This window comes from Squalius cephalus (assembly GCF_949319135.1).
Source record: "Squalius cephalus genome assembly, chromosome: 4".
Taxonomy (NCBI): domain Eukaryota; kingdom Metazoa; phylum Chordata; class Actinopteri; order Cypriniformes; family Leuciscidae; genus Squalius; species Squalius cephalus.
The window spans coordinates 10,940,527-11,072,688 of record NC_137125.1 but is presented as its reverse complement, the minus strand read 5'-3'; the positions used below and the strand labels follow the sequence as shown (position 1 = coordinate 11,072,688).

General features: G+C 38.4%; 3 protein-coding genes and 1 long non-coding RNA gene across 4 annotated transcripts; 1 reads left to right on the top strand and 3 right to left on the bottom strand.

Moving 5' to 3' along the window:
- Positions 1–12,011: 12,011 nt before the first annotated feature.
- Positions 12,012–76,661, bottom strand: LOC307157617 (uncharacterized protein). The gene is made up of 20 exons (XM_079869544.1): positions 76,585–76,661; positions 76,264–76,411; positions 62,319–62,598; positions 58,165–60,016; positions 57,734–57,907; positions 37,880–38,053; positions 36,105–36,151; positions 35,103–35,641; positions 33,979–33,992; positions 31,471–31,561; positions 30,968–31,381; positions 29,734–29,934; positions 29,366–29,490; positions 29,143–29,250; positions 20,442–21,135; positions 19,828–19,923; positions 19,507–19,740; positions 14,727–14,886; positions 14,522–14,575; positions 12,012–13,420 (listed from the first exon to the last, which is right to left on the bottom strand). Exons 3-20 carry the CDS (start codon positions 62,575–62,577, stop codon positions 12,885–12,887), a joined length of 5,772 nt encoding a protein of 1,923 aa, XP_079725670.1. The 5' UTR covers positions 62,578–62,598; positions 76,264–76,411; positions 76,585–76,661; the 3' UTR covers positions 12,012–12,884.
- LOC307156976 (uncharacterized protein) lies at positions 41,062–51,534 on the bottom strand (the record flags this gene model as incomplete). Its single annotated transcript, XM_079868704.1, has 9 exons — positions 49,474–51,534; positions 47,947–48,071; positions 47,211–47,642; positions 46,482–46,710; positions 45,737–46,011; positions 45,506–45,653; positions 44,164–44,273; positions 43,921–44,056; positions 41,062–41,114 (listed from the first exon to the last, which is right to left on the bottom strand). The coding sequence occupies exons 4-9, from the start codon at positions 46,687–46,689 to the stop codon at positions 41,062–41,064; spliced, it is 930 nt and encodes a 309-aa protein (XP_079724830.1). The 5' UTR covers positions 46,690–46,710; positions 47,211–47,642; positions 47,947–48,071; positions 49,474–51,534.
- On the top strand, positions 50,199–55,832 carry LOC307156975 (uncharacterized protein; the record flags this gene model as incomplete). The annotated part of the gene is made up of 4 exons (XM_079868703.1): positions 50,199–50,702; positions 51,747–51,839; positions 51,962–53,491; positions 55,821–55,832. 4 exons carry the CDS (start codon positions 50,199–50,201, stop codon positions 55,830–55,832), a joined length of 2,139 nt encoding a protein of 712 aa, XP_079724829.1.
- A 49,623-nt stretch (positions 76,662–126,284) lies between the features above and the next one.
- On the bottom strand, positions 126,285–128,103 carry LOC307157762. The gene is made up of 4 exons (XR_013821062.1): positions 127,611–128,103; positions 127,377–127,532; positions 126,529–126,576; positions 126,285–126,394 (listed from the first exon to the last, which is right to left on the bottom strand). It is a non-coding gene; the product is annotated as an uncharacterized lncRNA (long non-coding RNA).
- Positions 128,104–132,162: the final 4,059 nt, after the last annotated feature.

Below are 132,162 nucleotides of genomic sequence, written 5' to 3'. Positions count from 1 at the left end.
CCATATCAAGGACCAAAATAATTCGTCCACATGAGTAATGGTATGTTTCAACAAGAGATTTGAAGAATTTCAAAAATCGGACTTATATTTTTCACCTTTTAGAGCCAAATTATCCCTCTCTCTTTCTTTACACAATGCTCTAGGACAAGTGGTGAGTTCATCAGTAAGAGAGCTGGGTTTTCTCTGCACATTTTGATATAAAACACATGGGATTATGTTATGTAATTGCCTTTTAAAAGGTGAATTTAATAAGATGTGTAAAATCGAAGAAAAAATGAAAAAATGCCCTTAGACCTCAGAGGGTTAAGGATGCAAATTGTTTTTGACAAGAGAACATCAATGTTTATATTCATATCCTAAAGAGAAGTCCTCCTCAGACGGCTACTGTAATATAAAGGTAGGTCTTTGGAGTCTGAGATTGAACTGACACTCAATAGAGCTCATAATAGTGAACTAATCCAATCATGAGAGTGTCAGCATCACTTCCTAATTATTTAACATTTAAATTTAAAAACAAATTATCATTATTAGTATTATTCTATGTTTAAATTTGAAATAAACAGAGAACATACGTTCCATCCTTTGGTAAGAGTAGTAGTCACAATCTCAACCTGTAGCTAATGTATTTAGGGGGATATAATATTCATAAACTGGTTTCCACAAAGAACCCATTTGAGGCACAAGCTTCTGAAATGTAATGACCATGTTAAGAGTAAAAACCCCCCACAATTGTTCACTTTTTAGACATGTTACTTTTGTGATTATTAATTAATTGGTTATTCTTTCATAGTTCAATGTATAATCAAAGCCATCAAGTGTTAGACTGTATTCTAGGTTATTACTTGAGGAACTTTTTTGTCCAATAATTAGAATCTCTGTATTTTCAGAAATTTAGTAGTAGGAAATTGCTAGTCATCCAGTTTTTTGTATCAGCTATGCATTCCGTTAATTTTGTGAATTGGTAAGTTTCGTCAGGGCGTAAAGAAATATAGAGCTGAGTATCATTAGCATAACAGTGAAAAATTAATGCCATGCTTATTAATGATATCTCCTAAGGGTAGCATGTACAGAGTGAACAGCAACGGTCCTAGTACTGATCCTTGTGGTACTCCATACTGAACTTGTGATTGATGAGACATCTCTTCATTTACTGCTACAAACTGATAACGGTCAGATAAGTATGATTTAAACCAAGCTAGTGCAATTCCACTAATGCCTAAATAATTTTCGAGTCTAATTAAAAGAATGTTGTGGTCGATAGTGTCAAATGCGGCACTAAGATCGAGTAACACTAATAGCGAGATACAACCACAATTGGATGATAAGAGCAAATCATTTGTCCCTCTAATGAGAGCAGTCTCAGTACTATGGTACGGCCTAAATCCTGACTGGAAATCCTCACAGATATCTTTTCTTTGTAAAAAGGAACATAGTTGTGAGGATACTGTCTTTTCTAGTATCTTTGACAGAAAAGGTAGATTCGAAATCGGCCTGCAATTGACTAATTCTGTAGGATCAAGTTGCGTTTTTTTAACCCAGCTCTTGCTATGACAATAGCCTTAGGCCCAGGCCTGTTTCAGAAAGGAGGTTAAGTGAAAACTCTGAGTATGTTAACCCTGAAATGAGGGAAACTCTAGGTTTTCTGTTTCAGAATGGGAGGTATGTCAAACCTGAGAAAGCAGAGTAAGTCAAGCCTGTTTCTGAAAGAGAGGTAACTCTGTGAACCTAACTTGTTCGTGAGCAGGTTTTCTTTGGTAAACCCAGAGTTTCTTTCAGTCTCCTCTCCTTTTTTTTTGGGGGGGGGGGGGGGGGGGGTCCGTTTATACTTAGATGTAAACTTAGATTCTATAGGCTACTCCACATAAAAATGTGAACAAATCTGAATGTGTAGATTCTTTGATGTGTAGACACATAATATTAATGGTAAAGCCAGGCCTCTCTTACCCCTTTTCCACCAAGTGCTGGTTCGGAGCTGGTGCCCACTTGCGAACCAGTTCTTTGTGTTTCGACAGCCAAAGAACCGGTTCTCGGCCAGGAAAATTGGTCCCAAAGCGGCACCAACTCTTTGCTGGACTAGAACTGTTCTTTCACCATGTCATGCTTACGTCAGGGGCTGGGGGCGGGGTTATTGTGACCAACAACTCAACGGTGACTGCCATTGCTAAAAACACAGCGCAAGCTAGTAGAAATGATTGAAGAAAGATGGAATCTAAAGTGAAACAGTGGTCGGTGGAAGAGACAAACTGTTTGTTGGCGGTATGGTCCTCAGCAGAGGTACAGCAAAAAATAGAAGGTGCTTCGAGAACAAAACCTGTGTTCGAGCAGATCCAGAGGGAGATGGCTGCAGCGGGGTTTAACAGAACCATAGAGCAGATCAATAACAAGTTAAAAAAACTAAAAAAGGACTACAGGGACCAAAAGAAGAAGTTGGGGCGAAGTGGTAATGGACAGCCACGTAGTAGAAATCCTCATTTTGAGGTTCTGGACTCGGTCCTCAGTGACAGACCGGCGTGCCAGATCACCGGGGCTGCCACTGCCATGCTACAGTCTATGGTGGATGAGACGCTGCTGCAGGGTATTGCCAACAACGTTACTGATTCTGGTAAGATTAACTTTTCTAATGCGTCACCTTGTCAAACCAACTATACATTTCTTAGCTGTTTTTTTTACAATGCTACTTATTAGTAGCTGTGCCTGCTTGACCAGCCAGTCAGCTAGCTAGCATGCTATTGCTAACAATACCTAACACAGACACTGTATGGTGCAATGGACACGTTTGTGATTAAAACACTGTCTCATTTTTGTTGTTTTTAGAGTTGTTGGGCATTGATGATTGTGAACCTGACCGGGACCACTCCACTGCAGCTCACCAGTACCGTCTTGCAGCTCAGCAGCTGAAAGCTCCTCATCTGCCTCTTCCAGTAAGCAGACCAGAAAAGGTAAAGGATTCTTGTTATGAGTATCAACAAACTGAAATATATCAGTCTTCATTAAATAATTCACTGCAGATCTGTTGTATTTGATTACATTTCATGAAGTGCCCAATAAGTGTGAACAAGTGGTAGTGTAGGGATATGATAGTATATATACGATATAAGGTGTATCAGTGTAGTAATACAGTATCTTATAATATTATTTTGTTAATATGTTGCATTGACTCTTGTGTTAGATTCTTTACAATTGCAAAATACACAAGGAAGATCTGTGTTAATTGTAATGTTTTTTGTGCACAGGCAAAAGGAAACGAGACATGAATGAGGAGCTGCTGGAATATTTCGAGAGGTCTGATGAAAGGTTCCTATGGAAATTCTAGTACCTTAAAAAAAAATAAAAAAAATCCGTCAAAAAAATAAATAAATTCTAGTACGTAAAAAAAAAAAAAAAAATCCGTCAAAAAAAGAATTTCTAGTATTTCGAGATTAAAGTCGAAACGTTTTTAGAGAATACAGTCTTCTGTAGAAGTTGCGTGTGTGTGCATTCATAACGGTGCGCGTCCACTGGTGCATAGGGCGTGTTTCCAATTCTGAATTTTGTGTGTGTCTGTGTGTGTGTGTGTGTGTGTGTGTGTGTGTCTGTGTAAAGAAATGCACTTGTGAAGTCGAACTGCCTCGGACATGGATCTACACAAAATAGTAGCTTTTTACTTTTATCTGGGCTTTCAACAAAAAGAAAATTCGAGGTGCCAATCTACCAACATGCATTACCATGGCGTTGCCTATAGACGAGCACACAGACTCCGCCGGAGTAGGTTCACAATCTGATCGAAACTTTATGTGGCAGTGTTTTTGACGTGTTTTCGTGCTCGTCTATAATAGGCAACACTATCTGGGTCGAGAACAATTAACAGTAACCGCACTGATTCCCTCTTCACCGTTCTAGATACATTTTAAGTGCATCATTCTGTATCCAATCATGTGGCCGGATCCCGTTGTTTCCTCAGATATAAAGCTGGCTACCTCCATCCAGTCTGAAAAGTGTTTTCGTCTGTAAAGTCTATTCCGGCGCTGTATATTTTGTAACGTCCTAAGACAAATGGTAATGCCATGTTGGTAGATTAGCACCTGTAGAATGTCCTTTTGTTGAAAGCCCAGATAAAAGTAAAAAGCTATGTTTAGATCCATGTCAGAAGCAGTTCGACTTCACGAGGTCTTTCCTAAAAAAAATTACGACTTTATTCTCGTAATGTTTCGACTTTAATCTCGAAACATTTCGACTTTATTCTCAAAACATTTCGACTTTAATCTCGAAATGATGGCATTTTTTTTTTTTTCTTCAGATTTTTTTTTTTTTTTTTTACAGAATTATTATTATTTTTTACGTTGCGGTTCATGGCTTCCGTAGGTTCCTGCTGCACTGCTAGGACATGAATGATACCTTGCTGAAGAAAATGGATGCAGACTCAACTGCAGTGTTTGGACTCATGGAGCGTATGTTCACGGTGATGGCGAGGCAATCCCACTGATGAGTGCTACTGAATCATAAAGAAACAATGTTGCACACTGCACTGTACACACTTTTATTTTGGGAGTTTTTGCATAGTGTATTTTTTTTTAAATAAACGTTTTCAAAAGAAACTTGTCTGCTGTAGTATGCTTAATCAGTCATTTATTTTTAGGAGGCACCTCCATCGACCTTTTAGTCTCCCAAAACACATCTCCACAACTGACCGTGCACTGCTCAACCGGTAATTGAAGGTCTGTTGTTCATGTGTCAGTCTTCCAGTGTCTGAAAATGGCTTCATGAGCCAGTTCTGCATGGGGTAAGCTGGGTCACCAATTAGATAATGTCCAACTTCACACCCAGAGATGTTCATTTTGTTTTGGCCTAATAACTCCCCGTCATTTAGGACTTCCCACAAATGTGATTGTCTCAGTACCCTTGCATCATGAACACTACCTGGATAGCCAAATCATACATCCCAGAAAAGACCTTTGTCATCAACCACTGCTTGGAGAACAATCGAATGCCATCCTTTCCGTTTGTAATAGTCTCTAGGGTACTCCTCTGGTGCTATTATAGGGATGTGACTTCCATCTATTGCTCCAACACACTGTGGTACTCTCCAACGATTCTCAAAGAATGTGGCCAGTTCTACAAACAGCTCTACAAAAGCAAAAGTCCTGAACACAGTTAAACACAGTGCTGAGGCTTACCCCAAAAAGATGTCTTACGGTCCTGTATTCGCTGCCGGTGGCCAGTTTCCAGATGGCAATTGCCACTTGCTTTCGGATTGTGACACACATACGGTAATTTGTGTTCCTTCTCCCCATGTCAGGCCTGACTCGACCACAGATGTACTCAAATGACTCCCGGGACACTCAGAAATTCTGCACTAACTGTTCAGCGGTGAAATCCGGAACGATTGTGTCCCACCAGTGGCGAGATCGTGGGTGTGCCCAGACAACAGGCGGTCTCCGTCTTGCGATGTGCTGCAATACTAACGTTGCCTGTATAGATAAAAATCGGTGCACCATTATTTATTTTAGTTGATTTCCAATGTAATCGATAGGTAGTCTGCTCTACCGGTACATACTGTAGCTAACGTTAGGGCCATTAGAGCTAGCGGCCTTGCATTTGCTTCCAATAAGAGCTAACATCAATAATAAGAATCGAAACATGTTATATAATTACCAGCCACCAATTTTTCCGAGTCTGGAATCCGAGGTCGCGGTCCCCTGCGCTCACGCCTTCATCCAGAGGTCCCACCGCACATGGACCAAAGCCCGCGAGACTCTGCTCCAGGTGGGGGCGCGCACTAAGGCTAAGGCCGATCATATACGTCGTGGGTCAAAAGGTGTGGCTTTCTACCAAGAACATTCCGCTACATTCCGTCTCCGTTTTTCGTATTCTGGACTCGAGACGAGGGGACGTGGACGCGGATTCCAGTTTTTGGTGGACTGGGAAGGTTATGGTCCGGAGGAGAGGAGTTGGGTACCTGCTAGGGACATCCTGGATCACTCCCTTATTGATGATTACAATCGACAGGTAGGTTCATCTGGGAACGCCAGGAGGCGTTCCTAGGGGGGAGGGTACTGTCACGGTTGGTAGATTCGCTGTCTCAATCTGGTCTTGTGTGTTTGTGTTTATGTGTGTATCGTTTGCACTGATTCTTTTGTGTGGGCGTGACCACTGATTAATTCATCAGCGGCAGCTGCAAACCATTCCAGCCAACCTATTTATTGCTCTGTCTTTCGTCTTGTGTTTGTCAGATCGTTGTTTGAAGCCTCCCGTGTTCGTGCCTGTTCCCGTCTTCCTCGTGTTTGCTGTTTCACTGGATACGGATCGATTCACTCCTGTTCTCACCATTGGTTCATCTTCACCACCTCACTCACTTCAGGACCGCCCGTCTCAGTCCCTGCGTCACGCTCTCCTGCTGTCTGTGTTCCGGATCTGACCCTTGGCTTGGAGAGATCATCTACTGCTCTGTATTCATCGTGTTTTCTTTCTGCCTGTTCTGAGTGAACTTCTGTTCAATAAACATTATTGCACTTGCTATTGCTTCCGTCCAATTTATCATCACACATACATGTTGTTCACATATTATAGTAGCCCTGTTTGTGCTAAATAGAGTGTAATTACACTTTTGTCATTAAAGGAGAACTCCGGTCAATTTTAACATTGAGCTCATTTTTTTGTACATTTGGAGTGCTGTCAATACAGAGAACAACGACAAAAATCGGTGTTGCCTACACCGAGTTATTCTATTTTTAAAATTTGCACCCTGTTGACTTCAATGGGGCAAGTACTAAACCTGCTTTTAGCCTCTTAACATCCTTGATGTGTCATTACAAGTGCACAGAAAATGTGAGTGATTCCTTCAGAGTGAACACGAGTGAATTTTTCGAATCGATTGCCGAGTTCACGCGCATATGTTTAGTTACCTATGATCACGCGCGTGAACTCGGCAATCGACTACTTTGGACTTCCACCCAAAACAGGATGTAAACACAGGTATTTGCGCTGGCTTAAATAACATCATTGTTATACTAGAGGTGGGCATAGATTAATTTTTTTAATCTAGATTAATCTAGATTAATTTTGAAATTAATCTAGATTAATCTAGATTAAAATGGCTCATTTGAATTCTGCCGAAGGCATTCAGAATATGTGTGCTACCCAAATAATGACTATAAAAGTAAGTCTTTGAGAACAGGTTTCTCAAGCCAGGTGGCGCATTAGACCAGGGGCTCATCTCCTGTTTCCAAAATGCATCACAAACTGCTTGAGAAAGCTGTTCTACTCATAGACTGTAAAAGGTTACTACTGTACTGTTACCGTACGTAGGCAACATTAGGTAGGCCTATGTTATTATCAACTACTATAGGCTATCAATTAGGGATGGGCGATATGGCCTAAAATCCATATTGTGATATACATTGCAGCCTCTTGCGATAACGATATTAAAATAAAACCATTTCAGAACAGGTTACACAGACCCTGCTAAACAACTGCTAAATGTTTTTTTTTTTTTTTTTTGAAAGGGTGTATGTAGTTTTGAGAACATAGCCTATATTGTGCAAAACTGTAAGTATACAACATCATTTTGCAGATAAATAAAATTTAAGTACACTAGCTGCAGAGAATTAAGTAGGTCTAATGTTTATTATGGCTTGGAGCTTATGAAACCCCAAATTTAAAATTAGAATATTGTCTAACTGATGTCTTTTCAGTTAAAAAGAAACACAACAACGATTCTTAAAATCGGGCGCTTTTAATAAAAAGAGATTATGTGCTACACCACTCACTAAGATATATTGGGAATAATACGCGCGCGCTGGTATTCAGTGATATGTTTCGTTTTGAATTTGAGGTGGTAGAACGGATTAGTCGTGTGTTAACTTACCGAACTGTTACCCCACACAGTCTACGTCGGACGGCTTAAATCCGAACCAAGTCCAAATAATGGATGTTGCACGGATCTTTTACACCAGCTTTCACTTTCAGCCGTGTTTACTTAAGATGACGACGAATATGATGCGTTGCAGCCGGGTGTTCCTCGCGGCCGCGGGTAGATTGCGTCATCATAGCTTGTGTAGCTTGAGCCAGCTCCCAACGCTCCCAACCCAACTTGGAGAATAGATTAACGGCGATATTTTTTTTATCGCGCGATAAGAGTCTCGCGTTAACGCCGATAACGGCCCACCACTATTTTATACATATCTTTCACATCTACTGCAGTCAGATTCACTCGTGTTCACTCTGAAGGAATCACTCACATTTTCTGTGCACTTGTAATGACACATCAAGGATGTTAAGAGGCTAAAAGCAGGTTTAGTACTTGCCCCATTAAAGTCAACAGGGTGCAAATTTTAAAAATAGAATAACTCGGTGTAGGCAACACCGATTTTTGTCGTTGTTCTCTGTATTGACAGCACTCCAAATGTACAAAAAAATGAGCTCAATGTTAAAATTGACCGGAGTTCTCCTTTAATATGTTTATAAGCAACTGAAAAAAGCACAAATGTCAGGGCATGTCAAAACATCTCAAGGACCCCAAAAACACCTTAGACCCCAGAGGGTTAAATGGGCAATCCCATTACATAAGCAAGTGTGAAATGATAAAACATATAATACCAACTACAGAGCATTTGTGATTTTCTCAATCAAGGATAAAGTCAGGAGAAAAAAAGATTGGAAATGTTTAAATATTTCAAACTCATTTAAAATGTATAGATCAAAATCAAATGTGTGGTTTAATATATAAACTAAAACGGAATCCTTATCACACAATAAATAAATTAAAGTGTATTAACCCTCTGGGGACCAAGGTGTTTTTGGGGCCCTTGAGATGTTCTGACATGCCTTGACATTTGTGCTTTTTTCAGTTATTTATAAACATGTTACTGGCTAAGGTGTAAATTCACTCTATATAGCACAAACAGGGCTACCATAATATGCGAGCAACGTGTATGTAGATGTTTGTATTTTTAAGAGAATAATGTTTATGCGTGGTTATTGGAAAAAATAAAAATGAAAGTTGCTGAATTAAGACCACAAAACACATATTAAATATGTGTCCACAAGACTTTTGACTAATGGATGTTGTCCCTTTGAGTTCTAGCTTCAAAATTATGTGAAAATAGTCTTGCTTTATCGTTCACAAAAAAAATACATTGATTTAAATGGTGTACAACAGGTTTTGCTTGGAAATCCATTATGCGAGGGGGAGGAGTAGTTTACACCTTAGATTACAGTGTCCCACCCACTCTGCATAATGACTCTGCCTAATGAGCCATTCATTCAGGTGTGACACTGACTGAGCCACAATGCAAGGACAAAAGATGTATTTAGAAGAAGACTTATATTGACCATTTAAGATTTCGCTTACATCTCTCTTGTAAATATGTTTTGCTATTTTATTAAAAATGTTACAATTACAACAATAATTACAATTTCAACAATATTTCAAGTGTACTCTTTCTTTGTAAAAAAAAAAAAAAAAAAGATTATAGGCCTACATTTTATCATATGTATTCATTAGTTTGAATATAGCCAACATTGGAACATCTAACATCTTAGTCTATGACTTTATTTTTGACAAAAATAGTATATATATATATATATATATATATATATATATATATATATATATATATATATATATATATATATATATATATAACGTTAGATATGAGCAGAAATTGCTAAACAAAAGCTTTTTTGATGTGGCGGTATATTCTACAGTAGCCTAAAAACTGTACCCTAGTCTAGTCAACAAAATGTTGTCTTTCATACTTCGCCTGACTGTAACGTTGTTTTTATTAAATATTAGGGCATATAAATGCTAATTTGCAGTTTAATACGTTGCTTATACAAATACATTTTATTTCAACATATTCCAGTCGATTTTTACTCATCTCAGTAGGCTATAGCAAAGCAGTTTATTATTTTACACACAGACGCGCGATTCATATTTAGGCTAAACAGTCTTTACAAATATGTACCCTTCATTCATCTCACAGAAAGGCGAGTCATATTATAGAAATGCGATTCATCTTTTTGCGGTTTACATAGGCCTACACTAACGTTATTCCACAACGTTATTCCACACGTGAGAAAAGAAAACAGCCTACCTCACTCCTCAGCGGAATCTGCTCCTCATTTCAGGACATATTGCTCCTCATCAGCACTGTTCTGAGGAATCGTTTCTCCATAAGGTAGGCTATAATGTCTCACTCGCGAGGAGTCGCGACGCGCTGTGTTTACAGCTGATGTGGGCGTTTCACAGGTCTGAAATAGTTCTCAGAATTTGCATTTGAATAGCACGCGCTCTCCGGGGAGTGGTCACATTACTGTGAATCATCTCGTAATGAGGTCGACTGGAGTCGCTCTCTTTTTATACAGATTACAGAAGCTGAGAATATTTGTTTTTTTATATAAATGACTTAATTTAAAAGATGCGATCTCAAGCTTTATGCCCGTGGGTCTGTTTGCCTGTTTGAATGAATTTTCGCGGAGTTATAGATCATTTTCGAACGCGTTTCAAATGGGAGTTTACTGACAGAGAGAAGGCAGAAATCGCATCATGTTAATTTTTCTTTATTTGTCAAAAAGCAAAACACTTTATTTTGATTGTGAGTATACAGAAAAAAAATAGACACTGAACAGGATCGATTGATGTATTACACGAAAATGAAAGATCAAAATTAACAGAGCATTTAGTGTTTATTTTCATTGCTAAAAAAAAAGCGCGTTTGTGGTCCCCAGAGGGTTAAAGGTGCTGTATGTAGGTTTCAGCGACCTCTAGCGGTGATGTTTCAGATTGCAACCAATAAGTTTACAAGCGTGTGCTCTTGCGCGTGCTCGAATTTATGAGCGAGCACTGTGCATAGACAGTATATAAACGGCACTGTGGGTACCTTCAGACTGAGACGCAACACACAGGAGAAAGCATCCCACAACATGCTGGAAACTAAGGTAAATTCCCACTGCAACGTTACAATAATAGGCTACTTTTATCAGCTTGACGTTGAACTAATGCTCCATGCTCGTACCATGATAAATATGGAACCCTATCAACCGTGCCGAATTTTGCCAGTGCAAGCACCACTTCACATTTTCTTCAGGAAATGTACATTCTAGGTTTGTAGATAAGGTTTCTCCATGATTCAAATACCCTGCCGATGTTGAGCCGTGTTTTTTCACCCGAAGTTCATTCGATTCACGTCTGGCCTTACGAGCTTCAGCAGAAAAAAATTTTTTGTTTGTTTTTTATCAATATGTGGAGTTTGTGTTGGAGTCTGTGTTGTGCTGGGAGCAGGTCGTTTCTTAGTGTTATCAGACATGTCATAAGTTGCATAAGTCATAAGTCCATGTCATAAGTTGCAGTGTCGTCGCTGTTGAGTGCAAAGTCAGTAGGCTAGACGAGGCGAGAGGCTCGGGAGCGCGCGTGCAGGTCACGTCACTGGATTTCGTGGTAAATCTGACCCGGCACCTTCACATAAAAATAAGAATACTTGCTTTCCGAGGTAATAGCAAAACCCGCAAAGTGGATCATTTTAATGTGAGATCACAAACCCCTTCACACACAGGCAATAAAAAAAGGATTCATTTTAGTAGAAAAGTTACATACAGCACCTTTAAATAAAAAGTGCTTGTAAAGGATTATAGTGACCGTCTGAATGGAAAACTTACATTAAAATATTTTAAAATCATTTCATCTAAATGATAATGAAATCTGGTTAACATGTCCCTGGATTATCTTTATTAAAATTTGAGTTTAAACTCAAGTCAGATTTTCTTTATTGAACAAAAATCTTTAATCTTAAATCTTAAAAAAGAATAGAAAATCTTAAAATCTTTTCTCTCAGATTTTCTTTATTGAAAATTGATTTACAAACATAGTTTTAATACATATAAATCCTGCTATGAAATAACAGATACATACTGAAAAGTAACAAATCCTTCTTCTAAAAGGATTAGATAGAAATGATCATATGGTCTGCCTTTGATCTTATCGGTAATGTCTAATTCAGGGATGGCAGCTTCGGTCCTGGAGGGTCACTGTCCGGCAGACTTTAGCTTCAACCCTGAAAAAACTCACCTGCCTGTAACTTTCTAGTAATCTTGAAGACCTCAATTAGCTTGTTCAGGTGTGTTTGATTAGGGTTGAAGCTAAACCCTTGCCTTGTCCAAATACCTGCACTTGCGGTCTTTGCTCTATTTGGCCCAAGTTTTCGAGTAGGTGTAAAGACTGCAAGTGTGTGTAGAACTTTTCATCACTCGATTGGACACACTTATAGTCTTGCAAAAAATGCTAGTGTTTACAGAGCTTTTATTTATTGTATTTCAATACTTTGTATTTTAAAATAAACTTCTACATGTCTGTTCCGTAATCGCTATGTAACTAACAGAAGACACAAATTTAAAATTGCAGTGCTTCTAATTAAGTGATAAAAACAGTTGCAAATGGTGTACAAAATAGGCCTACACATACCATACTCATCATTGCACTAATAAAACGTGCAACACTTTGTTTTTACTACCAAATCATATGTATCTAATTAATTTAAATTACAGTGGAAAGTTTTCCTCAAAATCTCGCTATTTCGGGGCACATGAGTTCCCGAACATAATACATGATGGGATACGCTTAGCTTAGCTCCGAAGCGGTATTCAAGATTGTCTGGGTTTAGTGTGCATTAAATGTACTGCACTTTGGCATTTTGGCACCTTGCGCACTTACTTCTTGTTGCGTGCACGTGCTCTCAAGTGGCCAAGACCACAAGTGTGGGTATTTGGACAAGGCATCAGTAGGACAGTGGCCCTCCAGGACCGAAGTTGCCCATCCCTGGTCTAATTTATTTGTTAAAACTTGGAAGCCATGTAAAGAACATCTTTTTATTTTCCACTTAACAACATTTAATATAATACAATATTTAGCTCTACAGTCTATTCTGATTCATTAACAGTTTCACTGATCCATAATAAACCCCAAACCCAGGATAGAGTGTGTGAGTGAATGTGGTTTGGACTGTGTGGATGAGGCTCAGTGTGTCAGAGACGCTGTAGAAAGACAGAGTTCCTGCACTGTGATCCACATACACTCCTATTCTCCTGCTGATGGGCTCTACAGTGATTTCAGTCTTTATGTTATTGTGTTTGAATCTGTAACTGGAGGGAAAGCAGATCAAACTCCAGGACTGATCATTACATCCTAACACACACTCATTACCTTCTCCCTTCCTGCTGATGCTCTTATATGACACTGATATAAACACACTTTCACCACTCCACTCAATCTCCCAGTAACAGCGTCCACACACACTCTCTCTACACAACACCTGATGCACATTATCAAATCTGTCTGGATGATCAGGATACGGCTGGACTGTGTTAGAGAATCTAATCACTTTGTTCCTCTCAGACAGACGGAGCAGTTTATTCACTGTGTTTGGATCCAGAGTGAACTGATGGGAATCTGATGGAGATAAACACATCAGAATCAGGAATATGAATCTGTCTGATCTTTTAATATATCTGAACTCTTCATGTTCAATATATCAGCAGTGTCTCAATACAGTTTACCAGATATCTTGTGCAAATCATCATTTACATGATCAACTCTATGGGCCCTATTTTAACGATCTGAAACGCAAGTGTCAACGCGCAAAGCGCAAGTAACTTTGTGGGCGGGTCTTGGCGCTGTTGCTATTTTCCCGGCGGGATAAATGACTCTTGCGCCAGGCGCAAATCTAAAATGGGTTGGTCTGAAGAGCTTCATTATTCATAGGTGTGGTTTGGGCGTAACGTGAAATAAACCAATCAGAGCGACATCTCACATTCCCTTTAAGAGCAGGCTCGCTTGTTCTAAAGCGGATTCCTATTATAACGGCGGGTTTGCCAGACGCACGCGAGGAGCGGTTCACAGCCGAGGAGAGCAACGCTCTCGTCAGGGACGTTGGGGATAGAGAAACCCACCCAAATTAACTTCGGTTAAAAAGGCGTATGATAATTTGGGTAAATGTGTAAGCTAGATGTATGCTTTTATAATAAATTATCTATCTATCTATCTATCTATCTATCTATCTATCGTAATAATGTATGATTTGCAAAAATGAAAACTGCTGCTTCTGTGTAGATGAGAGAATCAAAGTGTATGCGCGTTGTGCACACGCTACATTGATTATGGCCAAGCATGCGCCCTTAAAATAGCATATGAATAACATGCGCAACGCGCCACTGACTTTAAACTATTTTTTCCTGGTTAGTGGCGCAACTGTTTTCTAAACCTGCAAAATAGCATGAAGGAACGTTTGCGCTGGAACACGCCTCCTTTTTTGCGCTGAACCGCCCAGGGAGCGCAAGTTCATTCCCTAGTTTAGCGACGTGCTTCTGTGGAGGAAAAAACGCGCTTTGCGCGGGTGCAAAATAGGAATGATACATGCGTCGGTGTACAAAGTCAATTGCGCTGGGTGCAAGATAGGGCCCCATATCTCTTCTGTCATGTTTTCTTTCATCTTCTACAGGAAGAACATGAACACACTCAGTGAGTTTTCTGCTTGTTTTCTTAGTGACTTACATTGTAGGAAGTCGTTCCTGGTGCTCGTCTTGGGAACAATGTTGGTGGAAGTGACTGTGGAAATCAACAGACATGAAGAGTGTGATTATCATGTCAAGAAGAAAATTATCCCTACATCCGTTCCTAAGACATTTCTAATATGATCTTCTACATGATATGAGATGATGGAGGATCATTTCTGAGAGCAGAATCTCCAGGACTTTACCTCTGTCAGAGATCTTCTTCAGCTCCTCTTTGCAGAAATCCTCCAGTTTGTCTCTCAGCTGAAGGACAGATTCTCTCATGCCATCAAAAGAGGAGAGAGAACTGAAGGGATGGACATTTCCTTCTGTAGATTCAGGAGGAGCTGAGAGAGACTGGAAACTCTACAGAAAACAGAAATCAAAGCTCATCACCTCCCCACTTCAGCCAATAACCTGCACTACTGTTAGATTTGTGCGGAAGTCTCAACAGAAAGAAAACTGGACAATCAATTTACTAAATGAGTTAAGTTTTGGATACTGAACACTATATACAGTTGCAATCGAAATTATTCAACCTCCATTGCAAATCAGGTTTATTGGCAACATTTACAGATTTTCAGCTGTTTGCAATAAACAAATCAAACAAAAGTTATTTAAATAGCTCAACACAACAAATGGTTTCAAGTGGTTCCCCCAAATTCAACTGAAAATGCAACTCATAATAATTCAACCCCTTCATGGCAAGCATCTTTATTACTTAGTAGAACACCCCTTTTCTACAAACAAGATGTATAACCAGACATCAGCTTCTGGTAGCATTTCTGAAGAACTTAGTCCATTCCATGAGCAATGGCCTTCAGTTCAGTTATATTCTTGGGTTTGCATGCTGCAACTGCCTTCTTCAAATCTCACCATAGCTTTTCTATGGGGTTCAAGCCAGGTGAATGTAATGGCCACTGTAGAATCTTCCAGGACTTCTTCTGAAACCAAGCCTTGGTGGAATTTGAGTATTGCTTGGGATCATTGTCCAATGACGCCCAAGCTTCAGCTTCCTCACTGACGGCATGAAGTTTTCTCCTTGGATTTCCTGATGCTTCAATAAATCTATCTTGCCTTTCACAGGCAGCAGGTTTCCAGTGCCAGAGGATGCAAAACAGCCCCAGAGCATCACAGAGCCTCATCATGTTTAACTGTAGACAGAGGGTTCTTTTCAGCATACGCTTCTTTCTTCTTCCTCCAGACATACCGCTGATCCATAGGGCCGAACATTTCCAGTTTAGTTTCATCACTCCACAGAACAGAATCCCAAAACATCTGTGGCTTATATATATGATTTTGAGCAAATTGCAGCTGACTTTTCTTGTGCTTTTGGGTCAGTAGTGGTGTACGTCTTGAAGTTCTGACATGCATTTAGTATGTGCCTTACTGTGCAAGCTGAAACCTCAATGCTGTTGCCACCAAGTCTTGCTGTAGGTCTTTTGCAGTCACTCAAGGGTTTCTCTGAACCTGCCTTCTCAAAAATGTGTTTGCAGCCGTTGATAGCTGCCTTTTTCTGCCCCGTCCAACTTTGAACTAGCAAACTATGCTTCCAACTGTGTCTCTAGGAACATTTAGTGCCTTCGCCTATCGTCATATCGATCACAAGTTCAGTATGGTGTACCACAAGGCTCAGTACTAGGACCATTGCTGTTCGCTCTGAACATGCTACCCTTGGGAGAAATCATTAGGAAGCATGGGATTAGTTTTCACTGTTATGCTGACGATACTCAGCTGTATATTTCTTCACGCCCTGACGAAACTTACCAATTCACAAAATTAACGGAATGCATAGCTGATACAAAAAACTGGATTAGTAATTTCTAAATTACGACATTTGCTCTCTCAATGACAAATGCGGAACAGTTAGTTCATGCGTTCATGACATCAGCTAAATTTATTGTGATGTTCTAATGGGGTGTTGCCCTGCACGCATAATAAACAAACTACAGCTGGTCCAAAACGCAGCAGCTCGAGTTCTTACCAGAACCAGGAAGTATGACCATATTAGCCCCGTTCTGTCAACACTGCATTGGCTCCCAACGTTGTATATTTTTTTTAATATAGCTGATTACTTACAAAGCACTAAATGGTTTAGCTCCCCAGTACTTGAGTGAGGTCTTAACGCATTATAGTAGTAGTAGTAGTAGTATTTTTAATACATGGAGACGTAGCTAAATCTACTGTACAGTAGCCTAATATACCTTTGAGTTTCTGTGTGTGTATGATATGACGATAGTTTTTCTCAAATTAAACGCTAAAATGCTCATGAAGTGACTCTCAGAGCGGCTCTGGAGATGAATTTCATCATGTCATCATATCGTGAGGCAGCAGAGACTTAAAAATTGTGTGTGCGTGTGAGGTAAATGAAACCGCGTGAGGTAAATGAAACCGCATGTCTGCGCCATTTATTCACAGAGATCTGCAGAACATGCAGGGTTAATATTTAAATAGTCTTTTTGCGGTTTAATATACACAGACACTATATATATTGTGGAATATATTGGCTACAGTGCTCAAAGTAAAAAAGTTAGTCAGGAGCCCCGTGCTTAGGAAGCGACTGAAAGCAGCTGCTTATTAGTGGGTACCAGTACTACAGAAATGCTGGTATCGTCACGTTTTAAACATTGTAGTACCGACTTGGTACCGAAGTACCATGTTTCGTCAAAAATAAAGTCATCAACTGATGTTATTAGTGTTTGTTCAAATGTAGGCCATATTCTAACTAATGAATCCTTAACTTTGAAATACGTATAATAAAATGTATACATTTTAAAAAGAAAGATTGCACTTGAAATATTCTTAAAATTGTAATTGTTGTTGATTTACATGTGAAAACTTTTAAATAAAATAGCAAAAATAGCTTCTCTTTAAATGATTTATTATTGTTTGTTTATTAGTGACACATTTGGGGAGAGGATATATTATTCCAAAACTTTCAGAAAATACAGTATGAGAATTAACTGCACAATTACTAGAAATGTTTACCTTGGATATTATACAATTTGCATGCATACAAAATTTGTGGAAAGACAAAAAAGATGTTTCCTCTTAACTTTGAACCAATTCTGTAGAATGGCCCATATAGCCTATTTAAACAGGATTTGTTTCCAGGCATGACTATGTACTAAAAATGTGCTAAAAACTATATTCTAAATAAATTAAAAGCAATATATATATTTATTTTGTCCTCGCATTCTTTATTGTGGTACCCTCTCAGTGACACACCTGACTGAAAAGCTCATTATGCGGGTCATTGTCTTCTCAGGTGTGAACCACAGCATTATTCATGATCATTCATGCCCCCATGCATATTGCCTTTCCAAACAAAAAGTGTTTTGCAAAATTTAAATCAATCAATGTTTTATGTGAATGGTTAGACAGGATGATTTTCAGATCATTTTGAAGCAAAAACTCTAGACGACAACATCCATTAGTTAAAGGTCTTGTCGAAACATATTTAGTATGCGTTTTGTGGCCTTATTTCAGAAACTTTCTTTTTTTTTATTTTTTTTTTATGAATAACCATGCATAAACATTATTCTCTCAAAAATACAAACATGTTGCTCACATATTATGGTAGCCATGTTTGTGCTAAATAGAGTGTAATTACACCTTTGCCATTAATATGTTTATAAGCAACTGAAAAAAGCACAAATGTCAGGGCATGTCAAAACATCTCAAGGACCCCAAAAACACCTCAGTTAAATCTAGACTAAAAACACATCTCTTCAACCTAGCATACACATAACACATTATCAGCTTCTAAAATTCAATGTTAGGCTGTATAAACTAGGTCAGCCGGAACAGGTTAGTCTCTCTGTTCATCCCGAGGTTTACCGCAGTCCGCCGTATCCAGGCTGTATCCAGATCTTATGAAGGACCTGCGCCTGGACACGACGACAATGCAAATGCCCTCATATATATTAAAATGCGCACACATATAGACTAAACACATAAGATGCATGTGCATGTCGTCACCATTTTCACAGATTCATGTTTTTTAATTTTACACAGAGATGATAACGTTTTTTTTTTAAATTCTAAACTTGCACCTTGGAACCTATTTCAAAGTTTGTGTTCTTGAGCCACCAAACACTGTTGTTGTGCAAATGAACTGCCAGAACACATTAAAAGTTTTCTGTTTTCAGTTAAAACGGTGTCGTGTTAGCAGCCCCTAAGGTAGTAAATAATGATCTCTGCAACAAAATTTAATCAATCAAAAACTAACTTTAGCTGGACAATAACTTTATTCTAGAGCTGCTGTAAAGCCAAAACTATCTCTGTTACTTTAATTTCCTATTATCACTGTAAAGCTGCGATGGAACAATCTATATTGTTAAAAGCGCCATATAAATGAAGGTGACTTGACTTTTTGTATCCCGTTCCTTGTTTGTGAAGGGCTATGATATCTTCTCTTAACTTTTTGGACCATTCTTTTGACTTAGCCATATTTCTAACTTGCAGTCAAATGTGACACAAAATATCTGAACTGGCTAGGTTTGTTGAGTGTGTTCTAGCTCAAGCACACCTGGTGCAACTAATGAAGCCATTGATTTTTGCAGATTTGTGCTGTTGTGAGGGATTCTATTCAGGGGGTTGATCATTTTGAAACTGCAGACGTCATTAAAAGTTGCATTTTCAGTTGAATTTGGGGAAACCACTTGAAACATTTGTTGTGTTGAGCTATTTCAAATACTTTTGTTTGATTTGTTCATTTTTAAACAGCTGAAAGAAATTTTTGCTATGGGGTTGAACGATTCTGCGATTAGGGACTTAGGGATTAGGGATATATATATATCTTCCAGAAGAAATTTGTAAGTGAGTATCTTTCAAAAGAAGATGATCAGATGAGAGTCTGACTGATGATGATATAATAACCGAACACACAGATCAACACTTCAGTCAACGGCTCATTCTGCTCTCATGAAATGTTTCTCTTGTGATCAAGTCCACTATGACCCTGTTCTTCTAGATCTCTGTTACCTGCAGGAAATGGATGTGATCCTGTGTGTGTGAAAGCTGCTCCAGCTCAGCGTCTCTCCTCCTCAGATCATTGATCTCCTGCTCCAGTCGCTCCAGGCGTCCTTCAGCTCGACTCACTGCAGTCTTTTCCTGATCTCTGATCCGCTGTGTCGCCTCAGAGCGCTTTCTCTCAATGGAGCGGATGAACTTAGTGAAGATCCTCTCACTGTCCTCCACTGCTGTCTGTGCAGAGCGCTGTTAGGACACACATCACAATCACACAGTGAGCTTCAGTGAGTCCTGACTGAGACTTCTCAAACTTCTCTTCTTCTCCAGACTCACCTTATGAGACGCCACAGCCTCTCTCAGCTCCTGAATATCTTTCTCTCTCTGCTGGATCCTCTGCTGGAACGACCTCTGCGTCTCCTTCAGCTGCTTCTGCACCACGAACAATGTCAGTTTATACTACTTTCACTATATCATGTGATTTTTAATGAAAAGGTTTGTGTTGATAAATATGTTGAAGGTGCATTTTTAGTTACCATATTTTCTGTTAAGTACAATGCAGAGCACAAATTAATTGAATTGAATTTAAATATCTTTAATGTCCCCAAGGGGCAATTTGGTTCACAACAAGTAGCCAACCCATACACATTCGCACAAAAACACATAAAACCATGAGATAATAAATAGATACTCTTATATTCCCGCAGCTATGATAGACGAGATACAAAAAAAACAAAAAACACGACAGATACGGACACACGCGGCTACTGCTGTATGTCGCCACCGCAAGGCAGCGCCATCTTGCGAATACGCTCAGCAGTGAAAGTGCACCTGCAGCTTCTGTTCACTTCTGCTGATGTCTGCAGTGTGAATGATGTTACCTGATCATATGGGTGCCAATATAAATAGTGTTAACATTATTTAATCAATGTCTAGTTTAAAGTTCATACCTGTTTCTCTGTCCTCTGAGCTGCAGCTGATACAGTGTCGTGGTTTTTATGTTCATCCATTGTACACAGCACACATATACACTTCTGGTCAGTGTTGCAAAAAACCTCAAGGAGTTTATCATGTTTCTGGCAGATCATCTCCTGCAGTCGTCCAGTGGCATCTGTCAGATTGTGTCTCTTTCTTTTAAAGAAACTCTCATGTTGTTCAAGGTGATTCTGACAGTAAGAGTTCAGACACCCCAGACAGGACTTGACGGCTTTGCGTTTTCTTCCAGTACAGACGTCACACTGCACATCTCCAGCTCCAGCGTAACAGTCAGCAGGAAGTTTAGTCTTCAGTTTCTCCAGCACTTCAGCCAGAATGGTGTTTTTAGCTAAAGCAGGTCTTGGACTGAAGGTCTGTCTGCACTGAGGGCAGCTGTCGACTCTCATCTGATCCTCCTGATCCCAGCAGCCTGTAATACAGCTCTTACAGAAACTGTGTCCACAGGGAATGGTCACTGGATCCTTCAGGAGATTCAGACACAATGGACACAGGAACTCATCTTGAAAAATTAAGGCTTCTGCCATTTTACTGCATGAACACAGAGACACAAACACACAACAGCTCAACTTCAGTTTCAGTTTCCTTGAACTCACGTGCTTCCTGCTTCCTGCTTCTGTGTTTGAGTGCCGTGTGCAAATGTCTCCAAGTCTGTAAAGTCACAGATCATAAAACGTCCACTAGATGTCAGTCTTAGACTGACACTCAAAGAATATAAGTTAAAGAGAATCAGGCAACACCATTACATTAACACCAGGCAACATTAATAACTGCAGTAAAACTGCATACTAACGATCACATCTGTGCGGTGCTGTAAGTGGTTTAAACTATGTGAGTTTCTCACATAACAGTTCTTGACTTGATGTATCTAGTCAAGAGTATGTCATTGTATGTAATAGTATGTCATTGTATGACTGTGTCCTCAGATGAACATTACCTTGTGAACTGAAAACATCAACAGTTATATCATTATCCTTAATTCACAGGATCCAGGCAAATTATGTGGCATTGATATAGTTTTTATTTAGACATTTTAGTCATTCCCTCACAATTACTTACGGCAGGTAACAAAATTAATGGACTGTAATAGCCTACAGCTACACTAATTATACATGTATATCTACACATATGATAACTGTGATAAATAAACCCATATATTTTCCACTCAGAATAAAAGAACACACAGTTGTAGAATGAGAATGAATGTCTTTTTTTGAAGTCATAAAGCTAAAGACTGCGCATATTTGTGGATAAAGTTTATCCCATGTGCTTCTCGCTGTGGAAGAAACCTGCCTCAGCAGGAAAACTAAGCTACACAGCTAATCTCTTTAATTATCATTAGCAAGTGTCGTCAGCTAAATCTATGTTTGATTTTATTATGTTCAATATTAGTGTAACAAGGTATGTTGTTATGGGAAGGAGGCGAGAACCAGCTAACATTTAAAGACTTTATTATTTAAATAAACACAAAAGCCCCTGACGGACAACTGCCGCACACACAAACAAAGCATTATGTGTCGATGGAGGTGTTATAAAGGATTAAAGAAATTCTGTACTCAATTATTATACTGATTCCAAAGGGAACGGCTACGCCACCCGGGATTAACTACCCAGGAAAGACCCAAAGGCCCACAGGTTCGATTTTTCACAAGATGACCCACAGACATGGATACTTGGTAACAAAAGTATAAATATTTATTAAACAGTCAATTAGTTAAAATGTCTCATTCAATAGAGCAATCATAAAAAGGATCAGCCACAGCAAGCCACTAGCACTGTGAAATAAGTTTATCAAACACAAAAGAAAAAGACAAACAAACAAACAAACAAAGAGCTGGGGCTTACCAATCGGAAGACAGGCTAGATGCCGGGCTTCAAAAATGCCTGCAATAATAGATATCCACATGTGCACCAAACCACACTTACACACTAAAGAAATTCACTGCAAATCCACACCACTTTGGGAAGAAGAGAGCTATTGCCACACAGGGACAGCTCCAGCAAAAAGGACAGAGAAAAAGCAAGATAAGGAAAATAAACAAAGAAATACAAAAGCAAAACACATTTCTTCCAACTACAACAAAACCAAAACCACAAGTAACAGACTTGTCAAAAAACAAGGTCAAGAATGCAAAACAAATGAAGACAAAACAAAACTAGTGAATGCAAAACAAATAAAGGCAAAACAAAAAGTATTAAATGCAACAAGTTATTGAATGCAACAAGTTATGGAATGCAAAAGAGACCAATGAATATAAAACTAAAACATCACAAAGGTTGTTGAATTAAACTCAAAGGTTACTGAATGCAACAAAGGTAAATGCAAAGAAAAAAAAAAGCTGTAAGCCATGCTGTAGACCATTCTATAAGCAATGCAAAGCCGGAAGCAACAGAAATGGCATGCTCACAGAGTGGTTTAAACACCTGAAACACAAAAGTAATTAAAATAAAGACCAACATGCCTTTATGAGGGCCAAATGGACAGGAGTGGGTTGTACATACCAACTAATGCGGACCACGGCATGTATCCAGCAGCCAAACCTTTATGATCACATGCACAGTCAGACGACAGCAGTCGCCCAAAGAGACACCATAGTATAGATCGCCCGTAATTCTCAGATGCAGAGAACACCTGCGTGACACCAAATCCACAGTCCAGAGTAACAGTGTATTACAGTGAAACCTCAAGATTTGAACAGCTCTCTATGACCCATTTAGGCCAGATCACCTACCCTCAGGTGTTTAACCAGAAAACTGCAACTCATGTGGTCATGGGCTGTACTGTACGGAGCTCAGGCCTTCAGCAAGGTCAAAGCAAGGAGGAAATTGAGGGACAACTACATGTTATGGTCAAGAAAATCCCTATTTTTTCCATTGAGGGAAAAGGAGCTTTACAAATAACAGATGCTGAAAAGAAAGTGGCTGAGAAGATTGCCTGCACATTTCATGGTGGTGTCTGTTTTAAGCAGAATCCCACCTCATACATGGAGGCCCTGAATTTGTACAAGCAGCTCCCAGCTCTGCTGAAGGAGAATCCAGAGAATGTGGTTGCAATCAAAGCCTGGCTCTATCCTCTTCGTCTTTTGAATACAAAAGCAGCTCGGTTGGAGAGAGAAATCAGCATAAGCGCAGTTTCCAACACTGTAGAAATAATGGAGGACCTGTGGGAGGCAGAGAGGATATGCAACGACCTGTCTGAAAGAACATTAGTAAAGGTTTTCAGTAACATCAAAGAGAGGCTACGCTCATTTCAGAGCTCTTTTACAAAACACTGCTCCTAAAAGCAGTTGGCGGGGTTTTGCCGGCTATTCGAGGAGGGGAAATGAAGGAGAAGTCACTGGAAGACATCCTAAAGATCCACAGGAGCTCCCCTTTTAATTCTAGCATGCTTAACCAGTGGTTAAATGGTGCAAAGTCTGAACTTCACATCTTGAGTTCTTACACCAACACATTGAAGGCCATTTAAGACTCAGGCCCCGTTTACATATACATGGTTATTTTGAAAAACGGAGACATTTCCCTTAATTTATGATCTTAGTTTACACGCAAACAGAGAATTCGCCTCTGAAAATGATTCGTTCTAAAATGTTGTTTGCACATTTGCATGTAAACTGAGAAAAACAAAACAAAAGAGTTTTAGGCAGCCGACGTCACAGTATGCGACAGAACTTGCACTTGCGTCAAAAGTGCGACCTATGTTTCGCGATTCTGATTGGCTAACGTGGGCTTGAGCTTCTCGTTACACTGCCACCTACAGGTTTGGCATGCTCTTAACGGCATATATACACGGGTTCGTGTAAACAACCACTTTTCTGAAAACTGACAGGTGTGTACAATGTTATTTTTGAATACGGAGAGGGTGAAATGTCCGTTTATGAAAATAGCCGGCCACGTGTTAACGTAGCCTCAGACCGTCTTAACACTATCCTCCTTGACCCTTGATATTGTGGTGTGCTTGACTTTTACCTCTCTGAACTATGAAGACCCATATCTTTCAATCCTGAAGGAGTTAATGAAATCTGACAAGTTTAAAGTGCTACAGACTTGGTTTCTGTGGCATCTGTCAAAAAGTGGTTCAACGATCCTGATGTCATCTCAAAGATGAGAGAGAACATATCTCGTTTCAGAAGTTTTTCAGAGGGCAATAAAAACGAAAAGAGAATCCGCTTTATTATTTCTGCCATCTCTGATCCATCCAGTCTAGGCTCCTCCATCTATCTGTATGAAAAAGGGAAGTTGACAGACACACAGTTCCAGCTTGTTTCCAAACCACCCCCACTGAAAGTGAAAATGTCATGTACCAAGGTGTGTCCCTGAAACTGCAGAAGTCTCCAACTGGAGAAACAATGCAGTACAGAGTAGAGTATAAGGAGGTAAAAGCTGGTGTAAAGACCACCCATTGGCCCAATGACGGAGTCCAAAGGCCTGGGTGAAGGGATAATGCGTGTATGTCTTTTCAGCGCTCCAGTGAAGTTCACTTAATTTATTAATTTATTAGAATTATAGTTTCAATATTACTTTAGCTCTTTGCTTAATCTGACTCCAATTTCAAATGATAATCAAATTTATATCTTGTTTCTTATTAGAAAATAGTCATAATATAAATTATGAATTAATATAGATCTTTGATTATTCTGAGTATCTCATAATTTCAAATATTCGTTCATTAAAGACCCGGTGTCGCTTTGAGTCGTCACGTCGCGAATGTGCGCTCACGATCACAAACTAGCCAGTTCTGAAATAGTCAGAGGGTGCAGAGCAACTATTTTTACCCTAAGCTGCCGCTCACTGCTGACTCATAACAAAGGTGTAATTTTTTTAATAGTTGCGAGCTTGCAACGTGCTAAGTCAGTGATAGTCAGAAATCGGAAGGTCTCCTTAATGATGTGCCCCATGCTCCATTCATCAGTGCCTTCGGTTTGATCTATCCTGGACAGATATTTGCGGTAACACCAGACTGCACTTTAATCTACTAGTAATAATGATTTCTAAAAAAAAAAAAGCAGAATAAATCAAAATGTAACATTTATTTGTCAGGTAAAAGGTATCATGCCAATTACACAAGTGATTAAAAGCCAATTCAGAAATAATAAATACATGACATCAATTACTCAAAGATGACTCTAAAAGTAAGCAATGCATTCAAGATATGTAGTGGTGTGTGAGTGTGTTCTGAGTGCAAGACTTGAGATGACACTGACACAGCACTGCATGGGGTTTTTCCCTGGTTACAGGTTCCCAAAGACTGCTCTGTTACCTAACCTTAAAGGAACACTCCACCCATTTGCATTAAGCTTTGCATTGTTAGAAACCCAGTCATACTATTGAATGGTCGTGCAACACTCTCTCATTTTCCCCTGAGACGGGAGAAATCAGTATTTACTTCTTACACTTCCTCCCACAATGACGCAAAAATCGTCATTTTGCGTCATTGTAGGAGGAAGTGTAAGAGGGGCGGATTTCTGTTGAGACTACAAGCACTAGTTTCCACCCTTTCAAACCCGCCCATAGGGGGTTGGACCTAATGCGCTAACAGACCTATCACAGATCAGTGCCAGTGCATTTGATTTCCAATGCCATCCTCTTTTTCCCGGACATGTCCAACCGTCGAGATCGTCCAAAATGTCCGGGATTTGGCTTTTGCTTTCTGCGGTTGCCATTCATTGTTTACATGCACACCTTTTGTTTCAATCTAACTGAATTCATTCCGATTGGTGAATCTGAATGTAGTGTTTACATGAACGCTAAACAAGTGATCGGTTGATGTGCGTTTATCATTGCTAAGAAAATTCCCGCTCCTCCGTGAGAGATGCGAGACCGGTGCGTCTCAGTAATGACGCCACCGGCCTCGCGCCGTTCTCCCGCGCCCCTCAGCCTCATCCTGCTCGCCACAGTAAACATGATGAATGGCGACTGTAGAACGCAAAAGCCGAATCCTGATATCCAGGGCAAACTCGTCACGGAGACTCACTAGTAGCTTAGCTTTGTTGTTTTCAACTGTCCTCTCTTACCGGTAGGCGTGGCTTGGGAGTGGCCTCCTAGGGCAGCGAAGCAAGTGCATTCTGGGAGTTGTTGTCTTTCATCCACATAAGCCAAAAATACATTTTCTGGCTTTTCTTAGTCTAGAAAGCTCCAAATTCAAAAATAATTTCACATTTCTTCTACATAAATGACCTATTTTAAATACACATTCATCTTTCCAGAGGTGAAGTATCCCTTTAAATACCCAGACCAGAACAAAAGGGTTGTACAAAAAAGATTTCAGGGTTGTTTTGGGTCAATTCATGTACCCCAGGGGGTACCACCTGGTTCTTGAAGAGACATCACCCAAAGACGAGAACAGGTCTCCTAAGTTCTCAATCTTTCTCATTATACCAATGACTGCAATGAAATTAAGACAATTTTACCAATCGCACTGAGACACTTAAAATGATACCAAACATGATAGGAAACACAATAGATTCACAAGATACATCATATGTGATATATAGACAATCTTAGTGAACTTTTGGTGACTTGACTCAGGGGGAGAGGAAGGTAGGAGGGAGAGGGGGATGCAGAGATAAGGAAGGAGAAACGTTTGGACAGGACAATGTCCTGTGCAATCTTGTGTCCAGGGTGCATTTTATTGCTTTATTTCAGGGTGAGTTTTGTCTTAGCAGGAAAATCAGTTCTTACACTGGTGCTGAGGAACAGTGCATTGTCATAGACACAGCTGATGAAGACTTTACTCTGATTGGATTGGTGTATGGAAAGCAGTACTCGATCCAATACAGGATAGATAGTAAAGTGGGAGTGAGTGAAGCCAACGATGCCGTCAGCCCTATTCATTCGGTTCACATGACTTCACTGTAGCTTTGCGCCGCCATCTTTACGACCGATGGTCTCAGTAATGCCTGCAATATGTTGTGCAGCTGGCTGCAACAACAGCCGAAAGAGGAACCCTGAACTGGTATTTTATTCTATACCAAAAGAAAAGTATAGAAGAGAGAATCATTTATTTAAAAGACTTGAAGTCTCATGTTGGTTTGTGGTTAATTATATTTCAATGTCCAACATTATACAGACAGATATCGACAGATAATGTTTTCTCTTAATTTTATTTGTTGGATCTGTTTAAATGTTAAAGGACTTTATCATGGTAAGTTAGTAAGATTTGGGGTTGTTTTGAATATAACTGTCTGTCTGTCTGTTAGTTATTAGCTACCTAAATCTAATAAGTATTTTTCTGAAGTTCATAAAGATATTGTCTTCATCACATGCGCTTTAGATGTTATTTTGTGTAAGTAACGTTAGCTCTGCAGACGATGCATAATCTCAGCCTTGAAATGCATATTAAAGGACTAGTTCTTCCAAAAATGATAATTCTGCCATCATTTACTAACCTTCATGTGCAAATCCTTAAGTTTACTTTCCGTGGAAGACAAAGGGACATTTTTGAATATGTAGCCTAATGGAGACTCTTCTTGTCGATGTAATGAAAGTGACTAGCTGTGTCCCAATGTGAAGGCTGCATCCTTCGAAGGACGCAGACTTCGAAGGATGCAGCCTACGTGGCCTTCGAAGGAGGCAACAAATGTAGCCTTCATTGGATATCTAATTGAGCCACCAGGTGTCCCCAATTACCGCCTTTTAAACGGTGCGAGAGGAGAGCTTCCATCCTACATGACATTTGTGAAATTTCAAATTGCAATTCAAACAAGTAAATATGGAGCAAGAATTGCTCAATTTTATTGTTATTTTTTATATGTTACTGGAGGAGATGGTGGGGGATTCATCCCCGGCGCCGCCGGGTGATGTATCTCAGGCTTTGCCAAGACCATGGGCAGGTAAATTTCACTGGTTTCCTTAATTGACGGATTACACTTTTAAATGTAGCTAATTATTGGTTCAACTTACTTGAATAATCTAATGATACATATGAAAATACAAAATACACAAAACGTTTTGAATATTGACTTAAATCTTACCTAGATTAAATTTTTTATAGTTTATTCTCTTGACCATGGTGAACATATTTTGACCATGGTGAACATATTTTCAACCCTGTTTTGTTTTTACACAGTGAAAACATAAAAAAAAACAATACAAAAAAAATGTAGGATACACATTACTGCAACTAGTCATTTGCAGCTGTCACAGTTGCTAGGCAACAAGACCTCCATAAGTTAGTTAGCAACAATTTGTTAATGCGATGGTGGACTGTAAGGAACTACATTTGTTAGTACTGAAGTACTTTTTCCCCCTCACAGGACAGCAATACTACAAAAAACATGGTCGTTTACAATATGATGTATTTTTGTAAATTAAACTACCCAGCAGTAGGCTATATAAAGTACTTTAAATGTAACAACCTTCAACCTATTCAGAAGTAAAATGCAACATAGCAGTAATATTGATGTAAAACCATATATATATATATATATATATATATATATATATATGGTTTTGCATCAATATTACTGCTATGTTGCATTTTACATCAATATTACTGCTATGTTGCATTTTACTTATTTACTTTTACTCTTGATGCATTAGAGTATGCAAAATTGCACATTTACTTAAGTAAGGTTTTAAATATGACTAGAAGTTTTTCCCCAATGTGGTACACAAATTTCTCTTTTCCTTCTTTCCCTAATTAAGACCAGACCCCTGTACTGCAGAATAAACCTGAACGTTCCAGTGCTGAACAGGTTTTTTAATGAGATGGAAGACACTCGACCTGATTTTCGGCTGAGCAGGGAGGCCCTGAGAGTGCTGCTGGACCTGTTGAGAAGTGACCGGCAACACGGATGGGGTTCCACAACAGAGACCCTGATATTTCTTTTCTGGCTGGCGTGTGGTACATCATACAGGGTCGTCTCCAGAGCATTTGATATACCTCGTTCCACTGTCCACTGCATTGTCCACCGGGTCGCTGAGGAGGTGGTGGCCATTCGCCACCAAGTCATTCACCTCCCAAACACCCCAGAAGACCTGGAAGCAGTTTGCCGTGGGTTTGCAGGGCTGGCAAGACACAGAGCTTTCTTGAAAGTTGCTGGAGCAATCGACGGCTGCCATGTCCGCATCAAGCCTCCAAGCGGTCCTGATGGTCAATGCTACAGGAACAGGAAACTGTTCCCATCCATCATCCTCCAGGCTGTTTGTGACCATCAGGGGCGCTTCATCGACACCTACGTGGGCTGGCCGGGGTCAGTGCATGACGCACGAGTGCTCCGCAACAGCCCACTGTTCAGGAGGTCAGTGTACCCTCCTCCAGGGCAATTCATCCTCGCAGACGGAGGGTACCCATGTCTCCAACACCCACTCCCCCTCATCACTCCCTACAAGAGGCCAGTACGAGGTGTGGGAGCCCAGCGCTTTAATCTTCATCACTCCAGGGCATGCTACATTATAGAGCGTGCTTTTGGGATGATGAAGACCAGGTTCCGATCCATCTTCCTGAAAGTGCTGGAGGTGCACCACACCTTTGTACCTCACGTAAGTGAATTAAAAATACATTTAAAAAATACTGCAAAATAATAAACGCAATCTGTTAAAAAATATACATTTATTCCTTAATTCCATTTCAGGTCATAACAGCCTGTGCCATCCTCCATAACATCTGCCTTGGGGTTGGTGACATCATGGCCCCGGAGGATGAGCACGAGGAGGATGAGGGGGAGCACGGTTTGGAGACGGTCAGTGGTGCTCCCTGGCGTGACCAGCTGTCTGCAGAGGTGTCTGCGCTGGAGGAGGTGCCAATTGACCACGACTATTTGTAACAGACAACTAAGAGAATTGTAAAGTTACAATGCATAAGGAAAAAAGTTGAATGTTGTTGTATGTCGAAATATTTTATGGTTTGATTTGAGGATGTGAGTTTATTTTTTACTTTTCCCTCTTTCTGAAAATATCTCAGTGAGATGGCAGCCGTTGATTGAGTCAGCCCTGCAAACCTGTTGAAATACAATGCAGTGGACAGTGGAAATATGCACTCAAACACTCCCAGATGGTGGGACTCCCAGATGATGTCCCACCAGCAGGAGGCCTTATCAGGGTCTCTATTGTGGAGCACATCCCAGTCCAGCAGCACCATCAGGGTCTCCCTGCTCAGCTGAAAGTGTACATACATTTTTTTTTTTTTTTTCTGATTTATATACCATTAATTTGAATTGTTTTCCTGTTGTTGTAAATATTTGTAAAGTACTTGAAATCATTTTCATTTTACATGCTAAAAAAAACATGTATACAAGTCAAGAACAATTAATTGTTTTATTTCCAAATGTATTTTTTTTTTTTAAATTCCATATGTAAAACGTATTACAAAAATAAACAATGTACAAAAATTGCCTTGCCTCATTTACAAATAACTTAAATTCCATATAGGTTTTAACTTAACACAAACAGTGTACAGAAATTACTTTGTTTCATGTAAAAATAAGTGACAAAAAACATAAATACCAAAATTGCTTCAAACTAATGTATATTATTTTTTTTCTACCATTCTCTCAAGGAGAGAAAACAGTCTGTCAATTCTCTCCCTGCTTTCTTGTGCTCTCCTCTCCTCCGTTTCCCTCTGAAATCTCATGTCCTCCCTCATTAGCTCAATGAGCTCGTCGCTGCCTCTTTTTCTGGCTGCTGAGGCTGCTGGGACTGCTGAGGCTGCTGGGAATGTCGAGGCTGCTGGGACTGTCGGGGCTGCTGAGGTGGCTGAGGCTGCTGAGACTGTCAAGGCTGCTGGGACTGCTGAGGCTGAACTTGGCCCTGTTTTGTCCTCAGGGAGGGAGGCAATTAGGACAGGGGGGTTGTTGGAAGGCCTCTGTCCCAAAACCTCATCCATGAGGACAAACCATGGCCAAGTTGCAGCAGTGGATTTCCCGCTCACCCCCTCACCTGTCCCAGGACACTTGCAATCCTAAGGCAGAGCAAATACACCATACCTGTTGTTAACAACAAGAACACCACAATACATTTCAGCAAAGATGTGTCAATTAACTTACTTACCTTGTATTTTTTTTTTTTTAAGTTGTCCCATTTTCTTTTGGCCTGCAAGGGAGTGACCTTCCCCAGCAGGTCCATTTTCTTCAGAATTTTCCTAAAAAAGGAGAAAAAAGGAAAGACTTACGCAAAATATTAAGACAGGGGTGCAATCTTAACATTAGAAAATCACACAGCAGTACATGCATACAAAATACTCCTGGATTATATTCCTGGATCCTCAAGTTTGCTTAAAACGTTTGTAGACAAAAAAAAACTACATAAAAAGAGAAAGACTATTGCCTTAACTAGTTGTTGTCTCATTGCTGTGGGCTTTGTATAGGGTGAGGGCTAATTTTTGCATACAAGAGGCAGCTAGTGGAAATATTACAAATGGTTAATGACTTTAATTACTTTATGACTTTTACCTCCAAGCCACAGTAGCCGAGTTTTTGGCCCCTGTAAATAAATAATCATTTTCGGCCCTTAAATGAATGAAGTCAGCCGTCTGCTCCTTGGTCCCTGAAACAAAAAGAATTACAACAGGTTTTGCCTCAGACCACCTGATAAATGAAGCTGCAGTTTTTTAGTTTAAGTTCAGGTTTTTTAAGAAACACACCTGGGTTTTAACACTTGTTTCGCTAGCTATTTCAGGTAAATTAAACGATGTATTGCAGACACGCAAGATATGTTTTTCAGGTATTTTTATCTACCACATTTCAGATGGATTTGTGCTCCTGTTTTATTTACTTGAATATACCCTCCTTCTTGAAATTCACTGCAAAAAATATTTTCTTACTTAATATTTTGTCTTGTTTCTAGTTCAAACATCTGAAAATTCTTAAATCAAGAAGCATTTAGCCTACTAGACAAGTAAAACATTTCTTGTTTTGGGGTAAAATTAGGTGAGTATTGCTTAAAACAATAAATTAATCTGCTAATGGGTTACGCAAAATAATCTTAAATCAAACTGAAAACAAGATTATTTTTCTTACCCCATTTGGCAGATTATTTTGCTTATTTTAAGCATTAAACTCACTTAATAAAGTTATTTTTCCCAAAACCATACAATAACTTTTGCTTTTCTAGTAAATGCTTCTTATATATACACATATACATACATATATATATATATATATATATATATATATATATACACTAGAACAAAACCAAACAACTAAGCAAGAAAAGCATTTTGTTGATATTAAATTTAGTATTTGCTTCATTTAACTCAGTTGATTGTTTTCACACAGGGGTTCAGTGCTTGGTCCATATTCATGCTTTTAACACTTGTTTCGCTAGCTATTTTAATAAATTAAAACACAATACTTACATTTATAAGTGAATTCCTCGGCCACCACACTACTGACACCCGATATTTTTTTGGAATAAACTTGTGTGAAGTTGCGTCGTCATATACTGGTCGTCACCGGCGCGCTATGAATTCTGGGGAAGGGTAGGCCACGAAGTGTCCATTTTTGTATCCTTCGTTTGTCAGAGAAATGAAGTGCGCATTTGGCGCGGTGACGCAATCGGCCTTCGAAGCATGCAGAGTTTGAATTGGGACAGCCTTCTTAGCACTGCTGTGACGCAATCTGCCTTCAAACGCGGCCTTCGAAGCGTGCAGTGTTTGAATTAGGACGGTCTTCGTCGCGCCGCTGTGACGCAATCGGCCTTCAAACGCGGCCAATCGGCCTTCAAATACGGCCTTCGAAGGATGCAGCCTTCACATTGGGACACAGCTATTGAGTAATATTAGCCTACTGGGGGCTGTCACGCAAAAAATACTAATAATAAAAGACAAAAAACATACAAAAGTATCATAAAAGTGATCTAATATGACTCGTCCGTTATATTAATATCATTATTTATTCATATGATAGCTTTATGTGACTAACGAACTATTGTTCCCTTATACCTACACGGAGGTACACTATAATTACAGAAACGTACACCGTAATTTCGGTTTACTTACGAAGTTCTTTGCAGGTTGTATATCTGCTTGTTACCCCTTTATTACCCAAAACTTAACATATTGTTCCCTTATACCTACACGGAAGTACTCTATAATTACAGAAACGTACACCGTAATTTCGGTTAACTTACGCAGTTGTTTGCGGGTCGTAATATAAAGTGTTACCAACTTTTTACAGCACAAACCAGCACAAACGATTGAGCATATTTTGACGACGTTTTGCGTTGGGTGGGGGGCCAACTTCACGCAGGTGAACAAAAGAGTGAGGAATATATGCTTTATCTTCAGCAGAATTCTTTAATGAGAATGTGTGGCGGTCACTGCAGTCATAACTAAGGAAGCTATACATTGTAGTTTTATACACATTTTAGGGGCATTACTTACAGGTGAAGACAAAGCACTCAGGTCACAACCTTAAATAAAGGATGTAAACCGTTATTAGCCCAGACTTTGGAGTTTTACGATCCCCAATCCAATTAGCACAATTGATTTATGCAGCCACCTGTAACAGAGATAAACAGAAGTCCTCAGCTCAGGCCATTAGGACCATAAATACTTGCCACAAATTCAAAGACTGGGGAAGAGGCACCAAACACAATCACAAACAAAATCTGATCGCCTCAGGTACTGTGCTTGTCTAACTATCAACAGAGAAATCAGGAACTGTTATGTCAGAACAGAAGATCAGCAGACTTTAAACAGAAAAAAATTATTTCCTACATTCCAAAAATACATACACAATATATGTATTGTGTAACATAGTCCACTGAAGGAGAGCTGAACTGAACCCATGTGCAGTTTATTGAAAAAGTGAACAGATACAAAAAAAAAAAAAAAGGCTTGACTTGAAATAACATGAACTAAATTTGAAACATAACACTCACCAATAATAGTTATTGGGACAATACTAGATAAAGTAACAAGGCAAGCATCAGGCTTAAATACACAAGGACTAAACAAATACACAATGACTAAACAAGACACACCTGTGATCATTCAATACAATAAACCAATTACACCATAGGACAAATGACAAGGGGAACACATGGAAGGAGCACATAACAAAACCAGGAACATGACAATGGGAAAACTTCAAAATAAAGGTCATGAACATGAAACAAAACCAAACGTGACAATCTGCTGACCAAATCAATGTAAATGTTACAGAAACACATCTGCAACATGACATTTACAAACCATCTGCAAAAGTTTTAATTAAAATCAATTCAGTGTAATCCACAATTCATTAAATATGAAGTTTCAATATAATTTTGTCATTTATTAATTTGTAGTGCTTTTTTTGTTGCAAGCTTCAGAAACAGTTAACTGTCACTCTTCCTTCATCATTATACATGCATATGTTTATCAAAACGGAACCGACATTATAAAAGTGACCCATCATTTTTGAGAGCTTTGAAACAGTGAATCATTGAAAAAAAGCGATTGATTCAGTTCATTTAAAGATTTGTAAAGCTCAATTTCTTTCATTACTAGCTTGAACTTGCCATCAAGCTGCACTACACTTATGAGACTAGACAACTCGATAATGATAAACATTCATACACATGATATTATGCACAATTTCGAACCTTTAACACAGATGCAAAGCATGCTAGGTAACGACCAGTGAGAGTGTATATAAAGTGAGAGTGTTTTATTTTTTGTTCTGTCAGTTGTTGCTCACAAGCTTTTCAATCTCACACAAAGTCACGGAGGAACCACGAGAAACCTCAAATCCAGCATATAGCGGTTCAGTGAACATGGAGGTGAATGTGTGTAAGTGTGTGATTTTACGTGTGCCAGAGATGCTGTAGAAAGACAGAATGCCGGCTGACACGTCCACATACACTCCAAATCGATTTGAAGAGCCTGAAGGGACACATATGCTAGTTTCCTTACTATTGTGGCAGACTTTGAATCCGTCATCAGAGTAGTTCAGACTCCAGGAGTTTTCATTGAATCCAAACCAACAGTTTTCACTACTTCCTTTCCTACTGATTCCTTTATATGCCACTGATATATCAGCATTTACAATCAATTCAGCCTCCCAGTAACAGCGTCCAGACAGACTCTCACTACAAAGAACCTGACGACACTCATCAAATCTCTCTGGATGATCAGGATATGACTGGACCTCTTCCACAGATGTCACCTTTCTGTTCTTCTCAGACAGAATGAGATGAGTGTTTGCTGTGTTTGGATCCAGGGTGAGATCACAGGCATCTGAACACAAGAAGAGGCACATTTATCACACATCAATATTCACTAAAGCGGCGTGTCTGTGTGTGTACAAGTTTGGCTACACTTGTAAGTGCCAAATGTCCTCACTTACATATTGAAATATTAGGAAAACAGACTTTTTTACTGGTCCTAACTAGTAAAAAAGAATTATAAATTGGCCAAAACATGTATAATTTTAATCTAGTATTTTGCACATGTTTCTGTGATGGGTAGGTTTAGGGGTAGGGGTAGGGATAGGGATTGGATTTGGCAATAGAAAAAATATAATTAACCATATAAAACCAATGAAAGTCTATGCAATGTCCTCACTAATAAAGTGAAAAAAATATGTTTGTGTGTGTTTGAAGGGTTTGGATCTGGTGTGAGGTCACAGACACCAGAACACAAGAAGAGAGACATTTATAACACAACAACAATCATTAAAGTTGAGTGTGTGTATACGTACATTTGCATAGTCCTCCTATAATCCTGAATTCTCCTCCATAATCCATACTATAAAACAGAAACACAGGCTCACATTCTGCACATCTGATACAATCAGTACACACTAGTGATGCGCGGGTCGGCTTTTTTTCCAACCCGCGGGTCCCGCATTTATGAAATTATTTGGCCCGCCCCAGCCCGCCCCGCCTTTATTACAGCCTGAAAGTGCAGAAACATCGCCCTGTTAACTGACAACAACAGACGATTATGAATATGAATGAAATGAACCATAAATCATACATTTTCTTTACGATTTGTATAGGTTTACAACAGTTTACAACCTAGTACGCTACATATAACCAATGAACTTTTGACTTTTGTTTTTATTCACGGAAATGTTCATTTGGCGTTTTTGCGTTCGCTGTGCAAAAAAAGAATGGCATCCACTGTACCGGGGTTTAATCTATTTCTCCTAGACTCAGCACCCGGCCAGCAGAGCTGAATGTGCGCTCGCTTGATGCGCTTGTGGCCGGGATACAGAGTATCATTTTTGACAGCTTGGAAAGCACAGGAAAGGCGATTGATTGGGACTGCCAGAAGCTAAGAATGTCCTCTCTGTCCCAGAAGAACTGTCCCTCAATGTAGCGCTGAACCTCGTCTTTCTCGGCGGCAACTTCACTTTCATCCTCCCACTCACTAAACTCGTCTCTTTTTCTTTTGTCTTTGCTGCCTAAAAGGCAGCAAAAACTCAGTAACTGTGTTTAACACATCCAGCTGAATGCCATCCATTCTGTGGAGCTGATCTTTCTCCTGCAAGGCCTGTTGGATTTCACGGTACTGTTTACTGACTGACTGCATCATCGCAACTTTACTGTTCCAACGGGTTTCGCATTCCTGTGTCACGGTGTGTGGGAGTTGTACTACAGTCCTGGATTTTTTCAGGTATGTCACAAGGCTTTTGCACTTTGCAATGACATCATTCACGTTGCGCATATATGTTGGCGTGTTCTCTCTTACATCAAATGTGTGTTTGAGAACGATGTTAATGACATGGGCTGTGCACGGCACCCACTTGTAGCTGCGAAGGGCAGCTTTTATGTTTGCGCCCTGGTCACTTACAAACATTACTTTTGATATGCTGGCAGGTATGCTGGAGGAAAGCGGTAATATTTTGAGACGTGCCACTGTCGTCCTTTTTCTTAGACCCACCACAAACATGCCTTGACAGGCTGGAAGTGCCCGTTTTGTGGCTCTCGTGTTTATATATTTTTTCACACGAGTTGCACTTCACATAGCCGACACTGCTGTTGTCTCCTGCTGCAACTATTTCTGAGAACCGGTCCCAAACATTAGATTTAGCAGCCTGACCTTCTTTTCTTTTAATGATGTAAATTCCCGACCTCAATTTCTCCCTCACCTCGTCTTCCATCTCCACTTTTATTTTTTCCTTTTTTTGTAGCTGGCGGTGGGAGGCTGGGAGCTGTTTGGCGCGCCGCTTTCGTGACGTGTCACGTGACGCCTGGTCACATCACGCAATTTACGTTGCTGCGACCTTCATATTGTAACCTTATCAAATAACCTAATAGAATATGAAAATAGATATTCCCAAATATTTAATATAGGCTGACATTTTTTTATTTTGTTTTTAATGACCCGCCCCAACCCGCCCCGCAAATAAAGTGACAATTTCTTTACCCGCCCCGTGTACCCCGCGGGGTCCGCGGGTCGTCTCATAACCCGCGGACCCGCATCACTAGTACACACACACACCACAACATCTCTTCATGGTCAACATACTTTAATTTTTCCAGTGTGCAGTTTGGATCCACACATTTTTCAGAGAGCAGCATGACTCCTGATTCTCCTGGGTGATTGTAGCTCAGATCCAGCTCTCTCAGGTGTGAGGCGTTTGAACTCAGAGCTGAAGACACATATCCACAGCCTTCCTCTGTCACCATACAGCCAGACAATCTACAAAGACATACAGCAACAGTCCACATGACATTAGATTGGCGCTTTTCTTTCTTTCTGCAGTTTCAATAAGGCAAGGCAAGTTTATTTATATAGCACATTTAATAAATATGTGTATAATAAATATACACAATGGTAATTCAAAGTGCTTTACATAGAAGTAATTAACCTGTTAAGCTGCAACGCCACTTTTGAAAAATCCCCAGAAATGACATACCCAAACTTAAACAGATACAGTTCATGAACCCTTTGTACTAAAAGCACAAGTATGATCTCATTTGAAAGCTGACACCTGGCAGTTTATTGTAAATGTAGAATTAATTATTGTCATAATGAAAAAATATTTATTGAAAACATTTTTATAAATAGCTTCAAAGTTTTGTAAAGTTATTAGAAAATAATTTTTATGAAACATCCTCATGAAAATAAAATTGAAGTTGGCACTGTAGCAATCTAGAAATGCACTACAGCTAAGGCCACATTTCTAAACATTTTATGTTTAAAATCTGAAGATAATAAGTCCAAAACTCTGTATTTAGTTACATGTTTTTTAAGACCATGTCAAATTACTATTTTGATTTGACGCTAAAATGCTGCTGATGTTTAGTCATCTTCTAAGTCATCCATTCAGTCTATTGTCTCTATTGTTTTGTGGTGCAAACGAGCCCCATTCAGTCTCAGTCTCCCCCTGCACACATTCTCACCTCTCCAGCCTGGTTATGGCTCGAAATATGCATTTCTTTTGTCTGCATTATATTTACTAACGACTGGCTATTCACAGGCTATTCATAGGGTTTCAGTCCCTAATTTCTTTTATCAAAGTTCTCACTTAACATTTAAAAACTGGATCAAATGCCCTGCTTGAATAAAGGAACATTTCAGTAAGCATATTTAGAAAAAAATCATAAAAGGATAACTGCTATATGTGGCAGGTGCACCTAGAGCTAGCTAGCATGTTAGCTTAGCACACCATCAATACACGACAATTTATGAGATTAAAACCATGATTGTGTTCCAAACTTAATTTATAACGCAAATCGAGTGTTTTAAATAATCTTCTGTGATATAATTTCGCTTCAGATAAAAAATCAGACAGAAAATATATATATATATTTTATTCTGCACAATGATAAAGTCTATATCGATTAGCATTACATTATAAATATAATCTATTATTATGGAAATACCTGACATTACTCGAAGAACACAGGTAAACCAAATATCATTTCAATCATGTTTATTGTCTTCAAAACGTCTTTATCTGCATGTTACAACGATCTCTGATAGCTTTGAATGTGTTCGAGACTTCCTGGAATGTCACATGATCATGCCTCTTCTTCATGTTCCATATATGGACTATTATTGTGCATGTAGCGCCCTCAGGCTGTTGGTATGGATTGAAAACACAATACATCACAGTATCCAGCGCTCATAATGATTACATCGACGCATTTGGGCATAAATTCAATAAATATTATTCCTGTCTATAGAAATCTGATGAAAACCTATGAAAATATATCAATATTTCTCCAAATCTGCACATTTTTGAGCTAAAGCCCTGAGGGACGTTGTTTTGTGAATCGCTGTCATGATGACAGCACAGAGTTTTTTTATGAATGGAACAGGCTGACGCTCATAATTCATATTAAAGGTCTCGACTCATTTTTTCATTTCATAACTCCTGACACAAATTAAGACATAACTGTCACTATAAGTTTTTCAGAATACAATAGTGGTCAAATACTGAAACTTGAGTCATATCTTTTTAATGATGTATAGTTTGTCAATGTATAACATTAAATCTGATAGTAATTTTTAACTAAATTAAAAAAAAACGCTTCAGTGCGCCGACGCACTGGTGAAGCTTAACAGGTTAAAATAATCAAAAGAAATAAGAACAGTTTAGAATAAAAAGGAAATAAAATACAGTGTAAACAGTCGGACGACCAGTGGCACAGTGCTCATTCATTAAATGCACAGCTAAACAGAAGTGTTTTGAGTCTGGATTTGAATGTGATACAGTAGGAGCACATCTGATCTCTTCTGGAAGCTGTTCCAGCATAATAGCTAAAAGCAGACTCGCCATGCTTACACTGCAAAAAATGGACATACAAAAATAAGAAAATAAAACCTAAATTAAGAAAAAAAAACTAAAATTAAGCAAAATTATCTGCCAATGGGGTGAGAAAATTCGACTTGATAAGACATCTTGAAACAAGACAAAAAATCTTGTGATAAAAAAGTTCTTAAAATCTTAAAACAAGAAAAAATGGATTAAATTTAGATATTTTAACTTGATACAAGCAATAAAAATATCTTGAAACCAATGCAAAAATAGTACAATCTAGTATTTTTTTCTTGTTTTATTTGTGGTTAGTTTTAAAAACTCTTGGTAAAAATATCTTGATTTAAGAATATATATATACATTCTAAGAGTGTCAGGCTTATTTTGAGGGAAAGGTTTGGTTTTAAATATCTTGATATAAGAATATATATACACATTATAAGAGTGTCTGGCTTATTTTGAGGGAAAGGTTTGGTTTTAAATATCTTGATATAAGAATATATATACACATTATAAGAGTGTCTGGCTTATTTTGAGGGAAAGGTTTGGTTTAAATATCTTGATATAAGAATATATATACACATTATAAGAGTGTCTGGCTTATTTTGAGGGAAAGGTTTGGTTTAAATATCTTGATATAAGAATATATATACACATTATAAGAGTGTCTGGCTTATTTTGAGGGAAAGGTTTGGTTTAAATATCTTGATATAAGAATATATATACACATTCTAAGAGTGTCAGGCTTATTTTGAGGGAAAGGTTTGGTTTAAATATCTTGATATAAGAATATATATACACATTATAAGAGTGTCTGGCTTATTTTGAGGGAAAGGTTTGGTTTTAAATAAGTATTTAAAGTCTTAAAATAAGACTAGCTAATATGGACGCCCCCTCTCAATCTAGACTATTTCTAAAAATAAGCTCTGAAAAGGAGATACAATTAATAAATCTGGTACAACAAACATGCTCTTAAAATTGCTTTATTAACTCCAACTCAAACAAACGATTGTTCAAAAAATTACAGCAATGCATCGTATCACAGCAATTGGTAAGCCTATTAAAACAAAGCTTGGTCAAGGTTTACACAGACCATCACTGAGAAAGTGAATATAAAAAGAAAATAGAAAAACTGAATTATTTTGTTTAGAATTTAAAGGGTTAGTTCACCCAAAAATGAAAATTATGTCATTAATGACTCACCCTCATGTCGTTCCAAGCCCGTAAGACCTCCGTTCATCTTCGGAACACAGTTTAAGATATTTTAGATTTAGTCCGAGCTTTCTGTCACTCCATTGAAAGTCAATGGACGGCATACTGTTCACGTCCAGAAAGGCAATACAGACATCATCAAAGTAGTCCATGTGACATCAGTGGCTCAATCTTAAGTTTATCAAGCAACGAGAATACTTTTTGTGCGCAAAAAGTAGACAAAAATAACAACTTTATTCCACTATTCATTTCCTTCTCTCTGGGCCTCAGTGTTTTTGCGCAGCGTGTCTGTGTTACACGTCACACGTAGGCTCACTATTGGCCGACGCTGGTCATGTGTGTGATGCGTGATGACGTACAAAACAGACGCGCTGCGCAAAAACACTACGAGGCCCAGAGAGAAGGAAATGAATAGTGGAATAAAATACAAAAAGTATTTTCGTCACTTGATAAACTTAAGATTGAGCCACTGATGTCACATGGACTACTTTGATGATGTCTGTATTGCCTTTCTGGACGTGAACAGTATGCCGTCCATTGACTTTAATGGAGGAACAGAAAGCTCTCGGACTAAATCTAAAATATCTTAAACTGTGTTCCGAAGATGAACAAAGGTCTTACGGGCTTGGAACTATGAAGGACTAAAAATGACAGAACGAAAAATAAATAAATAAATAAATAAAAGTAGAAATAAATAAATAAATGCAGAAATAATAGTAAAAATAAATACATTTTGGTAATATAAATGGCTATTTCTGTATTTTTACATGTATTTATTAATTTATTTATGCATTTCTATATGTATTTATTTATGTATTTATACATTTATTTATATATTTATGTATTTATATATTTATTTATTTATATATTTATATATGTATTTATTTATACATTTATTTATTCCTACATTTATTTATTTCTGTATTTCCACATTTCTACATTTATTTATTTCTGTATTTCCACATTTCTACATTTATTTATTTCTGTATTTCCACATTTCTACATTTATTTTTCCCTGCGCATGTATGCTAATTGACCAATGGCTAACCACGCCCCCTCCACTCACTCAGTCAACAGTCGGTAACAGGCGCTTTGGCAGCTGTCACAGTCGGAGACATTTCACAGGAGGCAATTGATGATTTTTTAGAGACAGAAAGATTATATATCATCTCGATGTCACCAAAAGGGCCTTAAATATGCATTGGAGGGTTATATTAATACTTTTATTGTTGAGAAGGTCGATAAGCTTCAGCTCCAGAACAAAGATTTACAGTTCACACTTCACAGTGTAAACGTTATAGTTTGGTGCTATTTCGCTTCAAACGCTCGCTTTATACGCGCGTCCTATTCGCTTTGGATTCAAAATGTTCAAGCGTCGAACTAGACGCGGATACGCGCGAATTTGACGCTCTATTCGCGTTTGGTGGGAGCGCAGAAGAACAGGCTGCGATGTCAAGATTGCATGCTGGATGTGTGTGTGTGTGTGTGTGTGTGTGTCAGAGAGCGGGCGCCGGGGCGCGATCGAACAGTGGAAACATAAAAAACATACTCCATTTTGTTCATACAGGACATAATTAAAACTGCAAAGTGTTTAGCCTACTTATATTTGTGTAAAACACAACATTGTGCTTTTGTCAAACTGTAAACTCTTGTCAAACTGTAACCTACAACTGTCACCCAACCAAAATCACACACACACGCTGTTTAAAAGCTAAAATGACAAGAAAAAACATAAAAACGAATGAAAACTGATAACCGCAATGCATTGCAATCGACGAGGAAGCAGAGAATGTCCAAGTGTATTGGGTTAGCTATGCGTACTGTGATTGGCTCATCGCGTTTGGGGGCGTGGCTTAGCCATTGGTCAATTAGCATACAAGCGCAGGGAAAAATAAATGTAGAAATGTGGAAATACAGAAATAAATAAATGTAGAAATGTGGAAATACAGAAATAAATAAATGTAGAAATGTGGAAATACAGAAATAAATAAATGTAGGAATAAATAAATGTATAAATAAATACATAAATAAATATATAAATAAATAAATATATAAATACATAAATATATAAATAAATGTATAAATACATAAATAAATACATATAGAAATGCATAAATAAATAAATAAATACATGTAAAAATACAGAAATAGCCATTTATATTACCAAAATGTATTTATTTTTACTATTATTTCTGCATTTATTTATTTATTTCTACTTTTATTTATTTATTTATTTATTTTTCGTTCTGTCATTTTTAGTCCTTCATATGGAACGACATGAGGGTGAGTCATTAATGACATTATTTTCATTTTTGGGTGAACTAACCCTTTAAGCAACTGCTGTCTATAATAACCTGATGAAAACAACTGCTGTCAACAATTAGTGATCAAAAGACCTATGTCTGACTTTTTCCCTACTCCCCAATGAACTTTTTCCACTCCAAAGTGGCTTTTTTGTAGGAAGAAGTTGCATCACGTCCATGTATTGCATCAGAAATTACTTCTGTCTGAAGCACAGACAGTAAAGTTGCAACACACTTTGGGTACACAAGATGAAGTGCATAATAGTATGCCATTAGGTAGAGCACACCTTCGTGGAGGTCTTCTTGTGGAAAGGTTGTCACAGGTGAAGTCCCAATGGCCAACATGCAGTTGTCCTCTGACACAATCAGGACAGGACTGAAGAGTGGTCTCCCCTTGAGGAAGGAATCTGGGTTTTCTGTTGGCTAGAAATACAAACACAAAAATGACTGAGCAGTACATCTTGATATAAATGACCACTTCTCTATTTTTCTTGGTCTTGTAGAAATATAAACAAGTTTGTATGTCTTACCTCAAGGATGTGCAGCATTGCTTCACTTGCATGTCCCATCTTTTTTGGTGGGGCTACAGGTGATGGAAACATCTCTGGAAGAGCCTTCATCAAGGCTATGGAGCGTTTCACTATTGAGGAGAACAAATAGTCTTTTATAATTTACTGAATTTAGTGAGTTGAGCATGCATTAAAGGGATAGTTCACCCAAAAAACATTCTTCAAAGTATCTTCTTTTGTGTTCATCAGAAGAAAGAAACTAATACAGGTTTGGAACAACTTGAGGGAGAGTAAATGAAGTAGAATTAAAAAATTTGGGTGAACTATGCCTTTAAGAATTTCCTTTAACCTCCTGATCTTGATATAGTCTTATAAACATTGTGCCTTAAAAAGGGATAAAAACTGAATCAAAAGTAGCCGAAAGGATTATACTTTAACTTATTTAATGAAGTTAAACTTTTCACAACAATCTGTTAATGATTTTAAATACACTACTGTTTACATGTTTTAAAAATGTGAGATTTTTTTAATGTTTTATTTATAAGTATCTTCGTCCCACCAAGCCTGCATTTATTTGTTCCGAACTACAGCAAAAAAGTGATATTGTGAAATATTATACTATGTGAATAGAAAGTGTAATTTATTCCTGTGATCAAATCTGAATTTAGCATCATTACTCCAGTCTTTAGTGTCACATGATCCTTCAGAAATCAGTATATGATGATTTGTTACATGTTTCTAATATGTAACAAATCATCATATTATACTGATTTCTGAGAACAGCATTTATTTGAATTAGAAAGCTTTTTAACATTATAAATGTCTTTACAGTCACTTTTGATCAATTTAATGCATCCTTGCTCTCAAATAACAGTAATAATGTCTTTAATTCCCTAACACCAATTTTTTTGTTTTACTGACCCCAAACTTTTTATCGGTGTACTAGTATATAATGTTACAAAAGCTTTCTATATCAGATAAAAGCTTTTCTTTTGAACTTTCTATTCATCACATTCCCAAAAAAATGTTACAGAACTGTGTGCAACGTAATAATAATCATAAATGTTTGTTAATCATCAAATCATCATACTAGAATGATTTCTAAAGGATCATGTGACACTAAAGACTGGAGTAATGATGATAAATTCAGCTTTGATCACAGGAATAAATTACACTTTACTATATATTCACTTGTAAAACGGCTGTAGTTTGGAATAAATAAATGCAGCCTTGGTGAGCAGAAAGTTAAAATGTTAATGTTCTAAAACATTTGAATGGTACTTTATGACACTGACAAGCAAGTTAAACAACTATTGTTAGATTTTTCACATTTTAATTAAAGTAGTAAAGGCAGGTAGTTTACCTCCATCTAGAGTCATTGGTGGCTTCAAAACCTTTTTGTAAACCCCATAGAATTGAGCTTTGCTGCAGAAGCTCTCCCAACGGGCCTTTAGTTTTGGGATGAATCTGGGATTTCCTTTGTCAAGAATCCGGCCTAGTTCATCCATTACCTGGAATAATCCCACACATACACATTTGTAAATACAATTGAAGTCACTAGGAACTCAAATATATTATCAGATATATTACTTACATGATGCAGTTCTCTGAAACAGGGGTACGCTTGCAGTATCTTTGAAGGTCTGTCCTGATCCTTGAAACAGTCTGAGTTGATGAAGGCTCTCCGAGCATCAAACTCAAGGTCAAGTAGTTGAGCAACAGCCTCCTTATTAGGCTTTGGTCTTTTATAGATCTCTTGGAGAGTATGGTAATGTCTGGCCTGGCTTTGTTGACTATCAGTGTCAGAATGGTCTTCATCTCTTCTATGGTCAGTCTGACTGAATGGTAAATCTTCTTCAGCTGTTCCTCCTTATATAAAAAAAAAAAAGAAAGAAACCAGTATAAACCCAGCAAGCAATATTGCATTTAAAAGACGTCTAATAGACGTTCAAACACAATCCAGACGTCTAGGCCAAAACAAGGCAAAATTTGGGCTGTCAGTGAAAATGTAATAGACATCTACCCTAACCATAGCCCAAGAATAGACTAGTCTAGAACATGAACATGTCAAAGAAATGAAACCAAACACCTTGGAAGCACTGTTAACTGCTTACATGATGGAATATAATACATCTCACAAGTTATTCTGGCTAAAATGACATGTAATCATATTCAAGGTTGTTTTGTCTAGAAGTGTTTTACTCACAGCCGGACTTATTGGGTCTATAGTTAACCGAGACGATTTACAACCGAGACGGCGAGACCGATGCCAATTGTTTGCTGGGAACCTTTTTGTCCACACATTTTTTAAGTATATTATGAATATGTGGTACACTTACCAGCAAGTGGTTTTGTGCTTAGTGATGGTGGTGTGCTGCTCTCTCCTGTGTCCAACATTACAGCTGAAGCACTGCTGCTTTCTGCTGAATCTAAAGTGCAAGAGCTTGAATCACCATCGTAGTCAAAATCCAAGCGCCTTTTCTTTTTTCTTTGTGGTGTTGGACCCTGTTTCTTTTTGGGGGTTCTTATGTTTTGGAGTCTCTTCATTAATTGCTTGAAGATGGAATCCTGTTTGACGATGTTAAAGGTTATACACCCAGACAAATATAAAATGTTTTATTTCTCAGTGCTTTTATTATCAGTTCTTAAAGGAATAGTTCACTTTAAAATGAAAATTCTGTCATCATATACTCACCCTCATGTTGTTCCAAAGCTGTATGAATTTCTTTCTTCTGCTGAACACAAAGGAAGATATTTAGAAGGATGTCAGTAACCAGACAGTTTCTGGGTCCCATCGACTTCCATAGTATATATTTTTCCTACTATGGAAGTCAATGGGACCCAGAAACTGCCTGGTTACTGACATCCTTCTAAATATCTTCCTTTGTGTTCAGCAGAAGAAAGAAATTTATACAGCTTTGGAACAACATGAGGGTGAGTATATGATGACAGAATTTTCATTTTAAAGTGAACTATTCCTTTAAGGACCTCCTAAATGTACACACAATATATGATGTATAAAGTGCCCTCAAATGTAATTTTTGAATCCCAAGCCCTTAAACACTTACCGAAATATGTTTGCAGTTCACAGAGTCATCTCAAAGCATGGGATAGTAGTCAACCAGTCGCTTTGCCATTGCAAGCACATCATTTTTTGATGGATACATGAAGTCAGTGCTTGATGCTCTCATGATAGACACCATGTTGGTCACTGTGTTCCTCACTAGTCGACAACGAAGTTCTTTTGAAAGTCTGCAACCTCTATCTTGCCCAACTCGCTGCAGATCAAAATACTCTTTTCTAACATGTTCTAGCTCACTGTCTGTGTAAACAACATATTCAGGGTTGGGCAACTGCAAGGTTCTTGGAGGATGACCGCTTGGCTCTTCAAAGGTACTGTGCCTCGTAGTCACTGGGATTTCAGACGGAGTTTGAGCAGAAGTCAGACCAATGTCACCCTGCTCCTTGTTATGAGTGAGGCATCCTGCCTCCTGTCCCTGCTGAATTCAGATGAAAGCTATTACAATTTATATAAACAAACCTGTTAATAGAACACCCATGAATAATAATACTAAAAGAAACTCTTCTTGATTGTAGTACTCCATTACAGGTCACATGGTCCTTCAGCTGTGACTTATTCACAAAACAGCACAGCCTCTCGTACCTTATTGCTTATACTTAAGATATTTAGTGTGATTGTTTGTGAATGACCTAAACATTGCTTTATGTAACCTTTATTTTTTCTGCCACTAATATTTAATTAAAATTAATACTGTTGTTTGGAAAAATGAAGTAAAGGTCTACCTCTTTGTCTGTATGAAACGTCTCCCATATGGTTTTCCGTCGTAAAAAGTTTTCTGGTCCCGGGAAAAGATCACGAATGTCATCACGTGACAAAGTTGGTAATACTGCTGCGCTGATGTTTGCAGCTAGGATGATTTAAAAACATATTTAACAATAATGCCATAGATCAATTTTGTCCATATGCAGAGTAATGTAAAAAAAAAAATGTTTTAAATTATTTTAGATTAACAATTGTTTTAAGACAGTTATGCAGTTATGCATCAATGTGCCAGTTTGGTTTGAAACAGGCCTATCACTTTACATTGAATTAAACTGGATTATTACAATTAACAGATATATTTCTTGTACAAAAAAAAAAGGATTATTCCCACTAAGCAAAATTATGACCAAAAGATGTCTTTGTCACAAAAACGTACTTTGAAAACACATCCACTGAGGAGCCAGAATGAAACATTTTAATGACTTTTTTTTTTACGTGTTCTGCACGTAAATACATAGACGTTCATGGAACCTCCATACAAGGTTAAAAAACTAGCTCAAATGTGGTCATTGTGGACATATTTTCAACATCATTTATGGTTTATACTGTTTCTGGATCAAATAAACACTCTCAGGATGCATTAAATTAAAACTCACATTTATTTCAATTTAATTTCCATTTGTAATTGCAAAGCAATCTCAGACAGTGTGTGTTTGTCCAAAAATCATTAAAATAAAAGAAACTTCACTCACACCCTAGATAACTTAGCATCTGTAATTGGTGTGTTAACAAATATGAACATCTAAACCTCTGTTAATTCAATAAGATCTTCTGACATAAATAGTCAAAGTATCTGTATTTTATGTCTGCAGGTAATGGCAGTTTAAGCAGCTCAGTGGGAAACACTTTCTGAGCCAGAAAGTCTATCCTTCAGATCTGGTTTCTCTCATGATCCAAACATGTGTGAATTACAGATGCAAAGTTATTTAAAGGTGTAGGCTAAGTTTCTTTTATTTTAATGATTTTTGGACAAACACACACTGTTGCTTTGCGATTACAAATGGAAATTAAATTGAAATAAATGTGAGTTTTAATTTAATGCATCGTGAGAGTGTTTATTTAGTCCTGAAACAGTATAAATTATGTCTAAATAAAACCATAAATGACGTTGAAAATATGTTCACAATGACCACATTTGAACTACGGTAGTTTTTAACCTTGTAGGCCTACGGAGGATCCATGAACGAACACGTCAAAAAAAGACGTCATTAAAAATGTTCAATCTGTCTCCTCAGTGGACGTCTTTTCAACGTGCACTTATGTGGAAAGACGTCTTTTGGACATAAATTTGCTTAGTGGGTTACAATTATATGCAAAATGACAGTTTGAAAGTGTAAACATATATGACTGGCACACTATAAAGCATTTTAAGTGAAGAATCTATAACGTGAACATGCTTAAGACTTCTTAAGTTACATGTGCACTGAACTAACGTTAACGTTAAGCGATTATAGCAGAGTCTGAAGCAACATTAAAACGTAACATACCTTGTAAAGTGGACCGTGTCACTGAATCAAGCTGCTCCATAAATGCCACCTGAAAGGAAATATGAAAGTTCAAACGAGTATTTGCTACCTTTAACGTTAAGTTACTTGGTTATGAAATCAAACATGAAAGAGAAGCAACTAACGTTAAATGTATTTACCAGTATTTTTCTATTAACGAAGTCTACAATGTCATATTTCGAACTCACTATTTGTACAAGCTAATTATCAGAACGTATATCTTTCTTACATTCAAAACTAAATGATTTTATTAACAAATAAAAAATATAAAAAAAAAATGATTCTTACCTTCAAGCGCTCAAAATTGTGAAAACCGCGAAACTGGTACAAGTGGTAACGGTCGTTCGGTCCAGTGACGTAAATTTAAGGGCGGTTCCATTACGCTCCATCCGTAGGGTTTAAAACCATAGATATAAAACCTGTTATATTATCATATTTTTAACATTTCAAAATATTACATATTTAAAATAGGTGTTTTTTTCTTCTTAATATACCTTCCCTGAGTACAACATTTAAAAACTCTAAAGGAATAATGATTTATGATTTCACCTATTTTATATCCAATGGAATATTCCGCTGCCTTGATTGGATTAAAAGTTTGAATCTCTTCTTCATTTCTTCTGATTGCTTTCGGCGGGTAGGGAACACATGAGAATGTAGTAAAAATATGATTTATTAAACTATATGTTCAGATTTTTCCACTTAAAATGATTTGGCGTTGTGTTATTTGCTGCCTCTTTGTGGCATTGTCATTAAGAGCTCTGCTGAGTCACATAAATACCGTGCATAGTTCCAGTCCGGATTTCCATGTGATCTGTGGGATTGATGGTTGCGCTCAGGAATATCGCGTCTACAACTCATTTTACTATCATGTCAAACGGAGGCATTCTTCGCATTTTATCAGTCACAAATCGAGGTCAAGTGGAAGCCAAAATTCAGCTCAAGCTAAAGGGAACAATTGCCGTGCGTGTGCATCGACAGATATTGGAATCCAAGTGGAAGAGAGACTTTTCGAGAATTTCGGTATCCCTCTTCAGCCAGAATTTCTGCCAAATGAACATGATGTGTCCAGCATACAAGGAAATGCCAACGACGAGGACGATTTTAACTCTAGCGGTGGCCATGAACCAGACATCGCCGATTCCGCCGCCAGCTCTGCCGATGGCGCTGCGTTTACACCGGTGACTGATCCAGAACAAGAGGCAATGCACGTAAGTTGACACAATTTTACAAATAAAACCTGACTTTCATGGGTAACGTGTATTAGCATTAGGGGTGTGCATGTGCAATATCATGATTTTTGATCGCGGACTATTAAATGCCTCCACGATCTGCTTATGAAAAAATATCGTAGTATCATGTCTTACAATGCGACATAGTGACATTCACAGCACATTTTAACACAGACGTTACACTCACGGGACACTGCACTTCACAAAAGTTGTGTTTTGCCGGTTAAACATTTCATTCGCGTGCTGATGTGCAGTTCTAACATGCGCTTTTGTCTGTCAAAAAGTTATATTTTAAGTCTTATTGTGTATACAGTTGGTTATGTCTAAAATGAAAGCTACCATTTGAGAGAAAATAATAGTTGGTGTCATGATATTAGATGCGATCAGGTCTTAAAGCGACAGTAGCCTAATAGTAAACTTGCTGCGCTTGTCCTTAAAGGGATAGTTCACCCGAAAATGAAAATGCTGTCCTTATTCACGTACTCTTATGTTATTCCAAACCGGTTTTAATTTATCTCTTGTGCTGAACACACTAAAAGATATTTTAAAGTGGCTAACCAAACATTTTATGGTCCCCAATGACTTTCATTGCAGGAAAAAATATACTATGGAAGTCACTGGGGACCAGCAACTGTTTAGATGGCCACTTTCTTCAAAATAACTTCTTTTCAACAGAAGAACGAAACTTATTCGGGCTTAAAACAAACTTGTAGAGTAATTTTCATTTTGGGATGAACTGTCCATTTAATATTAAGACAACACAAAACGTGTGTGTATATATATATATATGTGTGTGTGTATATGTTACATTAAAAGGCTTTGTTTTTAAAATAGGGACATTAGTTTGGCTGTAATACTCAGTCACTTGGGGAAAAAAAGTAAAACCAACATGAAAAAGAATCGTGAAAACATCATGAATTGTTACTTTGCTCAAAAAAAAAAGAAAAAAAAAGTGATATTATATTTTTAGGTTATTTATAAATGCGTATTAAATTCTAAAGTCTTAATGTTTTTCATTTCCAGCAAGAAGAAAGTGATGAACCTGAAGTTGGTAAACTGAGAAAGCATGCTTCTGCATTTGTACTGACTTCAAGAGTGAAACACTGCCTTTCCCAGGTAGGACACTGTGAATTATGTGAAAATTTACAGCAATAAACATGAATTCTTACATTCTGTTATCATCCTTAATTGTGCATGAATTTGTGTAATTCTAAATGACTGTTTTTTTTTTTTTTCAGCGAGCTGTCAGTGACATTATTTCCGGGGTGCAGCAGTATCAAGCCTCACTGTTGGACTGCCTTCGGAGCCAAATTACAGATGTTATTCAGAGACAATCAGGAGTCCCAGATCAACTGATGAGTGAAGTTCGCGACATTTTTAATAATTTTGAAGACCCTTTTGACATAGTTTCCACCACATATATGCAAGATTCAAATCTAAAAAAGCAGTTCAAGGTAGTTGAAGCCGAAGAAATTGAAATTTCCCAGACTGCATCCATTAGGAGAAGACGAGCCTCACAAGCTCTAACAATAAGAAAAGTGTGCTTTTACTATATTCCTTTGGTCCGAAGTTTGGAACAACTACTTTCACATCCAATGATTCTAGCAATGTTTAACAATGGACCAATCCAAAGCAAGGCTGGATTTATCAATGACATTATTGATGGGAATATTTTGAAGTCACATCCACTGTTCTCTGTGAGACCCAATGCTCTGCAGCTTATCCTGTATACTGATGAGATAGAACTGTGCAATCCTCTGGGGTCTTATGCCTCAAAAAACAAACTGCTAATGGTGTACTACACTTTGGGCAATATAAATCCTAAACAGAGGTCTAGGTTAGCTGCCATCCGTCTACTTGCCATTGCAAAATCAAGTGACATCTCTCAGTGTGGTGTAGATGTGATTTTGCAGAGAATACAAGAGGATTTGAATTTGTTGTATGACGGAGTGAACATCAAAACTGCCCACGGGGAGCAAACAATATATGGTGCAGTAGTTTCTCTCTGTGGTGACACCCTGGCTCAGCACGAGCTAACAGGCTTTAAAGAGGGAGTTGGATTTGCTTTCCGCAAATGCCGACACTGTGAGTGTAGTTTTGAGGATATGCAAGTTCACTTTGATGCAGAAAACTTTGTCAAACGGTCTTTAGATAGACATGTCAGACAGTGTAATGAAATTGAGAGGGCAGCCACAGACTTTCTGAGAAGCAGTTTGAAAACCACTTATGGAATTAATAGGAAAAGCAAACTGATTGATTTTCCAGCCTTTGATCTCATCAGGCAAACACCTCAGGACATTATGCATGTGATATTAGAAGGTGTGGCGCAACTGGAAGTTAAAACTGTACTTAAACATCTAGTGCTATCAGGGCAGCTGGAACTGGACACATTTAACAGTGCTATTCTAGGATACCCATACTCAACTGATGTCAAAGATAAACCTTGCCCTATTACTGTCACCACGTTATCATCAAATGACAACAGACTAAAGCAATCAGCTGGGCAAATGCTTGTCCTATTGAAGATCCTGCCATTCGTGTTGGACAGCTGTGAAAGAAATGAATACTTTCAAGTGATTATTGAGTTAATAGAGATTGTTCAGATCTTATTTGCACCAGTTATTGCGTTGGCCACTACAGCAAAGCTTAAGCTGCTTATCAAGCAACATTTGAGCAATGTGAAACGGTTATTTCCTGAGAATAATATAACACCAAAGCAACATTATTTAATACATATTCCTGAACAGATTAAAGATTTAGGTCCAATGGTCAGACACATGTGTATGCGATTTGAATCTAAGCACTGTTTTTTCAAACAGTGGTCTTCCAAGTTAAATTTCAAGAATGTTTGCAAGTCCTTGATTAAACACAATCAGATGTTTGAGAGTTGTCAAAATATCAGTCGAGAGAATCACCCAATTTTTTCTAAAGACATTCTATTGGGTCCTGTATCTGAAGTGGAAAATATGAAGTATGTGCAGGATAAAATGAGAGTTTTTTTGGGTGTAGAAAACGTGCATCATGTGGTGTCTGCAAAATGGCTTGAGCTAAGTGGCAACAAGTACTTGCGCCAGAAATCAGTGATTGTAATCAATGTAAATGAAGGCGTTCCTGTATTTGGGCTCATAAAGGACATGTACATTGTAAATTCTTCCTTGTATTGCTTTGAATGTCAAGTTTATAATACAGTGGGTTTCAGTCGTGAGTTTGCTTCTTATGAAATTGAGGTCCCAAACCTTGCTCAAGCCACTGAGATAGTGGTTTCAGATGAAATTGTAGATTATACATCATATTATGCACTCAGTTTTAAGAACCGTACTTACATTCCTCTCAAGTATTATCTCGGAGATGTGTGTGAGATTTACAAGTGTACCACTGACTGCTAATTTACTGGAAAACAAAGAAAAGTAAAGGGAAAGCACAGTCAGCGTCCTCTCTTGTTTTTTTTATTTTTTTTCATTTTACTTTCTGACTGTACTGATCTAAAAGAAAAGAGATTTTGCTGGAAGTAAATGTTCAGCACCTTGTGTGTACTTTCTTGCTATTGTTAAAGGATTATTTCACCCCAAAATGAAAATTTCCTGATAATTTATTCACCCCAATGCCATCCAAGATGTTCATGTGTTTCTTTCTTCAGTGGAAAATAAATTAAGTTTGAGGAAAACATTTTAGGATTTTTCTACACACAATGGACTTGAATTGCAACCAAAATGTTGAAGTTCAAATCAATGCAGTTTCAAAGGGCTTTAAAGTGCTTCAAATGGCTCTCCTCGATCCCAGCTGAGAAGTAGGATCTTATCTAGCGAATTGATCAGTCATTTTCAAAAAATAAAATGATAAATTCTATACTTTTTAACCACAATTGTTAGTCTTGTGCTGGACTGCGACGCGTTGGGCATGACTGATCGATTCGCTAGATAAGATCCTATTTCTCAGCTGGGATCGAGGAGAGCCATTTGAAGCACTTTAAAGCCCTTTGAAACTGCATTGATTTGAACTTCAACATTTTGGTTGCAATTCAAGTCCATTGTGTGTAGAAAAATCCTAAAATGTTTTCCTCAAACTTAATTTATTTTCCACTGAAGAAAGAAACATGAACATCTTGGATGGCATTGGGGTGAGTAAATTATCAGGAAATTTTCATTTTGGGGTGAATTGATCTTTTAAAAATGAAGTTACTGGATACTGTTTGGTGTACAAAATGTTGTCTGTATAAATTGACAGTTGTCAGCACCAAATAAAATGTTATGTTTCTCTGATTTGCAACTTGTTTCTCATTTGGTTCAAACTAAATAATGTTTAATTCACTGAATGGGTTCTATCATGCTCTCTCCTCTCCACTATAGCTGGTGTGCGGTGAGCGTACTGGTGCTGTTGTACTGTGGCTGCCGTCGCATCATCCCAGTGGATGCTGCACACTGGTGATGGTTGAGGCGAGATCCCCTGATATGATTGTAAAGCGCTTTGGGTGTACAGTAGTACATATGAAAGCACTATATAAATACCTCATGCATTCATTCAATGTAAAGTAGGAAACAATTTTTTAAAAATCTTTGTGTCTGAATGTGCTAACATTGTTTTCTAAAAATAAGAAATGTGCTCTTAAAATAAGAAAATATGGCTTGAAATTTCTGATTCTAGGACAGACTGTGTCAAAATATACCATACACTTTAAAAATATACTTAATTCATTTAAAGAAATCACCAAAATTGGCATTTTTTTCTAAGTAAGAAAATTCAAGTTATATTTTCTCAAAACAAGCAAAATAATCTTTTGCTTTTAGTTCTAGGCTAGTTAATTTATCTTAAAGAAAAAAAAACAAGAATTCTTGCCTTCTTTTAAGATTTTTTGACTTTGCAAGATTTCATTTTTTGCAGTGTAGAGTGAACCCTTGGTATTTCTAGCTGATATGATCCTAATGATCTGAGTGATCTGTTGGGTTTATATTCAGTGAGCATATCTGCAATGTATTGAGGTCCTAGGCCATTGAATGATTTATATACCAGTAATAATACTTTAAAATCAATCCTAAATCTAACTGGGAGCCAGTGTAAAGACCTGAGGACTGGTGTGATATGTTCATATGTTCTGCTCAGCGTTCTGTATGAGCTGCAACTGACATATGGTCTTTTTTGGGAAGGCCAGTGAGGAGTCCATTACAATAATCCACCCTGCTGGTGATGAAAGTATGCACAAGTTGTGTCTGGAAACAAAGCATCTTAGGCTGCATTTACACTGCAGGTCTTGATGCCCAATTCCAATTTACTGACTATATCCGATTTTTTTGACGACCCGCTTACATCTTTTAAAAGTGACCCGTATCCGATATTTGCATTTACACTATACACTGCCAAAACAACCAAATGTAGACGTTCTGGCCCGGAAAATGAAGTAAAACAGCTCGATATGCAATGGATGCAGAAGCAGACAAAATGATTATAGTGATGCGCGGATCACGGTCATATCCGCGGGAGCTCTGTGGATAATCCGCGGATCGGGCGGGTCAAGTAGGCTAATAAAAATAACATTCTGATTAATTTCGGGTGGGTCGCGAGTGGATATGATAAAACATTATTAACGAAAATATTAACTACATTCTCTAAAATATGAGTATGTTCCATTCCAGTTTAAGTTTCAAGGGAGTAAAGCCTGTTTATGCCATTAAGAAAATTAAATTCTGTCAAATAAATTTTGTTTTAAAGAAATGTTTATTTAAAAGCAGCGCTCATTCAGATGCGCGCATCAACCGTCGAGTCCGCTGTTGAAGGTGACGATCATCTATCCTCACGCGTAACAACACATACGAATACATAATTTGACCATCGGGTACGGATACTTAAATCAGAGAAAATTATTGGTGCGGGTGAATGATTTGTTTTTGGCTGCGGATTCGGGTGACGTTGGAGCTCATCCGCGCATCTCTAATTATTCAGTGTTGCTTTCCGCACTATTTTCAAAAATCAGCAAAACATTGCTCTCGTAAGGCGGAGAAAAAAATACTCCACTGTGTTGAGCCTTCGTCCTCCATCGCACCATTAATAAGTCATGTGATCGCAGTTGGTGGTGTCCACCTGAGTTGACGTCCCTTTTTTAATGACGTACGACTCGCTTTTACTGGGGAATATCCGATTTGTCTGCTTACATGGCACACGCAAATGCACGTATCCGATTCATATCCGATTTATTACCACATATGAATGAGGCCTGAATCCGATCTGAGAAAATCGGAATCCATGCGTTTTTTTCCTGCTTACACGTTCACTGGTCATATCCGATCTGTGCCACATGAGAGGAAAAAATCGGAATTGGGTCACTTGAACCATGCAGTGTAAATGGGGCCTAATTCTTGCAATATTTTTCAGATGATAGTATGCTGATTTAGTTATTGCTTTGACATGACTACTGAAACTAAGGTCTGACTCTAGTGTCACACCAAGATTCCTGACTTGATTTTTAGTTGTTTGACCCCTAGTGTCAAGGTATGCATTCACCTTGAGAACTTCATCTTTGTTTCCAAATGCAATGACTTCAGTTTTGTCTTTTTTTAACTGAAGAAAGTTTTGTCACATCCAACTGTTGACTTCATATTAGAATATATTAGATTGGTTTGCTGTACGGCTTGGGAAGACCTTCTAGCATGTAATTTAACAGAAAATAGAGAAAGATACAGGCACACTGGGTTCCTGCTTGTTCTGTAAACATTTGAGAAAGTTACTGCTATCATAGCGGGGACCCGACACATATCACTGAGAGCTGGTATCAGTTGTTTTTGGTTCACCTCGAGCAGATGGAGGAGGGTGTGGGCCCTCGCATTGTGGCAGAGGCCGAAGATAAAGACTAAGCAGGACACTTCCCATGAATATTCAGATAAGGCCTAAATAATCAGAATGCTTCTCAATTGTTGACAATTTTTATAAACATAACAAATTTGTGTATAAATAAATGTATTTGAAAGTGCAACATTTGCAAACATTTTTAAGCCCAAATTATTTCATGGAAAACCATTTACCTCAGTATCTCCAGTTTACAGTTTGGACTCTTCAGTCCATCAGATAGAAGCTTCACTCCAGAATCCTGCAGGTCATTGTTACTCAGGTCCAGCTCTCTCAGAACAGAGTTTGAGGATTGTAGAGCTGATGATAAACTCTCACAGGACTGAGCTGTGAGATTACAGCACTGTAACCTGTGTAGAGGACAAAACAAAGAGCAACAGTATTGCTTATTAGGTTGCGTTTATAATCTGGAGCTTGGACATTTTTTTGACTGTCGTGATGTAAGCAAAGCTAAAACAATTTTCTCTTCATAAAACATCGCAACAGTATTAATAGCATCACATACATTTACATACATTTTTCTGTACACTCTTTGCCAACAAGTAAAATCAAGGCCCAATTAAAACAACTAACAGTATATATAAATGAATGTAAAGGAGACTCTTACAGTGCTCTTCTGGTGTTTTTGATCACCGGCAGCAGTCTCATCAGTGCTTCATCAGATCTTCTGTATTTCTGCAGTTCAAACTTCTCTTGAGTCTCTTCTGACATCAGGAGCACAAACACCAGACCAGACCACTGAGCAGAGGACAGATTCTGTGCTGAAAGTTTTCCTGAGGTCAGATTCTTCTGGATTTCCTCCACAAAGTCATCTTTCAGTTCACTGAGACAGTGGAAGAGATTGATGGTCCTCTCTACTGATTCCTCCTTCTCTATTTTCTTTTTGATATAGTCAGCCGTGTTTTTCATGTCCCCTGTTCTCAGTTTCAGTCCTGGCAGTAGATCCTTCAGGTCACTCTGATTGGACTCCAGTGAGAGACCCAGGAGGAACCGAAGGAAAAGGTCCAGGTGTCCGTTCTCACTCTGTAAAGCCTTCTTGACTGCAGCCTTATGAAGCTGAAACAGTGACAGTCCTTTGGACAGACAAAGGACTTTGGACAGTCCTTTGGACAGTTTCCATGCCAGTTTCTCTCTCCAGGATTGAAGAAATGGGTTTGTTTTCTTGTCTTTGCTCATCATAATCACATAAAGAGCAGCAAGGAATTCCTGGACGCTGAGATGTACAAAGCTATAAACACTTCTTGCTGAAACAGCCCTTTCCTCCTGGAAGATCTGAGTGCATAACCCACAGAACACTGAACCTTCGCTAGCATCTAGTCCACATTCCTCAAAATCCTTTTTGTAGAATATCAGGTTTCCTTTCTCCAGCTGTTGAAAGGCCAGTTTCCCAAGCTTCAGAATAATCTGATCAAAAGACATTGAATTGGCTTTAGGTTCAGAGTCATCACAGTATTTTTCTTTCATCTGTTGCTGTTGAGAAATTAAGAAGTTTGTGTACATCCCTGTGAGAGTTGTGGGAGTTTTGGCATTGCTCTCTTGAGCCAGTAGAGGCTGAAGAACAATAAGAGAGATCCAGCAGAAGACAGGAATATGGCACATGATGTACAGACTCCTGGATTTCTTGATGTGACTGATGAGGTTTCCAGCAACCTCAGGACTGCTGTTGTTTTTGAAGTATTGCTCTTTTTGCTCATCGTTAAATCCTCGCACCTCTGTCACTTGATCAATGTAGTTTCGAGGTATCTGACTGGCTGCTGCTGGTCTGGATGTGATCCAGATGAGAGCAGAGGGAACCAGATGTTTCTTGATAAGGTTTATTATTATCTTACTCACTGTTGTTTTTTCATTTACATTTATAAATGTGTCGTCTTCTTTAAAGTTCAAAGTAAAGCGACGTTCATCCAGCCCATCAAAGATGAACATAACTTTACCATCACCTTCAGGAAGAGAGGGCAGTTCTTCAGGACTACTAAAGAAGTATTTGTTGAGCAGTCCCATGAGACTGCACTCTCCTTTAATCAAATTCAATCTACGGAATGGAAGTGGAAATATGAAGACTATATCCTGACTTTCTGTTCCTTCAGCCCAGTCAAAGATGAATTTATTGACAGAGACAGTTTTTCCCACTCCTGCAATCCCCATTGTCAGCACTTTTCTGTTTCGTCGAACTGTGTCACACTGGACTTTAAACATGTTCTTACACTCGATTGGCTTTTCCTTGGCAGTCAATCGGTTGTGATTTGATTCAATCTCTATCACCTCATGGTCGTTCACTCTTCCTCCAGTCTCATTCTCCACCACATATAAATCAGTATAGACGTCGCTCAGGTATTCCCGATGACCCGTCTCTGAATTACCAACCAATATCCGCTCGTAGTCCTGTTTTAATTTGTTCTTCAGTCTGAGGCTGGTCTTTGTGTAATCATGAAGAGTAGCTTGACTGTCGTCTGCAGTTGAGGCTTTAAGAAAGAGAAGAAAATACAGCAAAGACTAAGAGATTGTGTTTTTCATTCATTTAAATATAGTGCAAGCATGAATTTATCACACTCTTACTACAATAGTGTTTACATGCACATCTCACACTGATTATGCTGAAGTTGACAACATAAATTGTGATGGAAAAGCCTTGACTAATGCTGACTCGAATACAATTGGTTTAAATTTTAAATTTAAAATAACTTTTTTTTTCTAATTCCTTCCAGAGCATTTATTGGACTGTCACTTTTGGACTCAGATCAACTTAAGGCCATGCTGACCAAAATAATTAAAAGCTTTTTGATCAAACCATTGACATCTAACACCAAACGAGACATGAGACTGTATTAGGGTTAGTTTGGGGTTATTGCAATACCCTTTATATGTAGAAGTTGCTTTTAGAAGTTTTAATTCAGGGAAAGACTCTTGTAAACCATTTAACCATTCATAAAATCATGACTAGACACAGTCTGTTCTAATAAATGTACTTGTATAAGATCTGCTGCTGTTCTTCTTGGCCCTGTAATTGTTGCTTGCTGTTATATTTTCTCGTTTCCATGTACAGACAGTGATTGTTATTTACCCCTGATCTCTTTTGAATGAGCTCCAACCGTGGCAGACGTCTTTATATTGCCTTCAGCCTGACTTAGTTCAGATGACGGATGATTGGTTGCGTGAAATTGACGATAGAAAATTAGTTGGTACTGTAATGTTAGATCTGAGTGCAGCATTTGATTTAATTGATTATGATCTATTATTGGAAAAATTAAGTTAGGGATTTGAAAAGTGTGCAATCCAATGGATCTTTAGCTATCTTACTAATAGGGAGTAGTTTAATGTACTGTTTAATGGTAGTTACTCTGAGACAAAGGTTTTGCGTTGTGGGGTTCCTCAAGGGAGTTGCCTTGGACCACTGTTATTTTCTATTTTTACTAATGATTTGTCTTTTATTTTGGGGTGTGCCACTATTGCCCTATATGCAGATGACTTGACTATTTTTGTGTCTGATTATGACTCTACCAGACTTAATACTGTATTAAATAATGAACTAAAATTAATTGAAAATTGGAACAAAGAAAATAAGTTAATTATTAATGTTGTGAAGAGTAAATGTATGATGTTGGGATCTAATCATCTTTTAAAAGATTCCCCTGCTCTGAACTTGTCAGTTGGTGGCTGGTCACAAGTGGCTGAGGCCAAATTGCTCGGTGTGATCGTGGACAGGCTGACCTAGAACGCTCAGATTAAACAAATATTGAATAAAATGGGCAGGAATATGGCTGCAGTTCGCCATTGCAAAAAATGCATACCGATTCGTATATGGAAAACTTTGGTGGAATCAATAGTTTTGTGTCATCTGGACTATTGTTCCATCATTTGGGCTACAACTACAGAGAATAATTTAAACAGATTGCAGATTGCACAAAATAAAGCATCTTGGCTTGTTCTAAACTGTTCTTTCAGAACAAGTATTAGGGACATGCACAATCAGTTAGCATGGCTTTATGTAAGAAGCAGAATTAATTATTCTCTTATTAAATTCTTAAAAAATATAATTATTACAAAAGCACCTGAAATTATTTATAAAAGATTGACTTTCTTCAGTGACGTGCATACTTATTCCACTCGCCAATCAAGTGAAGGGCGTTTCTTGTTACCTGCCTGTCGAACAAATCAACTTCAAAGAACATCATGTTATAGAGCAATGGTGGCATGGAACTCGCTCCCGTTATTCTTGGTCTCAGAGATTCACAATGTTAGTTTTTCCAAAAAACTGAGACTGTATTTATTTACTTTGGAGTAACTGTAATTATGTAATTAATAATGACTATAATAATTTTTAATAATTTTATATTTTATATTATACCCAGAGAGTGGTACTATTTTGTACATAGAAGAGCTTATATTGTTATATTGTTATGTTGTCATGTTTAGTGTATATGTGTTGTGTTGTGTTGTGTTGTGTTGTGTGTGTGTGTGCGTGTGTGTGTGTGAGTTAAATGATTTAGACGATGTTGTGTGCACTTCTCTATTTGTCTTCATTGTTGTACAGCTTTGATGTTAATATTTTGGTTAAAATTGTTAAGACCCCAGGAAGAATAGCTACCGCCTAATGGAGTAGCTAATGGGGATCTAAATAAATAAACAAATAAACAAATAAACTTGAGTGTGTGTGAGAGAGAGGATCACTCACTGGGAAACATAGACCACACAAACACATCAGCAGAGCAAAGTCAGTCAGTCAGTCAGTCAGTCACATTACAGTCACTGTGAATTAAATGTTACCTTGCTTGTGTTTGTTCTCCAGCTGCTCAGCCAGATTATTCTGGTTTATCTTTCTCAGGATCTTCACCATGTTCTTCACAGCTTCTTCTGGCCCAAAACATGCTACCATCTTATCCACTGTGTCTAAGATATCTGCTTTCTCCATGTCTTTCTTTTTTATACACTCATGATCCTTCTCTAAGCACCACTGAAACTCCTTTAGATCATCTTCTTTCAGGTCCTTTAGCGAGTTCTTGAGCAGCTCTTCAACAGACGCCATCGCCCCTTTACAGATTCACAGCTGCAAGACAAGAAGAAAAAGATCTGAAGTAGTTTTACTCTTAACATTTGGACCTGAGTGCTCAAATGTTATTTGGATTATGAAATGAAGCTGTAATCAGATCAGGACTCTCATCCAAACAAATCTGTTAGCCCTCTGGTCCTCTTCGTTTAGAGGTCACACTTGGCTCCTTCATGGTCAAAAGTGACCGAAGCCTTAAAATGTAACTTTTTTTTTTTTTCAGGAAAACCAATGTAATATATTTTTGGTCAATAATATTTTTTTGATTATTATTTAGAATTTTGAAAGGATTCTATGGTACTATGTAATAATTATAACATTTTTATGAGCATTTTCTTCCATTAGAATTATTATTATTATTATTATTATTATTATTAATAAATGCAACATTTCACATTAAAATAGAATGCAGGCCTTTAAAAGCAATTTTTTTTGAAGTGAGGCATTAAAAAATAAAAACGTATGTAATATCATGTAACCACCGGTAGGCTATAGCTCCCTATAAATACATAGAGAGGCTTTTTGATTCCCATTGTTTTTTTTAGACATAATTTCTCCATTTTATTAGTTTTTTTTATTTATTATTTATATATATATTTAGACAAATCTAAAAGACTGTGTGTCAAGGTTTATATATTTTTATTAGATAAGTATCAGGTTTTGCATTACAATCAAACAATAACATTTGGTTAGAAAGGGAACACAGTGCAAGCATTTTTGTTACTCAGTATTTGATAATTAAAGAATCTAACAAAATAAGGGATGGATAGTGATAATTCAAAACACTTTATATACAGACATTTTGCAATTAATTGGTATTTTATTCAGTTTAATTATATAAATGGTAATAAAACTTCAGAAGGGAACAGCAATTATGATCGAACAGCAAAAACATAATAAAATAACATAACAGCAAACAATCATTATCAAGCTGTAGTTTAAAAAAGAGGAATAATAATGTAATAATAATAATAAATATTATTTTAACTATATACATACAAACTGTAATTATTTTACGCAACAGATATCAGGAACACCTATTAGACTAAAACAAGAGCAAACACAATAATTATCAAACAGTAAATTTAAGAAAAAGAGGAATAAAAATCGAAATAACCTTAAATAAATATAATTTTAACTATTTACATTCAAACTTTTCGCTAATTATTTTACTCATTGCTGCACATGCAACACATAGTAACACATTGGCCCTCATTTATCAAAAGTGCGTACACCAAATTTCCAGCGTACACCCAAAACCATGGTGACTTTGAGATTTATCAATATGGACGTTGGCGTACGGCACGCTCAAATCCTACGCCAGCTCAGGAGGTGGTGTACGCGCGTTTTGAGTTAGTGCGGAAATGCGCAGAAAAACAATTCCTAACACCACAAAACGCACTGACAAACTAAAAGATATGATATATTATGACCCACTGTAAAAAAACAACAACATAGTAATTATAAACTTCAGTGTTTATTTTTGTGCAACATGGACTTCAATGTTTAATTTGTGTGACTTTACCAAAGCATTTGATTTGTAGGATATGTATTCCTTCAGTTGCGAGCCTGTGCGCTTTACCTGACGTTTCAAGCCTTGTTAAATACTTTCGCCTGGCTCCGCAGCGCGAGTCTCCGCAGACTGCGCGCGCACCTCCCCAAACGGACGAGGCGTTTATACTCGATGCGCTCGCCGTTGTACTATTCTTTAGAACGATGGCGGCAGGTTTGCATGGACTGGGTTCAGTAATGAAAGGCTTTCAATGACCAAAAACTAATTCAGACTGACAAAATAATAAAAATGACATTCTTCTTCTTTTAAATAAAAATAATAATAATAATAATAATAATAATAATACAAATAATAACAACATTCTTCTTCTAAATAACAATAAGCGTCATTAATAATAAAAATCTAGAAATCAATTTTGTTTCTTTCCACTTCCCTGGTTTCTCTTTCTCTTTCTCAAAGAAATTTCTCTTCTTTGCCGTCTTCCGTGTGTCCATGGCGTAAAATGAGGGTGTGGGGGGAGCGGAGACTTGAATATATATGGGCATGTTATTCTAATGACGATCGTTTTCAGCCGCGGCATTTATCAAGCGCAGGTATTGCGTACACCTGGATTTCAAAGGTACGCACAGCTTCATAAATCAGGCGGTGAGAGAAGTGTAAGCATAATCTTACGCCAACATATACGCCCGTTTCTAGGCAAGAATGATAAATGAGGGCCAATGTCTCTTGCACACTGGAAGTTTGCAATTTTTGCAGAAACTGGCGGTTTTTAAATCCTTTGGCAAGCACATTTGGCACCACCTTCTTTTTTCTGAGTGACTGGTAGTAGAGAGATGTGTTGTGTAGGTACCAGCTGTGGAGGCACCGGCTGATGAGGGACCAGCCGTGGAGGCACCGGCCGATGAGGGACCAGCTTCCTCATCCCTGGAATCCTGCACTTTTCTCAGGAACCTCACAGAGGCTGGTGTGCGAGGAATGTTTTTCCTTCTTTTCATGAGGGGGTACACCAGCGCTTTCCCCAGCTCCTCCAGAAAAAGTCTCCTTCTGTAGCTTTTCACCTGTCCCCAGGTGGGATTGATTTCCCTCCACAGCACGAATGAATTGTAGGCCGAGACATCAATAATATTGAAGAAGAGAGCCATGGGCCAGCGAGCTGTCTTCCGTCCACATGTGTATGTTCCAACAATCTGTAATATTACACACGTGCACAACATTTTAGTAAATGTTTGTTCATCTATTGATAATGCAATTTACGTTTTTTTCAAGTTCAATTTAGCATTTAGCTTAGAATATAAGTTATTACTGTACAATTATTTTTAGCAGTGAACAAATACAAAGTAGCACATACCTGTCTAGACTGTCCACTCCGATCTTGACAGGGTTGTAGTTGTAGTCTAAAATCGTTGTAGTCTAAAATCATCTCCAGTTTTCTGTCCTCACGTTCACTGACTGCTGCATCCTTGTTTGTGGTGCTCATAAGAATCACATTCTTGTTCTTTTTTGGGCAGTAGGACACTATGGTGTGTGTCTTGGTGAATGCAAACAGAGATGAAAAACGAGCCCTGTTTCCACTTGTCACAAATGCACTTGGGAGCTCTGGCTTGTTTTTTCGCACAGTACCTAGCATTCTTATTTGTCTTCGTAAGAGCTCTGTGCCAAGAGCATAAGAGGTGAAAAGATTGTTACGCGTAACAATGTGCCCTTCAAGATAACGTAACATTTCAAGCACCACACGTTTGCCCAGGTTTTGCTCGTGTTGTGCTCCTGCGGGTTTGCCGGTGTACACCTGCATATTGTAGCTGTAGCTGCTTTTGGCATCTCAGGCTGCCCAGATTTTCAGACCATATTTAGCCGGTTTTCTCGGCTTATATTGCTTGAACTGGCACCAGCCTCCAAACCCAATCAAGCATTCGTCCACTACCCAAATTTATTTTGCAGCCAGGGTAGTCTAGCAACTCTCCATTGACTTTCGGAGCTGTAAAAACCTAAATTGGGTCAGGCCAATCACATTGTGTATAGAGTAGGCGGGGCGGGCTTAACATAATGACGACAGAGTTGCGACGGTTCCCTGCTACTTGAAAACAAAGAATGGCTGCTGCTGCTGGCGAACAGTCTTTCGAATTGGCTTTGGCCGCGACTCTGGAGGACTTGGAGTTAGGTTTTTCTTTGAGAAAAGAGCAAAGAACGGCACCTAAGTCATTCTTAAAAAAAGGAAGATGTGTTCATAGTTTTGCCAGCCAGATTCAAAAGTTGAAACTATCAACTAACGTTAGCTCCGCTGTTGGGAAAACGCTCTGGTTGGTTGAAGCGCTGTCCTATTGCGTGCAGATGGAATTTGAAAGACAGCGGTTTCTATGGTGAGTTGCCAGACCTAACATCTTAATGTAAAGATCTAAAATCTTTCAGAGTCATGATGGCCCGAAAAATTGCTTTCCCCTTCTCACTATGCCACAGGCTTTGTGTTGCTTCGTCATCGGATTTAAAAACAAAATTTTATTTTTTTGAAGTTGACAACATATATGGTGATGGAAATGCTTTGATAAATGCTGACTTGAATGCAATTGGTCATCATTTACTCACCCTCAAGTTCTTTCAAACCTTTATGAATGTATTGGTTTCCCTACTATGGAAGTCATTGGGGTCCATCAACTGTTTGGTTACTGAAATTATTCAAAATATCTTCCTTTGTGTTCAGCAGAAGAAATACATTCATACAGGTTTAAAATTTTTGATCAAACCATTGACATCTAGCAAACCAATCAAGACATGAGACTGTATTAGGGTTAGGTTGGGGTTATTGCAATAACCCTGCGTATATAGGAGTTGCTTGTAGAAGTTTTAATTCAGGGTTTAAAACTCTTGTAAACCATTTAACCATTCGTAAAATCGTGACTACTGTAGAAATATAACTATCAGTACCACATAATTATGACAAACCTCAAAGAGTGAGATATAGCACTTCAGTTTTTCAGTTCAAATTCAGTTTTTTATTTGTCTCAAGTTAAAAAAAATTATTTCATTTTTAAATTCATTCATAACATTTTGTTAGAACTGTAGTTTTAAAATAGTAATGTTCAAAGCATTGTTTCACGCGATTTGTGAAATGTGTAAATGCACATTTTGTGATTTTACGCCGCTTCAGATTTAGTTACTGTGCCGTTTTTTCTGTGTAAAGATGCCTTTAGAGCTTTAAATCTACAACCTCAAAACTCAGACTGTTCTGAAGTTTGTTGCTATATCTTTTCTAACTAATCGGACTTCCGGTTTTCCTAAAAATGAGGATCAAAACTCTGAAAAATCCCATACACTTACATTGATGGAATGTTCAGATGAGCCAAGACTGTTCAAACTCCAACTGTCAAAATTCTAATTTAAACTCCCCGAAGCCAATTAGACTCAATTAAACTGCCTTTCTATGTTCTATTTCTAATCCATTGAGACTCATTTAAACTCAAACTCAATATATCTATCTATCTACACTGAACAAAATTATAAAAGCAACACTTTTGTTTTTGCCCCCAATTTTCATGAGCTGAACTCAAAGGTCTTAGACTTTTTCTATGTACACAAAACGCCTATTTCTCTCAAATATTGTTCACATATCTGTCTAAATCTGTGTTAGTGAGCACTTCTCCTTTGCCAAGATAATCCATCCACCTCACAGGTGTGACATATCAAGATGCTGATTAGACAGCATGATTATTGCACAGGTGTGCCTTAGGCTGTACACAATAAAAGGGCACTCTAAAATGTGGGGGGGGGGTTTCTAGTACTGTTGTTCTGAAAACCAGTCAGTATCTGGTGTGACCAGCCTTTGCCTCACGCAGTGCAACACATCTCCTTCGCATAGAGTTGATCAGGTTGTTGATTGTGGCCTGTGGAATGTTGGTCCACTCCTCTTCAATGGCTGTGCACAGTTGCTGGATATTGGCAGGACCTGGAACACGCTGTCGTATACGCCGATCCAGAGCATCCCAAGCATGCTCAACGGGTGACATGTCCGGTGAGTATGCTGGCCATGCAAGAACTGGGATGTTTTCAGCTTCCAGGAAATGTGTACAGATCCTTGCAACATGGGGCCGTGCGTTATCATGCTGCAACATGAGGTGATGGTCGTGGATGAATGGCACAACAATGGGCCTCAGGATCTCATCACAGTATCAAAATGCCATCAATAAAAGGCACCTTTGTTCGTTGTCCATAACATACGCCTGTCCATACCATAACCCCACCGCCACCATGGGCCACTCGATCCACAACGTTGACATCAGCAAACCACTCACCCACACGACGCCATACACGCTGTCTGCCATCTGTCCTGTACAGTGAAAACCGGGATTCATCTGTGAAGATATACCATACCCTGTGTATGTAGAAATATACCTGCTGCTGTTCTTCTTGGCCCAGTATGTTGCTTGCAGTTATATTTTCCCTTGTTTACATGTGCAGGCAGTGATTGTTATTTACCCCAGCTCAGTTTTGAATGAAATTCAAATTAGCGAATTAAATGTTACCTTGCTTAAGACTGTTCTCCAGCTGCTTCACCAGATCTGGTTCATCTTCCTCAGGATCTTCACTGTGATCTTCACAGCTTCTTCTGGCCCAAAACATGCTACCATCGTATCCACTGTGTCTAAGATATCTGCATTCTCCATTTCAGAATCCATATGGTTATCCAGTCCGCCCCAAAATACTGTTTTTAGGACATCATCTGTCCAGCTTACCCCAACAGAAAGCTCCAGAAAGCCGGCGACATATTCCTCGATTGAGCAGCCATCTTGAAAACATTGAATCAGACGATCAGCTGGGGTTAGGGTGAAGTGAGCAACTTCCATGCTTCTTGTGGTCTGGTCTTCTGTCAGGGTTTACAGATGAAGCAGACAAGATGGTAAGTTTAACTCTTTAATTGCAGAATGAACGGAGATGCAGATAAATGGTGAGTAACAGCAACACAGATAAACAGAGAATGCTTAGCTGGAAGGTAATGTCTCTCTTTCCTTCTTTCTTGTAGGTGACCAAGGATGGAAGGCTGAAGAGGATGGAAGGCTGGCAGATGGATGGTGATGCGTATCAGGTACGGATCCAGGTAAGTGCTAAGGGATTCTGTGAGTCTTGAATAGTCGTGTATAGACAAGACCAGACGAGGAGTGAAGGGAAAGTGCTGAATATAAAGGGTGAGACTGATGAGGGGGTGCAGGTGATGCTGATGATTAGTGATTGAGAGAGTGAGTGCAGGTGTGTGCCACGGAGGATTCTGGGGAATGTAGCGCACACACACAGGTGAAGGCAGATGAAGGGAGAAGAACGTGAACGTGACCGTGACAGCTATATTCAAATAAATTGATCATAAAATTCTTCAAATTTCTATAAAAAAATGAATGCCTGTAGAATTAAAATTGAATGCTTTTTAATGCCATTTAAGGCCTTAATTTTCATTTAGAAAATTTAGAAATTCATTTAATGACTTTTAATGCTTTTTAATGCCCTGCGGAAACCCTGCATGGAACCCGAAACTAAAAAAGCTGAACTTTTGCTATTGAAAAAACTAATTGCTGTGTAAATGAACAGATATATACACTGGAATACACATGTGTCAAACTCAGTTCCTGGAGGGCCACAGCCCTACACAGTTTTGTTCCAACCCTGCTTCAACACACACACACCTGCAGTTTTCAAATAAGCCTGAAGGACTGGATTAGCTGATCAGGTGTGTTTAATTAGGGTTGAAGCTAAACTCTGCAGGGCTGTGGCCCTCCAGGAACTGAGTTTGACACCCCTGCTGTAATAAATAGGGTTGGGTACCGAAACCCGGTACTGATATGGAAAGTACATACCCAAGTAACCGGTATGTAACCGGGCCGAATCAAAACGCAGATTTTGGTGCCTCATTTCGTTGCCACTTAAATGCCTCAGCTCGTCAGCTGTCGGTTGAAATATTTGCCATCTGGTTCTCCGAAACGGACGTAAGAAGCATAATCAGTATGTGATAGCAACTTAACCATTCGATGCGTATGATCGTTCACACCGCTGTGATTAGAACGTTCAGATCGGGTTATCATCAACTTCTAAATTCAAATCTGTGTTCGCATATTGGCTAGCGCTGAGCCAGAGACAGACGCGCTCAGCACTGTCATATATCACAACTATTCAGTGTTTTCAACCACATAAAGTTTATTTTAGGTTTCAGACATTTAAATACACATATTCTTTGGACAGAAGCTCAATTCAGTGTTAGACAGACCTACTACCCTTGGCTTGTAATGAAAAAATCAAGTTTTGGCAGTTGGGTCTTTGAGGCCAGAAAAGACAGGGGGATGAAACTAGCAAAGGAATGGATCCACGTGTACAGTATATATACAGGTGTTTTTGGGGTCCTTGAGATGTTCTGACATGCCCTGACATTTGTGCTTTTTTCAGTTGCTTATAAACATATTAATGTAAAAAAAAAATTACACACTATTTAGCACAAACAGGGCTACCATAATATGTGAGCAACAATAATGTACATGTCTGCATTTTTGAGAGAATAATGTTTATGCATGGTTTTTGAAAAAACTAAAAACTAAAGTTTCTGAAATAAGGCCATAAAACACATTCTAAATATGTACCAATAAGACTTTTGTCTAATGGATGTCATCACCTAGAGTTTTGTCTTCAAAATGATGTGAAAATCACCCTGCCTTATCATTCACATAACACAATACATTGATTTGAATTTTGCAAAGCACTTTCTGTTTGGAAAGGCAATATGCGGAGTGGGCGTCAACGATCATGCATAGTGGTTCACACCTGAGGAGACAATGGGGCCTGCATACTTAATTAGCCATTCATTCAGGTGAGTCACTGAGCCACAAGATAGCAAGAGCAACAGCGATTGGAAGCATCTCAATTCTTTTTTATTTTTCCCCATATTGTGCTTGCAATTTGGCCTATAATATCCATGGAAAACATGTCTAGTAATTGTGCAGTTAATTCTCATACTGTATTTTCAGTTTTGGAATATTTATCCTCTCCCCAAATTTGTCACTAATAAAACACAATAAAAATTATTTAAAGAAAAGTTTTTTTTTTAATTTACCTTTTAATAGTTTGTTTACATCTACCTTGTAAATATATTTTTTTAGTAAAAAGGTTACAATTACAACAACAATTCAAGTGTAATCTTTCTTTGTAAAAACTAAAGTATACATTTTATCATACATATTTCAAAGTTAAGGATTTGATTGATTATTTGATTACTTTATTTTTGACAAAACATACTATATTTAACATGAGCAAATATTGGCAAACAAAAGCTTATTTGAGGTGGCAGATATTTTACAGTAAAAATGTATAATCTATCCAAAACTAATCAACGAAATGTTGTCTTTCATATGTCTGTAACATAGGTCTTTCATTTTTATTATAAGAAATATAAATGTTAATTTGCAGTTTAATACGTTGCTTATACAAATACATTTTATTTCAACATATTTCAGTCGATTTTTACTCAGTATAGCAATACAGTTTGCTAAAACCGAAACATTCATTCACAAACAGAAACGCCTGACTGTAACGTTGTTTTTATGAAATATTAGGGCATATAAATGTTAATTTTCAGTTTAATACGTTGCTTATACAAATAGCCTACATTTTATTTCAACATATTTCTGTCGATTTTTACTCAACTCAGTATAGCAATACAGTTTGCTAAAACATCATCATTCATTCACACAGAGACGCAATTTAAATTTAAACTGTCTTTTTGCGAGCTGTGATAAACAGCGCGCATCTCTGCGGCTGCCGTTCATTCATTCACAGAAACGCGATTAACTTGAGAAGGAAAAAAACTTACTACATATTCGGATCCTCTCTCCTGCAATACCCGCACTCTGAGGTAGATTTTCCATTATTAATATTTCTCACAGCGCTGCCAGATGGTGTAAACACGTAGGCTACAATGATCTGAATAAACTTTCTCTCTGAATAAACGTTTTCTCGAGCTGATATGGGGGCGTTCACAGGTTTGCTTGGATTGCCTCAGTAATTTGCGTTTGAATAGCACGCGCTCTCCGTGGGCGTGTTCACATTACATTTGAATGAGCTCTAATTAGCTCGACTGGAATCGCTCTCTTTTACTACAGATTTCACAAGATGAGAATATTTGTTTTTTATATAAATTACCTCATTTAAAAGAAGAGAATTCAAGCTTCATGCCTGTGTGTCTGTATGCCTGTTTGACTGAGTATTCGCTGAGTTACAGTTCATTTTCGGACGCGTTTCAGAATGGTCTTCACTGACAGAGAGAAGACAGAACTCGCATCACGTTTATTTTTCTTTATTTGGCAAAAAGCACAACACTTTGTTTTTATTGTGAGTATACACAAAAATAATACACATTTAACAGAATCGATTGATGTATGAAACTTGCTTGTAATATCAAAGTCAACAGAGCAAAATTAATTTCTTTTGAACTGAACTGAAAAAAAGCGAGCCTATCGCGCTGGTGCGATTGTCGACCTCAGGGGGTTAAAAAACAGCATAAAAAAAGTGTTTGAACATGCCCAGACCAAGGCTCATTTACCAGTAGCAGTCTTGATGAGGCTAGATATCCAGACCTATAAAACCTTGTGAACGTGTGGGCGTGGCCCCGTCAGCCACATCGCATACCTCCTGGATAGGAGCCCTTGAAAAGTGGGCTCTAGAGGACGCCATACCTCTGGTTGAGTGAGCACCCTGATAATTTAGCACCCTGATGCCCTCAGCGGAGCTAGAGCTGCATCCATGTGTAGTGAAGTGCTGCTGTTGGGTAGCACCTCGTTTGCATGTGTTGACTCCGCCCTAGAGGCCCGCAGGTAATCAGCGTCTCATTCATACGGGTATATCAAAGTGGCTGTTTGGCCACCGGACATTGCGTTGATGTGTGACTGTTTCGCTGGCGCGTCATTTCTCTGCGTTCATCCTGGCTGGAGTTGCCGTGCGGTTTGTGGATAAGCACATGTGGTGCTGAGTGTTTGCAGTCGTTGTGTTTCATTCTGGCTGGAGGTGAGTGTGACGGCAGCTGGTTATTATTGCTCGAATCTACCGGACGCTAAACGGTTAACAACGTAACTCTTGTCAGGTGCTGTGCGGCTTGTGGAGAAGCGCGTGTTCAAGCCGAGTGTTTACAGTGGTTGGTGAACGCGCACCGTTTGCCGCATACAAACGCACGTCATACTACTACAATAATCATCGCTGGTGTATTGCTGTTCGGCTTTCTGGTAAGTGTCTTTGTGGCTCTTGTGGTCGTATTTATTTTGAGTAATCTTTAGTCATGGGGTTATCTGTGTATTTCAGCTCGCCTTGGTATTATTTGGTTCTCACTCTGTTGCTGCCGGATGAATGACGCGATCGCCGCATGTTGGTATGTGTGATCACTGTATTATAATGATGAGCCAGTACGCTGTATATTTTAGTTCACATCCGGGCTTTTGCAGGTGCATGAATCTGCTGTTATAAAAGTATGTGAAGACTGCTGCTCGGATTGGGACTTTCATTGCTGCTGTTTTGTTCCCAATATCTTTTACTTTTGTTTATTGTTTTATTTCAATAACCTGCTGGCCAGTAGTGGCTCTCATGTGAGCACGCCCAGCATTCAATATATTTTTGAGTTAGTTTGCTTTATTATTGGGATAATTTAACTTCATTTATTTTGTTTGTTTTTGATCTCTTATGGGTTCGCCCTGTATTCCTTTTGTGAATAATATTTGCATTACTTAATAATTTTGTGAGTGATCCTCAGCCTGTCAGAGGAAAGAGGGTTGTGGGTGTTAGCCGGCCTGTGAAGCCGGGACAGGCTGGTGACTGTAAACCAATGTATTGAAAACCTTACTGAAGCCCATAACTGCAGGTTTGAGTGCATCATATATTTTGTTTTGTGATATTGGGTATTGTGGTTGTGCCTTGTAAATTAGAATTCATGTAAATTATTTCTTTTGTAATTCGTTTTTCTTGTCTTTCAGGCACTGTGAGTCCGGAGCAGGAGAGCTAGTTGCTCTATTTTGGTGGTGGGGCCTGATGCACCGTGTGTGTGTGGTCTATAACCTATAGTGATTGATCTTGGTTGATGTGAGGGTGCAGTGTAGTGCACGTGTTTGTGCTTCTCGACCATTGCTGATGTGGAGAAGTTTGGCACTAGCTCATCCTGCTTCCGGTAATCACAAGTCCTGATAAGTCTGTATTGTTATTGTGTGTCTGTGTGTGTGGAGTGATGATTGATCCCAATTGCTGCATATTTTAATATTTAACATTTGTCCAATAAAGAATATTTTTGTATTTTCTTATACCCACGTCTCCAATTCTTTGTGTAAGGGAAACATCGAACCTGTGTGTCCCCATTAGGATACTTCTCTGGTTTAGTGACCAGGGTGGCGTAGTCGACTCTTCTTTAAACCTCTTTCCGTAATAAACCTACTGTTCGCCACACATGCATTTGGTGAAATTGCGAGGAGAGAGACTTAGCCGAACGGAAGAACCCAATTTTAATGCTTCACCCCCGAAGGCGAACCTAAGGAGCCTCCTGTGAGATGGAAGGATGGATATGTGGAAGTATGCATTCTTCAGATCTATCATTACAAACCAATCCTCGGATTTGAACTGACTCACAATGATGGGAATAGTGAGCATCTTGAACCTGAATCTCCTTAGAGAACGATTCAAGTGCCTTAGATCTAAAATTGGACGCAACCCCCCATCCTTCTAGGGGAGGAACATGTTCTATTGCCTCCTTTATCAGCAGGAAGTTTACTTCTTGTAAATGTGTCATGTGTCAAGTGAAACACAGTCTGAATGATAGGCTTAATAAAAATATCTAACTTCTTAAAGCCACATAATATTTATACATGTATTTAACTGGTCTCGTAATCTACACGTTGCCTCAGCAACACGAGATACTAGCCGTTCATTATACATAACCGTAAGCGCACGTCTTTCTTTTTTTTTGCTGTACATGTCTAGATATTTCTCAATGAACACAGGCAGCACCCTCGAGAGCCGACTGTGCATGCCTCGCATCCAAACAGTATAACACATCGCGTGTGTCACCTCCTGTTTAAGTTTAATCGTGGGCTGGAAGATTTCGGCAGAGCTTATAGTAACAATTCAAGTTCTTACAGGACAAACAACACCAAATAGGACAGTTGACACAGAGTGCTTGCTGAAGAGCAAAAAGCTAACTCTGTTGTGTGCCAGCGTCCTATTGTAGCTTCCGTGTATGCCGTCACACGTTATGTCATGATGTGGCACCAATCAGGATTGTATTAGTTTCATTCATACTTCAGATGCGTTACGCTAAGAGTGTTCCCAAAAGTGTCGTTCCGACGCAGCGCGAGTTCCCTCGAAAGGGAACACAGGCCCGGATATGGCTTAGAACATGAGATTGGAATAATTGGAATTCTACATTCCAGTTTTGCGTATACAAATATACAGAAATATAATTCATCAAAAATGAAAGGAAAACTGTTTGAAACTATAGTACAGTGTGCAACTAAACTCAGCCTAATGCAGGACCAGTCAACCAGTTTAAACAAAAAGACTTCCTTGATCATATACCTTAGGGTTCAGCTGCCAGGCACGCACAAGTGTTGATGTGAGCAATTGAGCGTTGTACAGAACAGTATAGTAGGTTAGTAAGTGGGGATTTGAGTATATAGCATGCTGTTTTCATTATCGTTTTGTACACATTCTGGAACCTGCGCCCGCCTTGTCATCCCTCAGCTCTAATATACACTTTGCGTTCCAGCACCTGATTATTTACATATTAACCACTGATCACACACAAACACTGACACACAAAAGCAGGAGGTCAAAGTCTGACTCAGAATATGTTACTGTAGACTAAATTATGAAAATAAACAATGACAATCTAAATTAATTATTTGAAATAAAGGTTGTGTGATGAGTGTGCATAAATACAGAACAAAGATACAGTCATACGAGCTGCATCAGAAAGTTGTTGTGTAAATTTGCTATTATTACTTATACGATCAAATTATTTTTAACAACCAAAAAAACAGATATGCGCAGTCTCAAAGCTGTCTGATAAATCTTGAATGTGAACGGATACATGACACTTTTAAATCTAATCTCTCAGTATTATATAGTAGTATTTACTATTTAAAGTAATATTTACTAACCATGAATAATGAAGATGTAGATGTTTCTTGTTCCTCCACTGAACAGGCGTCTTGAGCAGAAGTTCTGATACTTCTTTCAATTTTGCTTTTTGATAAAGGACCGGGGGGAAGGTTTTTTCTTCTGAACTTAAACCTGTTAAACCAGAACCTGTTTTTCAAGAGAAAAACAACACGGGAGTGAAACTATGCAGAGACATGCCATTTAGCAGAATGATTGCGAAATGACAGGTAAAAAGAGACAAACAACTCTGAAAAAGACAGATAAACAGAAATAGACAGACCACACTGAAATATATATAGTTAAGAGACTAAATGACATACAGAAATAGACAGACAGCACTGTCTGCAGAGGGTTCTTTGAGCTCAGAGTGGCATTAGTGACATTGCGCCACACATTCTGAGCCTTTTACTGGGACACAATAAAGTTCAAAGTACAAAGCCTTTATTGTCAAATGCACAGTTGCATCTGGCCCTGCACAATGAAAATCTTACTTTGCTTTCCACCATGAATTCTGTTAAAAGATAAGAATAAAATATACATAAGTAGAAGAAACATAAATTACAAATATACTAGGGATGTCCCGATCAGGTTTTTTTGCCCTCGAGTCCGAGTCCGAGTCATTTGATTTTGAGTCTCTACCGATACAGAGTCCCGATCCGATACTTCTATAATACATAAAAAAAGAATAAAGAAGAGCGAAAAACAGATCCAGGATGTTCCTTATTTTTTTATTTAATTCACCTTATTTTAACATTCAACAACTCTGTTAACAAACAGAGCACTTCTGTGAGGTAGCTTGAACAATCAAGTAATAAATAACATAAATTCTTCACTTTTGGACTTAGTGCAACAGTAAATATAAAAAAAGTCTAATATATAAACAAATAGCACCTCAACTTAAAATACCCAGCAGGCATGTAAACAAATAAAAAAATAAAAGTGCCACAGTGTTTGCAAAGCCAGTAATGTATTTTTTCCGGCGTCCATGTTAATCAATGAGTTCATTCACACCGGGAGCAGGAGCAGCGCGTGAACAGCAGTGTAGCGGGGGTTTCGTTGCTGAGTCTATTTTTGCTGCGCCGCTTATGCTGAATTAAAGTGACTAAGCATTGATCATGGCCAAAAAAATACACCGCAGTGTTATCCAAAAAGTGCATTGATGATATCTATTGTGTTTTAAACAGTCGATCAAATGACCAACAGCAATTTAAAAAGAAAACAAATGTCCAAAAACAAACTTGTTGCCAGAACAATGAACCAAAAGTTATATAAATGAAATTATTAATAAAATAAGCTTCTTGACAAGTCTTTTCTCTTAAATGTATTTGAAAACGAAATAAAGCAATGCCAACTTATCCATTATAGAGTACTCTGTCTGTACACAAGTCGTGGTTCAGCCGCGCGTGATAAACGCTGCCAGTGTGAAAGCAAAACGCGCGTGTCCTGCTCCTGCTCACCATACGCACTGCTAACGCGTGCAGTGTGAAACCGGCGTAATTCTGTGCCACCGCATAACTATAGATGTGTTAAAAAAATAATGAGAATATATATATATCCGAGTCCTGATCGGGAGGTAACGTCCAATTCCGATCGAGTCTGAAACCACGTGATCGGGCCCGATTTCCGATCACGCGATCGGATCGGGACATCCCTAAAATATACATTTATACAACATAACAGTATAGTTATACAGTGTCTGTGCGAGTCGCATGTATATCCGTAACTGCGGTGTGGAATGAATGTATAAGATAAGAAGGCTGTGTTGAGGTAGATTAGATGGCTGCTGGATAGAAACTGTTCCTCTGTATTCGTCTACAGAGGGAAATCAGGTGAATACTCTCGTCTATTGCATGGGTGACGAGGAGGAAGACATTCTGCATGGATTAAAGTGTTGCATCTCTAATTATTTAAGTTCATGAGATGCACATGCACCTGCTCATCCATCATCCTCTGAAACAGAACCTAGTTTGGTTTTTGGTCACATGTGTGTGATATTAGCAATATTACGGTAATGTTTGTGGATTGCACCATGATAGGAGGAGCACCGGGCTTGGGAGAGAATGTTTTATTATGATAGCGGCTGCCAGCTGAAGAAGTTCCTGCAAGCTATGTACTCACAAATCATTTTCTTCTGGGAAAATGCAGCAACATGGTCAAAGAATGTGTAAAAAAATATTGCAACTGATGCTCTGGCCTCTTCTTTTCTCTGACTCTTTTTTGGTTCTCTGACTCTTCTTCTTTATCTGAGCTCCGACTTCCTGGAAAACTGGGTTAAAGCCATAGACCAGACTCAAGTCCTCAATGGCATCTCTCATTCTCCCTTTTCCTGTATAAAGCTAGACATTCTTTCTATTTCTAACTCTCACTGTTTTATGCTTATTTTGTTAAGTCAATTTAATTTACTATTTTACACTGTGAATAAATAAATAAATTAATTAAATACAAATAAAAAGGGGGGCATTGAGACCAATGTAACTTTGCTTCCCATTTATTACTTAAAGAACACTTGAAGTACTTTGATACCACAGCAAAAACTCCTCTAACTAATAAAGACAAATGAACAGACAATAAACATAAAAATACACAAATTAAAAAATAGATAAATACTATAGAGAAGTAACAAATAGTTAGGTCTAACGATAGTATTCAGGTACAGACATGTAATAATTCATATAAATATAACCCCACAAGTTGTAAAAGAAACCATTTTAATTTTATTCATAAAGATCTGTTAAGTATTGATTGCAAAAGGGTTAGGGTTTGGGTAGCCCTTGTAAAAAACCACCCATTGGCCCCAGGGCCGGCCCTGACCAATTTGCTGCCCTAGGCAAGATTTTACCTGGCGCCCCATGCATCACAGCCCATTTCACCCCGTCATTGTGTTCATGATATACAGTATATATATATATATATATATATATATATATATATATATATATACACACACACACACTACAGGCCAAAAGTTTGGAAACATTACTATTTTTAATGTTTTTCAAAGAAGTTTCTTCTGCTCATCAAGCCTGCATTTATTTGATCAAAAATACAGAAAAAAAAATGTAATATTGTGATATATTATTACAATTTAAAATAATTGGTTTTCAATTCATTATACTTTAAATTATCATTTTATTTCTGTGATGCAAAGCTGAACTTTCAGGACCATTACTATCACATTATCCTTTAGAAATCATTCTAATATGATGATTCATTATCAAAGTTGGGAACAGTTCTGCTGCTTAATATTTTTTCATAACCTGTGATACTTTTTAGGATAATTTGATGAATAAAAAGTAAAAAAATAAAAATAAAAAAAGAAGCAAATGTTTTAAAAATAGAAATCTTTTGTAACAACAATATACACTACTGGTCAGTAATTTTTTTTCTATCTTTTTTTGAAATAAATCAATAGCCTACTTGATAAATTGATAAAAAGTGATAGTAAAGAAGATTTATATTATTCGAATTTTTTTTTATTATTATTTTGAATAAATGCAGTTCTTTTTAACCTTTTATTCATCAAATATATTAGGCAGCAGAACTGTTTCCAACACTCATAATAAATCAGAATATTAGAATGATTTCTAAAGGATCATGTGATAGACTGGATGTCACATGTGACACAGAGGACTGGAGTAATGATCCTGAAAATTCACAGAATCACAGAAATAAATGATAGAAGAACTTCTTTCAAAAACATTAAAAATAGTAATGTGTCCAAATTTTTGGCCTGTAGTGTATTACATCTAGCATTCAAGTCAAGTCCCCATTATCTTTTATAGCGCGTTTTACAATACAGATTTAATGTGAACTTTGCTATTTTTAATAAACCTGTAAATAAATATCATTACTAATTTTTGCAAATAAATTTAAAAAATGCCATATATCCCCCAAAACTGCACAACTGTAGTGTAAAACATTAATTAAAAAAGTGATAAAAAATGCGTCTTAAAACTGACATGATTGTTATACAAAATCACACTGTCTGTGGCCTCTGGAGAACTCACAACTGCTAACATTAAGTTTAAGGTTGAAATAAATGCCATTAAATTATAGTATCTTAGGCTACTACTATGCAATTAGATACTGTTAATTCACTACATCATGCATTTTACCTGTCTTTATCCCCTTTTATCCTCTTCTCTTCTTTTTGACACTGTATTTATTGCAGACTATAATGCTAATTTATAATGTGTCATGTAAATTTGGCCATCCGTCACAATCAGGAAACTTTCACCGTGTCTAGACCTGGCGCGAGCTGCCAGGTCCGTTTCTACAGGGGAGCCTGAGTGTGTTAAAACAAACAAAAGCAAACCAAAAGCAATGCTGTCTACATTGGATGCGGCGTCGCGCACGCTACACAACAAATTACCAACAACTGATCGCGCGCGCGCTCTTTTTCTGACGCACTTTAAGCACTCGCTGGGCGGGGGAAGATTGATGTGCCGGACTTTTTTTTTTTTTTTTTGCTTTATTTGGTAGTATTTCGAAGTAATGGTTTAAATAGTATTATTAACATTTTTTTAATAAAAAAAAAAAAAATATTCACTCGTTCACTCATTTTGGCGCCCCTATGGATGAGTGGCGCCCTTAGCATTTGCCTATACTGCCTATGCCGTGGGCCGGCCCTGATTGGCCCAAAGACGGAGTCCAACGGTGTGGGCGAAGGGATAATGCGTGTGTGTCTTTTCAGCGCTCCAGTGAAGTTCACTTCATTTATTAGAATTTAGTTTCGATATTACTTTAGCTCTACGCTTAAAGGGCAACTAAACCCTAAAACAACTTTTTTTAGTTAATGATCTGTAAGACTGGGGCTTTATTAACCCTCTGGGGTACTTCATTTATACCTCACACTCAGGACTTTCGGGTCAAAAATGACCCAGAGGGTGGGATTAAGATAAAAAAAAAATTGAGTAAAATCAATGAAATATATTTTTGTTCAATAATATTTTTCTTTTCTTTTTTGGTGTTTTGAGATAATTTTATGATTTATAATTAATATTTATGCAATAATTATGACCCATTTTTTCCCTTTGAATATAATAGAAAATGTATATATATATATATAATTAAAAAAAAATGATTAAAGCTGTATTTCATTTTAGAGTCAAGCCTAGGCCTCATGAAAGCAATTTTTGAAATGAGATCGGTGCCATCCGGTGGACACATTGAGCATTTTTATCACGCAATAGCACATTTTTACCACTAGTGGATTTACAGCTCTCTATAGAAAGGCTTGTGAATTCTAGTGATTTATGCACATATTTGACCATTTTTTTCAGGTTGTTGATTTTAATATATAATAACAGATTCTCAAAGACTATGGTTTGGTTGGTTTAAATGGTCATTTGAAGTGCCAGTTTTACTTTATAATACAGTCAAACCTGAACATTGCATTAGAAAGAGAACAAATAGAAAGCATTTTGTTACCCATTGTTTTAATTCTAACTTAATAAAAATGCAATTCTTTCAGTCATAACATATTTTTATTAATCTTTCATAATAAACATTTTCATTAAAATTATTTTTTGCAATTCAATGAACAAATTCAATGAACAAATTCAATGAACAGTAACTCAAAATTGGCAACATCAAATAATGAACAAAAAACTAAAATAACAGTAAAAGTATAATAATTATTATCAAACAATGGAAAATAGAAAAATAAAAAAAGTGTTATAAATATCATAACTATATATTTACATATTATTATGTACATACTATTTACATAGGCTATTCTATGAACAGTAACTCAAAATTGACAACGGCAATTATAAACAAAAAACTAAAATAACAGCAAAAGTATAATAATTATCAAACAGTAAATTAGAGAAATAAAAAAAGTATCCTAACTATATTTACACATTATTTACATACTAACTAATTACAGATTACAGTTTTCACATATAACAACAGAGTGTCTCTTGCAAATAGGAATGTGACACCTTGAGCAAATGGTGCCCGTTTTCAACTCCTGTGGCAAGCAAATTTTGCATCTCCACCTTTTGGCTTGGGAGAGACCAGTTGGGGAGGGACCAGGTGGGGAGGGACGAGCTCGGGAGGGACCAGCCGTGGAGGAAACTGCATCCTCATCGCATTCCTGCACTTTCTTCATGAGTTGATGAGAGGCTGGGGTGCGTGGAATGTGCCTCCTCGATTGTATAAAGGGGCACACGAGTGCTCTTCCTAGGTCCTCCAGAAAGTGCCTCCTCCTGAAGCTGTCGGCCTGCCTCCAACTGGGATTTACTTCCCTCCATATGACAAATGCATTGTATGCCGACACGTCTACCATATTGTAAAACACTGCCATGGGCCAGCGAGCTGTCTTCCTCCGGCAGGTGTAGGTTGCAACAATCTGGAATATCACAAAAAAGCATACACATTTAGTATTACTGCTGACATCCAGTGATAGTTCAATACTCTTTACATGCTATTTAGCTTAGAATTTAAAAAAATAATATGAAATGATATGTATATGTGTGTATATATATATATATATTTTTTTTTCATATAAATGTGTGTGTGTATATATATATATATATATATATATATATATATATATATATACACACACACACACACATTTATATATATATATATATATATATATATATATATACAGGGCCTGAAATGAACACCCGACCACGCGCCAAATGCGGGTGAATTTTGCAATTGGCGGGTAAAACTGTCAATCTACCTGCCACATTGGCGGGTAGCCAATGAGAATTGAGTGATTCATTAGTTGTTGGTTTTTTTGCGTCTGTTGTTGTTTTTTTTTTAGTTTTTTTTTTAAGTCCGCAACGTTTAAGTCCGCGACGTAAAAGACGACGTTTTGGATGTGAGAGTAACAGTATTAAACTGTTGTAGTAGTGGGAAGTTCGGATCATTTTACTGACTCGGATCTTTGAGTCTCGTTCAGCAAAATGAACGAATCTTTTTTCGAGTCATTTGTTCAATTCAGCAGAATATAATTAAAATTACATGTTAAATAGCCCAACACATATAGTACTTGTGAAAATGTTGATTACATTTGTAAAAAATAAGAAGAATTATAAGAAACTGAAATGTTTAATTAATTGATTAGTTGTTGAGTCTTAAGTTCAGGCTATTGCAGTTTTAGTTCATCTGACCTCACCTCCTGATCCGAGACGTTCTTTCTTTTGCAACTTCATATTTATCACGTTTGTTCTCCTCCTCTCGTGTCTTCGGGTTCGTGTCGAGACGTTAGTTGTCGACTCGTCTGTGTCTGACTCTGATCTGGGCCGGGGCCGGGCCGGGCCGTGTGACACAGGTCCGGTCCAGACTCCGGAAACAGAAATGATTAGTTCATCTCTCGAGTCTTCGGGTTCGAGTCCGAGTCTTTCGTTCTTCCTGTCAGTCCCATAGAGACTATGCTGTCAGTAGCGGAAACAGAAATGATTAGTTCATCTCTCGAGTCTTCGGGTTTGAGTCCTTCGTTCTTTTGTCACGTGACTTGTCACCGTATTGAACACTAATTCACAACCTTTTTACAAACAAGCGCATAGTTATTTTTTATTTTTTTTATTTTTTTTTATTTTTTACTCTTACAGTTACGCATCAGCGTTTCTGTTCTCAATATTATTTTCTATAACATTGAATGTGATATTTAAGAGTTGGTTAATGCAAAGTTTTATCCATATGATAGGGGAAACCACTTTGATGAGACTTGTGGATTATAATTTTCAGTTAATATCATAAACATATACAAATATGGGAAATATATTGACTATTCAAATCTAACTTCACAAATTCAAGTCAATTAGACTATTACTAATTTTGTATCATCTGTATTTTATTTTTCTCTATTGAGTTGTTATATTATTTTGTTGTCCTTGTGTTATTAATGAATAAAAATCAGTTTAAAAAATTGAAATGAAGTGTTATGTATTTTGGATTCATGTATATTTTTGAGTCATTCACTATGTTTTTTGTCCATAATAAATCACCTAAAAAGTTTGAAACCTACACCTTTGTACATAGCTTATTATAACACTGTACACATTCTTGACTGGTTGTTTATTGTTTGCTTATTGTTGTTTTTTTGCCAACAAAGCTTTAAAACACATTGGATAACCATCCAAAAAGGAATTAAATCAAATTAAATAAAAATAAATACAAATTAAAAGAACACTATGTAACGACAATGAGAAGAAACCAGCCACAGATTAATTTTCTTCCAGAATATTAATTCAAACAGAATATTAATTCAAGATTTGGTCAGGACTTCTATCCTCATCCATCTTGTCACGGGATCCAGGCGCCGACCAGTCTGACTAATTCCAAGAGCCCCCAGCACTAACACATAACTGGTCAATGGCTAGCTTTGTGGCCGACTACAGACTGGTTAAGATAAAGACAGAGTCCTCACATTCCAGATTCAAATTACCCAACCCCGAGCCATGAATCATTCACAGTCTCCAGAAAGTCTGCTAAGACTTTTATTGGTTAACTGAAGGAAGAACTGGTCAACGTTTGATAGTTTTGCAAGACGGATCAGTTCAGAAAATGGTACTGCTGACCCCTGCGGCCAACGGACCCCATCTTGGTCCCATGAGAGATGAACAAAACCTCTCTTCAGCAGGAACTATCCATGACCTCAGATTGGAATGTCTAAACTTTACACACCAAAAAGACTTTACCTATCAAGATCCATAAAACTCATTCAAGAACAATTTTCAACGGACTTAAAAACATCATACATCATTTTATGTGTTTCTACGATATATGTGTCCGTTTAATATGCTTTGATCCCATATAATTCATGTAATTGTTATAATTATAATTATTAGACGTGTGAATGAAAGTGTGTACTGTTTCATATCAATGCTATCTTACGAACACAACTAGCAAGATGACGGAAATTAAATCTGTGTAAAAATGTTCATATTCTGATAATTAGAAATCATGCCTAAAATGTTGCATCTGGTCTTTTAGTTTCATTAGAAGAAACCCCTCAGGGAATACATGATTTATGACTTTGAAAACAAAGAACAGTGTCTAATTGGTCCGCTCTCTTCAGAAGGGGGGGACAAAATTTAGTTTAAAACCTTAGACCCAAAAACAACTCTCTCTCTCTCTCTCCAAGTTCGCTCTCGGAGTTCGTTCCTGATTTCGTTCAAAATGTTCTGATACAGAAGATCTCTCAACAAATGCAGCACTAAGATGAAGAAGAGCAGACGATGGTTTTAGTAACCATGTAACAGACGAGCAAATTGTAGGATTGAAAATAATCCAAGATATTTTAAATGAACAAAGATATTTGCTTGACTGTTTTTCTACCCCCTTTCAGAGACAATGACCATTTGGAGTTCCTAAGGCACAGAGGGGCTGATAGTGATCTCGGCTTGCAGGCCAAATGTTTGTACTTTGGGGGTTGATGAATTGTCACACCTTTAGTACAGTGGTGGAAGTGTAATTATCTGATTGGTCAGTTTGAATGTCTCACAGTTGGCTTTTAGTCACATGGTCAAGGAAAGGATAAAAGATGATTGTAACTGTTGCTCTGTCTCTTTGATGCTCTGGCTCTCTTCTTCTCTGGGTCCCTTTCTTGGGGGCTCCCCTTTCTATCTCTATCTCTCTCTCTCTCTCTCTCTCTCTCTCTCTCTCTCTCTATCTCTCTCTCAGGTAACATTTTTCATATATGCTGGGTACAATTAATAATATAAGTTATCATCATCTCATACATATATTTTGTAACTATTTTAAGTGTAACCATAACCATAATTTGTCATTAAACCTTTTCAATTGCAACTAATGTACTAACTAGTTTTGATTTGATATTGACTTTAAAGTGCTACATATTGCAATACAATATCGTCACTATCTATAGCAATGCTTATTTCCGTCGTTGGTATAAGTGGCAGTGGGTGGTAATGGACAAGAAATGTGCAGTTTTCTACCATCTTGCCAATAACGTTTCTTTAGTCGTTCGGCAGTTCTTGCAGCCTGAACCACTGCAGGAATTCCACCCTTACAAGATCAACCCAAATTAAGATCAAATGGGTTAGATTCCATTCCAGTCATCTAGCTACTTTCCGTATCTTATTTTCTTTCTTTCTTTGTGTTATTCTTTCTTTTCCGATTGAAAGTCTCGGTTTTAAGTTAAGTTTTGCTGCAAAGTTTCGGTCCACGATTCACGGCTGCAACGCACGCTTTCAACTTAAAAGACTTTTCAACCATCCGACATCCACGCCACAGACATTTATCCAAGCACGAGGAGGCCAGCCGACGAACGAGGGAAATCCCCTTTGACGCTCACCAAAGGAATTCCCAAAAGGAAAAGCAAAGACGCAAGTACCTCCAGACTAAAATCTTAACTGGTGCAATTGATATAAATTTAATAACCTGCTGAAAACGATAGAAGGGTTAAATTAATGATTGATGGTTCGTTCCAGGTCATGTCCTAAGTGCATATAGAATCTTGAGATTTCATCATCTCACTCATCATCATCTCGCTCTTTCCTCACTCTCTTCCTTTCTGCAACTCGTATGAATGTGTGTGTGTGTGTGTGTGTGTTAGAGATTAGCTTTATGTGTTAGTATATAATCAATAAAGTATTGTTTGTATTTGAAAAGAGATTACTTGTGTATCTGCTTACGAATTTATTGTCTTGAACTTCGATCAAAGTTACCTATGCTTTTACCCTTGATTATTTCTTAATTTATTGTTAGCTGGGGGATTCTTCTTTCTTGGCCAGGAAGATATTATATTTCCTAGAGTTAATAACTGTTTATGCTTTCTGTTCATTGGATGAACTGATAGACTGATCATACTATTGATTCTGCTACAGTAAATTCTGAAAATAATTTAATTATTAATTATTGATCATAATTCGTTATGAATAATAATTAATTAGATTTATACGGGCGTATAAACGCTACAACTATAAAGCCACAGAGCATAATAACCATAACCATATAACTTAAATCACAATATAAAGCCTAAAAACAATATTTCACAACAAGCCAGGCTTTTCAAATAAATGAATAATTGTGAAACACACTGTGGCTATATTTTAGGGCCTGCTTTAAGGCATGTTTGCATTAAAAAAAACAAGCTCCCGGACCTTGGCTGGGCTGAGCCTGTTTCTTCTGTCCGAGATAATCTGCCCCATCTTAGAAAATACTCTTTCCGATGGTACAGATGTGGCCACGATGCAAAGTCTAGCCCTCATGACCTCAGAAAGGCTTTTATAAACAGCTGAACATCTCCTCCACCATGCCAGAGGGTCCGATGTGCGGGGTAAGAGTGGCTCCGCAAGGTAGGCCCGCATCTCCACCATAGCATCTGATGTAGTTGAAGTGGTAGCAGAAGGCCTCAAGCTTGCTACCCTCTCATCGAAGTCTTCCCAAAACATGGCCCCTGCACTGGAAGACGCACCAGAATCTGGAGGATGCTCCTTTTCAGTGTGAGTTGGGTTAATAGCTGCTGCAGCTGCTGTAACCCTTTTCACTGTGTCTTCGGCTGCCTGGTGGTTGACAAAGGCTTGCTTTTTGAACCTTGGATCCAAGCAAGTTGCATCCGCAAGCTTCTCAATGAGCTCCACTCTGCCAAATCTTCTAGTCATTTCTGACATCAAGGTGTCCACTAGTTTTTTACAGGCGCAAAGCTGGAGGGATTCCTTTGATTCTGGGCAACAATCCTCTGAAGACCTCTAGTAATCAATATGATTTTGGAGGCAGTCACAAACCTACAAAAATGTTCAATTGTTTACATACTGTACATATAACAAAGCCAAAATCAGTATGAGTATGTTTTGATTTGATTGTAAGTGGACACATACAAAAGGAGAAATATCACAGATTCTTTTTTTATATTTCTTTTTTCTGTATGACCATAAATGACGGAGTAATTTAAGTTTATAGTGCTACAATGTGAAGAAAATCCAGCAAAACACGCCCGCGCGTTTGTCGACCTCAGAGGGTTAAAGCTACAAAAGTTATTTAGTCAAGAGCAGTGAGTCATTTTCTCTGTTCCCTTTGTTCTTTAACTTTACTGACGTGTGCTTTCGAATCTCTGTGGTCTTTCAATTTTTTGCGCAGTGACTGCTGTTGCTTTGCCTTGTCTGTACCAAAGGCTTGAATTAAACATTCCCTCCATTCTCTTGACAGCTTCAGTCCCCTCTCTGTCTGGGCAGCAAGTGACGGGATGTTGCTACATGTTTTGCAGCCCAGTTTATCTTCTTTAAAAATGAGCCAGCTATTCCTGGAGCAAAAATACATCATTTGGTCCATTGACCAACAGTCAGGCCATCCATGTGTTTCATCATTCACATTATTGTTGACGTCGGTGTCATTGACTAAGGTATCAACATTAAGGTTAGTAGCTGCAGACTCCTCATTAACGCTAGCTGTTCCGCTCACATCAACGTTAATATTAGTTTGAAGCTCATGAATCGTATTCGTACCCGATGTTTCTGGTTGGACTTGGACCTCTGTTGACGTGTCTGGCTCTGGCACACGCGTTCTTTTAGTACCTTTCTGAAGCCAGGCTAACATAATGACTTACAAAGTTGACACACTTCTTTTTAGTTTCTAGCTTCGCTCGACAGTGCGCGAGAGAGACCGAGTCATGCACACAAAAGACAAGTCTCATGCAGTCGGATATTAGGTAATAATAATATGATATTATAACAGAAGATAATATCTCAGTGCAGTGGCTCTTAAAAGAGCCTTTGGGGTGTATTTTAGCGGCTGTTGAGACAAGCAGAGGAGAGAAAAAGAAGAAACATGACAGAATGTAGGTATTGCAAATGTCTGTACAAGTTAAAAATGCATTCAGTTTTCAGTGATCATTATTGACTGATCAGTATGGCAAATCAAAAATGCAGGATGACTGCTAGATTGATCATTTACAAAAATCAGATGGGAATAGACACAGAAAAAAAAGAGAAGAGAAATATTTTCATGGTATAAATTCCCGAAATGAAAAAAAGCTCTAATTAATGAATGTGCAAAAATAGCCTATACTTAAGAATAGAAGAACAATGCTTTTGATGAGACCTACAACCCTTCTAACAACCAAGAAGCCTTTAAATCACAGTAAGATGCATTTTTTATATTGAAATTTATTATTGGTGTTATTTTATTATAATTTATAACATGACGGGCGAGTGTTTTCTGTCTGTCTTAAGTGCACGCGCCATTGTGTGAGAGATGGGCAGCTCGCGCGCTCACAGCTGTCAGGCTTGCAGAGGGGGCTTACTTCACTTTGTTAATTTCCAAACAAAGACGTGAAGATATTATTGATAATTGTATGAATAATTCATAAATTTATCTTTGAGCATTGTTAACATGACAGATATAACCCTAAAAAACTAAGGAGATTCTCTGAATAGAATTGATACTCCTTTCGCGCAAATGACGTCACGCAGACATAACGGTATTTAACGGCAACCACATAATGTTGTTAACAGTGCAGACGAGTGGTTAGTTAGCACAAAAAAGGACGGAAAACCAGTTTGTGTGGTAAAAGTAAATGTGGTATATTAACTGGGAAAGGCAGTATGCCAATTTTATGACCATTCATTGAGTTTTTACCCTGAGAAAAACAAACTGATCCGCTCAGACTGTCCTTGTGATTCAATTTTATTATTATCCTGTCTACATATTTTGTGTTATTTTGTTTCGTTGTGTGGGCTTATGTTTTGAATAATTGAATTGAAATAAAACGGCTAAGTAAAAAGACCTTTAACCTTACCTAAAAAAACTGGCGGTAGGGGATGTCCTCTGCAGAAGCAGTCAGGTGCACACGCGATTGTCACAGACCCCAGCATATGCTACTGCCATGGTTTTCGTAAGGATTTATAACAAATAATAAAGTGTATATATTTTATTTTTGAAAAAATTAATTTACAATTATATAATGATATACCTTGTGTTATATTACTAATAATTACGTTATATTACTAAATTACAAATAAACAAATATATTTTTCCCTCTGGTGCTCCACATTTGGGAGTCTTCGCGACCGGACACCTGAAAATGAAACTTAAGCAAAATCAATGTATTATACTTTAGTTCAATAATATTTTACTTTTGTATTTTGAGAGCATTTTATGGTAGCCTACTAATTAATATTTATGAAATAATTATGGTCCATTTTTTTCCATTGAAAATTATAATAATAATTACAATTTTAAAAATAATAATCTTTCAATTAATGCAGTGTTTCAGATTATTTCAGATTACCATTCTTTTAAGGCAGTATAGCGTCATCTGTTGAGAGAAAATAAAATAAAACCGGTAATTTGATGGTGTAACCACTAGATCCCTGTGTAGCCTATAGGCTACCATTCCGATAATGCTAAGTTTTTTTAAAAATTAAAAATATAAAACTTTTCAGTCAAAAGTGTCCCGAGGGAGCAGTGAACACTGCGTAGGGACCCTGTCGAATGGAACGCACCTCGGTCTCTCGCACACTGTCGAGCGCGCTCTCGGACACACACACGGTCACACTCGCGCTGTCGAGCGCGCTCTCGGACACACACACGTTCTCTCTCTCGCACTGTCGAGCGCGCGCTCGCGCCTCATAGAGTACCGGCTACATGCGAGAAGTAGCGGTACGCAAGAAAAAGTGCAGGTACGCTTAAGAGTAAAATGTAGAAGTGCCGGTACTGCGTACCGGTGAGTACCGCCCCACTTCGAGCACTGGTTTCCGGCCAAGCAGACAGATCAGAGTCAGACACTGACGAGTCACTGACCCATATGTTGCGTAATGCGCATGCGCGGTCAACACAAAATGAACGAATCACTCTCCGAGACAACTCGGTAGTCCCGAGTCATATTAAAGATTCGTTCAAAATGAACAAATCGTTCATTAACGACACATCACTAAACTGTTGGTGAGATGGGATGAGATGAGATAAAGCAAAGCTGACGTTGGTTACGGTACAATGACAGTTACACAGATGTGTGTGCGCGTGTATGTTGGGAGTTGGGAACCAGTGAGAAAATGTCCGGTACCCGGTAACTTTACCAGTAATATGAATATTAATTTAGTTCTGCTTAACGGTTCCTGAAGGCTGTAATTAACAGTTGCCAGGAACTGTCTACGGACTAAATCAGCCATCAACAGTGTGTGATTTGTTTACAACCTCGGTAAAGTTGGTTTCATATTCGCACATTCGAAGCTATGCTCTCAATAACTTCCTTACGGTGTGAGCAAAATATTTCATATGAGATTATTATTATTACCTCCATGTATAACTATCTTCTTCAACTCTGTTTTCTTTTAGTGTCGATGTCTTTCAAGTCCGGAAAAAAACATTGCTCTCTATGGGTGGCGGTGACGTCAGCGATCTCCAAGGGACAGTCTACAAATTACATTGTTTTATCAAATTCATGATATGTTTCAACATTCAAAATTGAATATCTGTATTACACACGGCACAGAAACGTTACTAAAGACGTTGAGACAAAAAAAAACGCATAGGCTACATGTCCTTCATAGATGAGACGAGTAAAATAACTGAAAACTGAGTGTATTGAGTTGAGACAGATAGATAGAACCTTTTAAACTCTACTTGTGTGTGATATATATATATATATATATATATCAGAGAGAGGATAGGGACAGAGAGATGGGGGAGAGAGAGGGGAGAGAGAAAAAGAGGGAGGGGGAAGGAAAATGGGAGAGAGAGAGTTTTTGTTACATAGTGTAGGCTGAGCAAATATGGGCCGAAATATTTAGTGCCCTAGTATTTCTAAAAGCCTTTTAAATGTATGTGAATTAAACGTGGCACAATGGCCTTCATCATCATGCTAATATGCGAGGATTTCATATATGCTGATTGAGGACTGTTGGGACACTCCAGGCACAGTATGGCTCTGTGGGAGACCGAGTCGTTTGCACCATTGTACAGACTCATGTCAGTACCATTTGCTTCACATATGGGCTACATCCGACTACATTCTGTTTATTCACTATTGTGTTCTAATATATAGGCTAAATATGCCATGTGTGGTCTCATCTGACAGCTTATAAACTGAAATGAAGAACTTAATAGAGATATTAAAGTATCATCAAGGTACAATTGCGCATTGAGGAGAATACTGTATGTTAATGTTCTTCTCCCCCTCTGGATCTCCAGCCATTTGCATCATCGTTGGGTTTCCTGTCGGTCGGGTTTGGTGCTGATATTCCACTCATGTTTAACAATGCTTTGCTCAGGGTATAAGAAGGAACAGTAACTGTTGATCTTGGAGAAAGGATTTAAACACCCCACTCCCGCACACCTGTGCGTAACTGAGAAAGGCTTGTTGGGCGTCGTCGGCACAACAGTGCATAATTTGTTACAACAAAGTTTCGCAACTCTATCTCACATGCAGGCCTATGTATATTATTTAAATAAATTAATAAATTACTTTGCCTGCTTTAAAGGCTTTGAGAATATGTCCTTGTTTAATCACGATTATTTTGAAAACTAAAGTGATAACTTTCGTCACCAGCCTTACACACACACACACACATTGACACATACATATATGTATATATTGATACACACACACACACACATATATATATATATATATATATATATATATATATATATATGCATGCAACATTTGTTATTTTACATGCTTAAACATCTCCCCCACACAACAGCTTTACTATTTATGAAACATATCTTGCCGTTTTTTGTTTGAACATACTGTTCCATAAGGCTTTCTAAAAATAAAGGAAAGAAAAAAACCTTACCTCAACCTGCTGCATCTGAACTACTCTACCACCCACTTCTGTCTCTTCTTTATCAATCTCTTCCCGACCTTCTTCTTCAGCAAGACTGAAGCTTTAAATTTGTCAAATCAAATTAACTGGAGAACTGCATGATCATAGGATGAGGGCCATGCATTTTGGGGGCAGGTGCTCAAGTGAAAAAATAAGCCCTCTCATAATTATTTCTCGAAAAATAAAATTACATAGGCCTAATATTAAACACATTTTACTAGGCTACTTAAGCTATGACATAGGCTAATTAATTCAGTGTCGTCCAATCCATTTACATTAGAATTAAAATAGCTAAAACAGTGTTATATTTTATTTCAAAATATACAATTTTAAATAAAGAAATATTTTGGAGAATGAAATGATAAGATTATAGACGAGACTAAATACACCCATATGGCGGCAAGTCTTAATAGGCTATATTAATGAATTAACTGATCGTTTTACTACACCGTCACTGTCCACATTGCTGAACGTGCAAGGGTAGCTTATCACTGAGCACCAATCTATTAAAATAACTGTTAAAGTGGTTGGAATGATTTTTTTTAGAATCCATTTAGGGTTTAGGTTTTAAATAGATTACTCAAAAACTAATTAAAAAAATTGTATTGCTACATTTCTAAACGGGCCCAAAAATGACTATCATTAGGCTTATTAAACACAGTATATTATAAATTATATTATATTAATTATAAACACTGGTCTGCTTTATACGCCACTGTCGCTGTCCCGGTGCGTGGTGCTGAATACTCGAGGTCCCACTGGCCGCCAATATACATACTGCTGAACCATATAGCTCAACAGAATTAAATGTGAACCATCATACACTACAGCTTAAATATGTTTAAAAGATTTATATTACATGAGATAACACGGCGTTCAACGTAATCACTGCGGATCAGTGGTTAAAACTGTCGACTAACAACAAGAAGGACACCGGTTCGAGATCAGGCTTAGCTTAGACGTGCATCTTCATATGTTGAGATATATGCTTTCCTTCCTTGGCTTGCAAAAGACATGCAGTGATAAACTGCAGCAGCTCAACAAGCCTCGGAACATGTCTGAATACCGATGCATTCCTAATCTATATATATTCTCACGGTATGTTGTATATTTTCATATGTAATCGCAAAAAATGCAGTGTGCATTTTTGTTTGATTATTTAAAAATAATCGGTGAAATCATCAATATCTTAGAAGACGAGGAGTTTAATATAAGTGCCTAAAATACCAACAATTTGGTCCATTTTAAATAGATGTAATTTGGTCCATTTTAAATAGATGTAAGAGTAATCTCCTAAACCATTTCTATAATCTGCACATGGGAAGAAATCGTTTGACATTTTTGAAACATTAACTAATCTGGCACGACCTGTTCTTGATTATTTCCCCAATGTCCTTGTGAATTGTAAAACAGGTGTTTTAGTTTACAAACCTTATAAAAGAGTGTCCAGACAGAAGAAACATTCGCATGTCATCATGGGAAGATTTAAAAAAGGACACAGACAGAAAAGGAAAGATGTCTGGGCACAGGCAGGGGGAAAAGAACTTATTGTGCAAGAGCTACTAAAAGCTGAAATCCTAAAAAGTTCTCAAAAGTATGCATCACCAATTTGGTCGCAATTATGCATTGCTTTATTTGGAGAGGATACCCCCCAAAACCGTCACTGGCTATGGCTTATTTGGACATACAACAGAAAAGGCGTGAGGGACCAATTACATCGGGCCATGGCTTCCAGTACACTTTCAACCACATCTGAACCAAAGCTACTGGAGTCGGGTGATCAAATGGAAAATGAAGGTAGGCTAAGTTTTGTCCACACTATGATAATTTATTAAAATAACTAGGCTAAATAAACTTAAAAAATGTCACTCATAGACGTCAGGGTTCATCAATGCAGCATTAACTGGGAATAAATTAAGAATCAAATCTAAACACATTAAAATTAAATAAAATCATTACAACCTAAAAAGTATAGCCTACCCTAATTAAATTTTTCAAAACACCGTCAAACGCATAGCCTAGGCCTAAGCCTTTGCGCGAACTTGAGTTTAACGTGAATTGTCTATAATTAATTTGTTAATGACATTGCAAATATATTGTATAAATATCGCAAACTAAGGCATATCTGAAAAGGGGAAGGGCTATACAAATAATGTGACTTTACTTAAGGTATGGGTAAATTCAGGTTGCTGGGACACATATTTGCCATTGAGATGACTTGGGGAAAAAATATCACAATCAACCAACCTGAATTCACCGTATACCATACTTGTTAGTCAATTTTAGGTTCCCAGAACGTTCCCAGAACCTTCCTAGAGGTTCCCTTAAGGTTAGGGGAACGTTCCAGGAACGTTCTCTTTAAAATAACCTACAGGGAACGTTCCTAGAACGTTCTTGTTTGGTTCCCAAAAAAAATAACGTTCCCGGAACGTTCTGTGTTTGCTGGGCTAGCACGGTGTCGCAAAACGCAAGTCAGCTATCCAGCTAGCTAACTAACCCGTTTGTTCAGTGATACACAAATTACACACACACAATAGGCTACTGTGTTGTGTGTGTGACGTTTGTGTTGTGCACTAAATACCTCAAAGATAAATAGCCACAAAAACGCAAATCTTCAACAGCATGGCACAGCACCTCAAAAGGAGACATTGCTAGATGTGTGCGAAAATCGACTCGTTTCACAGCAGCGTTTGTGGCCGGCATTTGAACCGCGGCTTGTGTAGCTGCATTTACAAACCAGGATCTTACAGCAGGGGCGGTGCCAGATAATTTTTAAGCAGGTGCTGAGGGGATGCTATTGACAGGGCCCTGTGAGCTGCGCAATTTTGTGTTTGTGTAATATTTGATAAAAAATACAACCATTATAAAAATCAGTTAGGCTATTCTTATGAAATATTATTACAGTGTAAATCAGCTGTTTTCTACGTGATATATATATATATATATATATATATATATATATATATATATATATATATATAAAATAAGTGTAATTTATTCATGTGATAAACAGAATTTTCCGCATCATACTCCAGTCTTCATTGTCACATGATCCTTCACAAATCAGTATTATATGAGGATTTGATGCTGAAGAAACATTTATGACTATTATCAATGTTGAAAACTGATTTAGGCCTACATTTATATTTCAGGATTCTTTGATGAAAAGAAAGTTCAAAAGAACAGCACCTGAAATGCAATCTTTTGTAACATTATAAATGTATTTGTGACTTGTGATAAATTGAATTCCCCCTTAATGAATCAATGTGTTGATTTATATATCCCCCCCCCCCCCCCCCAAAATAAAAATAAAAAATTACATACAAATTCTTACTGACCCCAAACTTTTGAGCGGGTTTAATGCAAAAGCTTTCCATTTCAGATAAATGGGCTTTCTTTTGAATCAAAGAATCCTGAAATAAATGTAAATAACAGTTTTCAACAATGATAATAATCATATATGTTTCTTGAGAATCAAATCCTCATATTAGCTGGTTTGTAAAGGATCATGTGACACTGAAATCTGGAGTATGCTGGAAAAATCAGCTTTGATCACAATAATAAATTACACGTTACTATATATTCACATAGAACACAGCTGATTTACACTGGAATAACATTTAATACTATAACTGATTTTTGTTGTATTTTTTTATCAAATAAGCACAGCCATAGTAGAGTCTTCTTTTAAAAGCATTTAAAATCAACGACCAAATCGTACAAATTTGTACGAGTGGTTAAAAAGTGGCTAATTTGTACGAATTCCTACGACAACCATTACTCATACAAATTCGTACGATTTGTCTTAACCCACGTAATGGGTAGCCTAGGTTTAGGGGCGGGGTCAGGGGGTAGGTCATTTGAAAATATACGAATTTGGCAACTTGTAAAATATGTACGATTCAGCAAAAATGTTACAAATTTGTACGAGTGAGGTCGTGTGTATATATATATATTTAAACATGTTATTGTGTGCATATCCCACCTTCTGGCAGGTGCTGGACCAAAAATAAAAAAATAAAAAATTGAAAAGATTGTAATGTCCGCAACAATGCTACTTTCGTTTCGACCCTACTGGGTGTTCAGGCAAAAAAAAAAAAAAACTTATTGTGTACACGAAGAATACCCAGTAGGGTCGAAACGTTGCCTTTTTAATTAAAATATGGGAGTAAGTAGTGTTGCGGACATTACAATCTTTTCACTGTAGGGGCCTATATAATTCCAATAGAGACAGGCATATTTTCATTTTTAAAGGCCAGTTATTTCATGGATCCAGGAGAGTCTGCATCCTGATAAAGTTCCCTTGGCCTTTGGAATAAAATCGCCCCACATTATCACAAACCCTTACCTAGAGATGCACATGGTTTTATTTCAGTTAGCTTAGCTGGTTTGATTTGCATTGAGAGATGATCTTATGGAAAGTAGCCCATGCCAATCTCTAGGTATGGTGAAGGGTATGTGATAATGTGGGGTGATTTTAATTCCAAAGGCCAAGGGAACTTTATCAGGATGCAGACTATCCTGGATCCATGAAATAACTGGCCTTTAAAAATAAACATATGCCAGTCTCTATGGGAATTTAACATAGGTGTGTCTAAACTTATGCACCCTGTTCACAAAGAAATGGGTGTCCTTTATAGGTTCGAATTTCTTTTTTTAAATTAAGGCATTAAGATCAATTTCCAAAATATTATTTTTAATTCCTCTTTTAAGTCAACTTTAGCAAGGGTGCCTAAACGTATGCATAGCACTGTATATACTGTTTTGAGTCGGTTTCAGCCAACGCAGATCTTGAGACGGCGCCATGTTTACGGATTTTATTTTTAGAATAACAAAAACAAACATAGGACAGGGAAAGCTCTGGCTTTGTGTCGATGTGGCCTTTGTTTCATAAATTTTCATTTAGTTTAAATTATTTTTTATTTTTAATTTATGTTGATTATATGAAAAATGAAAAGCTTGAGTAAGATGCACAATTGGGAGACAAATGGAGTGGGCAGAGATGATTTTAACCATTTCATTTTTTTTTCTATTAAGCTTTTCTTTAAAGTGAATTTTGTTTTGTATTAATTGTATCTTAATTTTATTCGTCGTTTCATCAACCAATTTCCTGGATTTATTACATAAGAAGTAAATAGCAGGCAATATCAGGACTTCAGGAGCTCCGTGTTGTGCGTGAACTGGAGCTCGCCTCATAAATTAACCCAAACTCATAAGCTTTGCCTCAAGTAATAGACAAATATACATTTTCATTTTCAATTGTTTTGTTTAAAGATATTTCAAGCTCTCTATAGATATTTTTCACATGTCTGTGAAGCATAAGCTGAGTTTCGGTTAAAGGGTTACTTCAGGATTTAGCATTAAGCTTTGTATTAGTAGAAAACCTGTAGTATTTTCGAATTACCATGCTTTCCACCCTCATATCCCCCTGAGACAAGAGATTTATGTATTTTTTGTCTGGAAAAAATCCTCCGATGACGCAAAAATCGTCATTTTGCGTCATCGGAGGATTTTTTGGCCAGAGGCTAAAGACTACAGCCAGTAGATGGCGTTGTTCCGCATGTTTTCAGCCCGCCCATAGAGGGTGGGATCTCATCTCACTCAAAGAATGTACACAGTGTCAGCTTTGGAACCTAAGCTAGCAAGCTCTCGTTCTGTGGAGAAAACTGAGTAGTTGGAGAAAGCTGAGTAGTAGGAGAAAGCTGAGTAGTAGGGGTTACCATCCTCCTTTTCCCGGACTTGTCCGGCGGGTGAGATCGTTCAAAATGTCCGGGATTCAGCTTTTGCGTTCTGCCGTCGCCATTCATTGTTTACATTGTTTCAATCTAACTGAATTCATTCCGATCGGTGAGTCTGAATGTAGTGTTTACATGAACGCTGAACAAGTCATCGGTTGATGTGCGTTTTACCATTGCTAAGAAAATTCCCGCTCCTCCGTGAGAGATACGAGACCGGCGCGTCTCAGTAATCATGCCACCGGCCTCGCGCTGTTCTCCCGCGGCCGTCAGCCTCGTCCTGCTCGCCACAGTAAACATGATGAATGGCGACTGTAGAACGCAAAAGCCGAATCCCGGACATTTTGTGCGATCTCGAAATCACGGGCAAACTCGTCACGGAGACTCACTAAGTTGGTAGCCTAACCTTCTTGTTGTTTTCAACTGTGCTCTCTAACCGGTAGGCGTGGCCTCCTAGGGCAGCGAAGCAAGTGCATTCTGGGAGTTGCTGTCTTTCATCCACATAAGCAAAAAATACATTTTCTGGCTTTTCTCAGGCTAGAAAGCTCCAAATTAAAAAATTTCTTCACATTTCTTCTACATAAATGACCTATTTTAAATACACATTCATCTTCCCAGAGGTGAAGTACCCCTTTAATGATGAGATGGGCTCCATTCACCTGCAATGCAAGAGACCACGCCAGTGCCTCCATATCATGATAATATTGTCTGCTATATTTGTTAAATCCAGGTAATTGGTTAATGAAAAATGTATTAAAATTGATATACAATTTATACAAAACGAAATTCACTTTAAAGACTTTCTACAAAATAAAACTTAAGTGGTAAAAAATAAATCCCGTCTGACCCTTCGTCTCCTTGATTATATTGCTCATCTTACTCATGCTGTTGTTCACTTTCATAATCCACATAGATGGAAAAAAAATAACATTATAATATTTTAACAAATATGAAAATGTGTTTGTTTATGGCTACAACATCTATAGTAGCATAGTAGCATGCATACTCTCTATTTGTACAAATTTTGTCATAAATTAAGCATGCCGTGATTATTGAAGTTGCTTTCCCACAGGTAATGCTCTGTGTGAGAAAGAGGACATGGAGGAAAGTGTGGACTTGGAAGAGAAAAGTGTGGACTTGGAAGACATGGAACCACTCAGTGCAGCAGACACTAAGGAACCTGGCCATGTCTCCCGGGAGACAGGAGTGTGGAGAAAAACATCCAATGCTTTTCGACAATTTTCAATCAATCTGGAAAGAAAAGTATGGGACAAAATATGTCCATTGCACAACTCCACAAAGCTCAGAAAGCCATGGAGTCACTATCTATATGACCAATTCAAACAAAAAAATGCTTGCTGCACACTTTCGTTTAAGTATCAGCACATTAAACCTTTGCTGAGCAGAAAAAATCAATCTCCATATTTGCACATTGTGGCTGTATGCACATTTAAATCATGCTCTGCCAAATATATTTTCCAAAGAAAAAATAAACCAGACAAATATTCTCAAGTGAAAATCTGGGTCACACAGAAAGGGAAAATCCATCATAAAATAGGTGAAAGAAGGTTTAGGCCAGCGACCTATACAAATGAGGCAAAATTGCACGCTCAATGACCCATGGACCAAGTAATTGTTTTTACAGCAAGCTTGCATCAACACCCACAGAAGAGCTACTGGCTGGGAATATGAGCAGCTGCCTCAACAAAAATGTCCTTAAGGTCATAGGATCAGAGGTAAGAAGAAGCCAGAACTTCCACAGAGACATGCTGATTGATGTGCACCTCACACAGAACATTTTAAGAGAGTGTGACACATCCCACTTCAAAATGCCAGGGTACATTCAACATTTCAGCATGGACCCTTTTGGGGTCCATTTGTTTACTGAAATGGGCATCAGCATTCTTCTTGAACACCTCAGAAGAAAAAGTTCTGTGACCCTCTACCTTGATGCCACTGGGGGACTCGTCACAAAAATCCCAAATCAAGGGAAAAAAGTGCTGTATTACTCCCTTACACTTCCAGGAGGGGGTTGGGATGCACCACCTCTCCCAGTGTCTGAAATGCCTTCCAGTGAACATTCAGTTCCCCCGATTACATTTTGGCTTATGCAGTTTACACTACATTTGTCAAGATATACACAAATACACATCACTCAGGTTGAAACTGATTATAGCTGGGCTCTGATGCACAGTGTCTTACTTGCATTTAATAAAGAGAATGTAACGTCTTATCTCAACAGAGCATATGACATTTGTCATCGGAAAATTTTGCCTGCTGATTTAAAACCATTCACTGTTCTGCATATGTGCTCTGCCCATGTCTTGAAAGCAGTCCGTCAGGCAATGTTCAGACAGACAGAAGACAAGGGCTTGGTAGAGTTTGCCACATTTTGCTTTGCCAGACTGCAAAATTCAAGCACCATGCTTGAAGCCACACAGATCTTCAGGGCATTATGTACCACCCTAACAACTCCAAAATACACGAAAAGTGTTGAGGAAAGTGTTTGTGCGTTGGGTCATATCATTAAAAAATCCACAGAAAAACCCACTGAAGACACTGAACTGGAGGAAAACAAGTGTGACTTTGAAGAAAAAAAACATGCAAAAACGATAATGGCCAGTTCACCTTTCACTTTGTATTTTCATAAGGTGTTGGAAGAGGCTAGAAAGCAGGAGGCACATGACATCTCTGAAAAGAACCCATACTTCTGTCCGGGAATCATCAGCATGCTATTTAATACCTATATTGGGATTTTTCCAATGTGGAGTGGCTTGCTTTTAGGGGATCTCAAAAGACATGCCTCAAGTCTAGCAGAGAAAGAAAAGACAAGGGACACCAACTGTCATGTGGAGAACTGGTTTGGAATTGTTAAACACTCCATCATGGGTAAAATAAAAAAAATGACTCCAGGAGCATTCATAAGAAAAATGTACCCATCATTGCAGGCCAGGTACAAAGAACATGTGATCCAACATAATTTGTCCCAAGGTTTATTGATCAAGCCTGTACCACCAATGGATGTTGAGGAACCCCATGAGACGTGGAAGAGGAAAGAAGCAAGGTTCCTAGGTACAAAGTCAAAATTCTACTCTGCTCCACACACAGTACCAGTCCCCCACAAAAAGCACAGAAAACCCCCCAACACAATTTCTGTTCCTCCAATTACAAAGAATGTGGAACAAGAGTCAGCACATGATCCCTGTAATGTTCCAGCAGAAGTCCTTTCAGAGAAAGAAGTAAGAATAATAATAACAAAAGTGACAGTTGGACAATTGTGCTGGAATTGTGAATTTTAAATGAAAATTGTAATGTATAATTTAAGACAAAATATTCATGTTTATGTCATTGCAGGTTGACTTGCTGTGGACAAATAAACCAACAGAGCTACTTGTAGCTATTATGGAGGACACAGAAGAAAAAAAACGAGTACCTGCTCCATCACAAAACATTTCAGACATTGAAGCCCCATAATTGGGTCTTTGGAGAGGTAAGCTCATTATGACAAGTTACTTTATTTATATGTAAGACAGTAACGCATTTGGGTCAGAATATAGGTCATTTCCGTGTCAATGTTGCAATGCTTTGTACTTGCTGATGGATTCAGGCAATAGAGAGTTACATTCGGGCCCTACTCAACAAAAAGGGTTCAACTACTCCCCTATACCAGTTGAGTCATTATACCACATACAGTATGTAATTCTGCATGGTACGATGGAGCAACTGGCACGACAAAGTTTACGAAAAGTAAGTAATTCCAGAATGTTTTTGAGGTTTTAAATCTACGCAAAAATAACAGTTGAATTTTTCCATCGTAGGTAAACTTTGAGAAATATGATGGGGCAATTACTTTTGTAAACATAAACAATGTGCACTGGAAGTTAGTGGTAAGTTAAAAGCATATTGTGTATTTCTGTACTCCATTACTCATATTAATGCATCCAGATACTAATGTTAGAAGGACACTGTATTGTTGTTGTTATTATTCTTATTATTGTGAACCTAAATAAGAATAATAAGAAGATTCATGTATTATTTCTTTCTTTATCCTAGTACCTGGATGCTAAATCGGAAACAATCTTTGTGCTTGACCCTCAAAGTGGTTCCATGGAAATGGATGATGCCTCACATGCATGTGGCAGATTTGGGTACATTGTTTTGTTGTTTTCCCCATCAACCTGTGTATATTCACATTTATAACACTTTGACAAACTATCACAAAACTGATTCCATGTATTTCACCAACTTTAGTGAATACTTCATTGAGAGAAAAAATCAACATGGAAGAGAGGATTGGACCAACATCAAATGGAAGCCTGGCACAATACCTCACACATTTCAGAGTGATGGTGTTAGCTGTGGTGTATTCGTGATGCAGGTAATGACAGAATAAAATGTATACATTAATGTGTCACAACTGTGTGTTTTTCCTGGTTTTTCATTGTACTGTTCACTGCTGTTTCTCTAGATGGCAAAACAGCTGGTGGAGAACTTCCCTAACATACCTGAGAGCATCAATATCAATCCATCAGATGAGTGGATGCACCACTGTAGAAAGCAGATTGCAAAAGAAATTTTGATTGGCTCAGGTATCATTTTCAAAATAAATATGAAAGTACTGTTGTATCTGATTACCCAGAATTACATTATAAGATTGACTTTAAAATAATTACAGTGTCAAGGGAAGAGTACTGTTCCATTTGTGGACAAAAAGAAGGAGTCCAAACAGAGGAGCACTGCATTTGGGTAATTATTACATTAAATCTCATGGTCATCACTAAACACTGCCAATGTAATGTATACTAACTACACTATGACATGGAAAAACAATTTACATATATTTCCAATTTTCTTCTTAGATACAGTGTGAATTATGCAGAAGGTGGTTTCACACTAAATGTCTGGACATAATGGTCCCACCTGAAGATGAATCATGGTCCTGTGTTTTGTGCTTATAATTTTTTTGTAGGAGATGTAATGTTTTGTTCTTATTTGTTACCATGTGTGTTTACTTTGTTACCATGTACAGTGTGTGTGTGTATGTATATATATATATATATATATATATATATATATGTATGTATGTATGTATGGAAAATATATAAACGTTCAAAGTGTTTTGAAACTGTCTTTTTGTATTTTATTGAATACAACACTGGTTTTACTATTTTACTGTTTTATTTCTTATCTGAAAACAGAGAACATAAACAAATTACAAATTCTAACAAAGCAAAGTACAATTTCGCACAGTACAGAGAAACTCCAGAATTTAACAAAATCCAGCTAAGATGATTAATGAAAATATAAAATATTAATATCATCACACTGCTGATTGTGCAGGATTCATCAGTTGTTTTAAAATAACTGTTAGTGTATTGATTTCTTTTTACTGATTCAGCACTTAGGTTTCAGTAGTTTTAACTAATTAGTCATCATGTTGTGTAAAGTTTAGTGTACATGTTGTTGTAAATTTTAGCTGAATTTTAGGTGAAACTTCATTAATATGTATATGTTCAGTAGGCTCCAAGGAAGAAATTCATGGTTGTCCTAAATATTTGTGTTCCCTATATTGTAAATTCTATTGAGTGTAAAATTCTACTGTATATCAAAGTTACTATAATTCTACAGATATGACATGCCAAACAATGATTTCACAGTACCCAAACTACGAGGTGTATTTTATTTTGAGGTTTATATTGAAACTTCCAAGACAGAGTTAGTGCAACTTGAGAATGTTACATGTTGTAAGTTACACAAAACCTCCAATGTTGGATTTATTGAAAAATTTAACACCAAGAAAGTTTAGAATATCTGAATGTTATCTTCAAACACTAGGCCATTACTGAACTGTACATATTCAGAACCACGCATTAAGTTAAATAATGCAAAGTTATAGCTTTAGATTTGATATTTGCTGAGGCTGCCTGTACGAGCAGAAAACTCATATTGGTTTATGTAAAACTTTCCATAATTTACCAAAGAGATATTGTAAAGGTTGTAGAATATTACTAGTGACCTGACTTACTACTGAGGAAAATTTGCCAATACCTCCCTACTGTACATACGGTACACAGAAATGAATATGGAAAAATTACAGTAATTCACCTGAAGTAATTTGTCATGTGCCAAAGGCTGTAGTGCTTTCCTAGTGACCACTCTGACTTACTACAGGAGACATTTTGACAATACCTCTCTAACTGTACAATTGTCAAATGATTATGAAAATAATGACTGTAATTCACCTAATGTATTTTTTTTGATGTTCCAAAGGGTTTTTAACCCTTTGTTAGAAAAATGAAACTTAGTACACAGGATTCCACTCATTATGGTGATCCCAATCAATATCTTACATTAAGACTCCACCCATTACACTAGTGGCCATTTTGAAAAGTACATTTTCATTTTTTTAATACTTCTCATTCAAAATTGGTTAAATTATGGCAAAAATAGCTCACATGATCTTTGGACCGTCTCTTTTGGTATCAGGCTAACCGTAAGCTACATTAGCATTAAGCTGACTTAGCTTGCTGATTTGGGCAACATGCATTTGTGTGCTCAATCTTAAATTTAAGTCTCTCCTCAGCAGCTTGGTAAGACAGCATCAACTGTGGCAGAAGCTGCTAAACCTTGTTACAAGCCCTGAACCATTCTGGTTGTTGGTTTGAACTTTGTGTGCCACATGCCATGCCCAGGACGAAGAGGTACTGTGGCCTTAAAGGTTGTATCAGTGATTTTAGGTCCAAACATAAATTAATTATCTTTCCTAATGATCCGCCAGCTGGCTGTCCCATTAGCAGGCTGTCAAAAAAACGTGTCTCTGTAGGCAGCCTAGGCTCTGATATCTGCACACAAAAACAACTGCTTTCAACAACATAAACAAAGTTTTCCACCCAATCACCACCAGGTGGCGCTAAACATGTTGAGCTCATCCTGTCGGTGATTGGTTGGAGCAGTGTTTATTTTGGTTTTGAGTGTTTAGTTATACCCATTGTTTTTGTGTGCAGATCTCAGAGCCTAGGCTGCCCACAGATACGCGTTTTTTTTGACAGCCTGTTTATGGGACAGCCAGCTAGTGGATCGTTAGGAAAGATTAGATTAATGTGATAATTTATATTTGGACCTAAAATCACTCATACAACCTTTAAGTAGTGGAAAAGTTTCTTCTGTTCCAGACATGGTGTCTATATGTGAAGGAACTCGCTAAATCTAAAATGCATGAATTTTATATAAAAATTATGCTTTATTATCTTATTACTCGTCCTGATCTTGCTGGTGCTTTGGGGGCTTGGCCCTGTATCTGTGCTTGCAGTTATATTTTGTTCTTTAACCTGTAACCAAGAATACTAACACACACACATTTGGCAAAGCTTTAACTTTTTAACAGGAGACTTCTCAAAACCTTTTTCTCGTTCTTTCTCTCAAGGATAAGACACTTATCTTACTGTAAAATATAGACTTTGACTAAAAAATGGTCTCTCAATATAGGTTTCAATGACCCCTGAGACCATTTCTATCAGCGTAGCCAAGAAAAGCAGATGGATGTTGTGAAACGTTATAGAAGTCCATATTTCTGCAAGCCGGGCTAAATGAGCAAGCCCTTTAATGCATTCCTGGCATGGGCCAGACCCTTCAGTCACACCTCAGATAGCAAATACAGGCATTTAAATGATACATGAAATAATATTTTCAATAATCAAACAAGTAATTTCTATAACAAATTAAAATGTTTAAGTTGATATTTAATCTTTAAAAGCATTTTTGTAATGTTGAAAAGATGATTACGCTAAAATATTTGCAGTTTTTTAATCAATGAAAGAAATGTGTTGTACAAGAAACAACCATTGTAAAACCTACTTTTACCTAATACATTTATCAAAACTAATTGAGTAGAGACATCACTAGAAGCATACAATAACCTTTGAAACTTGAAAAAGGTGAAATTATTTGTTTTCATAAAATGTATGTAGCCTACTAAACTTATAGTATAGGCAGGTATTGTCAATATTTCACCTGTATTAAGTCAGTCCTTGAAAGAACTACAACCTTTGGGATATATAAAAAAAACAATAGGACATTTACAGTTTATTTCATAAACATATGTAATAAACATATGTAATAATAAGCTTATTACATACATATGTAATAATTGTACAGTAAGGGAGTTCAATTTGTTAAAATTTCACCTGTGGTAAGTCAGCCTGGGCCGTAGGAAAGCACTACAGCCTTTGAAACATGAAAAAATACTTACAGTGAATTACAGTTATTTTCTTAAAAACATTTTTGTCAACTGTACGTACAGTAAGGCAGTTTTTGTCAAAATTACACCTGTAGTAAGTCAGTCCTTTCACTAGGAAAGTACTACAAACTTTGATATATATAAAAAAAAACACTATAGGTGATTTACAGTTTATTTAATAAACATGTGTAATAAACATGTAAAAAATGCTTATTGCATAAAATTATTTCATAATTGTACAGTAAAGGAGTTCAATTTGTTAAAATTTCACCTGTGGTAAGTCAGCCTGGGCCGTAGGAAAGCACTACAGCCTTTGAAACACGAAAAAATGCGTACAGTGATTTACAGTTATTTTTTAAAAAACATTTTTGTCAACTGTACGTACAGTAAGGCAGTTTTTGTCAAAATTTCACCTGTAGTAAGTCACTCTGAGCTGTAGGAAAGCACTTCAGGTTAGCTGTAGCAGGGCAGACATACAGAAATGCAAACCAAGCACGCGTCCGAGTGAAGAAAGTGCGGCGTGTGCGCGAGCCACACGAGAAAACACTGTATCCGCGCCTCTGATCTCAGCGGCAACGAGCACTTTGATCACTTGATTAAAAAACACATTTCAGCGCTAGATCGCCTCTTATTTAAAACACGAACGAAATTAATGCTCTGCCAGTTAACTGGAGATGTTTTATTTATTTGTAGAATTGGTACATTCGTGCCGCGAGATGTTTTAAAAAGTGGTGGGGACAATATCGACCCTGGCAAAAAAGTGGTGGGGACATGTCAAGTAGACCAGACCTCATGGAAGATGCAGCTGCAGTGGAGGAAGAGGAGTGCATCTGCTCCTTTTTTGTGGACTCAGATTAGCAGCAGTCAGTATATATTGTAGCGTTTATTGGTAACAATCGTAATTAGGTCATATATGAAATATTAGCTCGAGCAATATTCAAATTTGGGGAAATATTAAAATCATAACTCATAGTCATAATTCATAAATTTCACATATGCTATTACATTACCTGCTAATTATCAAAAATATTTCGTTCTATAACTGGTCTCTCATCAGTCATTCGACCAGCGAATACTTTGATTATACCAGTTAAGAAGGAATATTTATATTATCAAACCTCAGACAAATTCTCTCCTGGCCGTGGATGCAAATTGCTGGGTTTATGAATTAAAATAAAGAGCTAGTAGCCAGATCTTATCGCAATTTCATTGACAATTACATTGGTGGGATTGTAACACAGAGTCAGTCAAAGTATAAAAGATTTATTTAATCAAAAATGACACACAAAGGATTATATGCATATAGGAAGTAATATAGGCTAATCTACGTACGTAAAATTACACAAGACACACGAACGTTTAAACAAACAAACATAAACATGACTTGATCAGAATGAAAATAGGAAGAAAGTGAGGGAGAAAGTATGGTAATTCACAAACAGAACCTTTTAAGAGACAACTGTGAAAGCAGCTTCGAGAGAGATCATTTTATACGTTACTTGCGATTCTGTTCCTTTGTCTGTGTGAAGCTGGGCTTCGGGACCACGTGCGTATCTTGGCTGGACCGTGTCTCATCGATTTGTAGGCTTGCGTTTCGCGTGAAGTTCTTAAAAACTCACTGAATGTAACATTACCGAGAGGTACGGAAGTCTCTTCCCGGTGCGGGAAGGGCGAGAAAACTTGGTTACAGGACGAGACTGGATTTTTACATCCGCGGTTCGTTTGGATGAAGGCCCTGTCCCCTCTCCCTGCTCGTGGTGCAGGGAGGGGTGAGAGTGCAGAGTTCAGAGTTTGGAGTCACGAGGGTGAGAGCGTGTGAGAGCAGAGAGAGAGAGGCGTCTGCTTGTGTTGTGGTTTTTAAGCAGCGCGGGGTAACGCCCTGTTTGATGACGGGACCCAATGAAATCTTTCGGTTCTGAGGCGGGAGCGTTTCATTGTTTGTGAAGGAACGCCTCTTCTGATCGTACACAGAAAAATGCATTAACTTTAATACCACATTATGTCTAGGAATAAACATTTTGTGCGGAATATAGTTTCTATCTCTGTATAAAGAAGCTCAGTACGATCCGTAAGATATCACACCCGACATTAATATCAGTTAATGAAACAGATACATCTCAAATGTATCAACACACGTGTCCATTACATCTGCAGAGGTGCATAAATATCTCAATTTATCCCATCACATCCCATAGACAAGAAAACTACATAAAAACATTTTGATAATGATTCATGCGTGTGTGTAACTTGTATTTTAGGAGTTTCAGAGTGGTTTGGTGTGTGTGTGATTCAGAGCGGGTTTTCTGTTGAGATCGGAATGTCAGTAATGTCTTTGAAGCTCACACTGTCGAGAGGGGGGAAGCGAGTCGTAAACGGGGGTTCAGTTACAGAGTTTGCCAAGTCTGTGGGACTTAGAAAGTGTTTTCACTTTTAATTAGTATATAAATTAAAAGTCAATTTTTTTACCCATCGAGCCATAGTCGTTACAATATGAATATGACATATGACTGTCTGTGACACAGCAAATCAATGAATAAAAAGATTTTTAAAAAATTATAGTGGTTATTATTACTTGTAATAATTTCGTTAAAAACTTTACAGCACTTAAATGTGTCACAGTGTCTGGTTTGTGTCTCGTTTTCACGGTGTCCTTCACATTGACTACAATTCCCAGCATTCTGTCTGTCACTTATCACTGTTCATTACACTCAGCTGTTGCCCGTAATCATTGTCCCAGCTGTTCATTGTTAGTCCTGTTAGATCTGTGTGTATTTATTCTCTGCCTGTTTCTGTATGTGTACGGAGTCGTTAATTTGTGTCACCACACTTCTTGTCTGTTTATACCCGTTCTTGTTTGGATTGCTTCTCTGGATTTTTGACCTCTGCATGGATTACAATGATGTTGGATTGCCCTCTTAATAAATTACTGCACTTGGATTTTCCAGCTTCCCGTATGCTTCCGTGACAGAACGACTCCGTCACCATAAATCCAGCGGTAATTTTCTTTTTTTTTTTTTGTAGGATCTCGTCCCCAGTTACTATGTGGATTCCACGTAGCGAACTTTCTCCCGCAGAGAGAGAGAAGGGCATCTCTTTACTAGAGTATTTTTCTAGATGTGCACAAAGGCATGAGGAAATCAGGATAGCTGAAGCTTCACCACGGGTCTCATCGAGCGCTGGGACTTCGTCGATGGTTTCGTCCAGTTCAGAGACGGTAGACATCCGTCAGAAGGGAAGAAGGAGGAGGAGACCTGCGTCGGCCCAGTCAGAGACTGTCCACATCACGTCTGCCCAGTCAGAGACTGTTCACATTCCGTCTGCCCAGTCGGAGACTGTCCACGTCACGTCTGCCCAGTCAGAGACTGTTCACATTCCGTCTGCCCAGCCGGAGACTGTCCACGTCACGTCTGCCCAGTCAGAGATTGTTCACATTCCGTCTGCCCAGCCGGAGACTGTTCACGTCACGTCTGCCCAGTCAGAGACTGTTCACATTCCGTTTGCCCAGCTAGAGACAGATCAAGAGATGCCCATTCGTGTGGCTGCCAAGGCTATGATGGATTATTTGGAGCGTCTGACTCGGATCCTGGACATGCCAGTGTCCGTTCCTGAGCCGGAGCCAGTGTCCGTTCCTGAGCCGGAGCCAGTGTCCGTTCCTGAGCCGGAGCCGGTGGTGCCAGTTCCAGTGCCCGAGCCGGTGGTGCCAGTTCCAGTGCCCGAGCCGGTGGTGCCAGTTCCAGTGCCCGAGCCGGTGGTGCCAGTTCCAGTGCCCGAGCCGGTGGTGCCAATTCCAGTGCCAGAGCCGATGGTGCCAGTTCCAGTGCCCGAGTCGGTGGTGCCAGTTCCAGTGCCCGAGTCGGTGGTGCCTGTTCCTGAGCCAGTTCCAGTGCCCGAGCCGGTGGTGCCAGTTCCAGTGCCCGAGCCGGTGGTGCCAGTTCCAGTGCCCGAGCCGATGGTGCCAGTTCCAGTGCCCGAGCCGGTGGTGCCGGTTCCAGTGCCCGAGCCGATGGTGCCGGTTCCAGTGCCCGAGCCGGTGGTGCCTGTTCCAGTGCCCGAGCCGGTGGTGCCTGTTCCTGAGCCAGTTCCAGTGCCCGAGCCGGTGGTGCCAGTTCCAGTGCCCGAGCCGATGGTGCCAGTTCCAGTGCCCGAGCCGGTGGTGTCTGTTCCTGAGTCCGAGCCGGTGGTGCCTGTTCCTGAGTCCGAGCCGGTGGTATCTGTTCCTAAACCGGTGGTGTCTGAGCCGGTGGCGTCTGTTCCTGAGCCGGTGGCGTCTGTTCCAGTTCCTGAGCCGCCGGTGGTGTCTGTTCCTGAACCTGAGCCGGTGGTGTCGGTTCCTGAGCCGGTGGTATCTGTTCCTAAACCGGTGGTGTCTGAGCCGGTGGCGTCTGTTCCTGAGCCAGTGGCGTCTGTTCCAGTTCCTGAGTCGCCGGTGGCGTCTGTTCCAGTTCCTGAGCCGCCGGTGGTGTCTGTTCCTGAGCCGGTGGTGTCTGTTCCTGAGCCTGCGCCGGTGGTGTCTGTTCCTGAGCCGGTGGTGTCTGTTCCGGTTCCTGCGCTGGTGGTGTCTGTTCCAGTTTCTGCGCCGCCGTGGCCGCCCGAGGGGTCGTCTCCGCCGTGGCCGCCCGAGGGGTCGTCTCCGCCGTGGCCGCCCGAGGGGTCGTCTCCGCCGTGGCCACCCGAGGGGTCGTCTCCGCCTTGGCCGCCCGAAGGACCTGCCCCGTCCCGGTCGCCTGCACAGCCGGATCCGCCCTGGCCGCCCGAGGGAAAGTCTCCGCCTTGGCCGCCCGAAGGACCTGCCCTGTCCCGGTCGCCTGCACAGCTGGATCCGCCCTGGCCGCCCGAGGGAAAGTCTCCGCCCTGGCCGCCCGAGGGAAAGTCTCCGCCCTGGCCGCCCGAGGGAAAGTCTCCGCCCTGGCCGCTCGAGGGACTGTCGTCTCCGCCCTGGCCGCCAGATGAACTGTCACTCCCTGTCCCCGTTTCCCTCCATGGACCTGGCCCACCTTCCCTCCCCCTGATCCTCCACCATTCCACCTCCCTCCTGAACTCTTGTGTTGTGTTTTAGTGTTGTCATGGAGCGTCTGGTAGCCGCTCCGTAGAGGGGGGGTTATGTCACAGTGTCTGGTTTGTGTCTCGTTTTCACGGTGTCCTTCACATTGATTACAATTCCCAGCATTCTGTCTGTCACTTATCACTGTTCATTACACTCAGCTGTTGCCCGTAATCATTGTCCCAGCTGTTCATTGTTAGTCCTGTTAGATCTGTGTGTATTTATTCTCTGCCTGTTTCTGTATGTGTACGGAGTCGTTAATTTGTGTCACCACACTTCTTGTCTGTTTATACCCGTTCTTGTTTGGATTGCTTCTCTGGATTTTTTACCTCTGCATGGATTACAATGATGTTGGATTGCCCTCTTAATAAATTACTGCACTTGGATTTTCCTGCTTCCCGTATGCTTCCGTGACAAAATGTGTATTCTTACAAGTTAAAGAACAATGTTTGTGTGATTTCTATTTTTCACCTTTATGAGGCAAAAAAAAAAAAAACTGGCTGGTAAAAAGTTACTGTGGCAGGTGGTCAAAAAAGTTAACTTCAGGCCCTGTATATATATATATATATATATATATATATATACTTTTTAAAAAAAATTCTAAGCTACATGGCATGTAGTAGATTGAACTATCAATGGATGTCATATATAAAATTATTAATATTTTTTATTATTATTAATATTATCATCATTATCATTTTTTATAATATATATTTATATCAATAAAAAATTACAAAGTAGCAAATACCTTGTCAAGATTGTCCACTCCCCCTTTGGTGCTGTTGTAGGACAAGATCATTTGCAGTTTCTGGTCGTCTCTTTCACTCAGTGCCGGATCGCTGTGGACAGTGCTCATCACAAGGACGTTTTTACTTTTCTTGGGGAGGTAAGACACGATGGCATGTGTCTCTGTAAAGGCGAACAACGATGAGTATATCGCCTGGCCTCTTGTGTTGGTCAGAGCACTTGGCAGCTCTGGCTTGTTCTTGCGGATTGTGCCAATCATTCTAATTTTCTTTTTTAGGAGCTCTGTGCCCAGAGCGTATGAAGTGAAAAAATTGTCACAAGTGACAATATGTTTCTGAAATCCATCCATCATGTCCAGGACTATTCTTCTTCCCATGTTTATTTCACGTGGCATCCCTGGAGGTTTTGCTGTGTAAACTTGCATTTTCAAGCAGTAGTTCGATTATCACACGCTGCCCATATTTTAATGCTGTTCATTGATTCAAGTAAATTTTTTCACATTTATGTTTAAAGTGTTTTAATTCTACAATATATGGTGTAAAAACTTCTGAGTGTTGCCCTCTTCAGGTTGAACGGTGGCTACTGCAGTTGAATTTTCCTATTGAAAGTTGTGGTACCCTCTGATGTCAGATGGTACCAGCTAACCACGCCTTTGCCTACAGAGAGACGCGTCTCAGATGCACACCCCCCCTCCGCTGGGCTCTGCCTACTTTTCCAGCATTTTTCAAATATTGCCAGTGGGTGGAGTCAGGCTCTGACCAGGGGTTTAGTTATCCTTTAAATTTAGATCGTGTTTCTTATTAGAAAATAATCATAAATATTGATTATGAATTAATTTAGATCTTTGATTACTCTGGGTATCCCATATTTTCAATTATTCATTCATTAAGGACCCAGTGTCGCTTTGAGACGTCACGTCGTGAATGTGCGCTCACGATCACAACCGTAGCCAGTTCTGAAATAGTCAGAGGGTGCAGTGCAACTATTTTACCCTAAGCGGTCGCCCATGCTTCCCGAAAGGTGTCATTTTTTGTAATAGTCGCAAGATGCAGCGTGCTAAGTCAGTGATAGTCAGAAATCAGAAGGTCTCCTTAAAGGGCACCTATTATGCAAAATTCACTTTTACATGGTGTTTGAACATAAATGTGTGTTGGCAGTGTGTGAGCAAAACCACCCTATAATGATAAAAATCCATCCAGTGCTTTTTTTTTAAATCCTCATAAATCATAAGCACTGTGTCAGAAAAGGCTGTTCTCAGATTCGGGGCAATGTGACGTCACTTTGCACAGGCCCCTCCCACTCCCACGATGTTGATTGACACTGCAGTTTGAGCATAGACCCGCCCTGAGTGAGCTGGACACAGTCCGCCATTGTTTCGACGCTTGAGCAGCTTGCGAATGAATTTTAATTAATCAACTTTAATTAATCAACTAACATTTGTTTTTCTTGCAGGAATAACATTCATATGCTTTTAAATGTGTCCAAACTCTTTGGGGAAAAACTTGTGACTGAGTGTATGTGTATAAATACAGAAAGGGGAACTGAAACTAGACATGACTAGTTCGCAAAAACCTTGTGATAAGAGTTTGCTTATGCCAGTGACAGAGGGAAAAGGTTGGGGCTTTTGAACCAATTGAACCAATCATATTGAAGGTGACATGTTAGTCTTATTTGTTTTCTTGATTCTATAAAAACTGTTGTATATGTGTTTTTCGGTGGGATTCTCAATGGAATTTGTCTGAGATCCTCCGGCCTTGCTTCTTGGGAGAGATTCCCTGAGAACTGCTCGGGATGATCTCCTGGCCGTGATTAAAGCATTTAAAGGACATTTGCAGGTCTGTTTGTCAATTTATTCCTGCGCAGGAAGCTAGTTTAGGAAGTAAGTTAGTTTAGAGAAAACAAGTTAGTACAGGTGATCTATACAGTGGGGACGTCAGGAACGAGACCCAATAAATAGAAAGAACCAAAAAGCTGGTGATCTATAGAGTGGGAACGTCGGGGACGAGACCCAATAGATAGAGCCAGGTAGTTAGGTTTAGGAGAAAAATATCCACGACAAGCTGTAGACAAGAATGTCTCCTAAGCGATTAAGGTGTTTTGTTGTTGGATGTAAGAATGAACATAGCAGTCTTCATTTACTCTCATTGTTACTCGAGGATGGATCTGTACTGTTTGTGATCCAGGTTACAGTCTTCGGAGCGATAGGCCTAACGTGACTGGACACGGAAGAAATGAAAGTGAGAGCACGCACTTTATGACAGCTCATCCAGTCGTGGATATACAGTTTACCAGTTTATTTAGCACCCACTGAAAAGGTGTGTATATATTTGTTTACTGTTAGTTGTGTTTTGTGTACTTCGCTGTGTATGTTGATGATAATGAAAGGGAGAGAGAGAGAGTTTATGGATAAGACTTTAATGTGATCTTCTTATACTGTGTTTATTCAGCTCTTACAGTGATTCTCTGGAGTAAAACTAACGCTCATCTTTTGTGTGATGTACAATAAACTTCACTGAACTCGTCAGTATATTTTGGTCATCATTCGGACGGGGTCTACTACAGCAGGCTTGTATTAATAGTGGATAAAAGCAGATGACAAATAAGTTATAACCATAATTAAACTAAACTATACCCGTTCTATCTCCATACAGCATATATTCTCTGGCTCTGTGGGCATTATTGTCCGATTCGCAATGAACCCTGCAACTGAGAGTTTCTGTCCTAATATTATCAGATGAGATTGCCCTGGCTCTGAGCGCGAGCTTGTGAGGCTCCGCCCCCTGGGGCTCATTTGTATTTAAAGGGATACACACTAAAACAGCATGTTTTTCTGAGCTCCAAAAAATGACAATTTATACATGCTATAAAAAATTATCTGTTGGGTATTTTGAGCTAAAACTTCACATACACACTCTGGGGACATCAGAGACTTTACATCTTGTGATAAGAGTCATAATAGGTGCCCTTTAATGATGTGCCCCATGCTCCATTCATTAGTGCCTTCGGTGTGATCTATCCTGGACAAAGATTTGCGGAAATACCAGACTGCACTTTAATCTACCATGAATAATGATTTCAGAATACTTCAGAATAAATCAAGATGTAACATTTATTTGTCAGGTAAAAATGTATCATGCCAATTACACAAGGAAATAATTAAAAGCCAATTCAGAAATAATAAATACATGACATCAATTACTCAAAGATGACTCTAAAAGTAAGCAATTCATTCCTAACAGAGACACACAGTGGTTTGTGAGTGTTTTCCAATGGGAAAACACTGACACAGCACTGTATGGGGTTTTTCCTGATTACAGGTTCCCAAAGTCTGCTCTGCCACCTAGCCTTAAATACCCAGACCAGAACAAAAGGGTTATACCAGGGTCATTCTTAGCATTCGGTGCCATTTGACTCATGATATAATGTGGTATATTTTGAGTAAAAATGGGCTAATACTTGTTTCTAAATGATCATCCTAAATAGTTAATCCCCCTTTACCATAGAACACAATAATATGTACCCAGGATTAATTAATTAAAAAATAATTACTCTGATTTTAGTGCAAGTAGGCTAAACTGCAATGTCCCCAAGTAAGCTTGCATAACTTCAGCCACAAATATAAGTAATAAAAATCAAATAAACTCCTATTTTTTTAAATATTGTTGTATATTCTTATTTATAATATTCCTCACCAAAATATATTTTTTTGTTAGTAATACATTTTTAATGCTTAAAGTCTTTAAAATATGTTGTGTCCTTGAATTGAATTTCCCCCCTGTTACTCTGATGGAAAATTCCTCTGAACATGCCCCTTGACTGTTCCTCTAATCACATGACTCTCAGGAATTTTAAAACTTTTTGGCGGCAAATTCTCTTCAAGAAGCAGAGTAAGTATCACTCCTTAATTCACCCTTTTTTCAATGTTTTAGAATGATTCACTGATGTGGTAAACCATAACATGTCCACTGTTATGCCTATTTATAGTGGAAACTGATAATTGTTTGTAATTTTGATAATATGGTTAATAAACAGGTTAAAAATCTTCCTCAGTGATCACTGCACACTAGCTTGTTTTTCATCACATGAGTGGCAATGGCTAACTTTAGCATAAAATGTCCCTTCTGTTACTGTCCACCCTGTTCCTGTTTTGCACAGTAACAGGGTGGACATATTGTAACACAGTGGGTGTAAATGCTAAATAAATGTTTACAGCTTGAATTGGTACTTATAAGTAATGTATTATACATTTATTTGTTATATACCTTCAAGAAAGAGTAGCTTAAATGGTATGCATGTATTTGTCAGGAAATGGCACCGCGACGCTACAGGGCACGTCGTGATGCAGACCCTGAAAAAAGGAGAAAAAAAACCCTCAATAAAGAGAAGGTAAGGTGGAGAAAGGACAGAGAGGAAGGAAGAAAAAGGAAAGTGTTAGAACTCAGTGAAAGAGAGAAGAGAGCACAGAGAAAAACATGGCAAGAAAAGAAGAAAAAGCAGAGGGATTGTACCAGAGCCAGGATAACATCTGAGTCAATAACCACTTCTCCCCCAAGTCCAGACAGTCCCCCAGAACCAAGAAATGTCCCACAGTCAGGGCCCTCAAGGTTAAAATAAAGTTTACGATTGAATGCTTTGTTGATTAGGTAGAAACTGGAAATAAATTATCTGAGATGATTTTTTTCACTACAGTGTGTGTGTGTGTGTGTGTGTGTGTGTGTGTGTGCGCGCGTGCACACCTGTATGTGTGTGGGAGGGGTGTGTGTGAGAGTGAGTGAAATAGTATGTTCTCTAAAACTAGAAACTTAAAATTGTAAAATACAATGATAAACATATAGGGATAGTAAAGCAAATTAAATCTTACAATAATAGGTATAAGAACAACTTACTTTAATGTGATAATTGGGCTTATATCCTAAATTGTTGTGTACAGAACCATTTATCTGTTGTAGAAATTGTAAATTGTGACGATATGCTTCTTGTGTAATAGGCAATATGTTGTTGGAAGGAGAAATGCCAGACAGGGAAGAAGGAGGCTACAGAAGGAGATTGAACAACTAAAGGCCTTGCTGGAGAAGGAAAAGAGAAAAAAAGAAAAATTCAAGAAAAGGTACCAGCGGTTGGGAGGAGAGAAAAAATCACCACGTTCTAAAGTGGATGCACTGCTGCGCCATCAAACAGTTAACAACACCATAAGGAAAAGATTGTTGTTGCAGGAATCAATAATTTAAGACATCAGAAATAAATACAAACACACCAAGAAGGAACGGGAGAAGCAAATTATTGCAAAAACAACAATTGGAAAAATTATAAAGAAATACAGGCTGCAGAGGGCTGCACAGGAAACACTGGGCTTTTCAAAAAAGCGAGGTCAAAGACCAGATGGAGAACTGTTGACATTTAAAAGGAAGAAGTGCAACAGATTACCTGCTGAATGCAAACAGAAAGTCAAGACATTCTTTTTAAGAGACGATGTCAGTCGGATGACAACAGGACGAAAGCAAACTGTTACTCAGAAGAAGAAGTAAAAACAGAAACGTTTGCTAACTGACACAATGAAGAATCTGCACCAGAAGTTCCTTTCAGAAAATGAACATCAGGTCTCTTACTCTTGTTTCTGTACCTTAAGACCATTTTGGGTTGTGATGCCCACAGAAGCTGATCGTGAAACCTGTCAGTGTAAAACTCATGACAACTTACAGTTCATGTCCAATGCCCTGTACATCCAAGGTCTGTTAGGAACAAAAAACCTAGAGGAGATGGTAGATGCAACAATGTGCGATCCCAAATCTAAACTCTGTGCATATGGCAAATGTAATGATTGTCTCGTCTCAACACATACAATGCCGAGACCTGCCACTAACACAGAGATAGCCCTTACCCAATGGTCTCTGGAAGACAATTCCAAAGTGAATGATGGAGAGGAATCTGGAAAAAGGTCAACAATCACTGTGAAAAGAATTGTGATGACAACAGAGGACGCACTTGCAAGTGAATTCCATGACATGCTGTTCAGATTCAGGCGGCACATCTTTAATATCCGTTGGCAGTACAAGGCCTACAGACAGCTGAGAGAAAACTTGAAGAACAATGAATGTCTACTACATGTAGATTTCAGCGAGAACTATTCCTGTAAGTATTCTCAAGAAATTAAATCAGTCCATTTTGGAGAGTCGCACCAGCAAGCAACACTACATGCTGGAGTGCTGTACACTGCAGCTGAAGAGTCACCAGTGTCTTTCTGCTCCATCTCACCTTCCGAGCAGCACGATCCCCCGGCTATCTGGGCCCACCTCAGCCCTGTGTTAGATATGGTGAGGGAGCGATACCCTCTCATCAATCGCCTCCATGTCTTCAGTGACGACCCAGCTACTCAGTATAAACAAAAGAAAAACTTTTACCTACTGTCAAAAGAACATTTCAAGAAATGCTTCAAAGACATCAGCGGGAACTTCTTTGAGGCCAGCCATGGAAAGGGGGCTCCAGATGGTGTTGGGGGTACCCTTAAAAGATCAGCTGACAAAATTGTCCGCCATGGAGGAGATATCCCCAACGCAGAGGCCATGTTCCACCAGTTGAGGAATATCGGCACCTCTGTGAAACTTTTTTTTGTGGGAGAAGATGATGTTGAGAGGAAAGTCAATGAAATGATGGATGTGCCCCCGCTTGAGCCTGTCAAAGGAACAATGAAAATCCACCAAGTCATCAGTTTATCTACAGGAACAATCAAATACCGGGACATAACTTGCCTTTGTCAGGCAGACAAAGGTGTACTCGACTGTGCATGCTATGGGCTGAAGGAGGTTAGCCTGGGAGAAGAAGAAAGCCCACACTGCTTTGAAGAACCATCACGCCCTGAGGTCATCACAAAAGAAAACATTGGGCAGTGGTGCGTTGTCAATTATGATGGTGAACCCTACCCAGGAATAATCCAGGAGGTTGAAGAAGACATAAGTGTGAAATGCATGCACAAGAATGGGACCAACAAGTTCTTCTGGCCGAGTCCACGAGAGGACATTAGCTGGTACAGGGATGAGCAGATTGTGTGCCTGATGAAAGAGCCACAACCTTTAAACAAGATGTCCGTCCAGTTAGAGAAGAAAGTGTGGGATTTCATAGAAAAACACCTGGGATGCTGGTTTGTTCAGTAGTTTACTGTTGCTGTTACTGTTGCCTGTAAAAATATGTTTAAGTGTGAATTTTAAGTTATCAGAATTTTTTTTAAGTTTGAATGTTGATGTGGACGTGTCTTTCTTCTTCAGGGGGTGCCAGGGTAAAGGAGTTGATGACATTTATTGTTGTTCAGTGGTGTGATGTCCACCCTGTTACCCCTCTGTCCACCCTGTTATTTCTGTGTTTTTTTTAAGTTAATAAAATAAGTTCAACAAATGTTATGCATATCTTTGTGGTTATTTTTAGGGAACGAAATGGCAAAATGAAATGATTTAAAAATGGGCCAAAATTCCATTGAAATGTCTTTTTATTCTAAAAGAAATGTGTTGAAATTACCACTGTGCCTTAAAATACAACAACTTTTTTCAAGATAATGCTTGTTGATGAACACTTTGTTAAAATACATTTGCAGGGTAAAGTGAGGGACATTTTAGCTCTTAGAAAATGTAAATATTTCAATAAATGTGAATTCAAAACATTTATTAATTGAGATGAGAATGTCCTGTAACAGGGTGGACATTTGGCCTTTGCATGTGTGAAGAATTTGGTCAAAATTATAAAAAGAGTCATTTCTGAGCTGGACCAATATATTTTTCTTGTAGTGTAAAAAGCCATTCTTCAGATAAAATGATTAAATCATGGAAATTGTAACTTTTTTGATAGAAATTTACCGAGCTGAAATAGCACCGAATAGTAGGAATGACCCACCAATATTTTTTAGGGTTGTTTTGGGTCAATTCATGTACCCCAGGGGGTAACACCTGGTTTCGGAGGAGAGGGGAGATATCTTTAAGAGACATCACCCAAAGAGGAGAACAGAATTCTCCTAAGTTCTCAATCTTTCTCATAATACCAATAACTGCAATGAAATTAAGACCATTTTACCAATCGCACTGAGACATTTAAAATTATACCAAACATGAAAAGGAAAAACAACAGATTTACAAGATGCATCATATGTGATATATAGACATTCTTAGTGAACTTTTGGTGACTTGACTCAGGGAGAGAGGAAGGGATGAGGGAGAGGGGGGATGCAGAGATAAGGAAGGAGAAAAGTTTGGACAAGACAATGTCCTGTGCTCTTTCTTTGAGATCTTCTGTCCAGGGTGTGTTTTATTGCTTTATTGTAGGGTGAGTTTTATCTCAGCTTTTGTCTTATCAAGAAAATCGGTTCTTACACCCTGATCAAATAGAGCCTTACTTTTTAAAAATGTCTACGGACCTGATAGCGAGACCTATTGCTTCTATTTTTAATCTAAGTAGTGGTCTTATACCATGTTCCTGGAAGTCAGCAGTATTTGTCCATTATTGAAAGTTGGAGATTCTATTTCAAGATTGTCTGTTACGGCTTAAGTGTTTGAATCTCTGGTATATGAACAGTTAAAGCACTATTTGTACACTAATAATATTTTGTAATAATAATATTACTAATAATATTAATAACATGATTACTGCATTGGATGATAAAAAAAAAACGTGTAGCACTTTTTATTGATTTATCAAACGGATTTGATTCTGTGGATCATGATCTTCTTTTGCAAAGGCTCAAATGTGTAGGTTTTAGTAGTACAGTGTTGAAGTGGTTTCACATTTTTGACTAGAAAAATTAATTGTGTGTCTATAGATAATTATATTTCTACTCCTTTTATAGTGAAGACAGGTCTTCTTCAAGGATCAATTTTGAGACCAATTTTATTTTCTATCTATATAAATGAACTTGGTGTAGGTTTAAAGCCAGTAAGTGTGCAGATTATACTATCATCTATACTATGGCTCCATCTTTAAAAGTGGCAATCGACTCATTACAGAATGATTTTAATTCATTTCAGATTTTACGTGATAATCTAGAATTAGTGTTGAACACTAAAAAAACTAAATTCATGATTTTCACACACTCCAGATGATCACTTAATGACTTTATAATTAAAACTTCTGATGGTACTCGGCTTGAAAGGGTTGCATCCTACAAATATCTTGGTCTCTGGCTTAATGATAAACTTACTTTTAGTACTCATATTGATATCCTTTTACAGAAATTGAGACCAAGCATAGGCTTTTATTTGCATGTAAAAATTTTTTTTGCCTTTGTTGCTCTAAAACGATTGGTGGAAAGTACCTATGGTGATATTATATATATATATATATATATATATATATATATATATATATATATATATATACACACACATGCGTTTTTGAATATTTTGAAAAAAATTGATGTAGTTTATCATGCTGCATTACCATTTGTTGATTTTGAATAAAATATTATATATATACAGTGAGGAAAATAAGTATTTGAACACCCTGCTATTTTGCAAGTTCTCCCACTTAGAAATCATGGAGGGGTCTGAAATGGTCATCGTAGGTGCATGTCCACTGTGAGAGACATAATCTAAAAAAAAAAAAATCCAGAAATCACAATGTATGATTTTTTAACTATTTATTTGTATGATACAGCTGCAAATACGTATTTGAACACCTGAGAAAATCAATGTTAATATTTGGTACAGTAGCCTTTGTTTGCAATTACAGAGGTCAAATGTTTCCTGTAGTTTTTCACCAGGTTTGCACACACTGCAGGAGGGATTTTGGCCCTCTCCTCCATACAGATCTTCTCTAGATCAGTCAGGTTTCTGGGCTGTCGCTGAGAAACACGGAGTTTGAGCTCCCTCCAAAGATTCTCTATTGGGTTTAGGTCTGGAGACTGGCTAGGCCACGCCAGAACCTTGATATGCTTCTTACAGAGCCACTCCTTGGTTATCCTGGCTGTGTGCTTCGGGTCATTGTCATGTTGGAAGACCCAGCCTCGACCCATCTTCAATGCTCTAACTGAGGGAAGGTTGTTCCCCAAAATCTCGCAATACATGGCCCCGGTCATCCTCTCCTTAATACAGTGCAGTCGCCCTGTCCCATGTGCAGAAAAACACCCCCAAAGCATGATGCTACCACCCCCATGCTTCACAGTAGGGATGGTGTTCTTGGGATGGTACTCATCATTCTTCTTCCTCCAAACACGTTTAGTGGAATTATGACCAAAAAGTTCTATTTTGGTCTCATCTGACCACATGACTTTCTCCCATGACTCCTCTGGATCATCCAAATGGTCATTGGAAAGCTTAAGATGGGCCTTGACATGTGCTGGTTTAAGCAGGGGAACCTTCCGTGCCATGCATGATTTCAAACCATGACGTCTTAGTGTATTACCAACAGTAACCTTGGAAACGGTGGTCCCAGCTCTTTTCAGGTCATTGACCTTCCTCCCGTGTAGTTCTGGGCTGATTTCTCACCTTTCTTAGGATCATTGAGACCCCACGAGGTGAGATCTTGCATGGAGCCCCAGTCCGAGGGAGATTGACAGTCATGTTTAGCTTCTTCCATTTTCTAATGATTGCTCCAACAGTGGACCTTTTTTCACCAAGCTGCTTGGCAATTTCCCCGTAGCCCTTTCCAGCCTTGTGGAGGTGTACAATTTTGTCTCTAGTGTCTTTGGACAGCTCTTTGGTCTTGGCCATGTTAGTAGTTGGATTCTTACTGATTGTATGGGGTGGACAGGTGTCTTTATGCAGCTAACGATCTCAAACAGGTGCATCTAATTTAGGATAATAAATGGAGTGGAGGTGGACATTTTAAAGGCAGACTAACAGGTCTTTGAGGGTCAGAATTCTAGCTGATAGACAGGTGTTCAAATACTTATTTGCAGCTGTATCATACAAATAAATAGTTAAAAAATCATATATTGTGATTTCTGGATTTTCTTTTTTAGATTATGTCTCTCACAATGGACATGCACCTACGATGACAATTTCAGACCCCTCCATGATTTCCAAGTGGGAGAACTTGCAAAATAGCAGGGTGTTCAAATACTTATTTTCCTCACTGTATATACATGGGCGTCAGTTTGGTTTGAAATGTGCTGGGGACAGAGACGCATTCAGAAGTGCATTTTCAGAAGTGCTGGGTACAATGATGCATTAATTTTTTTTCTCTCTTTCACGCAAGGTCATGTTTTGAAAGACGATGTCCTGTAGCTTACTAATGTAAATAAATAAAAGTGTATACAAAAATGTGATGATGTCCGACTCGTTTTATGAAGAAGAAAGCCGTAAATTTTCAAAAAGCATTAGACATATGATATATGACCCACTAATCTGCTTCATAAGTACCATGTTGACAATATGACATGGCCATGACGTGGTTTAATGTACATAAACAATGATTACCAAATTTCTCTTTCATGTTGCTCCTCATAACCACTGAAAACGAAAAAAAAAAATCTAACCCAAAATCGGGCCTCGCTCTACATTATCCCGCTTATTACATGGCTACCCACCAAATAAATCAATAATTTGACACAAAATATTGATTTAAAAAGGAGTTTATTGATTTAAATACGATTGTATTGCTTCCGCTAAAGAAAATAGTCAGTTCCGTCTCTACGATTAGAATCCTGCCGCGTCCATAGCAACGCTCTGTTTTTCATGGCAACGGTGTTATACTTAGCAGCGGTCTGTTATCAAGAAATAACAGACTGCATTCTACAGTGGAATTCAACCAAGCCATGTAATAATTTGATTTAATTCCTAGTACAATTGACCATATCTACACACAACACAACTTAAGCACTACAAATTTTGCCAAGATTGAAAAAGCAAAAATGCGTGTCGCACAGATGAACGCTATTGCCTATCACACCATGATCTGACTGCTCTCAATTCACAACAACATGCATCCATCCAATCTACATCAGGCATTTTGACCAAAACTTGAAAGCATCCAATCCTCATTATCATCATCACAACTATTCCAGAATTCAGCAATAGATTCAAGCAATAATTAAACAAGATACTGACTACTCCACGATCATCTCCACCAATGCTTGCTGTACGAACGCAAACCGTAACTAACGTTAGCTAATTAAGTTGGTGGCTAAGGAAGGCTAACATTAATTGCAAGAGAAGAGTTAAAACAGCCGATCCCTTGTGTGCAAATGCACAAGACCTAGCCATAATACCAGCAAATCTTAATAAACATATCGCATCTTACCTTTGTGTCAATGGTCTGCAGATCCATGCTGTGTACAACAACATCCATTTGTTCTACTACAGGTTATCACTTTGATATGTTATAGTCCATGGCACTAGCAACCTGGTATGGTGTATATACTGTATGAAGGCTAAAATGACTTGCTCGTCTATGATACCTTGGCCAGAAATTCTGGCCAATCCCAGCAAAGACTAGGTAGCCTCGTTCCCGCTCGTTCACTGTCCATGCCAAACTGTCAGCTCATTTGAAAAACATTCTTTAAAAAAAGAAGCGCGATAGTCATATAGAGAGAATAATACCAGCATTATGTCAAAAAGAAGTGGATAGGACATCAGAGCTTTTTTTAAAGCCAAGCAGACTTGCACAGTAAGTGCCGGTATCTTATTATCGGCTAAATGAATAACCCAACCTGTCACTCTTTTTGACAAACAATGTTATTAGCTAGCTAGCTAGCTAGCTAGCAGTTACTGCAGCACACAGTTTGCTTAACCCTCAGGTGCTCTTCATTTGGGTGTACCACTTGTTAGCTTCCCGGTCAGAAGTGACCGGACACCTAAAAATGGTGCCATCTGTTGATAGAAAATTAAATAAAACTTGTTATTTCATGGGTTTACCACTAGATGCCTGTATAGCTCTCTATCTCTAGTTGTTTTTGAACCCAATTACTTACTTTTAAGATGTGGATTTGAATGTATTTTTTAGATAAATTCTCAAATAATACTTTTTGCCAAGGTTTATAAAAAAAAAAATTAAATAAATTTGATGTGAAGTGTACACGTGTACACGTTTTTGCATTATTATTGCAGTCAAACCTGAATACAGAGAAAGCATTTTGTTACAGGTAACATTACAATTCAATAAAAATAAAATAAAAAGTAATGCTTTATCACAGCTTATTTTTATTATTAATAAACATTATATTAATTTTATAATTATATTAATTATAATTATTAATTATGTTATGTTTTTTACTATTGATGTTTTAAAGGGTCAGCCCTTCATTGCTGAGCACTTTTTTTTCCTGCATCGAGGCCGATTTGTAGAGAATATTTGTGTTTTTGTCAATTTCCCATTAATTTCCTATGGTCGGTCGAAGAGCAAAAGTGTGACAAATTTTTGTATGACCACTTAGCCTGCTCGAATCATGCCTTCAATTTCCAATTACTTAATATTAATTATTACATTTACGGTTTGGAGAAAATAAGAGAAGATATTACAAGAACTGCTGTAGACTGTTGGGTGTACACCACATAAAACCACAATAAAAATGAAACAGGCCAAAATCAATGGAGTTATCAATCTTTTAAAATTTGTTTTATTAGGAACAGGAATTAAGTGAAAGGCAGGAACTGGTGGAAGACAGTGAAGAGGTGAGGTAGCACATTCAAAAACAGAAACAAAGTCCTAAAAGGAGAAATCCAGGCATTATAAAAAAGTTTTTGTTTAAAAAAGCACAATAAAAATGAGACAGGGCAAAATCAGTCAAGTTACCATCCATCTTCACTGTATTGTTTACATAATTAGGGACAAGAACTTACTGAACGTCAGGAACTGGTGCACAATAGAGAGGTGAGGTCAACACACAACTGAAAAAAAATGACAGGTACAGGTTAATGAACAAAAATAATGAAAAAACAGTTACATTACATATGGTTTATATCAGGAACAGGTCCCAGGTCCCAGGTCCATCTGAAAGAAAGACAGACAGGCAGGAACAGACCGATGAGCATGACGAGGTGAGGTCTGCATATATCTGGAGAAAAAACCTACAGTATACAATTCAAATAAACAGACAGCAACAATAATCGTAAAACAAGCAACATTACTGTTTGACAAAAATTATTCCACTTACTAAACTACTACATTATTTACACAAATAACTATTTACAAAAATGATGCCATTAACTAAACTACTACTCAATTACTCCTTCATTCATATCCAATGAACTAATTACATTTCAGGAGCAGCCAGCTACTCAAAATGAGGGGATCCACCTCAAACATCCTTTAGACTGCCCGCACCAGCCCAGTGCAAGGGATACTGAGCCACTTACCAAATCAAATTGGACACTAAGGTTCCAGGACAGCTGGTACAAAGCGTTCCCCTGGCTACACTACAGCCATCAAATAAAGGGGGTTTTGTGTATTCATTGCATGAATACCTTTGTGCAGAAAACCTCCACCTTGGCCAAAAGTGCTGAACCAACCTTCATATCGGCAGGTTTCAGAAACTGGAAAAAGGGTAGGGATGCTTTCAGTAGGCATGAGATCAGCAAGGCACACATTATAGCTGTCAACACACATACGCATCTACAAAATTCTGTAAGAATGCAATTATGCAGCCCATCAGCAAGTGCTCAAGAGGCAGCCAGGTCTGCTCTCTTACAAATTGTAGGTGCTCTGAGGTATCTCTCCAAACAGGGCTTGGCTCTTAGAGGCCATTCAAACGAAGAGGGAAACTTCCAGACTTATCTCAGGGATAAGGCAGAGGATGACCCCAACCTGGCAAGCTGGCTGCAGAAGCATCACACCTACACCAGCCCTGAAATACAAAACGAAATATTGAGCATTATGGGAAACACCATAATTAGGGGGGTTGCTGAAGAAATTTCTGTCTGACCTGTACTGCAGTACTCCCTCATAATGGATGGAACCCAGGACATCAGTGGAACGGAGCAGATCTCCATCTGCCTCCGCTATGTCGACAAAGACCTGGAGCCAAGGGAGGAGTTTGTGGGGATGTACGAGGCCTCTTCCACAACTGGCACACATCTTTGGAAAATTGCCTCCGATGTGCTGCTCCGCCTCAACCTCCCACTCTCAGGTCTTCGTGGCCAAACATATGACGGAGCGGCAAACATGTCGGGGCACATATCTGGGATGCAAGCTTTGGTCCGCAGAGTACAGCCGCTTGCCATTTTTGTCCACTGTGGGCCGCATTGTGTGAACCTGGTCTCTCAGGCAGTCTCCTCATCCGCACCAGTTGTGAGTGATGCCCTCACATGGATCCATGACCTGGGTTGTTTGTTTGGCCAGTCTGGGAAGTTCAAGGCCATCTTCAAACAGATAGCCATATCTGAAAATGTCTCGTTCACCACCATTAAGCCGTTGTGTGCCACAAGATGGACTGTGTGCACACCAGCCATCAAGTCGGTCCTCACACAGTATGAGGTGGTCCTGGCTGCACTGGAGGAGATTGCTTCAGATAAAGGGAGTGTCTCAGCTCCTCGAGCAAGAGGCCTTCTTGGCCATTTTCACAAAGGCACCACCGTCCTTGGCCTTGTAATGGGGCAGGATATCCTGCTGAAGCTGGAAGGTCTTAATAAAAGTTTGCAAGGGAGAGCAGTATCAATTGGCGGGATGTTACTGGCTGTGGATTGCACCAAGAAAGCCTTCATGGCGAAGAGAACAAGTGATTCATTTATGAGTCTTTACTCGAGAGCGGTAGAACTCGCCTCATCTTTTGATCTCGAGCCAATAAAGCTGCCACATATTAGGAAACCATCCAACCAATATGGTGGGCCAGCAAACAGTCACATCCCATCTTCTGCAGAGGAGTACTTCCAAGTACAGTTTTTCTGTGCCACGATACAGCTGTCACTCAGCTGGATGACAGATTTAGCCAGGAGGGCCTTGGCCACCTGACCAAGTTGGAGGAACACCTTCGGACAGGTGAGTCGAGTGAGGCAGTGGAGCTGTACCCGGATTGCAAATGTTGCAAATGCAACTGGCTATGCTGAAAGCAAGCTACCAGTTCCATTCTTGCCAGGAGGTCAGTCAGATCCTGAAGACCATGGTGCCAGAAGTGAGACAGCTGTTTCACCAAGTGGAGGCTCTGGTTAGGCTGTTGCTTGTGGTCCCTGTGTCTTCTTGCGAAGCTGAGCGGAGTTTCAGTGCCCTGCAACGTTTGAAGACCTGGCTCCTCTCCACAATGGCACAGTCATGGCTCAACAGCGTATCAGTCTGCCTAGTCCACAGAGAGAAACTGCAAAAAATGGGCAGAAAAGAAATAGCTGTGGCCTTCATTGGAACATCCGAGAGGCGTTCACATCTCTTTGGAAAATTTTAGTAGAGTTTTTTCCAAATCCTGCTGAGATGTCCTTTAACCCTTTCTATATTTTTAAGCTGATATAGGCTGACTTTTTAATTGTCTTTTAATCGTTCCTCTTTTGCTCCAAAACCGACCACCTCAGTTTTTTCATTTAATTTAAGAAAGTTCTGGTACATCCAGTTGTTAATTTGTTCAATGCATGTACTCAGTAGACAGTTGTCCAGCTTGTCACTCACACAAGTGCATTTTGTGTTCTGCTAGAGATAGCAATTAAAAAGCAGTACTTAAGTTCTATTTTGCAATCATTAAAAAATCTGCTGAATTCACATGCACTTAATTTCTTTTTTTTCTTTTCTTTTTTTTTTACAATCAATTACACACACACACACACACATAGTGTTCTGCTAGAAATAGTAGCCTAATTAAAAAACAGCACTTAATTTCTGTTTAGCAAACAATTCAAAATCTGCTGAATTCACATCCATACCTGGTCAGATTTGGCCACCTCTTTTCAGTCCAGTCCACACACAAAGGGTGGAGCTCAACACTGGCTGGCTGACATAAAGAAGGAAGGACCATAATAAAATGTATTGGATTGGCATCAGTGACAGAAATATAGGCAATACACACAGCAATTAACCCGTCATAACAAGCTCTTATAAATCCTTCTCTCTCTCGCTTACATCTTTGAATCGACCGCCTGATCCTACCTGGTTTAAGTTAACCACTAATAATTCACTTTTTACATAAAATAACATGCAAATGCCGCAACTCCATAAATTTTACTTTGTTAAAAATACAACACATGGGAAGATTGGCAGAGGGTAGTGTAGATAATTCATTTTGAACTCCTGTGGTCTGACCTCCAAATAACGCTACACCGAAGATGCTTCAATGCTGCGAACTGTGTAACGGTCACTTTGTGCTCTGATGTTAACCTGAGGTAAAAATGAGAACTGCGCATGTGCGTGAGTGCCAGTTATAGATTTGACAGGTGAGGAGAATAGATAACCGCTCTACCGACCTTTGTACTCTTTCTTTTATTTCCTTTTATATTTGTGAGCAGAGTTTGCAACTTTACTGTGGCAGTTAGCAGCTACTTGGCTTCTGGAAGCTGATGTTGCCGGCTAACGTCAATGATAGAATTTAGATGCTAAAAGCTATCAATCTAACGTGCTGCTCTTGGTCAAAACTACGAGAAAGGAGTTTTTACTGATTGTCAAGAATAAATTAATACGTTACCTCCTCCTGAACAGGCATGTCAGCTGAGCTGAGCTGCACCTGCCTCAGTGACACGATGACCCACCCCTCCCCCAACCTAGAACGTATCCCAATGTTACAGTTGTTGCAGTGTTATGAACAGAGAAGCGTGTAGCCAGCGCAGCAGCAGAACGGCTAAATTGAACTCGAGGTTTTCAAAAAAAAAAGTGGTGGGTACAAAATGACTCATGACGAAATCTGGTGGGTATGCGCCCCCCCAACCCCGATATACAATCGTCGCCTATATATATATATATATATATATATATATATATATATATATATATATAAATCATACAAAATTATTATTCTAAATAAGTGTTACTAAAAGCCAGACGATTTTGTCTTTAAAAATAATTTGATATAGTGACCTTTAATTTGAAGTAGAAACAGGTGGAGTGACTTTATCCTTTGCTCACAGCTGATTGGTCGGTTTGAGATCTCATTTCGGTTTGAGATCTCTTACCTGGAACATAACCTGTCCTGCACCAGGTTAAGCGTGGAGTGTAAGTTACTATGGCGATGAACACTGCTAAAAGCCAAACCACTTTCATGGTGCCTAAAACCCTGGGTTTTTAAACTGAAACACAACTGGCTAGCCACCTAAACCGGCTTCATGGTATAGGCCCCAGGACTAGAAGAGATATTGTATCTTAACGGTACCTTCCAGGTTAAATAAATAAATAAATGAATAAAAATATATAAATATAATTGTAATTACACTGAAAGCATAGTGTTCACTGTATACATTAAAGGGCCCCTATTATGGATTTTTGAAAATGACCTTTCATGTAGTGTGTAACATAGCTCTAAGTGAATGAAAACATCCTGCAAAGTTTTAAACCTGAAAGTGCACCGTATATAAAAGTTATTGTCTAAAGTAAGAGTTGACTCTGAGTCAATGTAATGAATTGTTTTTCAAACGAGTCATAAGCCGTTTCGTTGTAACGTCAAGACGAAACATTAGAATATTGCCCGCCCACTTATTGCACGCAGACACCAGGGAAAACTTTAACGTCAAACCAACAGCTGATGCCTGTGGAGGCTGGACAGCATCATGTCGAGAAGACGGCGCTGTGCTCTATAATGTGAAGGCAAAGCCAGTTTTTTCACTGCCCAAGGACGAGCATGTGAAGAATCAGTGGTTAAAGTTCATCGTTACCACGATATCACAGCAGTGTATTCCTTTTGCTGTGTTCCCTTTATTTTACTGAAGACTGCTTCTCAAATCTCAGAGTTCAATACAGGATTCACAAACCGCTTGCTCTTGAAAGATGGTGTTCAAAATACTTAGTTTTGAGTTTTATATTGTGTAGGTCTCCTGCTAACTGGCTAACTCATGTTATCCCTGTCTTACTGAAATACTTCTGCTGATCAGCTGTGGGCCACTATTACCTATAACTGTGTCTATTAATGCAGACTGTATGTCGTTCTCACTACTTTGAGGAAATATTTGTTTTACCAACGTTTATGTTACATCAGATCATTCACTCTAGAGCTCGGCTAATGTACAGTATATTGTATACATGCACTGTTATTGATACAGTTTCCACGTGTTCACCGCAATATATAAGAAAAATACTCTGTAAATAAATTAGTACAAGTAAAATAATCGGTTTGTTGATGGACATGCACTTGTTAATGCTGATGGTGAGGAATTACAGTTGCAACATCTCATAATGTACCTCAAATTGAGTAGTGTATCACTGAGAAACACTGAGTCCTGCTCGAGTCGTCCGTGCGATGGAGGTTCGGGTTGAATAACTAGTTCTTCCAGTGTTTCATCATCGGACTCGCGCTCGCATTGATATTGTAAAATCAATGTCATTGTTCATTACTGTGTTTAGTTTACAGTGTAGGA

Coding starts and splice junctions, on each gene's coding strand:
- LOC307157617 (XM_079869544.1), bottom strand. CDS start 62,577: ATGGCGTCTGTTGAAGAGCTGCTCAAGAACTCGCTAAAGGACCTGAAA. Junction 60,017..62,318: donor GGAGAACAAACACAAGCAAG/GTAACATTTAAT, acceptor TCTTTCTTAAAG/CCTCAACTGCAGACGACAGT. Junction 21,136..29,142: donor ACGTTCAGGTTTATTCTGCA/GTACAGGGGTCT, acceptor GTGACTTTACAG/ACTTGGAGACATTTGCACAC.